This window comes from Oenanthe melanoleuca, chromosome 5, assembly GCF_029582105.1.
Source record: "Oenanthe melanoleuca isolate GR-GAL-2019-014 chromosome 5, OMel1.0, whole genome shotgun sequence".
NCBI classification, from domain to species: domain Eukaryota; kingdom Metazoa; phylum Chordata; class Aves; order Passeriformes; family Muscicapidae; genus Oenanthe; species Oenanthe melanoleuca.
In genome coordinates, this window is record NC_079339.1 from 32883656 (window position 1) to 33027834 (window position 144179).

The 144179-nt window shown below is 37.0% G+C and overlaps 1 protein-coding gene across 5 annotated transcripts; it reads right to left on the reverse strand.

The window, feature by feature from the left end:
- Window positions 1-15024: 15024 nt before the first annotated feature.
- Window positions 15025-98436, reverse strand: STXBP6 (syntaxin binding protein 6). Of its 5 annotated transcripts, none has more exons than XM_056493207.1 (7): window positions 98298-98436; window positions 91534-91613; window positions 66140-66325; window positions 34074-34204; window positions 32178-32343; window positions 19273-19430; window positions 15025-18100 (listed from the first exon to the last, which is right to left on the reverse strand). In XM_056493207.1, exons 3-7 carry the CDS (start codon window positions 66291-66293, stop codon window positions 18077-18079), a joined length of 633 nt encoding a protein of 210 aa, XP_056349182.1. In that variant the 5' UTR covers window positions 66294-66325; window positions 91534-91613; window positions 98298-98436; the 3' UTR covers window positions 15025-18076. The 5 variants fall into 5 exon arrangements, with proteins under 5 accessions (XP_056349182.1, XP_056349184.1, XP_056349181.1 ...); XM_056493209.1 differs by lacking the exons at window positions 91534-91613; window positions 98298-98436 and adding exons at window positions 96824-96958; window positions 97364-97511; XM_056493206.1 differs by lacking the exon at window positions 91534-91613 and having other exon boundaries at window positions 98298-98435.
- Between the last annotated feature and the right edge of the window lie 45743 nt (window positions 98437-144179).

Consider the following 144179-nt stretch of genomic DNA (forward strand, 5'->3'; position numbering starts at 1 on the left):
TGGAAATCTCTGCTCTGGACACCATTCTTCTTTAAAAGACTATGTGGAGGGTCTTTTTTCAACTTCTCACACAATCTCATTGATGCAAAATTTGCACTCTTAGAACAGCAACCTTCCCTTTGCAATTGGTGCAGTTGGAAGGGATGGTCTTTTGACATTGTTTTTTGAGGTTTTTTAAAATTATTTCTGTTTTTAAGGTGCTTTGTGTAACATGTTTCCCTGTCAATGGTATTTTGAAATCCTGCCCCTTTGCTCAGTTTGTTTCTATTTGATATTTTGTGCCTATACTGATTTAATGCAGGGTTACAGAGAGCTGAGCAGCTTCTACAGTTTCTCCCACAACCTCTTGTATTTGTTCAGTTCACAGCTCTCTAAGTGAAACTGAAAAACAAGTTTAGTGTGAGACAAAAGATAGTCCACTGTGACAATGAAAAAGAAAAATCAGATGTTTTGTTGAAGGTCATTATGTTATAACCACTATATAAAGGATTAGTGCAGTTTATAAGCATTAGTACTCATTTCCACAAATATCTGTTATTGTGTTTTACAAAGACCATTCATTTTCATTGTTTTTGAGTTGCCAAGAAAGGTTTTGCAATGTGTCAATTTGCAAAGAATTCTGTCCAGCTCCTAGTGTATATTCTGTTATCCACATTGCCTGCACAGGGGAGAGGAATAATTGCCTTTCTGACTTAGTCTCCAAACCATGTGAGTAGCATAGGAAATGCTTAGGTTAAAAAGCATTTTGGTGATGTCCATGGAATGTCCAAGTAAACCTGAGTCCTACAGTTAGAAAGGTCCAATAAGTAACCTGGTGGTAACTGCTGTTCACACACCCTTCTCCCAAGACCAGGAAAATTCTCCAGTGTGGAAACCTAGACTTATTGGGTCTGATGCCCTGACACTGGAATGGGACTGAACAAAACCACACATCTTTATTCATGATCATATATTCACTGTATCAGTATAGACAAATACTTTGTCATTGGAACATATTACAGAGCACATATTAAAAGCAAACAAACAAACAAAATAACCCAAAAACAAGCAAAAAAAAAATAAAGTGATTGAAAGACGATTAAATGGATGGAAATTGCATATAATTTCATTTGGAAATGAACAAAAAATTGTGGCTAAGGAAGAAGACCATAATTCATGTATGTTTGGTTTTCCTTTTTATTATATACATATTTTAATTTTATTGTATTATTTTTGTTTTAAAAGATGCAGTACTGTGCTCTAAATTAAAAAAAAAAATTAAATCTTCTGAATGTTGTATTGTAGAAAACAAAAGGAAAAACTGGGCAGAGGATGGCTCATGAATTTCAAAAATAGCTCATGAATTTGCAAATGTGCCTGCTTAGTGCAGATAGCAGGAACACCTCCTCAGACATCATGCTCTATAATGCACTTGGACATGGTTACTTGAGAGGTGGTAAATGAACTGCAGTCCTTGTCCCCTATGTTTAATCAAAAGAGAACAATCAAAATAGTGCCAGGCTTAATTCACAAAAAAAAAAAAAAAAAAAAAGAAAAGCATGGAAGAAATTAATGTAAGGGTATCAAGTCTCTCAAAGGATGCCATGAACCTTTCTAGGACAGCAGCCTTTGCATAGCAAATCAACCAGAGGCTGAAAACCAATTTAAGAAAACAGAAAGCATCTATCCTTTGCACCAGCTGGGCTGCAGTGTGGTGACACAAGAAAATGTAAAATCTGAACAGCTATTAGCAGGATGTCAAAACAGACTTTATTTCAGAATATTCAGGGCTTGTGACTGCATTTATAGTACAAAGTACAGTTAGAAGTTGACTCGTTCTCAATACAGAAAAAAAATTAATAGCCTTATTCAGCTAGCCTTTTGCTTTACTCATTATATTTGGATTAAGTATTAAAATACAGAGTTTCTGAACTATAGTTCCAAAATAGAATAGAAAAATCTCAAATGTGTCTCCACCAGCTTCAGTGAGGGGCAATATCTGCCTATCTTTTTATAATACTGGAATTTTAAGGTCACCACTTATTTTTTTTTTTCTCCTGAGCTCTATTTTTTTATAAAAAACATTTCTTGCTTTTAAAAATAGGTTAACCAGATTGCAAACTAAGAAATCCAGTGTTTTCAGAATAGCAAAATCAAAACATATGAAAGTAAATTTAAAAATAATTAGAAAAGTTTTGATTTTTTTTTATTTAACTGGCCACTTTGAGGACTTCTAAAAGTAAAATGAAAATGATAAATAACATTTTTAATACTTATTGTCACAGACCCTATTATCACAGACCCAGCCTTAGTTGGTCCCATAATGCATATGTTAGTCTGTAAATTAGGATGCTTTCTAGATCCTGCAAGCTGATCCATACGAATGTCACGAGAGCTGCACATGTATAAAAGTGTTTTTCAGAATTCAGGTGTGCTGTCCAGGTCTGACAACACCAATTTTCCTCACAGCATCTAATAGAAATCTATTATTTTGGAAAAAGAATTATCATTAATAATTGAAATAATGATACTGGTTTCAAAATATGTTATATATCTCTAGAAATTCCAGTTGCTAGAGACCTGTGATTACGAAATGCTTTTGTCCTTCCTTGAGAAGCATTCCTTTCACAATGTCCATGGTTGAAGGAAAGCTTGTACACATGGCTTCATGGCATACTGGCAGCTCAACACTAGTCTGAAAAAATGTAATTATGGAATGGTTTGGTTTGGGTTGGAAGGGCCCTGTGCTGTCCAGCCTGGTCTTGAACACTTCCACACATGGGGAGTCAACAATCTCTCCTGGCAACGTGTGTCAGCACTTCACTGCCCTTATAAAAAGGAATTTCTTCCTAATCCCCGAACTAAACCTACTCTGCTTCATCTTAAGGCCAGGTCCTCTTGTCCCACCCTTCCCTCTCCTTCTTGTAGCCCCTTCCAGGTGCTGGAAGGCTCTATAAAATCTCCCCAGAACCTTCTCCTCTCCAGCTTGCACAACCCCAGTTCTCCCAGCCTGCCTTCACAATAAGAGGTACTCCAGCCCTGTGATCAACCTGGTGACCCTTTCTGGACCAGTTCCAGCAGGTCAGTGTCTTTCTTGGAGGTCCCAGAGCTGATCATCCCTGCAGGTGGGGTCTCAGAGCAGAGCAGAGGGGCAGAATCCCCTCCCTGCCCTGCTGCCCACGCTGCTCTGGATGCAGCCCAGGGCACACTTGGCTCTCTGGGCTGGGAGCACACACTGCCAAATCTTCTTGAGATTTCCATCCAAAAACAACTCCAAAGAAAAGAAAGAATCAACTAAATAACTTTTTTTGCTTCTAAAATTTCCAGAAACCACATATTACTGCAAGAAGCATTTCCTTGCAGATCTGTGGGTATTTTATGCTTTTCATAATGCACATTTACTATTTGGCATTTAGTTGTGTGTAAGGAAGCAACAAAGCAGTAATTTTTGGTTTTGTTTTTAATGTAATGTTTAGGCTGTCAGTCCCTACTTTGTATGTGATCCATCATCCAAACACTATTCTGAACAGTGAATGATGAGACTGGCTACAATTTCTCTGTGGTGTTTATCCCTGAATATAGTCCAAGTCCTTCTCAAATAGTATTGATTTTCAGAGTACTTACTAGGGTGTGGAACATTATTTCCCACTTTATTGGTAGACTAAAAAACACCCTACATTATTACTTCTAGGTTCATGAATTGGAAAATTTATGAGACGTCAGTTTTTTAGAGGCATAACATTTTCTAACACCCATTGTGGGTGAAGCACAGCTGTATCACTGTATACTTGGAAAATTGCACCTTGAAGCATTAGAAGGAAATGCATTGGATTAAACAGGGACAGAATCACTCTCACATCAGATGAAATAATAGGGACAGAACCCCATTGCCCAAGGAAATTATTACCTGCCTGAGCCCTGCAGTCATCTTTTCTCATTCTTCAGCCACTGCATCTAAAAGGGCAAAAAGATGGATGAAAATTCCACAGAATTACACCTGCAACTATTGTGCCTGGAGCTCAGCCAGAGATCTGTGGAGAAAAGTTGGTGATGTGACTTGAAATACTGAATCATAAACCTAAGAAAGTTAGTTACAAGTTGATAGTACATAAACAGACTGGCTCTTTCTAACTATCAAAAGATTGATCTTGCAAATCTAGTGCCTATGTATGTATATAGATATGCCCATGTCCATATTATCTGCATACTTATAACAAACTTGCATACTCAAAGGCATCTTAAAAATACAGACTTAACAGGTATTAACAAAATTACCATTTCTTTACTGATATAAGTATCTTTCATCTCTTGCAACATCTGTCACAAAGACTATCACATTCAATTAACACTGCAATGGGAATTTGATCAGAGAGAATGTGACTATACACTATGATCAAGCCTCTTGAAGATGAGAGTCCCACTTTTACAAAATGCACAATGGGATCCCAAAAATCCAAATATGGTCAAAATCTAGCTTGAATCTCCTGCCTGAATGCTACCTACATATCTCACCATTAATATCCAAGACTACAGTGAAATTATTTAAGTAATTGAATGGGAAAAGCCTAAAGGAAACAGAGAGCAAGTGAGAAAACGTGTCATATTTTTTATGCCTAACCTCTGGCCTATATCTTGAAGGGATATATTCTTACATTTCTGTCAGAAGTTGCTTCTTGGTCTATACTATTTCAGCTGCAATTTTATATAAGAAAGTGTAGAGCTCTTTTCTGCTTCTGCCTAGTCAGCTAGGAGGACAGAGTTGTTAATCAGGATATCTTAAGCCAAACTCTCCCTTCATGAACATCAGTGCAAACACATCACTCACCAAAGATAACATGGAAGTGGTTTTAATCATGAACAAAGTTAATTAAAATGTGTGGGCTTAGTCCTATAAATCCAAAGGTGATTTATGCCCTAGGATTTAAATTGCCAACTTCTCCAAAAAGACAGGATCTGCTTTATGAAAACAGCAGGTTACCAATGACAAGTAAAAATCCAGAGTCCCTGAACTCAGTAAGTATTATGTGACAAAATCACCCATCATCAGCCACAGAGCTGTACCAGGCAGAAATGTAACCCCTTAAGCATATTTCTGAAAATAGCTTTAAAGTGTTATCCTGTGGAATTCGAACACCATTGGTACAAAGAACAATTTTTTTACTCTTGATTCTTTGATACATTCTAACAGAAAGAGGAAAAATAGATTTCAGCAAAAGTGCCCACTGTTCCAATCACTTGCAAAACAGTAGGAGTCATTTTAATGGAAATGATTTAAAGTAGACCTTTACTAAGCATGACCTTCTATTTAAAACTGAAAAATATAATGAAGTAATTTTTATGTTAAAATATAACTGAGAAAAATGCAGAATATAAGAGCATAGAGTTCAAATAATTAAACTTAAGAATAATTCTTTAATGCACTATCCTACCAGGCAATTCATTTTGTTTCACTCAGAAGGTGAAAAGAAACCAATCACAGCCACCAAATCACTCACTTCTCAACACTTTTGTATTTGTAAAATAAAGCTAACATCAATTTTGGCTTTCACTAACTCCCTTACTTTCATTCACAGTAGTTAAAATATGGTGCATTGTGTAACAGGTAAGAACCACATGTTTCATTGCTGGATTAATCTGTTTTAAACAGATCTATAACTAGAGGTATGTATTTGACCATCAACCAGTTTTAAAACTTGATATTAAACAATGTAGGAAACATATGCACAAGATGAAAATTTCTGGCTGTAAGGCTTAGTGAAAATAATTAACAATTACTCTTTAAAAATTATATTTGTGATTTAAGCCATCTGAAGCATATTAAAAGTGAAGAAATAATGCTAGTATTGTTTGGAATTTCGTCTATTTTTTTAAATTTTGAATTTAAAAATTTAAATTTTTGTCTATTTACTTTAAAAAGTGACTAAGGCTCATTATACCACATCAGAGGTTCAGAAGGAAGTTAGTTTCTTTGGCTAAGGAGCAGATGCATAAGAAGCAACAGTGATAGAAGTTTTTCCCACGTGCCTTGTACCTTGGCTCCTGAAGGCCTGTCAATGTTACCAGGATCTTCACCTTATCTGTTAGCTGAGATTTATTATTTAAAGGATAAAACATGGCCAGGAGTGGGACATCCTGAGATGTTCCTTACCATCACTGGCTTCTGAAAAAATTAGCATCAGAAAAGCTTGTGGATCAAAATCTCTAGCTCACTACTGTTGAGCCACTAGGCAACATCAGACACTGACAGGCACAGATTGCATCTAATCCAAACATGAGTTCTACAACTATCTAATGTATTCAAATGCATATAGGGTAAGGCAGAAATATTTAATACAAATGTATAAGCTTTACTCTTATATCTTTCTTCTGCTCTTGCCTCTTGGAGATACAATCCAAAATACTAAATGTTCTATTTGCAATGAACAAAAAAGCAGTCTAGCAATTCCTTTCTGAGAATTTTTACACTTTCTTACATTCTGAAAAAACTTTACAGACGTTTTTACATTCATGCACACTATTATGCATGGACAAGATAAGGGAAGTATTGAAAAATAACATACTAATGCTGCTGGGCATGGAGTCCCATCCATATTTTGTACTCTTACAATTTAGCTGTTCAGTTACAGTCACAAAGATCTTGACAAGTCAGTTTTGATTAAAGGCAACCGTGCACTTCAGACCCTGCTTACAATGTTCAGTGACATGGTCCAAGACTATTCAGAAGTGTGACAAGCCAATCAATTTTACTTTTTTTCCCCTCATCCTTGATCTTCATACTTTTCATTCCTCTTAATTTCCAAGGAGCCTTAGAGAGAGAGATGTATTTCAGAGTAGCTTCAATAGATTTTTCTACTGTGCCATGTGCTGAACTGGCACTTTATAGCAGTCCTCAAGGAAAGGTCACTTACAATCTAATTTAATTCATGATGTAATGAGTTCTTTTGGGGAGCCAGTACAAGGATAATGATGATGTGAAATCCAGTTTGACTGAGTCTATTTAAGTGAACAGTTAATAGCAGAGAGATCAGAAGTCATGGAACCATTAATGATATGGATTAAAAGGATATTGAGGTTATCTGCTCCAAGAGAAAATAAATCATAGCTCCAGCATTTCTGGTTTTCAGAAATGAATGCCCATTCAACTGTATTTGCACCATTAAGAAATATTTTCTATTGTCTAACTTAAATCTGCTTCCCTGAATTGTAATACCACTGCTTCTAAAGCTATCTATTATGAAACACTTTATTGCTTTTGTTCTTCATGTTGTCTTTTCATATATATGAAAGTCATCATGTAGTCTCTGATTCTCTTTGCTGCAATAAATGACTTGAATACATCCAGACTTTCCCCACTGCTTACATTTCACAGATCATTTTTCCTGCCAGTTCCAGGCCTCTCTTTGTGGAAGAGAATGTGTGCACAAGCAATACTGAAATTTTTTACTTTTACATAACACAAGTAGCAAAAATGTTTTGTGACTTTGTGAACAGTAAGTTTTTTGGAGTTTTTTTACCTGGAAAACTAAAGAATTGAAAAGAAAAACACTAAACCATAGGAATTTTACAGTCTGTATTGTAGTGAAAGAAAAATTATAAAGAAGAGTGTGCTGGGGATTGAAGGCTACCAAAACTGTATTAAGCAAAAGACATGGTAATATGGATAATAAAGAGATGGCAATAAGGGTAATAGCAGCATACTCCAGCACTGATAGTTTGAATGTTGCATACACTTGGGTGAAAGGAACAGTCCTAGAAAAACTAAATTATTGCTCAGGTGAGATATCAGAAAAAATAACAAGCTAAACAGGTTTAAAAATTGCCAACAGAACTACTTTGAGGGCAAATTGCATCTATTTGAAAAAGTTTGTTACTTTCTGCAGGAAAAAAAATAATTGTTTACATATTAGTAAAACCCCAGATGGTTTTAATTTCATATTTCTTGGTGTGGTGAGGCTTTAGCTATGGTGTTTTTTACCCATATATCCTTCTGCTGGTCAAATACATGAGGCAGCTTTTTAAAATAAATCTCACATCTGCTTTGTTAAAAAACAAATTTTCACTGAAAGCTCCTTAAAAAATATTTGATGTCAGAGAAAATATCAGTGCAAAGACTTTGGTAATTAAAGAACACTCTTCACACAGTAGCTTGGATTGGCTTCTTGGTTGAAGGTCAGAGCTACCATCTCCTTAAACTTCATTCTGCATGTCCTGATCAATCTGTCAGAACTGCTGCATGTGCCCTTCAGTGAACAGAAGCTGAGTTTAACAGAGAGCTGGTCATCAGTAGCAAGGTGAGAAGGCACATTATTTGTGAAGGATGTTTAAGGAAAAAGAGTGAATTATCTCCAACACAGCCTGACCAGCTATCTCAGTTTAAAGAGCAATTAATAAAACATTGTAGTTCAGAAACATTTCTGAAATACAAAATTAAATTCTGATGGGAAAATGCCTTTGGTTTTTTTTTCTACTTTATTTTTTTATTGGTAATGCATTAACTGTATACTAATACTTCCTTTATTGTATGTAAAGATGAAGACAATTTATTTTCTATATCATTGAATGAACTTGCAACACTATGTAAACGACAAAACTCCACAAAATTCACAAAATTCCACATACTTCCACCTACTTGAAGAACTTCCATAGTCCTTCAAGGGACATGTAGTGTTAAATGCACCACATTTGTCTTAATTACTGACATACAGGGAAGATTAACAAAATATGCTTAATACACCAAGTGGAACAGCAACAGAACCAATCAATTGAGCACACAGTGCAATAAATAAAAAAAAAATTCTGAGAATTTCTCTCTAAATGAGTGTGACTGCATACAAAGACACCCTGTATTTGCATGTCTTCTTTGATTTAGACATGTCATGTGAAATCTTTGAAGGTTTTCCTTTCCAGCATGCTGTTTACTGTACATCCTATTCAAAAGTGCCTTAATATATTGTGCTGCAACTTGTAAAAATCTCAGAGCTGAAGCTGGGGCACAGAAACTGCCAAGGGAGTTTATGACTATACAAATAATCCTTACCTATCATCTCCTCCTGGAAGGCCCCTGCCCTGTGCTCTCTAGGCATTCCAGCCAACCCTTCTCTTCAATTTTAAAAAATAAAAGGCCTTGTTACTACCATTCCCAAAGCATTTCCATCATTATTTTACACTGATTTAGTAAGAAAAATCCTGAAGCTATTTTATTTGGAGAGATTTCTAGGTTCCCCTGACACAAGCAGCTGCATTTGCAGTCTGACTTGGGGAAACACTGACTGTCTGGGAAAATGCTTCTCTGTTGATTTACAATCCTTGGAATGTCAAAGGTATGACAGATTTTAATACAAGTTCTACTAAGAGAGGAATTAATATTTACCCATATAAAGAGTTTGATTAGAACTTAATAACATTAAATTGGCTTGAGAGGCCATTGCAGTTCATAGCATAAGCTGTCAGTCACTAAATTTATGATAATGTAATTCAAATAAAAACTATGTTGTATAATAATAAAATTGAGACATAGACTTTGTGTTATTTTAGTAGCAATATTAAAAAATAAGAAATCTCAGAGCAAAAAAAAATCCAGATGTGAAGACAGCAGATACTAGAAGCTTTCATTTAACCCCACAACAGGACAAGGAATCTTAGCAGAGCTGGTGAAATATTAAACTGCAAAGATCTTTCATGTGGAAGGGATGACCAAGTAACAGCTTCTTGCACTTTCTGACCATTTAGAAGGAAAATTAGGACACCTGTTTGCTTTTCATTTGGGTTAAACTAAGCTGTATTACAATAGCATTTGATTAGGAATGGAGAAATTTCTTACCACTTTTGGCATTACACTTGAAAATGGTTTTGAGCTAAAGCCATTATGAGCACATCTGAAAAGGAAGTTACCTATGCTGGTAATTAGAGACAGCTAAAATGGTGTTTAAAAACAAAGCTTCCCTGCTTTTCTGTTCATAACTTCCCTTAAATTCTATAAGACCATGCATTCTACACGAATGCATTGATCATTCCCTCTGTGACAGCCACAAATGACAAACTTTTCACATCCTGAAATACTGAGTTCTAGGTTCAAGGTGGCCCATTTCTTTAGCATGACTGGTGTTTCTATTGCCCCCCTATGGGTCACACCCATCAATAGTGGCAAGTCTTGTTTTTATGAGTACTCTCATCCTATTTATACCACGTTGTTCTTTTGTAATATTCCCTTCAACTAAGAATCACAATGCTCAATTTCTGAATTCCAAATGAAGGGACAGAAAATACTGTGAAGCAATTTTTAGTTTCATTCTGCTGAGATGAGAAAACTGCACAAGTTTGGCTACCTGAAATTCTTTTTGCAGTATGAATTCCTACAGCAAATACCATTGTAGAATATGAGTGTTTCTGGTGCTTTAGTAGGATGTATCTTCTTTTCCCTGAATTGCTTTTCCCATGCTTTTAGGAGGGAGGGTTTATGTGTTTCAAAAGGGCAGTTTAATGGAAGCTGACACTGACTAAGCACAGTGTGCCTCTGACACAGAGATACTTTTGTCCTTAGACCAAATCAGAGAATGTCAGGGAACTGTTCGAGCACAAAGCAACAGACATTTTTTCCTCACAGCTGCTGAAGCCTGTGACAAGAGGCATACATACACAGCATTCCCCCAAATACCTTAAACTGGGTTCTTTCACTGATACAAAGGCATTCAGCCTGAAAGCTCTTTGCTCATGCAGTGCAAAATCCAAGTAGAGCAGCAATGAGATTTTATTGCTGCTTTTTGTCAGCTTTTCTTCAGTGTCTCTCCTTCTCCAGATATGTTTTGCAACACCAAATTATCTTTGCAAACAGCATATACTGCATGCCATGGAAGATACTATATTGCTACAGCAGGAAGAAAAAAATGTCTGAGAGTGTGTTGGTTTTGGCTTGGGCAGAGCTCATTTCCTTGACAATGATTAGTTTAGGGCTGTGTTTTGGATTTGTGCTAAACACAGGGTGGATAACATAGAGATTTTTTTGTTTTATTGCTGAGCAGGGCTTACACAGAGCCAAGGCTTTTTCTGCTTCTCCTACTGCCAGGCTGGTGAGGGACTGGGGGTACCTGGGAGGAGACACAGCTGGGACAGGTGATCCCAAATGACCACAGGGACATTCCAGACCATGTGGTGTCACACTCAGCATATGAAGCCAGGGGAAGAAGGAGGAGGTGGGCACACTCAGAGTGATGGTGCAATAATTCCTTGTCTTGTTTTGCTTGTGTGCGTGGTTTTTGCTTCATCTATTAAACTGTATCTCAACCCACAGTTTTCTGACCTTTATTCTTCAGATTCTCTCCCAATCCCACTGGAGGAGGATTGAGTGGCTACATAATGCTTGGTTGCTAAGAGGGGTTAAAGCAAGACAGAGAGAAGCATACATTTGTATCTGATTTTTTTAACAAATCAAGAAACTAGAAGTATTTCCATTAGAATCCTGGAATTTTCTATTAGGACTGGAGAATTTTGGGTTTAGGTTCTCGGATCTCAATTCTACTCTGGTCCATTAATTTACTGTAAACTACTTACTTCCAGGGTTTATTTTATACCTATATGAAAGAAATTTGGTATTTCTATTTGTAGGGTGAAATCCTCTACTTTTAAGATAATTATTTATTACAGCTTCATCACAGGCTTTGGAGAAAAAGCCTTTAGCAAAAACAAGGAAGAAATACCTCTGTGATCCAGCACTCTGAACTTCTGACTGCAGAATCTTATCCTATACCTTTACAGACATGCTGAAGCACCTTCACTACAAATCTGCCCTTGTGATGTGAACTATCCTCATTCCATGTGCTGTACATGCCTACATCTTCATCTACAAACAGCAACAATCTGCAGTTAATAAATAATGCAAGAGGAGCTATTCAAACTTCAAACAGCAAACACTAAAGATTGGACTTCATGTTGGCCTTAAAAATCCTGATAGCTCAGCTGTGGAGCCACTCCTTACAATGAGACACTTTCAAGTGAGCAATATGACCAAGACACAACACTGAATATTGAAGAATATACAAAAGTGGGAACTAGGAAGGACAGTTGGGGTATTAAAGGAATCCATAAATGGCCTTGCACATAAGGAACAGATTCTACAATACCCAGTCAATAATAAAAACACATAGCCTCTTTCTTCCCACCTCCCTTTCCTCTTTCAGAACCATTGCAGAGATTGTCATCTAGAATAGATATGGAAAAAAAAAAAGGATTTTCATCTAACATCTTCTAAGTTGAGGTGATTAGCAAATAGCTAACCATTAATGACGCTTTTGACAAGAATGGATGCCAAAAGTTATGAAACCTTGCCTGGTAGATAAATGGTACCTTTCTCAGCCATCTGTCTTACAAATGATCCTATATATACAGCTATTATTTCACTCAGACACTGGCAGCTCTGCAATTGTTCATGGCCTCAGTGAAGAATAATAGTTGTCATGCAGTTTCATCACTCTGACTTTTAACAGACCTGTTTTCAGCTTGTCTCAAATGCTGCTCAATTGCACATGGGGAAGTGCCAGAAAAGAACAGGTAAGATAAAATACCAAGGGCACTCACATTTCTCTCTATGTAGGTTTAAAACACATCAGAGCTGTCCTGAAGAAATTTTGCTAGAACATGCTGCTAAAATTGCAAATGGTTTTCTACCCATTTGTAGAAAACACTGAGCAGTCTGCTGCTTTTGGCTGGTATAATTTTCTCCATAGTAGCAAGTAAGGGGCTGTGCTTTAAATCTGTGCTGGAAACAGTGCTGATAATTGAGGGATATTTTAGTCATTGCTGAGCAGGCATTGCACACTGTTAAGGCCTTTTCTGCTTCTTGTACCACCCTCAAAGGGGTTGAGGTTAAACAATGAACTGGGAAGGGACACAAGCACCAGAGAGACAATCCTATACCATACAGCTTTGTGCTCAGCATATAAACCTGGGGAGGAAAGAAGTGGGGGAAGACACACACTGGGAGTGATGGCAGTGTCTTGCCAAGTAACAGGTATGCTTCTCTTCTTCCCTGGGACTCTCAGAAGTTTTTCCTCATCACCTCCTCTAACTTGCTTACCTGGTGATGCAGAAGTCTCCAATCTGTCCCTCATCTTGCACACCCTCTCCTCAGGTCCAGGCACTGTTGATTGGCACCATGAACAGTGCTTACACTTCATTATTCCTAAAATAGGAATAGACTTTTCACTAGTCTCTTACAATCCCCAAATGAATGCAGCAATCTACTGTTAAATCTAACAGCCTTCCCTTATATGTTTCCTTATTCTGTTTTCTCACAAATAAATGTTTCTAAATGCTATTTTTCACAAAACCAGTGAAAGTTTTGGAAAGGATTCTCATTAAAATCTTAATACTTATGACAGGTAAAGGCATTTTCTGCAGAAGTCCTAGTTCCAGGGTCATGCCAAAGCAAAGAAAGCTTTCCTATATCTATTCTTTCTGAAATAGGAAAAAAAAAACCCAACTGGTTTGGCTGCAAACCAGTATGATGATTATTGTTAGTTGCACATGTTGAAGAATTCCTTTTCAATATAGTATGAAACACGATCAATGTTTTTTCATTTATTTTTACCACATTTCTCTTCTCTCCAGTAAAAAAGTACTTAACACAGATGAAAACTGTTCTCCCCCTCTTTAGCAGGAACAGAATTTCAACATATTACAGACTTCAAGTCCTCTGTGTAAGTTATCACCCTTTGAGCTACCAGAAACCTCTGAAACTGTTTAAAATATCAACCAGTATTTTGTTAGATATCTATTTTCTACACTTCTAAAGCCATCTAACTTTAGCTAATGAGGTTATTTTTCTACCCTGGATACTTGGCCTGGACACTGAAGATCTAACATGATAATATGCCTCCATGTAAGAGACATTTTCACTCAGTTTACTTTTGTTCAGTCATTGTAAAAATAAATAGTGAAATACTTTTGGTCCTGTAATCCCATGTCAACTAGCCACCATCACTAAAAATGTTGCCACAACTCAGACTGCATGAGGTGACAGCAGACAAAAAGACAGTGACAGCTGAAATAGAAAAAGTATAAATGAAGCAGACATTAGATACCATCCAGCACTTCCAGATGATGCACTAAACAGGCTATAATGATGTGCTACAGAGTAGAAGTTGGTGCTTTGGAATTATTAGTGAAGTTACTGATTATATAAATTCATGTCATCACCCCAGTGGTAACTGACCACTTCCATGGGGGACTAACTTCGAAATAAGAAAATTAATAATTTTTAATCTGAGACACTGCAATCCTTTGTGAGTACTGGACAGCCTCCTGCTCACTACCTGCAGCACTGTCTATCTGTATCTTCAGAGATGTCAGGATTTGTAGCTGAAGAACAATTTTCTCAGTCAAATATTATCCCTTCAGGAACAAACTAACATATCTTTTACTTAGCAAACCTAACATACTGAATCTGCAAACATCCATGCTTGAGCTTAATCCATGACTCAAGGATGACAAACAAAACCCTATCATCTTTTCCTTAATTTATACATAGCAATAAATAAGGTTGATGATTTATGAAAGTCATCATATCAATAGTAAAAAATGACATTGATCCAAAAGAATGTTCAAAAATGAGCAGAACATTTTGTCTATCTTACAGGATAAACATACAACACCAATAGAAAAGAACTGACAAAGAGTTTGTGCTTTGATAAAAAAATGATCAATAAAATTAGATTGTCAAAAGAAGATATTAACAACTTGAGAATAAGCATTTCCTAGGAATGGAAAGTAAATTATCAAAATTATTTTTAACCTACACAGCCTTTAGGTAGGGTGCTAACTTCAACCTATGGCAAGTATTTTCTGGAATCTGCTTAGACAGGAAATATTTTAACCTAGTTTCCACTATTTCTCTTTTAATTACAGCATTCTAGAGAAATTTTTTATCACTGTAGCAGAAAATAATTTTTATTCAGTTTTGCTAGAATTCAATATAATTTTCCTAGAGTGAAATATAGAAAGCTACATCAAAAATAATTTATATTTTGAATAGAGAACTCAAATAATCCAAAGCCAGTTTTCATCACAGTATAGTATTTAATGACAAAAATCAGGGTTTCCAGTAGTGAGTCAAGAGAGCAGGTCCCACTTTTTTCTCTGCAGAATGGCACAAAATAATTTCTACATCTTTGAGAACTTCCAAGGAATTGGTTACAATAGATATCAGCAAGTATTACAATTCTGGCAAATCATAGCAAAACCTACCTACCTTTAAGATCAGTTTTAAGAGCACATATTTTTGTTAATATTTCACATAATACACAACTTTTGCTAGACACAAAAGTAGCCTTTTAAGACAGACTTTGCAGTACAGCAGTCAAGTCTAACAATACATTATTTTTATTCTGTTCAGAACTTTAAAAAGATAAAGAAACTATTAATATTGTTACAATTTACAAATACATTCTTTCATATGAAACATTAACCTGAATCATAGTATATGTTATATACATGACTATCTAATAATGCTAGATTGTATACACTACAAGCTAAGTTCCAGAAGGAAACTGCAAAGCTCTAAGATTTACCTTTGGATAAACATTTATACACCTTGATTTTTTTTTTCTAAAAACTACCAAACCTCATAGTTTATTGAACAGCAAGAACAAAGTAAACAGACACACCACTTTTCCTTCATTCAGAAGACTTAGGTTACTTAAAGTTCCCATAGTAAATGGCTTTTGATGGTTGGATTAAAGTTCTAGGTTATGATAAAAAAATACACTTAACTGGAAGATATAAAACAACCCAAAATGCTGATAAACCTCAGGTGGGACTAAAGAAAGGTTTTAGTACAGTAAAACTCACAAGAGGTCTGGAACTTAGCAGTGCAATTGTGATCCTGTTCTGTCCAGCTGATATTTATGTAAACACTTGAAAATATATCCCTTTTTATCTAAATTTAAACAACTAATTCTTTTCAGGTTTATCTGGCCTGGGTTTTAGACATTTCTTCTAATTATTTACTTCTTTCTCTCAGGAGAAAGAATTGTGAAGTTAGCAGCAGAATATATTTTAAAAGAGTGGAAAACATGACAAAAAGATAGCTATGTGGTCAGAAATGTACTCCCTGACTGATTTATAATCCATCTTTAAAAAAAAAAAAATGGCCTAACATTTTGTATCTAGCAGAAGTTTAATTTCTTTAAAAAAGAGCAGACACTTTTTCCTGGTTCATAGCAGAAATACTCAGTCATTACAATAGCATTCAGACATTTCCAGGGCAAGAATTACTTACATATAGCTCAACAGAGTGTTCAGAACTTGTTTTGTTAATGAACCTGTTCTGATTTACAAGAGAAGTGGCCAAATTCCATTTCAGTAGGTGCTAGATTTGGTAACTATTTGAGCTAGTGCTAAATAGAGCTAAATGATCATATGGTACTACTAAATGACCCATTCTCTCAACCCCCAGTGTGAAATTAAATAAAAAGCTTCATACAAAATGGTTTAAATTACAGGGAAAAAAAAAAAAAAAAACAACCAAAAACAAAACAGATGTAAAGTTTGAATGCAATCAGCTAACTAGACAGTGCCCTTAGTTCAAATGAGAATACTTTCCAAAAGGCAAGCATCATTTTACTAAATGGGCATTTCCATGAGATTTTCACTTATTTCAGCTTGCAGTAAGTAAAATATTCTCAATTACTACAGTAGCTTTTATCTCTCTTACAAGCACTGCTCTGAGGATTTTTGAGGATTGTTGTGTCATTAATAATGCAAAAATCATATTCTACAATGAATACAGTACATTCACATAATGCCAGCTTTTCTCTGGTAAGATGAGGGCAAAAATGAAGAGCAGGCATTTTCAGAAGATGAAGGCTGCACCTTCTGCAAGGATTTATTTTCTAGCTTACTGGTATAAAAATGGAAAAAAGCAACATATCTTTCTCTTTTTTTTTTTCCTTTTCATTCTTGAAGCACATTAGACCATCTTAAAAATGTTAAGAAAACAGCTGTGAAGGAAAAAGGTAACCTACTTATTTTTGTAAGACAAATACATGGCATATATTGCATATAGTGAATACAGATGAAGTAGTGTCATCCTTCCAGTGACAACATATTGAAAGCTCAGACTCAAACTAGAAGTTGATTCTAGTGTACCAAGACATGCTTTTGTAAAAGCCTCTATACTAAAAATCAGACAACTTGCTAACACAAGTTATTAAAATCAGACAAACTTCTGAAATGTTCAAAAAAACTCTTCCTGTAGAATTTATGAAAAACAGATCTCTTGAAAATAGTACTCTCTCATCCTCCCAGGCCTTTGTATTCTCATTTTCAGGGCCTTTAGCCACACAATCACAGGTAAAAAGAAATGCAATTTCATATCAAGATTTCTAGATTGTGTTTGAGGCACAGCTATGTGCGTATGGATGTAAAAATTGCTTTTCCCCTCAGTTTTGAAACCTCAAGCATACATTCTCTAGGTTTCAGCATACTATTAAAATAATCAGTCTGAAAGTGAAAACAGGAGCGTGTCAAATGCTGATATGAATGAAATTCAGATATGCACTTCTGAATGCTGGTGCACATGCAATGCTTCCTACATTAGTGAGAAGACACAATTTTTTCTGTTTCCCAGGACAAAGCAGTTTGTCCTCCACTATAGCTACAACCCCAGATGTTTAATTCTGACATTCATTCACATTCTGCTGATGCTACATTAAATGAAGAAAATTATACCCCTTCTTTGGATTTTATTTCCACACCCATGTCCACAATCAGTTCAATCTTTCTTTTTTTATAACCACAGAAGAATATTACAACTTTAATCCTGATCAGCTTGTCATTTGGTCCTTTTTCAATGTTTGCTTTCACTCCTGTAACAACTGAAATACAGGTAGAAAGTACCGCAGGACTGTGTAGCAATATTAAAAAAGAGGAACAAAAGTTAGTCAGAAAAGTAGAAATGCAACACTTTTTCCTGCACAGAAACTGAAAGAATGCATCTCCACTGAAGGGGAAGGAAAAAGCCCACAGAAGACTGAATCTCCTGTAAAAGTTGCTGATTGTAGCCTCTTCAGCTTCTCTTGAGAAGATTTCAGCTTTGGGCAGTATCTCAGCATTTGTGCTTCATGGCAAGCTGAAAAAAAAAAAACACCACCAAAATTAATTAGGTATCACCAAGAAGGACAGCTGCATCAACCTAATGTGGCTAGTGTGTATAAAAGAGTTTGTAAGACAAATTCTCCAAAAGATGCCTGAAATCCATTAACCTCTTTGCATACAGTCATTCCCTTTCCAGGGACACACAGGCAAAGCCTCTCTTTGCCATGCAGAGGAGGCAGGAATTATCTGCTTGCCCACCTCTGTTTCCCAATGTTTCATTATTTTGCTGTCAGTGAGGAAGGCTAGAGCAAGACACCAGAAACAAAGACATGCTTGGAAGATTAGTAATTTTGACCCAATGATTTTGATTATTAGCTACAATCAGAAATTCTAGACAAGTCATTTAAAATGCCTATTCAGGAGCTCTGCCACTACATAATGATGAAAAATACAGGTCTGATTGCCTTTCTACCTCTCTGATTACCAATTATTTCCATTTCAAATAATTCAAAAATGGACTTAACTGGGAACGAGAGGGAGAAAAAAGAGATGTTAAAACCTGTATTAAATAAGTAGAAAAACTGACTTTGCAAACCCAGCAGAGAGCTTAGGGTTAGGCTCCATATAAAAAAGAAAAAATGTTATTTGTAGATAATCAGTAGATAATACAGAATGCTAACAAAGCTGAGATGAGTGAATCCTGAGGGTAATTACCTAGAAAACAGAACTGATAGGGGCAGTTAAAATTCACTCATTTGGTGAAATGATGACCAATAAATGGCTCAAACTAAACTGACATAAACCTTTGACATTCAAGGATATGGTCACAAATGCTTTTTAAAAGAAATTAATATTTGTAGTGATATACTAGAAATGCATTTCAGCATGAAAGAACTTAAACCAACACTTTTCTTTTTTTCCTTAAAACTGGTATTTTTTTTTAATGTGTCTTTGGCAGGCAACTCTGAGAAGTTTTTATTAGACAGAATTTATAACATTAAGATCCTGTGCAGTCACCAACAAATGGAAAGGATTTTTTTACAGGCAAAGAAGGTGAAGAAGGTGCCATAAGGAGGATTTATACATACCCTGAACTAAGTTCAAACCTTTATACAACTAAGTACAGACACATGCTTTCATTCAACAAACTCTGACAGCCAAATATCTGATTTGAACCTACTAAGTATTATCCTGCCCAAGTCTTACCTTATGTGCAGTTTCTGCAAACTGCTGAGCACTGTTTTTCAGCTCCTCTGTCTTTTCTTCTGCACGACCTAGCCTTTCACCACGCTCATTCAAGGCCTGACTTGCCTTCTGTACTGCACTTGTCACACTGTCTGCTGCTGAGTGGAGTATGCTGTTTCCTGCAAAAGAAGCCATCAGAGCACTCAAGTATACATATATGCTTTGTATTAAATACAATTAATTTAATTGATAATCTTCTAGGGCTGGTGTGCTACCTGCACTGGCCTCACTTCACTATAACCTCTCTTGAGATGGTTGCAGAGAGTGGTGAGATCCCCCCTGAGCCCCCTTGAGTCTAAACAAACCCAGCTCCCCCAGCTGTTCCTCAAAAGACAAGTTCTCTGGACCTCTCATGAGCCTTGCTGCCCTTCACTGGACACACTGCAGTACCTCAATGGCATTGTCAAAGTGAGGGGCCAAAACTGAACCTGTACTGGAGGTGTGGCATCACCAGTGCTGAGCACAGAGGGGTCACCTCCCTGGTCCTGCTGGCCAGGCTATTGCTGACTCAGGCCAAGGTGCCCCTGGACCCACTGCTGGCTCACACTGAGCCCTGCAGACCAGCTCCCCAAGCCCCTTTCTGCTGCACAGCCCCTCCTGCCCCAGCTGCAGCTGCCTGGGATGCTGTGACCAAGGGCAGGACCTGGCACTTGGCCTTAGTGAACCTCAGGCTGTTTCCTGAGCCCACTGGCTGAGACTGTCCAGATCCCCCTGCAGAGCCCTCTGCCCTCAAGAGATAAAAACAAGTAAAAACAGACACAAACACACTGCTTTTATCATGAATCTGAGAAATGTACCTACTACAAAAATATTCTTGGGTTAAAACAGCAAACCCAAACATTAATTTAAAGGGCTATTTTGGTATTAGTTTGTTGTAGTTCAACCTCAACCAGCAATCAAGCACCACACAGCCCCTTGCTCACTCTCCCACCAGCAGGACTGGGGAGAGAACTAGAAAGGTGAAAATTAGAAAACTGAAGAGGTGAGATACAGACAGTTTAATAGGAAGAGCAAAATGCTCTAAAGTAAAGTAAAACAAGGAGTTAAGTCACTGCTTCCCATGGGCAGCCAGGGGTTCAGCCATCCCCAGGAGAGCTGGCACCAAAGTAACAGCTCCTCATGAAAACAAAATGCCATCACCCCAAACTTCCTCCCCTTTTCTCTCACTTTCTGCACTGAGTATAGTGTCATATGGTCTGGAATATCCCTTTGGTCAGCTGTCCAAGCTGTGTCTCCTCCTACCAACCTCCCATGCAGCCCCAATATCCTTGCCATCATGAAAAGCAGAAAAGTCCTTGGTTCTGTGCAAGCTCAGCTCAGCAATAACAAAAACATCTCTATATTATCAACCCCATGCTCAGCACAAATCTACCACATTCCCCATACCAGACACTGTGAAAAAAAAACCACAGCTGAAAGTAGCACCCAGTTTCATTAGAAAAAATAACAACCAACCCTTTCAGACCTGGTTTTCAAATAATAATCCTTTCCTTAGAAAGGCCAAACAAACAATGAATAGTGAAACTAAAGGCTGCCCTGAGTAGCCTGTGTTACATGGTACAGGCTGCAGGAATTTCTGAAATAAAGAAAACTGGCTTACAATTTTATTAAACTAAAATTCAACTAGTATTAAACTATGGATGTGAGGGAGAGACTTAAGAACCTACACACAGTGACTCACAGACGATGAGTCAATATGAGCAATAGCAATAAAAGAACACCCTGGCCTCCTATATACCAATATTGTTACATTTTGCACATCAGGAGTTAAAAAAAAAAAAGTAGATGTGGTACTGCTTCAGTTAACTGCTTCAGTTTTGGTTTTTTTTGTTGCATTTAGAAAAGGAATAAAACTGCTGGCATTCTTGTTGAAGAGATTAATATCTAACAATACTGTGAGCTGGAACTTTGCAGAGACAGAAATTAATCTTTTCAAGTGGCTGCCTTCAAACACTGAGGAGTTTGAATGTAAAACCAAACAACTTTACATACTGTGCACTTTCTTTAAAATTTTTAAGCCAAGTGCTATTTTGTTCATAATTTTTTAAAGGAGATTATTATTTTGGCTTCTGTTTGAGCAGCTTTTCCAATAAACACATGTACTGAGCAACACTGCACTGGAAATAGTTTTCCTTTTTTGGTGGTTGTCATCTAATGGCTTTGGCCTCTTGTACAGTGTAAGTTTCCTAGGATAAGAATTTAAATGCTCCCAGCACTGAATTAAATCTGTTTTTTACAAGATCACAAAGCCTCTGCTGAACCAAGGACAGAAGACTACATGGGTAACATTATAAAATTAAGCATCTTCCAAAGTCTGAAAATGTGCTGGGGAGCAGAATTTAACTAATTGCTGACCTTCTGTCATGCCAATTGGAAACTACAGAACAAAACTATTTTTCATTTTCTATACTCCTAAAAATATTTCTTATTTCCTATATTCCTAAAACTATTTGTAGATTTGTGGCAAAAGATTGGTATCTGTTTCTCCACATTATTTCAGCAAAGAAGAAAAAACTTGAGTAACTGTTTTTCCCTCTAGCTAACACGACACTGTGTTCTCTTCAGGTAAGATCTGCTGTATTTTCTCATGGGCAGAGAAGCTGCTATTCTGAGACTGTTCTGAAGAACTACTTTTGGAGTTTCTTTACCAATGCAATGTCAATAAAACAATAAAAAAAAAATCTACTCTCATTTATGAGCAACTCAGAAACCCACATGTCAGTAGTCTCTGGAATTTCATCAGTGTATTTCTAGAGCATGTGTAGGTGGTTGCTGGTATGACTGACTGTGCCTCATCCCTGTATTACTATCACTGCAGGAATAGCAACACTTGCACTGGACATACTGGAAAATCATTCCTATGAATAAATCATCTACCAGCTCCAAAAATTTTTAGCTGCTCTTCAGAAGGTAACTACTCTGGTTCAAAATATCCTGAGAAATGTTTTCCCTGTTGATGGAATCCTTTAAGATTTCAGTAAAGCTGTTGGTACTGTCTTTCACAGGATCCTTCTGGACAAAATTCCAACAAACAGCTGGACAAACACATCATGGGATGGGTGAGCAGCTGGCTCCTGGATCAGGTGCAAAGGGTGACAGTGAATGGGGTGACACCAGACTGGACCTGTCACTACTAGAGCTCTGCAGGGCCCAATTGTCAACATCTTTAAAAAGGACTTGGATGCAGGACTCAAAAGCATACTGAGTAAGTTTTCAGACAATACTAAATTGGGAGGAGCTGTTGACTCCCTTAAAGGCAGAGAGGCCCTGCAGAAAGACCTTGACAAATCAGAGGGCCATGCAATCACCAGCTACATGAAGTCCAACAAAGGAAAGTGCTGGATTCTGCACCTGGGATGGGGCAGCCCTGGATTTATGTATAAGCTGAGGAACAAGATGCTGGAGAGCAGTGCCATGGAAAGATCCAGGTCAATGGCAAGTTGAACACGAGTCAGCAGTGCCCTGGCAGCCAGGAGGGCCAAGTGTGTCCTGTTCTGCTCTGCTCACCTCGAGTCCTGTGTGCAGTGTTGGGCACCACAACACTCACAGGATATAAATTACTGGAGAGTGTTCAAAGAAGGAATACAAAGATGGGGAAGGATCTAGAGGAGAAGCCATACGAGGAGTGGCTGAGGTCACCCGGCCTGTTCAGCCTGAAGGAGACTGAGGACAGACCTCACAGCAGTCCAAAACTTCCTCATGAGGGGAAGAGGAGGGGCAGACACTGATGCCTTCAGTTTATTTTGGATATTAGAAAAAGGTTTTTTATTCAGAGGGTGGTTGGGCACTGGAACAGGCTCCCCAGGGCAGTGGTCACAGCACCAGCCTGCCAGAGCTCAAGCAGCATTTAGACACTGCTCCCAGGCACAGGGTGACTCTTGGGTGTCCTGTGCAGAGCCAGGAGCTGAACTTTGATGATCCTTGCAGGTCCCTTCCAACTCAGAATATTCAAGCTGTATCACCCCATGAAGTCAGCTTTAGGATTTTTATCATGCACAATAAAAGCACATCCTTTACAACCATGCTCAGTACCTGATAGATACAGGAATACTGTCATAATCAAGTATGTGAAGAAACTAATTGATCTCTAGAGGTATCATTATTTAGATTGCATCATTTGTTTTATCACACATTCATAAAAGGTTCATCACAATCCCTATTAGCCACATCAAATATATTTCAGCTCAATGCAGAGATTTATCTGACTGATTGGCAAACACAAGCATTCAATTTTAATTGTACATGCATTAATAAAACAGTTAGCAACTACTTACTTCTGAAAAGGAAATAAATGTATTTAGCTTTGATTATTTATTATTAATATTAGTATTACTGTTCATTTTCTTATTTTATTGTTGTTGTCAGTGAATTTTTCTTATCTCAACCCATAATGTTCACCTTTTGTGATTTCTGCTGGAAGGGAAGGGGAAACTGTCACAGTTTTGGTTGGAGCACTAGAGAGGGGAATACCATTCCTAAACTATAATGTTGCAATGAAGGACAAAAAACATGACTAAATACATTTTACAGTGATCTGATTTGAATGTTCTTTATGTTTCAAGATGTTAACAAAAACCAATGGACAGTTATGAAAATTAAGAAAATGCAGACATTTTCAATGAAGATTTAGAGCAAAATAAATATAAAGTGATACTTATCTAGTATATTTTCCAAGTTTATAACTATTTATGGCTTTGGGGTTTTCTTGAGTCAAAGAGTATCTTTGCATGTATCTTGACCAAATTACTTCCATAAACTTCTCTAAAAAAAGAACCATCCCTACTTTTAGCTCAAAGGGTATCATCTCCAACATATCAAATACACCTGGAAGATTTCTGCTTTTTTAACTTCCATATTTCAATACATGCAAACCAGAAACACAGAAATGAAAGAAAATCAACATAGCCTGAAACACAGCAATTAGTTGCAAAAAGCTGAAAGCAGCACATAAACAGAATGATTTCTGCAGACTATAGGAAATAAAATGTAATTAAGTCATGAAGATGAGATCTTAAAAAAAAATCTAAACCAACCCAAAAACCACAACAAAACAAATTACATTAATAACCTTAAGGGTTCAACAGTTCAGTTTTTTTATTGCTTAGCAAACACAATGCATTCACATTGCTCAGTGTGGCTTGTAAAATCTTAGATCTAGAAACAGCTGTTTTATGGAAAAACAACCCTTGTTATGGTTCTGCAAGGTACTATAAAAATTTCTTCTACGAACAGTTAAGTAGGACAAGGTTTCTCACTATAGTAGTAAGAAAAAGGAAGTTTTATCTCTGATGCTAGTGCCCTTTTATTTTAAATAGTGATATTAAATAACATAGGAGCCATTAAAATAAAAGAATTTTTTTTTATTGATGAGGTATCTTGATAACAAAAATAGCTCCTGCTCTACTGAGATTTTCTTTTATCCAGTACTCCACAGCAATGATACCATGTAAATTATTCATACTTTTTAACAGCTTAATTAATTACAGAGTCAAATTTCAAGCAGCACAAACAGAAAAATTACTTTAGCATATCTTTGTGTCATTCTATTATAGGAATTTGTCTCTGATCATTGCCCTGGTCAAAATGCTGTTTATCTTGGGGTGAGGGCTGTGGATTATACTGTTACTTTTACTGCATCTTCAGCAAATTTATTCTTTTGAGGAAAAGATCTTCTTATAGCTAAATCCTAATAAATTAAAAGCAGTATTAAAATACATTCAATGGTGATGATAAATATTAAATGGGGGATTGGGCTAGATGATCTCCAGAGGTCCCTTCCAACCCTAACAATTCTGTGATTAGTGCTTATATTAATGACAAATCATTACAGTCAAGATTATTAAGTTTGCATAAATTTGCACTTTTGGGAAAAAGTTCATCTCTGAAGATCCAAATGGGAATAAACTTTGCATGTAATAACTTTGAAAACCCTGCAGGAAGAAAGCCTGATTTGTTCTCTAGAAAAAGTAACTTTTTTTGGGAGTATAAAACCAATAACGTCCAAAAATCTTATTGTGCAGTGACATTTACACATTATGACAATTTTGAGTTAAAGAGAGTTACTCTGGAAAAGTTCTGGAATTCAGCAGGATCTCAAGCAATACCACTATTACAGCCAACCTGACAAGAAGCAGAATGTGTAATTAAAACAAAGAACAGCAGCTACCCACCATGGCAAGCTTCTGTCTGAGAATGAGCTCACAAATTTAAATATTAATCTTGAATGCTGTTCCCCTGGGGTCACAAGTGAGAGCTGTGAGAGTTGTGAGCACTGAAAAAACTTGCAAGCTTTGCTGATTTTGATCAGCTGACAGGTAAAATAACTGGAAATGGGATAACTCTCATGTCAATTTTTATTGACATTGATATCATCTTGTAAGGAAAAAGTATGAGGGTTTTTTTGGTTAAATCCTTCCAGCCATTTCTGCCATTAGTAAAATGCTGTACTTATTAAGTTTCTTAATGACCATAAGCTGAAATATTCAAACAAATCTGATACAAAATTAGAATATTTCTCCATAGGCAATATTCAGAATGATGAAACATTTCACATAGGATAAGAAAAGTCCCCAAACAGTGATTCCTATGAAGAGTAATATTTAATAATTAAAAGAAAAAAAAAATCTATTTTTAATGAAAGCCTATGGTACAAATGATGCAAAAATAATCAGTCACCACCCAACACTTACCACTGGCCCAATGCTCAGCTGGTCCCTGAGCAGTGTGTACCTTGGGAAAAGGCAGTTTCCCCTCCAGTTTTATTGCTGAGCATGCTGCTACATGGCATGGAACATTTCTTTGGTCAGTTTTGGTCAGCCTCCCTGTTTGTGTCCCCTCCCAGGCAGAAGGAGGAGACCATGAATGTCTGTAAGCACACCTCACCCAAAACACTGGTGTGTTACCAGCACAGTTTTGGTGACAATCTGAAACACAACACTGCACTGGCTGTTATGAAGTAAAATAAGCTCCATCCCAGTCAAAACCAATACAAAGCCCAATACAATTTTCCCTCTCAAGGCAGTCCAAAGTGTTAACACATCTGCTGATGAAATTTTGTTATTTGGTTTCAAATTGAATTTACCAAAGTATTGACAGTTCTTTTAGGGTGAGTGGAAGATCTAGACAGCAACATGCCCTGAACAAGAACCAAAGGATTTTTCTAAACAAAGGTATTTCTTGCAGACGTTGTGTCAATACTATTGATTGAGTTTCTGCTTAAGTAGTGTTAATTATTATTGAGAAACATAAAGCATTAACCTGCTACAATGGAAGCATGAAACACAATGCATTTGTCAACAGATGCTTATTTCTTCATCAGGTAAGTGACTTTGAAAATTCTGTCTTTGCTATTTAATCAGCACATTCAAAATCACCAACTTCCATTACCACATAAATTGAAAATAAAGTTATGGCTCATGAGTAAGAATGAAGACTGAGTAAGAACTGGTCAAGGTCAGGATGAAATCAGTCAAGAGCAGTGGTTGGAAAACATTAAATGAAAAATGCAGCAGAGAGTGTTGATCTGACAGTGACTGGCTGTGCCAGCCCTGTCCTCAGGGTAAGCCAGGATTGAAGGGTAATGTTTTAGCACTATCTCAATCACCTAAGATTGGTATGACAGACATATGTTTAGACCTGAATAGTTTTTTCTGCTAACTATGCACGTTACTCTCATTACTTTCAATCAACCAATGTTAATGAAAACCTGCTTGAATGTTGCTCTTATAGACAGCATTTTACAAAAAAACCCATTTCTTCTTCCACCCTCCCAACTGTACTGAATCACTGAAAACAAGACTTAAGAATGAAGCAGGTGACCACAGAAAGCTCAAGAGGAAATTACAAGTTTTGCTAACCTGAAAGTTTCTCCTAGTCTGTCAAGGTTCAGGTGACTCCCACATATTAGCTATATTTACCAATCAAAATCAAACATTTTGTTGGAAGAAAGAATTATGCCCCAAAAAAGCAAGTTGAGCTGCTCATTACTGCAACACAGCACTGAAGACATGAAGGCAAATCTCTTCCACTGCTAAGACTGTCATGAAACTGCTCACAATAAGGAACAACTTAGTCTGGAACAAACCAAGAAACACCACAATAACTCTAAAGGATTAACTGAACCTTAGGCATCTAACTCAGGAAACTACAGTATTTCAAAATCAATATATTTAGACTGAAGTTTCAACTGATGGTGGCACTTCACACATCCATCAGCTGCTCCTCCTTGCTGAGCACATTTGTTTTGTTGGAATCATCATTACCAGGGAGTTACATTTCCTAGACTAACATTAGCCCAAGGCTATCCATCACATCTGTAATAGAATAGCTGATTATAAAGGTCCACAGGACAAACAGTTCTTCCCCTCCTTCTTCACCCTGTCGCCTCTCTGCCAACTGTTACACATCCTTTCATGTATATTGGTGCCTTGGTTAAGAGCTCTCTTGAATAAGAGAGGGAAGAGCTACAGAAAAAAAAATTCTGACCTCTTAAACAGCCATGTGAAAGCATCATTAAACAGCTTGAGATAATATGCAGAAGATAACAGAAACGAGACTTCTGTGATTGTAATCCTATAAGACAACACACTCTCACAACTTAATGAACTCCTGTATCACATAAATGTTCTCTAGATAGTTTCAATATTAAAATTATCATCCAGAAAGGATGACTAAGAGATCTGAAAGACAATGTTCATAAAAAGAATCTTCACTGGATTTCCAGCTTTGAAAACTTGAATCTATTTTCATATTAACACAACTTTTACCTGCTTTCCAAACTGAAAAACGTATTTAAACTTGTAAAACTTTAAATTCTAATCTAATAAATTTATAAAATTAATGCTAACTTAAATAAGAAATATTTTCAATAATAATTAAGATTTATACTGAATGATAGACTAACCAGACACTTTCAGAATCAGTAACTATAATAAAGCACAGAATTGCAGTCTGGCTTTGTAAACATCAAAACCTAACAACTAGATACCAAAAAATAGAATCTAATTTCTATGGCAAACAGCAATATTCTGCATCTTGAAGATAACACTGCACTTCAATCTTCAGAAAGTCAAGCTTTCTACATTACCTTGTCTCAAAGTTATACAGATCAGAAAAAGAACCAACCTTTATAATGATAAATGTCCCTTCCAATTTATGTATCCTTACAGATTCTGCAAGAACATAATGTCCTTTTTTTTTTCTTTTTTTTTTTTTTAACAAGATTCCCCTTTTAGAAGTTAATTTAGAGTTCTGATTATATGCCAAATTTCTACAGGAAAAGATCTCAACTACTCTTATCCATTCTAATCTCAGTACATGGCTTTTATGTTTAAAGATCACTAAAACACATATAGTTAAGTAAAACTGCAAAGCAGAATTAATCATGACATGAATATGCAGGGCATAAAAGCAAGCATCTGAAATGGTCTTTGGCAGCAGAAAATTACTTTCTAATATTTTAATCTCTAGAATGACAATAACTGAGTATTTGGTATATGTTGGCAAGAAATACCTATATAAACTTCAAAAATAAAACTGTTTCTGTATGTGGACATGGCTAAATTTCATTGGTCATTTCAAACCAGCAAAACACAACCAAAATAACAGATATTGCAGATAATTCATCTTCGTTATTGTTTTTTTGTTTTAAATTTTTGGGGGCCAAATTAATTTCCATCAGAATTAATTTACAAGTGAATGTCTGCAAGAGTAGTATGTTCAAATACACACTTTTTTCAATGTCTATTAGGTAAGAACTGAACCAACCAACTACCAGGTATCTGACAGGAGAGAGGGCAACAATTGTCTTTTTTCTCACCCTAATTCACAGAATCATAAAATGGTCTGTGAAGGAAGGGACCTTAAAGATGATCTATTTCCAAACCCCCACCATGGACAGGGATGCCACCCACTAGATCAGGATGCTCAGGGCAATTCCTAACACAACTTTTTGTTTGTCTCCTTTAGTCAGTCAGTCATTAATCTTGGTCAGTATGGTAAACACCATTATATGCTTAGAGGTGTCAAATGTGGTAAGCCAAGATGAGTAATATTGTATGGAAAAAGTACTCATTACTATTCTCATACTGGCATTTTATTCTTGGAGGAAAAACAGTGATTCATTAGTAACTCCTGCAGGGTGTCCTACAGAAAAGGTTACAGAGGTAAAGACGTCATCATTTTAGGTTTCCAAGAATATTTTGACTAATTCAACAGAACAAATGTTAAATGCCAATGCATACAGGTAGAACAAAGCTTAAAACCAAATGCATTTCTAATAGGCATCTAAAGGTGGCAGCAAATGTTTGTTCTTTATTACAGACCTAATCTCTGAAGAGCTTTGAACGCTGTATCTCAAGGTTCTATCCAGAAATGAGAGTCAAATGCATCCTCAATGTCAGTTTAATGTTATGTCAAGAATCAAGCTGTTCCAATGAACACAACCTCTAAGTGGTGAAATTCTCGCACACCAGCCCTCTCCGATTTTGCTTTTTATATTAACTGCTGTGAAAGCAACACAACCTGACTAACACGGCCACCAAATGACAACATAACACAAAGATGCTCCAAATTAGACACATCCCAGTATCAGAATCTGTATGGGGAAAATATTTCCTACCTCAGTCATAAAAAGCCCTCTAGCCCCAAAGCCTGTATTTCTTCTCCACCATAACATCCAGAATATGCATGTAAACTATGGAGGGGGCTCACCTAAATTCTTAACAAGAGACAAACTTGAAATATTTAGCATAAGACACCAGTAGGAAGAATCTTATTACAGTCTGCCTAAACTTGAATTTTTTTCTTTATTCTCAGAATTAGCACCCACACCTTCAGTCAGCTCTCATTATTGCTGCAAGTACTGATGTCATTAATCAAGTTACTGAAAGCAGTCTAGCCTATTTAACTCTGCAGATTGCACTTACATGACATGCAAATGAAAATAAGGCAAGAAATGATTCTGCAGAAGGAGAGTCAAGTGGCAGGGCTCTGGTCTATAGGGGGAAGTTGTGTGTGTGTCTGTGTGTGAGAGAGAAAGGAGGTAAAGGAGGTAAAAGTAGGAAGGCCATGAAGAGGGTCTGGAGTTCCACAGGAACACCTTAATTTACTTAAAGCTAAGCTCTCAACACTTCCTGCAGAAACAGGAGCAGCATGAATTTCACTTTCTTCACTCCCATCCTTCAGGAAGGAATAAGGTTCAATAAGATAAGTAGGCTTGTAAACAAGCCCTTCAAGTCCTTTCATCATCAGTTCCACTAAGGAAAAAGTGTTCTTTGGTGGCAATTTTTTTTTGGAAAATATTCATTAGCTACAAGATATACATTACACGTATGATGGGCATACCCATATAATGACTTAAAAAACCATGTGGGTGCATGCATATATACTCTAATAATTTATTTTGCAAAAAAATTTTTACAGTATTAGAAGTTACATTGGCTAGCCACCCAAAAAAATTATTACTTTTCACATCCCCAGAAAGTTCACAAGAATACCACTTAAAATGTTATGCTACTTTGGTTGAGGGGATGAAGTTACAAGCCTCATCTTGAAATCTGACTGCACTAAGATTACTACTTTGATTAGTTAGCAAAATACACCAACAACACAATAACAAAAAAATCCAAGTTGTAAATTCTCAACTGGATATAATAAATTTTAAACTATGTTCTCAGGTGTATCTTCTTTGGTTTGCTTAGCTACATTTGGGCCTTACTTTCTCTAGTCAGGATAAATTTGAGCTTGACAAGACATTTCACATATTTTCCAGAAATGGTATTTAAGGGTTTGGACTAAACAGGTTTTGATACAAACAGCTGGCTCAGTGGGGCTGACACACAGCAAGTCACTGTAATTTAGGGTCAACTATTACTTGGTTTACAGTTCTTACAGACTGTGTCAAATTTAAACCTACCCAGAGGGAATGATGAAAAAGTTGGCAGTGTGAAGCACAGCAGAAGCACTGTACCCATGAGGAGATTCAGAAGTTCCTATACAAAGTCTATATGCAGCACTGTGTGTGTACACACACAGACTGGACTTGTGCCCAGTCAGAATGACATGCAAGGAATATGGAAATGGTCACCATCTGCTAGCAGAGGATTTCTGAATCCTCCCACTTTATCTAGGAAGTTGTCAAAGGGAGAATGTGGGTGTGCTTCATGGGACATGGTAGGGTCTAGCATGTGTTGAAAAAGTAGAAGTTAAGCATATATTTATGAACCTCAGTGGCAATTTTTTTCCATTGCGATGACACTTGTTTAGGATAAAGTTAATAACTGGATCAGTTGAATTGGGAACTCAGTTTTGGACAGGTCAAGCTTAAGAGAATAATACAGGTTCAAAGGCAAAATATGTTGTGGTTTATTAATAAAACAACTTATTTGCAGGAAGGATGGAAGTGAGAAACATTAGCAAACAGATAACCAACATGAGACTTCATATAAGAATTAGAAAAATTGTAGGGTGTATCTTCAGCCTTTAATGCAGCTCCCTCCTCACCACCACACCAAAAAGAAAACAAAGGAAATCCTATTAATGTGGAAAAGGAAAGAATAAGAGAAGACACAAGAAATTTTGCATTTTTCTTAGTTTGAGAAGACACTAAAAGAAAACTATTGATCGAAAAAGTTATCTGTATCTGTTATCAGTTTCAGTAGCTAAAATGAAAGGAATGAAAAGGTAACAGAAGAGTGTGAAGTGGTGCTTGATGAAGAAATGCTGAAGCCTAATTTACTGCTAAGTTAGCATGTTCAGACCCATGATTTCAAGATGTCATTAGGATGCAAGCTTATCTGAACACAGAATAAATCACATGCAAATAATTTCATGTCCAACTGCAAAGTATTAAGCTTTGATTCACTTACCTCCCATAATTTTAGATTGGCAGTTGATAAATTCTGGCTTCTTGTCTGTAAGGTATCGCTGACAAGTGTGATGTAGAACCTGAAAGAATGTGCATTTTTCTGAAGCTGTGTTTGCTACCCATTGGTCAAATGCATTTTCAAATAGCAAATCAAATTCTGGAGAATCCTAGAAGAAAAAAAAAAAGAAGAGACTGTCATTATTCCGGTTTTAAAAATGATTCAGAGAAAGATATTTTTTAAAATGTACTGTGCTGCAGAAGGCAGAAAGGTCATGCAACTAAAAACCACCCTGGTATTACTGCATATTTTTGAATGAAAAAGACCAAACAGGCAGGAAGTTTCTTTTTCTTAGTGTTATTTTTAATGAGGAATAGTTAGCTATGGCAAAAAAACTGAAGATGAAAATAATTTAGATCAAAACATTAAAAGTGAAATTCTCGTAAGAAACCCTTGCTATCTTCAGATATATAGTTACTTGTCTTCTATACTATGCAAGAATTTATGACTCTCAATGGTCACACCAGGTTATTGAAGATGTGGCTCCACTCTCTGTGCTCAACAGAACAAATAATCTAAGTCCTAAACAAATAACATTTAATGCATTTTCATGAAGTGTTGCAAAGGGCTTAAGATAACATGAGCAAAAGGCCCCTCCCAGAACAAATCACAGTGCAGCTCTATACCATATTTGGCTGCCAAAATAAAAGGATTTTATGCAAGAAGTTGTGCTATATATTTAACATTTGTGTAGTACATGCTCTTTTCCAACTGATGACACTAGGAATTCACAGGGAGATGAGTTTGAAAGAAACATTTCTAAGCTTAAGAACCTTGTTGGACTTCCAATCTGTTATGTACATAGCTGCAGAGCAGATGCTGCAAAAGGGCATAAAACCCTTATCCCTTATCTATTTGTCATTTCACTTGTTTTTACAATTCCTTTGCCCTCAGAAAATAGAATTCTACTCCTTGCCTGTAATAGGGCAGTGGCCAAGGGCTTCTTTTTTACAGCAAGTCTTTAGGTAGTAAATAGACTTGGTACAAGGCACTTGGGTACTATCCAACACTTTGGTAGTGACGGAATTTGGTGCACCATAGTTAAGATGCTTAGGTGGCTGATCAGAGCACAACTTTGAAGAAACCAAGGGAGTTAGTCATAAAAATATTTTGCTACAAAAAGAGCACTAAATCACTTTGTGAGCACATAATATGAACTGCATTTTTAACTTCCAATTAGGTTTATGAATACAATTCTTATGAATAAAACAACCTAACACATATTAGTACAACTTTTTCTTGAGATAGCTCAAGGTGGGCTGTACAGTCCAAATTAAAGGAATAATTCCACAGCTATTTAATATAGGGTTTGTTTTATTTTATTTTAGGTAGATTTTTGCTTAAATCTGTTGCCATTTGGAGCTAAAGGACACTACCACATTTTCTAGCATTAGATAAGGAATGCTGAAATATCTGAGGAGAGGACTGTCCTAGAAAAAATGCAGGATTCACAAGACTTTACAAAGTTGAATCTCAACAACCTCTTCTGTATTTACTTCTTCCTATTGCTCTATCTCACAGCATGCTAAAGCAGACCCTAAGAGGCTCAAAGCTAAAGCAAACAAGGCTCTCACTCTGTTCTTTACAAAGAAAAAGAGAAAGGAGCACAAAAAGAATGGAAAGACAAGAAGAAGAGATCCATATTACTGAGTTTTAGCCTCCTCCCATGTTTCCCATTAAAATTTACTTCACATATTCCACTTACCTCTTTTTTGAGAATATGCACTTAAACCTGTATCTTACATTTCCAGATGCCTTTTGAACAGAAAGAATGCCTGGTTCACACAGCAGTGACATACCAGCTCAATTTTAGCTCTCTGGACAGCTGCTCACACTCACCCTGTTGGGGTCAATGCCGTTGACCTGGCGAAGCTGCTCGAGCATCCACTGCGTTCTCCTGACGAACGACGTGGAGCCTTCAAACTGCTTCACCTTCGTGATGGATGCTTGAGCTGGCTTCTTGTTGGTCACTGAACACAGAGAAAAACACACAGCTGAAATGGGCTTTGTGATCCAGGAGCATGCTGTTTATTTCACTCATCAGTAGCTGTGTAGCTGGTGTATTTTCTACAGGGTCCCACGAAGCAAATACTTGTCACCGATTCTGACAGTAGAGTGCATTCTCTTTCCAGGATAACATACTGAAAAGCATATTCCTTATTGTCAGAATGGTGGTATGATGCCAAACAAGCTGTCTGCTACTCAAAATTGGATATATTTTAGTCGTTATCAACTTAAGTTACCAACATTCTATAAAAAAACAGGGAACTACAACAAAGGTCTTTCCATTTCATTCTTACAGTCACAGAATCACAGAATGGCCTGGGTTGGAAGGCACCCTAAAGATCATCCAGTTTGTATCTCCCTGCCATGGTCAGGGACACCTGTCACTAGACCAGGCTGCTCAGAGTTCCATCCAGTCTGTTCTAAACACCTCCAGTGAGAGGGCAGCCAACACCCATCTGGGAAACCTGTTCCAGTGCCTCAACACCCTCCCAGAAGAGACTTTTTTTTCCTAATCTAACTTAAATCTACTCTCTTTCAGTGTGAAGCCATTTCCCTTTGTCCTATCACTACATGCTCTTGTAAAAAGTCGCTCTCCAGATTTCTATTAGGCTCTCAGGTGTTGGAAAGCTGCAATTAGGTAATTCCAAAGCATTCTCTTCTTCAGGCTGAACAAACCCAATTCTTTCAGCCTTTTCTCACAGGAGAGCTGCACCATCAATTACCTTACAGTTCTCTTTTCCCCATGCTAATTTGCTTAAGTTTCTCAAATTCAGCACTGAGCATTAATAATTTCTTTCTCATCTTCTCAATTCAGAAAACAGAGAAGGAAAAAAAACCCCAACCATATGACCATGTAAGTATATGCACCTTACTAAAAAAACCTGTTACTTTAAACTGAATTTCATATTGCTGATTGAAAAAAACAGAACAATTTTCCAGCCTTTTCCCAACATGCACATGTAGGTCTTGCTTGTATAACACCACCACCATTTGTGACATTTGACTGCCAGTCAGGAGACATAGGTACATGCACTTACTACACTGTAAATCCATCAAGTCAGACAACAGTCAGTGCAAAACACAGGTGTAAGAATTAAGGAACTAAAGTTTGCTTGACACCTCCCCTTTCAAATATTAGGTACCACAAATACCAACCATGAACAAGAATATTACTTATTATAAACAAAATGTATGTTAAAAACCACAAAGATGACCGCTCTGATTTTGTGAAAGAATAAAAAAGGAAATATAATGATCAAATTAGTGAATCATTAAATCAGAACTGGGTTTTCAAAGAGGACTTAATAAGGCTAACTTCTCAACAGCAGGAAAATTGACTTCCTGCATTAGATGTTTTCTCTAAACAAATATTCTCCTAACTAGTATAACTCCATGGAAGTTCTATAAGCAGCTTTAGACACTTTCTGTAGTCAAATGTGTATTTTATTTACATGTTAATTTTCTGTTGTTGTATGTTAAGTCATTCCCAACCACACTTCCACTTTCTGTGAAGAAATAATTTGTAAAATCATTGTATAGCAGAATCTACTAAAGCTGGTGTATCATCTATTTTTTTTTTTTTCTACTTAAACTCTTTCCAAAAATAATTTTACCCATATGGTCTGCCAAATAAGAGTATTATTGGAAAAGTTGCTTTTCTCTGCTTTTAGATGCTGGCAGTTAAAGAAAGCTTCTAAAATAATCAAGACTTAAACAGCAAGATTGCTTATTTTTGTGCACCCCATTTGCCCAAATAACCAGGAAAAGTAAGAGGCTTCCCATTCTGAAAATGCATGCTGCATGCTCCTCTGCACCCAGGGACACAGTTAAACAGCAAGTAAATACTGTGATACCTTATCATTCCATGAAGCTAAAAAGTTAATATTGGTTCTTAGAATGAAAATTTTAAAACACACAGATCAGTGTCTTGACATTAAATGTACTTTGGAATAGATTAGCAAAAGCAGATTAATATGAAAAGCCCTTTTCAGTATCTCAGATTTAGATGTTTTCACTTCTGCATGTGTCTGTGATACTCCAAACACCCTTACGAGAACTAAACTTAATAAACAGAAAATTCATTTCAAGGAAATTTTAGTAGGGGAAAAAAAAGAAAAAAAAGAAGAGATAGATACTAGAATTCCACAAGGCAGGTAATTGTTTTTAAGAAGCTACCTTGGAATAGAAAGCACAGCTGGACAGGATATACTGATCAGCCTATTGACAAGAGTGTAGTAAACAGATTGCCAGAAATCTCATTGATTGGAAGCACTGAGAGCCAAACTGGTGCACAGTGAAGTAAATGATTTAGAATCTTACATCCCATGGTAACAACACAGAAGATCAATGCAGTATCAGAAAGGCAGCAGCAAAATCAGACCAGAACAACTACAGAAATGCAAAGGCTGCTGTTACTAAGAAGTGAGATTAGTATTAAGGATTCAATGCTTGCTCCATGGCTCGTGCATCCAAACATAACAGTCCCAGTAAAGCAGGGTAGGTTTCCTACCTACACCTACAGGGTATACACAGGTTCTGCTTCTACTTCAAATCTGCACAGTACTGAGTGGGAAACAACCCCAAAAGCTGTAAAGTTTATGAGCCTATCTTCTCTAAATTTACTCTTTGTAGGTATTCATGTGTTTGTTGTCAACTCCAGTGATCAATTTGAAACACTTTACAGCATTCTACTAGACCAAGTTTCACATATCTTCTACAAAGCAGTACTAATTGAAGGCTATTTAACAGTGGTTCAACTTTTATGGCCTGTGGATTATTCTCTTTCCATGCAAAATGGGCAATGATCTACTTACTGCTAAATGAGCTATATATTAAAAAGAAAAAATTGTGCATACTATAGGTAAGTCACACATATAATTAATGCTAGCAGCTGTGCAAAACAAAGCATTTGAAACTAGGAAGCACTTGACAGATTGAGTGATCAAACATTTGTTTTTTCTCAGAGTCTCATGGATAACCAATCATGAAATGTATAAATTAAACTTTAATACAGCAAACTTCTTATTGTCCTGAAGGCTTCTACGTGACATACATTCAAGCTCTCTTAAAAACAGGGGGCATTACATCTTTCAAGGCGAGAATATCCAATTTTACAGATGATACTTAAACACTAAATATGTCATCTCAGCATCTCCAGAAACTGGTTCATTTGACATATTCTAAATCTACTTCTCCAAACTTCTCTATGGAGCACTTTTAATAATCAATGTACAGCAGCTTTGTCTTCATTTGGAGCCATCAGTGCTCTCTACTGCAGTGCAAGATTCACACTGCATTTCCAAACTTCACCACCTCCCAAAAATGTCTATTAGTGATGAACTATAAAAGCATCTTGATTAGATGATTGTTTCTGTAACAGAGCTCTGGGAGAGGCCAACAGGGCTACTCTTCTATGGAGGAACCAACAAGGATCTTGGGTATGTCATCACCTCAGGCAGAAATTCAGTCTTATGCTAAAGGATGCAATCCTCTTGGGAAAACAGCAGTTCCTCTTTCATCTCCCACTCATGATTACTGTGCACAGCCAAACAGATCGAGCTGCATTTCACCTTTTGTGTCTTAGTATTTTAGGAAACAGCTAGCATTTCTTTAGCATTCAAAAAACCAGTTATTCATGAACCCACCAAACATGCTTTAAAGCCATCACTTAGTCCATGACAGCTTGACAGTAATATGGCAGTCACTGTAACTCTGAGAAACCCTTTGGCAGCTGGGAAAACCATCCTCACTAGCTGCTTAAAAAGCTAAAGCACTTCACCAGCCACTGAGTGGGAGTTATCTTGCAAACATGTTACAAGTATTTTCCAAAAAAATGAAAAAATGTGGAAGCAATTACATACATTCCCTCTCTCTGACAAATCATCTAAGTATTTTTGCTAATATCTTACATAATCATTATGTAGCTTAATAAAAGCCAATATTTAAGCTATGCTTCAATTTTAAGTGGGTTTTTTGTTTGTTTTGCCTTATTTTAAAACTGCAACACCATGCCTTCAAAATAAGAAGCTGTAGCAGTGTGGACAAAATAAGTGTATTTGGAACCCATCAATAAATGTTAGGTTCATACTGCATTTCTGTGTGTCATAGATGGAAATAAGATTTCATTTTTTTAAGCAATGTAGAGTTATTGGTGAAGTAAGAAAATGTGTGAGAAATCAGCTACAGCAATTTATGATGGAAGACATTGTAAGGTTTGGTAACTTTTTTGTGTCTTTGTCCAGTTGCTATTCAATTCTGCCATGTTGAACTTTTTAATTCAGAGGACAAAGCACAAGTAACTTGTAGAAATTACCCAGAAGTTTGAGAAAGATATATTTCTTGGGTTTTGTTTTAAATGTCAAAGTACAAAGGCTCAAAGAAAAGACATTAAGGTATCCATGAGGACTGGCCCCATTTGCTATTCTCACCTATGTAATTCCAAAGCAAAAGGCAAGAAAAGATATCTAGCTCAATTCCTCTAACACAAGAAGTTCTTCCTTCTGTCACTAAGACAACCTTACAATTGTTTTCCCCCATTTCAAAATCTTATTCTCCCTGTTTTCTTCCCAAAGCAAGGAAAGGAAAAAGCAGGGAAAAGGACACTAAACAACACACCTCCTTAACCCTTATGATAGTAGAAGTTTGTTCTGCAAGGCTGCAAGGTAGTTCAAGCTACTACAGTTCAGGTCACATAGTTCCCAAAGTATGGTTCTGGCAAGCAACTTCCAGATTTTCCTACAATGACTTTCTAACAATCAGAAAAATTAAGCTGAGAATTAAGATGGAGTAAACAAGTGCATTCTGACTTATTTAGGTAGTGAGGAATAAGATCCAGATACATGAAACTGTCCTAGCATACCATGTGAATTTTAGTAAAACTATTTCCAGTCTGCTTTACATGACAGTTGTGAGCTTTGCCACATAACAATTCCAGCTTTGAGTTTGAGCACCAAAACTTGCAGTTTTTAATGTTTTCTCAGAATAGTTTCAACTAATACTGACCTAATTTGCAGTCTGAATTAATTCTAGTACTTTGAGCCTTCCCACTGCTGTTGTCCAACTATTACCCCCTGCCACACTTCTCAACTATCTGTAATACAAAGGGATGCTCTGAGAAGACTGTGGTAAAAAGATCTCAGATTTATGTTGCCACAACCAGGAATATTTTTTTTTTTTGGTACAGAGAAAAGAAAGGATGTGTTTGCAGCAAAAGACAGCTAGAAAATAAACAAAACCAGATAAAACTGGGGTGGGTTTAAATTCCCACTTGCTGGTCAAGCCTTGCCAGGTGTCAAAATGTTCGTAAGTTGAGGCTTGACTTCTCAGAATGGCAACTCCTACTTTGGCCCATATTTCCTTTTTCCTTGATTTGACAGTGCTGGTTTCTCACCATCTGGGCTCTAAGGAGCTGAAAGCAGGGACAAACAGCACAGTCCCACCTTCTGCACTTGCCAAATAGGACACGAGGATGTAAGTGGCCCTAAATACACAGCAGTGTAACCAAACATTGATTCCTTCTGCTTCTTTGGGCACAGCATAATGTTGTGACATCAAATTGGAAAAAAGGAGAAGCTTTCAGATACAAAAGAGGCAAACTACTGCTCTAAAGTCTAAACACATACCAACTGGTTTTGCCACAGCCCTTCCCAATGGTTCAGATAACAATATGCATCATCTGTCTGCTTAAATCAGCTCTACTGCCTGTAACAAGTTGCCAGCCTCATGCTTCAGGATAAAAATGTATGAAATACCTTTCTCTTATTAACATATATTCATATATTGTTCAAAATGTAGTTTTATGTAAGTAATAATTTTCTTTCTACATGAAAGTTATCTTTATCTGTTGAATAATAAAAGAAAAATCAAGTATTTAAAAATTGGTTAACCTAGGAACTCAGGTTAAATCTGTGCTGTATCTTCCCAAGATAAAGGGCTAGATAAAAGAGTGTTCTGGTGACTTTAAATTAAAAAAAAAAAATTATTAGTTTGAGTTGCAATGAAAAAATACCTTTTGTTTTGTTCATGCCAATGACACCAGGAAGTGTTATAAGCCTGAAGTGAGAGCCTGTATGGTTTCCAACATGACTGTATTAATAAAAACTGAAGCCCCCTTCATACATATCCATTACAGAAAACTCATCTTTCATTTCTATAAGAATTTAAAGCTAGAAAAACTTTTCAGTTTTAAATTAATAAATTGCTTAAATTATTCTTCAAATACTATAGCAATATAGTTTAAATTACTGATATCAAGGCAACTGCTTTTCATAGTGGCAGTTATATAGACAAATGTAGGTAACAGTGGCAAGAATGGCAGACTTCATTTTGTCACCAGAGAGACAGCTCCTGCTTAACTGCAAATATCTGGAAAGGAATCTTATTAAACACATTTTCACTTCCAGAGTGATGACTGAACTTCCAGGTTTTGTTTGAATTGCCTTTTACTACTTTATATTGCAAAGCAGCCAACTTTCAAACTTTTCCCACCTCCTTTTTCCTGCACACAGCCAGCTGCATTTGAGCACTCAAGATGATATTTCTGGTCAAAACCAGCAGATTTATCGTGTGTATGTTTTTAGTTAAAACCTAGTTGAGAGAACAGGATGGTGCTCAGATCTACCAAAACAGGGTTACTGTAGGGAAGGATAATAGATATTCCAGCCAAATTTCCACAACCCATACACCAAAATCTTCATCAGGGACCTCTCAGCTAGAATAGAGCTCCTGCTGATCCTGAACTAGAGCATTCTCTATTAGTAGCTCACCTTGTCATGGCATGATAATAAGAGAGTATTTGGTGATTGAGAATTTCAGTTCACTCTCTTTGTCTGGATCATTTATACCTTCAATTTCTTTGCACTCTTTTCCTTAAAAGGAAGGCAGAATCCTACTCAGACTTTGCTGAACAGGATACTTTAAAACCACCTTGTCAGCATTTATGCACACTGCAGAAAAATCTCACTTCAATTTAGCTCAGAAAACAAGGCTCAAGGTACAGACCATAGTGAATACATGTGTGGGTTGTCCTTTTACCACATTCTGGTCACTTCAGCACCTGAAACTGTGAGGAACCAATTAAAACCAGTACTTGTGAACTTGAGAGGAATTTGGCACAATTCCCATACGAGTTAACAGATGTGCATCCGCAGGAGAGAGTAGGCTAGGAATTACCTCACCAGCCTGAAAACAATGTTTGAACTTCACAGCAAGTGTCCTGAGAGGCAGGAAGAGGCTCTGGAAAATTAAAGCATGAATTTGTTACGCAGTAACTCATACAAAGAGCCTGGTATTTAACAGATAATGCTCTATTTCTAAGCTTGCTCAGACAACTTGAGAGACTTCAGGCTCTGAAACAAACTGGCCAAAGAGAATCCTGTTGTAACAGGGTAGAGCTTTTAAATTTAGAAAATTGTGTTTTTCTTGATTTTGCACTGAATCAATGACCTAAAATACAGCAGATGAGACTGCTACTAAAAAAATATTTTCCATGAGCAGATGCAAGAAGGGACTATTACAGCCATTGAAGAAAAAATTCCCAGCTTTTGATACACAATGGTCTAAGTCAGAATGGCAGTGGGCAAATTATTCTATACACTTGTAACTCAGACTGTCAGACAGAATTCTAGAGAACCCTTCAAATACTCATATGGTATGAAAACATCTAAATCTCATTACAAGCAACTAAAAAAGTCTGCCAGAATTTGACCACTTAAGGCTATGAAGAAACTGAAACACAAATTTCAATTTGGAAACATTTTAAAGCTTTGGTTTGGGCTCCAGGTCAATATTGGAGCATTACTTAACAAGTCTGTGTAGACTGAATTAATTTCTGTCATCTGTAAATGTCAACAGTAGAAGCTACTACTACAGGTGGATGTTCCAATTTCATTCTACCAAGTGCCAATTATAAAAAAAAATCCAATCCAGAACAAAAAACTGCCATGAACCCATAAACCCACTTCTGTTAAAAAAACTACTTGTTGTGTTTTTTTTTTTTTTTTTAAGTACCTGAACAATAGAATTTTATCTTCCCAAGTAGATAAGTATGAATTATTTGAAAGTGTGTGTTTTGCCTGACTATATTGGACCAATTTCCTATCAGAAAGCAGCCAGTGAAAGTATAAATGAGTCAACAACACACAGGATAAGGTAAAGGAAACTTACACTGAGGGAAAAATTCTTTTTTTAAAGCAATAGTGTTCCTAGACACAGTATACCAGTAACAGCCTTTGAGAGGGGAAAAACCAATTATTTTCTTTTGCAGATTTTTGTGTATTAGCAATACTTTTATTTTTATAGCCAAATTAAAAACAGGTGGAAGGAAAAAAGAAGAGTTGTTCCTCAGATCCGGATTTGTCCTACATTTGAAAGGTTAAGACTAAAGATATTCTGAAGCAGAAAAATGCAATGGTTTGAAAGACTGTGAAAGGAGAAAAAAAAATGCCCAAAGAAAAGCAGGAAACTTACTGGATCAGAAAGATCTATAATGTCAAATATTTAGAGCAGTTTCACTATCTAGGACACTCAGCAGTTAGAACTTGAGACACCAGAGATGCCCCCTTAGCTTCCAGCCATGCTGTGGAGCTGCTGTATCAGTATCAATATATTAAAAGCAAAACTGACTTAACTAAAGATACCCTATTTTACTGAGAACCTTACTATTTATTGAAGACAGAAGAGATGAAGTTCCTCTCCACAGACTATGATATATTATATGAACTGCCCAGCTGGTCAACAGGCTGCCAAGAAGTACAAGTCCCAGTCCAATCCTAATTTACACACATGGCCTTTACACCCACTCATCAACTGATGCAACCAATACCAATCCTTTATGACTGTCTACACTGAGGGCTTAAATTGGATGTTTTATGGGTTAAAGAAGCAAAAGAACAACAAAGTTCAGCCAAAGCAAGAAGTAACTTCAGTGTCATTAGCAGTCCCAGTGAATGTTGTTTAAGATTTGTCAAGAATTCTCAAATTTATAAAAAAAAAAAAGTCCTGGAGAAAAGTATAACAGGACATTTAGTAAATAAATGTAAGCATTACAAGCAATCTATTTCCAGTTTTTAATGCCTAAAAGCCACTTGAAAAGTTGAACCAGGACTTACTTCAGAGAATAGTGACTCACATAAAAGCCAAAGAATGGCTATTTCTAGTAAAGAGGTTTTAGACTGTTCTCCTCTGCACCTTGTCCCAGTCATCTCAATTTAGAGGAGTTTGATTTTTTTTTTGCATTCTTATCGAGGATACATATTTTTGAAGTTATGCCAAAAATTAGGAAAAATGAGTATGTTATCTTGAAACACATCATCTTTTATATTCTAACACTGTTTTATGTTCTTTCCAAATATAGTGAATTTAACACTGAATTATCTGTGCTTCCTTTGTCCCCTGCTCCTCTCCTCCTCTTGCCATGGTTAAAGAAATTACTAGGACTGCATAGTCCCAATCAGAGGCTTCTTTTCTCAGGGCAACTCTATTAAAGATTACTCTCACCTAGTTAAGAAAAAAAACAACTCTTTAACTAATATTCTGATATAATACCTTTTTCTCATGCAGACACAATTTTACAGACTCAAGAGTGACTATTCTAGCCTGGAAGCTATAGCTATACTGCTGAATCTTTTATGAACAAGGCATTATTGGTACCACAGCAACAAATCCATATAACTCCACTTAAAAAGTTTAAGCTTAGAAGTAAAAAAAGAAACACTAAAGCAAATAAATGAATCAAAATGTTTGTAAAGACTGTGCTGTCATCGGTTTCAAAAGGAATCACTGACCATTTCAGCAGAATCTATTATCCAATACTAAAAAGGAAAGAAATACAAAATGAAGAAAAGATTAAATAATCGTTATCTGACAAAGATGCACTCAATGTGGCTAAAGGAAAATGCTGAGCAGTGAGAAGAACATTGTAGAAGTCTAAAGCACACTGGTATGAGCAAGTCTCATTTCAAATCAAGGGTTATTTACTGGGCTCAGCTCCATGCAGTTTCAGCAAGTGGGGCTGGGAGATGCAGGACTGCAGCCCATCTATCACTGTTTCTCTTAGAGCTGCACATTTGTATTACACACCACTGCTGTCTGCACAGCTCAGACTTGTAAAACCTCCCTTTCCTTTCAGGGCACTGCAACAACGGTATGACAACCTTCTAAAGCCAAGATAAAGAGAGAACAGACAAGGAGCTTTGTCACAATCTATCTTCTCCTAATGGTTCTCTTCCCTGACATCAAGAGAGAACTGCATCACAGCTTCATGTCTCTGCCCAATGTTTCAGGAGAAAACAGCTGCAGACCACTGTCCTATACACATGGCCTAAGGCTAGTATTTTTTATTTGTATAAACTGAGGACAATTTCATCCATGCAGTGCCAAACTGTGTCCTGCCTCAGTAATAAATAACTGCTTTGATTTGTTCAGCCTGGAAGAACTCACTAGATTGCATCAAGATCTATTTTATTATTAAGATTTATATTTTGTGGTTGGCTCTCTCAAGGCTAGGAATCATTTTTTTATACAAATAAGCTCTAGACAATGAATTATTTTAATGTTTTGTTTCTTTCAGTTAAGCACATCTTAAGGAGACAGAGGTAATTCAAATGTGGTGCATTTATAGCTGGTTTCTCTGTCCTCTACCAACCAAGAAAATACAGTACACTTCCAGACCTTTTCCTTCTAGAAAGCTCATAGTGTTTATTGAATTCCTTAGAAACTAAAAAAATTAAACAGAATGGTTGCTGAAGAATTTCTGTAAGAGGCAAACAAGTGTTTACTATTTTTCCATAGGAGCAATAAAAATCACACATTTGTCCCTGCAAAGACAAATTCAAATTCAACCCTTTAGTTTGCTTTCTTTTTCATACTAGAACCTTACTGAATAAATAAATTTCAGATTAGAGTTATAAGCTGGAGACACAATCAAAATTTTAAAAAATGATTGAAACAAAAATGCAAAAATCTGTGTACTTAAAAAAAACACACAGGGTTTGCTTCACACTCTAAAGACTTACTTTTACAGCTTTGAAGAATTTACAATATAAGCACATTGTCAACAGCTATCAGAATTTCTGCAGGTCTGACCCTGTCTGCCAGTGAAGGTTGGAAAATCAGTTGGGTATTTCCAAATCCCAAGACTGTAGCAATAAAGCTATCACATCATATAAGTTGCTCTAGAGTGAAGTTTAAGAGAAATTTCCTAAAACCACAAGTTTTAAAAAGTTATCAGTATTAAACAACTTACTTACTTATGTACACATTAATAGTAGCAGTTGGACACAACACCTCAAAAATGGGTGTAGGGGGAAGGGAGAAAAAACTCTACAGCCCACTCTACAGGGTAATTCTCTTAATGAGAAGCTTTACATTGTTTCACCAATATTAATTTCCACTACCTTCTCCATCTGGAAGTTATTCCCAGTTACTGACTCATTGCAAATAGAGCCATTTCAGCTTACACTCACTCAGAACAGCATCCTGCTGCTAGGTAAGATGCTCTCTACTAAAACCAAAGTAGTTGTGCTTCACCCCAAAATACATAAATAAAAGAACAAAAATAGGACCCCTTGCTTTAGGGATTTAATTCCCCATTCCATCTTTTCACACGATCTTTTGACAACTCAAAAATTTAATTAAAATTACATATTGAAATCATTACACTATTCCTATTTGAGTTCTTCCTTACTTGACACTTTTTCTGTCACTGGCTTTTCAAGAAGCAACAACTTGTCTCTGTCCATGAAACAGTAAATGGGACATGAATTCTCATGATTCTCACCTGAGAACCTCTGGGACACAGTAATTAGTGCCTATCATTTGATTTGCCTAACTACTGCAAGAGCTGTTCATAATGCTTGCTTGCAGAATCTCCCATGGCATCAGCAAGAGATGCTCACTGAACCTTTCTGTCCTCCCAAGCTTGAGAAAACTGAAATGATTTTCTCTTACGTGAACTAAAATCTTAAACCCACAAGATTACCTATGAATCTAGAAAAGGTTTTGTCTGTTAGAGCTAGTTATGTACAAGCAGTACACTGCAGCATCAGCTGGTTTAACAGCTCTTAAGCAAACACACCTGCATCCCAGTTCTTGGTTTCTACAGACTGACTCTATCACAGCTACACAGAATATGCTATTTGATACTAAAAGAAATGAGCACTAACCTAGGAAATTTAGATGCTATAGGGACAGGTATTCAAGCACTTAGTAATTTGGCAGTGCTAGAAGTGCAGGGGTGTGTCCCTATTAGCATGTCAGGACAAAAAATGATGGTAATGAGGCCTTCAAAAGGCTCTTTAGAAGTCAATTTGGCCTTTTCAGAGATTTACTGAATGTGGTATAATTGCAAAGACTGCCAACACAAGAAGTTGAATGTGATCCAGAATATAGCTATAGAAACTACATCATGGAAAGAAAGCAAAGGCATTTGGATTAAAAGGATACAAGGACTAAAATTACAGGGAAAGGGAGCAGAGCAGCCTTATCCCATTTAAAGGTGTTCATTTTAGTGTCTTGCTTTCCCTAGTCAAACTCAGCAGTGTGATATACAAGAAACACAGCAATGATGAACAGATTTTTTAAAAGAAGCATCTCAATAGTGCACAAAAGCTCATATCACTGGAGAATACCATGGGAATAGTAAGATCTCTAAGGGATTTTAAAGGGATGTATGCTTCAGTTGTATTTTATGAGCCAAATTAGGCTGGAACATTCCTTGATTAACAGGTATTGAATATGACTAACAAAGGTAAAATAATACAAACATGGTCAGATTACTTTAAAGCAAATAATTAAACCACATAAATTTATCTTAAGGAGAGCTAGAATGCATCATCAGCCAAGTGATGTTTTACAGCTACAACATCCCTACATACCAGACATTTAAGAAGGGATCTAAAAAAGGGAGAGAAACATTTCACACTTCCTTGTTGGTCAAATTATCCAGACACAAGAGTTATTAATTTCATTTTTAAAAGGCCTTGTAGAAAGGTCACCCATGCATCTTCCCAGCCATAGGAACACACCCATTAGTATTGTACTTCCATGAAAAAGGGTGTTATCTAATGCAATAATTCTGCTTTAGAAAGAAGCAGCTCTTTACTGATATCCCACCATAAAATACTCACAAGGATTAGAATGAGACAAGAAAAATAATTCCATATGTTCTCTCCAACTCACTTGGATGCTGTCAATCAGAATCAACATTTCCCCTTAGAAAGGATATCTTATACATTTATTTTTGCAATACATGACATTATGCTAATTAATTGCAATGCATATAAAAATGAAGATTTGAGACTATCAACAATGTTGACAGTTAGTAAGTCTTTGCTCATTGGCAAATAAAGTGCCATAATTTGAGGAAATAAATCACATATTTCACATAAATCTGGTAGAAATAAATGCCTTAAGTCAGATAGCCTCTTCACAGTGGCCTAGCCATCTCTGAGGCTTAGGTGACTGAACCAGAATCCTTATTTGGGTTGTTAGCTGTTAATTCTGTTGCTGAGAACACTGGTCTGCTTCTGAACATATCCTTCATGTAATGGGCTGTCATGTCACTCAGCCTCTTCTGAGAGTATATCCTAGTATATATAACTGATTCATCAAGGGGGGCCTATGGAAATTGCTATTTTAGTATAAGTGGGGAAGCACATTTGAAGCAAGCAGTAAGGTAACACCACTAGCTGCTGCTCAGGAAAGCCCCTGCATAGTACATCAGCCTTGTGAATTTCACTTTGAACCTGTTTTGATAATTAAAACACAATATTTGTATTTACTTTTAATAAATGCATAACTTGTTTATGAAGACACCATTTGGTCTCAATAAATTCAAATACAGCTTTGGACAAATGCATGGAATCAATTTATTCAGGATTTGCACCAAACAAGAGTGACAGAGCAGAGGCAGCAGAGGTCATGGTCAGAAGTTTGGTACCTCTATGGCATAAATCAGGTACTGCTGTCAGGTGCCTCCTCCCATTGCCTTGGCTTTCACTCTGTCCCATGCCATGCCTTTCAGTCACAGGTGGAACCAGACTGCAGAGTGAGCAGGATGGAAAAGAACACAGGAAAAGAAAAATATTTTTCAGTTGAATCAGTTCCTGACCTGGGTCAGCAATATGACTGCACAAACTGAAGTGCCATTGGAGAGGGAGAGAATAGTAACTCCCTAAAGAGCCACCAAAGAAATAAAAGTAGAGACTTATGCTGAAGGACTTGTTTGCAGATTCCTTTCAGACCTGTATTTCTAGTTTTCACTTAGTTTTTGTTTCTGTTTTGCTCTGTGTATTTTTTAATTCTGACACATCCCCCAGTGTATTATAGATTTAATTCCTTGTCTTTCATGACTTGGATTATGTTAGTTCCCACTAGGCTAGATAAGAGCTGACTAAATATCAGATAAACATCAATTTGATGAACAGACTTTCTTCTAATCTAATGTTTTTTAAGTTCTGGTTCAAGCTGTTCTACCTGTTGATTTAACACATGCCTAAAACTATTTCAAGAGGAAAAAAAGTAAAAACCCCACAATACTTAGCAGCTTGAGCGAGAAGCTATGAAGCTGTCAAAAGTTATACCACAATAAGTAACTTTCATACAGAAAACAGACCATACTAGTTTAAAGTACTTTCTTGACCTGTTTCCTATAATACTTTGCAAGATGTTATATATGACTTAAACTCCAAATTCTGACATTTAATTAAGTATTTTACCAAATGACATTTAATTAAGTATTTTACCAAATGACTTTGTCTGAAATTATGACAGCTTAATATATGAGATTAAAAGAAGGGCTCTATATCTTTCAGCAAACAGTCAAATATGAAGCTATAACTGAGCACCTCAATTCCTGCATTTTTATAAATGCAACTACAGAATAACTCTTCTTGCCTTAGGACCTATCCACTTTCCAATTCACCAAACAATGTAGCACAATGTGATGCCATTAAAATAACCAGCATGTGAATTTTGTTAATGTTTTACAACTAACTTATCTTTTACTGCTAAGATTAGCCAGACACTTCTCTCCTTAATAAAACCAAGGACAATAGAGCACTAAGTACACTTTCCCATGGCAGCACTGCCAATTACAACTTGGTTATAACAGTTACAAAAAAAAAGACAGCGTGAAACAGATAACTAAAACCTTACAACTACCAGGACAATACCACTGGAGATATTACTAAATTCACCCAATTCCCCTATAGTAATACTGAGGCAAGTTCTCTGGATTATTGCTAGAGATACTGCTTTCAGATAGGAATGCAATATATGGCTTTATGAAGCTGCTTAAGATACTGTATTTCACATATGCCTGAAAGGGAACCACCAGATGTATTTAATTACAAATCAGAGTAAGAAGATAAAGAACCCTAATCAAATTAAAACACAAATACATTCACACTTAGTTAATAGAATCTTAGAATGGTTCGGATTGTAAGAGACCATAAAGATCATCTAGTTCCATCTCCCTCTGCTATGGACAGGCTAGATCAGGTTGCCCAAAGTCCCATCCAAACTGGTCTTGAACACTTCCAGGGATGGGGCACCCACAACTCTTTGGGATACCCAAATCCTAACACACAATTCTACTTACATATCTGTGATCTATTGCAGATCAATTATTTTAACATTATCAAACAAAGGTATTATTTCAGGATTTTCTTAATAAACCAAGTCAATTGCCAGGAAGCTGAAAATAAATCTAAGCAACAGACCTGCCCTGTATTCAGGTTTCCTCAGATACATCCTTCCCTTTTTTCACTTCAAAGTCTTTCCTATACACAAGACCAAGACTTTTAACATTTACAAGTTTCCCCACACAATTTATTGCACTGGTGAGACTAGGAGTTTGAGCTACACAACAGGATCCTGAGAAACACCAATGTGTGCTCTTTCATATCTATTTGTCTAGAAATTCCATGCATAAGCACACAAATTCTGCTTAAGAATGCCTGCAGTCCTCAAAATGACAAAAATCTCACTCATGTACTACTTCACTGAGAAAGATAAGGAGCTATCAGAGTTGCATGTACTTCCCTCAATGAAGCAAGTAAACATGGACTCAAAAGACCAAGGCCTGGAATAACATTAGCTAGTTCAAGTACCTGGAGTAGAAACATATTGATACTTGGCTGAGTTATTCTCCATCCCTGCTTGTAGCTGTTTGAGAAAAATCAGCCATCTCAACATCTACTTCAAGTTCCTGGAATTCCTTACCTTCCACACACACAGTTCAGACCAACTCCTGTGTCAAACAAGTCTCAGAAGGGGTTGCATCTTGAGAAATTATAAAATGTACAGTATCATAGGCAGTGTTTTGCAGGAGAGGTAGCTCTTCTACTTTTAAGATTTTCATTAACAAGTAAGAAATCCTTATACCCTAAGTACTAAAGATTTTTAACATATTATTTTCAAATCAGAATCTTATCCTGTACATACTACCATCACTCTTAGATTTATCTCTCTTTCATGGCTTTCCTTTGCTAATATAGTATACTAATCAGTTAGCTTTAATAGGAATCTCACACTTTACCAACTCATTCTTTCTTCCCTTGAAAGCCAGCCTTAGATTTAATTTAAGAAACTATACAGCAGATTCTTGGTGTATTAATGACTATGAACTTTTATAGCTGAACACAAAATGAAGCACAAGACTATACAAATTGTATATGTATATCCCAGACTGCAATAGATTTCTCTGCCATTGTTATTAAATCTATTTTTATTTATCCTTCTGTAATGAATACATAATGAAAAGGATTCAATAACATAGCAGCAGCTGCATCTTGAAAGGTTACACAAATGCTACCCACAGAGATCCTACAGAATATGTAATACAAACAAGATTGATTATCATATGAATGATCCTGCAGAGTTAAAAAAACCCCAGAAATGCATAAGCTGAAAACCAATTTTATTACCACATTATGATAGTGCTAACACAGACTAAGGTTTCACAGATTACACAAATGTAATCAATTGTGCATCAAGCATTTACTGGTACAACCCAAAAGAGGGGGAAGACAACAAAGTCATTTTGGAGCATCCTCTGTGCTTCAGAGCAACAAAACAATCCCAAAGGTGCACATATGAAAAGGGCTAGCACATGACATCACTCTGCATTTCCTGTCAAAGTACACCCAATCATTTACAGATGTCCATAAGAAACACCTTTTCCCACTCAAATATTATGGCCCCTTCCAGATCCTAAGCCTTACCAACAGATGGTTTACATTTATTGATAAACATCAGTTTAGTACATAAACCATCTTTTACATGCCTCAGTTTGCTTCTTCAATCCATCACTGTCAACACAGAAAAGAATGCAAGCTCATTTATTACTGCTACTACTTCTTCTGCTCACTCTTTTCATACTGTATTATACTGGTGAAGAAACTCCTGCAGATTCTCATGACATTTGAAATACTCAGAATTGGCACCTTGCCACCTTGCTTAATCACATTTTGGATGTTCTGCAGCCATCATCACTTCCAGTGAATGATTTTCTTTGTGGCACATATTAATTTATGTTGGTTAGCCCCTTAATAGAGATTCCATTTCAATGCAATGACTATGAAAAGCTAAAAAAACAAATTTATGAACATGTTCTCCAGAAGGTCTGAGCCTCACTCACCTGTGGCTGATGATTCAATGCTTAAAAAGATGTGGCCAGAGAGCAGGTGTGAGCTGAGGAGTTACAAGCTGCACCCTTGTGATGCAGGCTGCACATTGCACTGATCACACCTTGCACATTTGGCATCAGTAGTCCCTGACACTTCCAGACATCTGTACCCCAAAGATTCTGCTTCCACTTGCTTTAAGAAATGAAACTAAGCACTAGCCAACACTTAGGGTGATAAGGAAGTGCTACACCTTGTGGAAAGGCAATCAACTACATTATGATTTGAGGGTTCTTGCAACATGTATCTTTTGGTACTCACCATCCAGTCAGATAAAACTAAATTCTGTACAAATCACAGCCACATCAGTGTCAAAGGATGAACCTGAAAAGCTGGACAAGAATTAGATTTATACTGGAAATATCAGAAGTGGGCAGTCTACTCCTTTTCTTTACAGTACTAATTACCCCTTATGCAAGCTTATAGTCACTTAGCAACTTGGTGATAGCTGCCTTTGTTTCAGGAATATTGATAACTAGATTATGAAACTACTGATTCAGTAAAAATAACATCTCAAAATAAAAGACATGTCAGTCAAGTTACTCCTATTCTAGGAAATTCTATGTGTACTCTGAGTCAGATTGCTTTGACAGATAAAGCACATAGTCACGAAATAGATTGACAAAGTTGCATGTGCCTATATTAAGTTTTCAGAATTTTCTGAATATCAATTCCATCCAGTTCTTGAGATGCTTGTAATGTGCTCAAAATAAAACAAACCCCATGCTTTAAAAACCATTTCTATAGTTAGGAAAACAATTTTAATATCAGCTCTCAAATTGATGCATTCCTGTTATGATTTAAATTAAACTGTCTGCTTAGGCAGCACTTTAAAGCTCAAAGAATTTTTATTTCTTCCATTTTATTTTCTATATACATGTTTGATAAACTGTGTTATTAACATGTCCCACTACTGGAGATAAAGTATTTTATGAGAAAAAAATGAAGTCACCATATTACTGAATTTTTATCTGTATTCTTTTACAAAAAATGCTGTGAGAAAACTGCATTAAGAAACAGAGAAACTAGGTCCAAAGCTAATTTTAAAACATATGAAGGTGTATGTGTTGAAATCAATTTGTATTCCCCTCTCCCATGTTTAGTTAAGCCTCAACACATGGACAATATAATAGACTATTTGTTATATGTGACAGTATTTGTGGAGGACAAAAAAAGCTGAAGAGGCCAGGAATTTTCTTTTGATTGAGATTAATAGGCAAACAAGAATGAAGCATGAACTGAACAGTAAAGCCAAAAAGCTTTCCTAGAGGGAAGGAGTAATGCCCTTGAACAGGTGGAAAGGAAGCCAGAGCACAACTAGCTGTCACAGGAGTTTACAGCTGAATTCCAAACATTTAAAAGAATGCAACACAATTGTTTCCAGCCCTCCATCCCTATAAATGTGTTCCAATGAACACTCATTAACAGACAAAAATACAGCAACACAAGGCTGCTCTAGTAATCATTATTTTTTCACTATTCTGTGAGCTTCCTACTTTTTTTCAAATAGTTTTAAAACCTAGGTCTGTGGCCAAAAAATATCCAAACATTTTTTAGGAGCAGTTTCTTTGTCCTTCTATTATGAGCAGAAACTTCCTCCACAGAGCTGACAAGCAACTCCTAGGACTGCTTTAATCAAATACTACACAAATCAACTGATTACCTTTGATCTGTTATTAGACTATCACTAATAAAGCACGGAGTTCACAAAACAAAAACATCCAGAAACACCAAATGTCCAACTAAAGTGCAGACAAAATGTTCAGGGAAAATAAGAAATAGGAATTATGCACTCCAAGTGATTCCTCCTGGAATGAAGCCAAGTGATAGCATATCAGATTTTCATGGATATGGTATAGTGGAAGCCTGGGTTTACAGCTGCAGCTGGATTCTAGAAACAAAAGGAAAAACAAAGAAAAACAAAAATATGGTCCAAAAGAGCATTTTTGAGGTATTGAAAATTAAGAGCTTGACTGCAAGATGGTAAAGCCAGAAAGTGGATTCTTTAGAAAGAACAGGTAGATAAAAGGGGATGGAATAATGACATGTAGTTAACAATCAGCAACATCACTAGTTTGTGCTAGGAACAGAAGTTGGCATAAGCAAAGGAGGAGTAGTGTTATGCTTTGTTTCAAAAAAGGATAGATTCCTGCACAGAGCTGGACAGCTGGAGATTGAGTTAAGCAGAAATAGCGACAAGTGGACAATGGCTTGTTACCAGTGAATATTCACATTCAGGAAGGAAGTGCGCAAAATTAAACCAAGAATTAACTTGAAGTGAAGCAACTATGTTTAGTGACTGAGACTTCTCCAAGAAGCAACAGCCATGGCTAAATAATACAATTAATCGTAAAGAAAAAGGAATATTTCAAAAGTAACCAACAGAAACCTTGCCAAAGTAAAACTTCCACAAATTGGAAGACTAAAAGTAGTTGTCCACAACTGGTTTGTTTTAGAATAGGAGCTACTCATAGAAAGAGGGAATTTCAAACTTTTTTTCCATCTTCTAAGGCCAGTACAGATATGCAAAAAGGGGAAATACATCATGAAACCAAGCTGATTGTCCTAAATTATGCAGGTGTTTTTTAAAGAGAGAAAAAAGCAAATGGAAAAAAAGAAATACTGTTTGAACAGGTCCACATTAAGCGGACATGAGAATCATAAGAAATCTTTTAAGTGACTAAGCTGGAACAGTGAGAAAAGCAGAGTGACTATCCACTACTACATGTAATTTTTACAAGATTTTCTACACATCATTAAATTTTGTGTCCAAAGCAGTAGTACACCTCTGGTCATTTAAGTCTTTGAGACTGTGCTGCCTACCTCAATGAATAGTTAAAATTATTCTTGACACCATTTCTTGTTTAGGCTGCTGCTCTGGATAATTCCAGCAGATTGTCTGAACAACACCAGTGCCTCACTACACACTATTTTTTTTAGTATATTATTTAACAAATAAAGGCTGGACCAGATGATTATTTTAAGGCCCCTTTCAGCCTGGGCTGTTCTGCCATTCTCTTGATTAGTGTAACATCAGGCATGAAAAATTATTAAACAAGGAAACATTTTTATCATATTTAAAAGGCAATTAGAGCCAGTAATGAGAAGTTGTTTCTCATGACATGGATCACACTGACAACCATTACAGTATCTCAGCAGAGACTGAAAGCCCTAACTTGCAAAATGGCAATATCATGCTCCAACACATCATCAGAGGCAAGAGAAGTATGTGGTTCAACCAGCTTGTGTAGCTGCACATGTTGGTTCTTTCTGTTCTGCTCTTCCCAACCTGACCCTTCTCCCTGGCCAAAAGAAAAACTATTTGACCTAAGTACAAAAATATTTTATTAGGCTACATCAGGTTCTAGCTAGAACACAAACAAACCTCATTTTTGCTTAAAAGTGACATGAACACAGATCATGGAACACATCCCTGGAGGTGTGAAAAAATGACTGGACATGGTACTTAGTGCTACAATTTAGCTGACAAGGTGATGAGTGGTCAAAGTTGGACCCAATGATCTTAGAGATCTTTCCCAACCTGAATGATGTAATTCAACACTTCCAAAGTACAAGACAAAATCCAAAGGCAAATTTGCTTACTTTTTTTTTAATCTCTAGGAGGTCAGGGGAAAACAGGAGATGACAGCAAAACATATTTTTAAATTTAAATTACAAAAAAAAATAATATTTAGGAGTCCAAATTAATTAAACAATAATAGCTTTACCAGTCAATGTATACAGTGGTTTATCAGTTTAGACTCTTCCTAATGCCACTGTAAAAACCCTCTCTTTTCCCAGTTCCTAACAAATTTCAAAGCATCTCCTCAATCCATTGTATGTTCCCCCCATAGTTAAAGACAATTTTTGTTTCCCAGCTACCTTTCTTTATAGTTTGAACACTGGGCACAAAAAGACATTCCCTCAAATGGTACAGCTGAAGGATTCTTTGAGTATTTGTATGGCAAACTTATGTGTGCTAAACCTAAGAAAACTGTTAAAAGAAATCATGATATGTGAGTACAAAAATAAAGCAAAACAGAAATTATTCCAGAACTTTTAAGAATTCTCTACCTAGAAGTTGTCTTCTTTTGGAGCAAATTCAACAAATTTCAGCTGCATACAATCTCCTCAGACAGTATTTTAGATGCTATTTTAGATACAACTTTAGATATTCCCAGGCACTTGAGCAGCCAAGTTTTCTTTAGCAATCTGTCATTAAGTGAATAAATATAATGTCTGGAGATTGAAAGCTCTTATTTATTTCAGCTTCCAATTTTTTTTGCCTCATTCAGCAAAAAGCATACTTTGTGTAAATACTTTAAATACGTGTTGTAAACAGTTCTCTTGCTAGAAGTAAGAGAATGTTCTTTTAATAGTTCTGTTTTCTTCCAAGTCATTGATCCAGGCACAGAAAACTACTCTTACCATTACTATTGTGTTCCACAGAGTGACATGAAGCACAGATTTAAGAAAACTATCACAGTAGGGGCTGATATCATATTATCCACGAAAAGCATTTACTAGTTATTTCATCCAGCAAGATGTTTATGTTGCAGCTTCCCTTCCAGCTGAGCCTGTCCTCTGAAGATGGGTCTAAGCAGACAATATGAAAGGAGAATGAAAAGCTTAAAGTAATTTTCCAAATGCCTAAGGAATTTCAGCGTCAGACAAGTATGTTCCATAATTTTATAAAGTTTTTTCAGACTCAGCCCCTAAAAATTTCACCCAAATGAAGTTTTCTTTAAAATAGTAATGTTAAAGAGTTTGTAGGGTTTTAACTCTGTCATTCCCTGAGGCTACTGAGAGTTACTGCATAGTGCAGAGCTCTAATGAACAGAAATGCAGCTGACTGGGTGTGCCAGACTTTCTCTATGAAGTTGTTCCAGCTAAACAGTTACTAGAGATTGTTTTAACTTGGACTAATGGGTAGACTCCTCCCTGATACAAGGCCAACAAAACTTTGCATAGTTTATATTCTCTCAGCCTCCCCACCCTTCATATGTTGTTTTTTCCTTCTTGTTAGGATATGCATAATCAGAGTACAAAAACAAGTTACTAAAAATCTAAATATAAGTAGGCTGGAGGAAAAACAATGCCTGCTACCAATGCAGAGCACTTGTTCACAGTAGCAGACATACATGCATACATGAGAATATAAGTTTGTTTTTATTGTAACAGTCTGAAACGTTCAGGTATCATAACAGTGAGGAAAAATCTGACAGACTTAGTTCATTAAGTAATTCCCTCCATATTTTGCTTTTCAGATGTGTCCTGCTACTTGACTGGTATATGAGCTCCTGTGGCAGCACTTCACATAAAATGAGGGATAAAGGCAAAACACACCAGAAAACCAAGCATCATTTCTGATCTGTTCTTTTTCAGTATAACTAGCTTTAAAAGGATTATTTACAGATTAAAAGTCCGAAACAGAAAATATTTTGACATCAGAGCTGCATTATTCATTTTTTTCCTTGTCAAGGCAACAATAAAATCTACCTAATGATAGAGAAGCTTGATGTAGTATTCTAATCAGCCTAGCAGTTCTTTTGTTAAGTACTTCTTATGTGCTGCTCTGCACTGAAAATTATTCAAAAGTACAGTATTTAAAGGCCAGATGTAGGGTGAGAACTTACAGGATTTGACTCATACAGCTTGGAGCATTATAAAAGGGTAAGATTTTAATATGATGTTTATATGTAAAAGAGTCTGTAATACAGTATGCACTGGTCAGAGAGAAAGAACTTTTGGTTTTGTTCACAAGGTGATATTACTTCTAAGAGCAGAACTACACAGCAATCAACAGAAATGCTTTCTCACAAGCAATGCCAAGGGAACATTCCAGATGTTCTCTGCCCAGTATGTTTCAAGTCCAACAATCCATAATGCAGTGAGTCAGGGTATTATACATACTACACTCCAGCACTACAAAAACTAAGAAAACTGTTCAGAATGAATCCTAGTGCAAAGCACAGCAGCTGAAACTGTTATGGTACCACAGGAATAGCTTCTGCCAAGGCTGGCAATTAGGGGATACTCACAGGTCTTATGCACATGGTTGCTGCACTCCAACCTGAAGGGAGAGCTACCATGGAAATTTGTTAAGTAGAGCTTTACTTTACAGCTCTGCATCTTTATCACATACAAGATAGCAACAAACCCTGCCAAAAGCCTCACTTGGACAAAGAATGAACAAATCGTTTCCAAAGACATGATGACATTCAAACATTTTAACCTGGCATTAAACTGGCTGCAAGCATCTGCCATGCTCTGGGCAAAACATGGCACTGAAACACATCATTGCACTGATGTAAGGTGCTGCCAGCTCTTGAGGAATGCAAACCTACCCAGCACAAGTAATTATAATTAATGGAAAAAGCTCTACAGAGCCCCTATTCTCTTCCGAACGTGGAGGGGAGTGAGGAGGTCTGCAGTATAACTTCTTTGTGTAGTAATTTTCACAATTTTCACAATTTTACTAATCTCATCAAGCTTTCTTTATGATGAATGGGGCAACAAGCAGCTCCCAGTGTACTACTTCTAGTCTACAGTTTTAAAACTAATTTGCTTTATGCATAAAAATTTGCTGCATCAAAACTTTGTATTTATGAATATTGAAGTTACTCCTTTTAATTACTGCAAATTTACATATGACTGAATAAACAGACCTGATGCCTCACATTTCCCATCAAGTTTTCAATGTCTTTGTTCTGCTCACATTTTTTCCTTTCTTATTTTTCCAAGATATCTTATTTGAGATTTTGGAAATCTTTCCAAGGAGTTTATGTCTGGTTGAGGTGGAAGGAAACACAATTTCAAGAGATCAAATAAGAATAGAATTGAAAGCAACATTAGTAACAGAAATTCTGTGTACTGACACATTGTTTTAAAAAACTGAAAGTTACAGAGTGATTTAGATTGGAAACACCTCAGATCATTAAGACAAACTTTGACTGAACATCATCATGTCAGCTATGCCCCGGCACTAAGTGCCACATCTGGGCATTTCTCTTGAACACCTCCAGGGATGGTAACTCCACCACTACCCTGAGCAGTCCATTCCAGTGTTTAAGAACCCATTCTGTGAAGAAGTTCCTCCTGATGTCCATCCCTGGCATAGCTTGAGGCCATTTTCTTGCCTTACCACTAGTTGCCTGGGAGAAGAGGCTGAACCCCACCTTGTTGCAAACTCCTAACAGGCAGTTGTAGAGAGCAGTAGCATCCTTTTCCCCAGGTTACACAATCCCAATTCCCTGAGCTGCTTCTCATAGGAATTACTGCCTAGAGCCCTCACCAGCTCTGTTGCCCTTCTCTGGCCATGCTCCAGCCCCTCAATGTGCCCAGAACTGGACACAGGGCTTGAGGTGCAGCCTCCCCAGGGCTGAGTACAGAGGGGCAGTCACTGCCCTGCTCCTGCTGCCCACACTGTTGCTGATGCAGACCTGGATGCCACTGGCCTTCCTGGGCACACACTGGAACGTGCCCATCCAGCTGCTGACCATCACTCCCAGATCCTTTTCTACCTGACATCTTCCCAGCTGCTCTGTCTCCAGCCTGCAGTGCTGCCTGGGGTTCTTGTGCTCCAAGTGCAGGATCTGGCACCTGACCTTGTTGAATCTCACACCACTGGCCTTGGCTCATCAATCCAGCCTGTCCAGATCCCTCTGCAGTGCCTTCCTGCCCTCCAGATGATCAACACTCCAGCCCAGCTTGGAGCTGTCAGTAATCTGTCTGAGGATGCACATGATGCCCTCACCCAGATGATAAATAAAGATATTAATCAGGACTGGGTGCAATACTGAGCTCTGGGAAACACCACTGATGCACAGTAAACTGTCAAGATTTATCAGTCTGATACAATTCTATTCTGAAGGATTTGGGAAAAAAATAAAAGGCACTAAACAGCAGACACATAACTGAAAACCTTCAGCTGGCAATTTAGAAAATATTTCCTGCATGTGAATAAGATCAAGTAGGGTATTGGGAAGATGCACAGGTTCACACATACATTCCTCCTCCACCTTAAGAAGAGGAAAAAAAAAAAAAAAGCAAACCAAAACACATCAATTTTAAGCCTAAATGCTTTGGAATACATAATTCGGTAGATTTGCTGTAACAAGATGCCCTCCTACACAAAATTCTTGTGGGAAAGGACTGTTTACATTACATTGGACAACTCAGAATCAGGAGGGATCAGAGCAACAAGACATATTAAGGATACAATCAGTAAAAAAGCAGTTTATCATTTTCCCTCTTCTATTCCAATAAATACAGAAAGATCAATAATGAAGAAGAGAAAGTTAATCTGGCTTCCATTCAAAATGCACCACTTTTGTTTTTCAAAGACCCTTAACGTAAGATTTTTAAATTTCTTTTATAAAATGGAATTTGAAATTTAATATCATTATTATTAACTGATATTTGACCTTGTAAAATTCCATAAGGGAACACTGGAGTTAAAATACCAGAAGTACCAAAGACAAAATATGTTCTGACAAAGGAAGGTAAAGAGCCTTGGTTAAGAGCTATATTCAGTATCACAATTTATTATAAGTAGATGAAGGCAATTATGTTTTGACAGCTTAATATTAGCACTAGAAGCTATATGCTGTATGTGAACATTTAATACATATTTATTTAGGCACACATAAAACAGTACATGAATGTAACCATGCTATGTGACAATTTGAAAAACATCAGTGCTTTCTATTATCCAACTCATGGCCAGTTCCAAGCAGTAAATATAGGTCATTGAGCACACAGCAAGAGCAGCTAGACATTATTTGCCCTACAGATACCTGAATGATTAAATATCCACCTTAAAAAAAGCCATTACCAAGGTAAGAGAGTGAAGAAAGAAGCTTGATTGTTTTTTTTCTCTGATCTGAAAAAAGGAATTTGAATTTTTACAACTAAACACAATACAAAACTTGTACTAGACTTTGTTCAGCCCTTGCTGAACATCCCAGCCTGTGCCCAGAGGTTCAGCTGGGGCTGGGCAAAGCACCACAAGTGGCCTGCAGCTGTCTGCAAACAGCTGTGCAGGTCAGAGCCTGCAGAAGACTGGACACCATTTGGCTGGTGTGCTCTTCTGGGCTGACCAAATCTCTTATGACAGTCATGACCTTTTTTGTATAAACAATCAAACACTCAATACAGTCTAACATCTAAGTGGTTTGGATTGAAAGTGATCATGATGAACACTGAAGTAATGTTCTCACAACATTTAAACAGAAGGGAAAATACCACCACCCCCTTCTACCCCCACCCCACAAAATACTCACTAATAAATCAAATCAATAAACCCTATGGGCAGACAAATAGAGCATTTTCCTGGAAAGTTGGTGGAAAATGGCATTTGCTTGGTTTCTCATGTCCTGAAAAGGAAACATGAGAATCCTCTGCACTATAAGCTCCTGAAAATGGGATGTTTATTTCAATAAGAAAATTCTAAAGAAAACCCCAAAAACTGTGAGATAGTCACTGCAGTAAAACTTAAATGGAAAATAAGAACACATTAGGAGAAAAGTGAATTATTTTGATGACAAATTCACTCCCACTACTTCCCAATTTCAGTTCAGCCACCATGCTGAAAACTCAATTGCACTTAACTTGTCCTTGAACTCCCTGTAAAATTATGGCCAATTTCTGGCAGCCACATCAAATGACCTTAAAAGCAGCAAGAGATATAGAGGTCATTCCTGGGTAACATTCTATTCCATGAGCAGCCACTATGGAAGGAACAACAAATTTGTAATTGGAAATACAATCTCATGACACATGGCCTTACAGCCAAGATCCCAAAATACAAAAGCTCATGTTCCAAGGGTAACTGAGTGATGTGGTTAGATATCAGCTCTAAGTGTACAAATGAGGATATCCACAGAACTACTTAACCTCATAAACCAAGTCTCTGTCTCTATACTTAGAAACAGAAATAAAAAAAAACCCCAAGAACTTATTGTAGTAAATGCAAAAAGCTTTCTATGTAATTGACTCCCTATCTTTTGAACAAATCTGTGATATGATCAATAAGGTTAACTTTTAAAGAAGGGGGAAAGCCCAACATGCTCTCCCTTGGCATGTGCACCTTATTTTTGTGTATTATTTCTTATGATTTCTTTACATTTCCTTTTGGCTTTTCTAGCACCATTCCTGATATATTGTACTTCTGCATCAAAGCCATTCAAAAAGAGTCCTGAATTGACAGTGTAAATTTAATTTGGAGATGGCAAAGAAAGAACAATCATGGGGGAAAATGCCTCACTCTTGGCTTTAAAGAACTTTAACTTTACACTCTAATCCCAAGGTTTTCAGCAGGAGGACTAGAAACACTGGTGCAACTAAACTGAGTGTTATGACACACAAGAATCCAGATTAGAAAGGAACCACCTGTTTCATTCAGTTCACCACAACTGCAACAGATATTTAATCCTGAAAGGTCAACACAACATCTATCCATACAAACTAGAACATTTTCAATTCATTATGACATTAAAAATATTTTTAAATAACAGAAGTTATTTTAAAAATGTAATGATAGTGTCAAAGGAATAACACACATAGAACTCTGCACAAGCAAGTAGGCCAATGACCTATATTTCTGAAGTGACTGTTTAAGTATTTTTTACTTAATTCAGAATTCTAAATAAGGCTAAGAACTATTTTAAAAAATCATGTTTCAATTACATAAGACAATGGTAACAAAATTAAAACTTAGACTTGATCCAATAACTCTCACTAGATCTGCTAGTGTGGAGGAGGTGATAAATACCCACTTTCAGCTTTGGATTTCTTGTCCTTTCTCTGTGATAAATCCTCTTACACATCACAAAAAATCCCAGTGTTCATTTTCTCTGTTCTGCCTACAGCTACCCCACCTCTGTGTTTCCCATCTGTCTACTCCTTTCTTGTTGTTCAACTAAATAACTCCTTAAAGGTCTGTGTTGGCTCTGTTTGCCAGTTTAACTTGGCTAGCTCCAGCCCCAGGCTGAAAGCTGCAGGTAACCCAGCTGCTTGGCTCCCACCAGGCTGGCAAGCACTATTGCTACAGCTTTCTTAACTAGTCTGTCTCCAGATTGCAGGCTTTAGGTACACCTCTTTCAAGCATTAATGTTCATTTATAACCAACTCAGTATTCAGTATCTTAAAATTAAAAAAATCCAATACATACTTCAAGTACCAATATCAAGGAAGAATCCCCCTTACTCTCCCATCTCACTCTGTTCAATATTTGATTCTTTAATGGTTCACTGTCCCATCTCTGAGGCCCAAGGGCATTCTTCCTGCTCAGCATATCTATCCATGCTTTCAATAATTCAAATAAACAACTATGATAGAATGCATTTTCAACACCAAACTTCAGTTCAACACTGAAAGGAAAACATTAACTGTGGTTATAACAATTTGTGTAATTTCTTAATTACAAAGTGAACAGTAAATAGAAGTCAGTGACTGATATTTCATTTTCTATACCACATCTTGGATGAAACTACAAAGATGTTTTATATTCCCAAATATTTCTGTCTCTTAAGGATATAAGGAGTCAGTTTCTATTCTTTCAACTGACAAATTCTGTTCTAAAGAGTAAATTATCAAATCCCTTTCAGCAAAGGCCAAACTGAACTAGTCCAAGAAGACTATGAACACAGGGATATTCCAGTCACTTTGTTTACCTAATACAAAGCAAACCTGCCAAAAATGGGACCAGAGTCAAAAGCTGATAAAGGCATTTCCAGGGAAGAGGCTGTAGCACAGCACTAAAGCACCTGTTGCTTGAAAAGCAAATAGAGATCCAGAGCCAGCCACCATTGTGACTGCTTCACTGTACACATCACATCAAAAAAGAAAGGTAACAATCTGTTGTTCCAAGGTACAGTCCATCTTGGACAGTTTGAGGCACAGCTAAATTGCCATGCCCGCATTAACTTAGCCTTACTAAACAAACTTTTTCTGTAACAACTTCTTGCTGCAACTAAACCATTAGTGCTTCACAGCCATCAGGAATAGGCCAAAATTACAGTTTATCTTCGTCACAACTTCTTTAAAACACAGTGACAGAAACACTCGCTCCCCAATGCTTGGTTTTGTGCCTTTGGTGATTCCTGACTAAATAACTAATTGCACCTGACCCTACTGAATTGCATGATCTTTCTGATCAGACTGTTTGCAATGTGACATCAAACACAGCCAGGCAGTCCTCTCCCCACTCACTTTGTTGCTTACTGATATTACCAATCATACTGTACTCTCATAATACAAATATAAATGTATATGAGAAAACCTGTTCTCAGATCAGTGCAAAACTGCATGAATAGTGAGCCACATGTGAGGGCTCTTGCAATGCCAATATGCAGCTTTTCAGTGTCAGCTACTAACTAATTTTATTTAGATACTGAATGCTTCTCCTTATCATAAGTGACAAACTCTGCTTAAGTCAGGACATCCACTATTTCTTCCTTACTCATAATATGCTATGGCAGTAAAACAGTAAATGCATTCAAGACCATCCCTTGTCTTAAAATCCATGTTGACTGATTCACATGAATATGGGGGGGGATCTGAAGGAGGCCTAAGTTTTACAGAATAGTAATTTGAAAAAAAATAAATAAAAAATGCATCTATTGAAGAGTTAGTCTACAGACAATTGTAAGCATAGAGCACATCTCTAACCTTTAATCATGAACATGGGTATCCAACATCTATCTCAAAACTTACTGAATCGACCAGAACATGATTGCTCTTTACAAGAAGACTTAGAAAAAAATTGAACTGATATTTGAAAAATATGACTGCCAAAAAAAGAAGAGTTCAGCTTTGCTTAAAAACATTAGTGATTTGAATATTTCTTTAAGAGTTGAGAGGCCAAGATTAGTTTCCTCTAATGAATGAGAAGACTGAAGCATGCAAACAGAGTACCCCAACCACAAGTCTACAGAACAGCCTGGGGGAATCAATTTTTAAATTCTCCCTTGAAGCTCTGTAGGTGGGGAGAATGTCTGAGGTCACTTGGCTCGTTCAGCCTAGAAAATAGGAGACTGAGGGAAGACTTCATTGTGGTCTACAGCTTCCTCAGGAGGGGAAGAGAGGGTCACACATTGATCTCTTCACCCTCATGACCACTGACAGGACCTGAGCAAACAGCATGAGACTGTAAGGGAAGGCTTAGGCTGGGTATCAGAAAAAGGTTCTTTATTCAGAGGGTGCTCAAACCCTCCAACAGGCTCCCCAGGGAACTCGTCACAGCACCAAGCCTGGCAGAGTTCACAAAGCATTTGGGAATGCTTTCAGACCCATTTTTGGCTTTACCAAAATGCAGGGCCAGGAGCTGGCCTCGATGATCCTTGTTGGTCACTTCCAACTCAGGATATTTTATGATCCTATAATGACAAGCAAAATACTCATCTGTAAATGAAAGGTTTTCTGTTTTGCCTCACTGACCTCAGCATGCATGTGCATTTCCTCTGCAGCTTGTATTTTAACATAAATATTTGTACATATGTATCTAAACATCCCATCCAATAACATCCAGGAAATGTACATGTTTTGGGCAGATGTGTGATTTGCTAAAACAGTAGTAGAGTCACTGAGTTTTACCTTCTATGCTTTGAAAGTTTTAACATTATTTAAAAAAAACCCACCACAATTTGAAAGAGTCCACGAAACTCTTTCATTCTGTCTAAAAATAACTGTACTTTTCTGAGAGTCATAGAATATTTCTTCTGGCCACTAGTGTGCTTCAGCAAGATGCACACACTCAGGAAGCAACTGATACTCCTAAAACATAAGTGACTAAATCACACTAAAATACCAAAGGTATTCTCATACACTCAGTTGGCAGGCATTGAAACACGGCATAAAAAATTACATTGTACATAACTTTAATGTTTTGAAAAGTTAAACTTTGAGAAATATCTTAATCTGGCTAAGGAAAGACTGTGGCCAACTATTCCATTTGTTCATACAGCTGTGCTGTGAGAGAACACCTAGGAGTTTTTCAACAATGAAACCTCTTGTCCAATTTATTATAGTATATAAATATAAATAGCCTACAGCACGTGGTTCCTCAAGACAAAAGGTATAAGTGCTACAATTCTCTCATTATATTATGAAGATTGGAATCACCCAGCTCCTTATGGCTACAGACAACAGCTAGTCAGTTAATCAAAGATAAACCTAAACAAATAACTGGATGTCAAAAGTCATTAAACTTACCTGACAGGCAGATGTATGTCAAATATTCACCCTGACCCCCAGTAGCTAGAAAAGGAATCTTTTTTTTTGTTCTTCTTTTCACTTGCACAGCTCCCAGCATCCTTTCATCATGTGGAGCAAAAATCTCTTTGCTGATTGCAGATTTGGCATTCATTGTAGATCACAGGTATAGCAGACTGCCGCTCTCTAAAAATAAAATCATAAATATAAAACAATATTAGAAACTCTTAAGTTATATCGAAGTCCACTTAACTTACATGGGCAATAAAAACTCTGACCTTCAAAGAAAGTTTTTAATCCCTCAAAGAGTTATATTCTTAAAGGCAGTATTTTCAAAGTATTTAAGTTTCTTCACTGAAGTTGTCCTCTACATTTTTTATATATGCTTATACTAGCTTAGCTTATTTTGGGCAGAAGCACTGGCACCTCAGTATGTTGTAAAATCTTCTCAGAGAAACACCCTGTTTAACTTCATGCAGCATAAAAGCTTCATTAATTCCCCCTGAAAACTGAGGGAACCTCAGATCTGTGTCCCACATTCACAGGGAAAGCAGTGCCAGGGCACAGGGAAGGATCACTGTGGCTGTGCTGGCACACAAGGAGTCACATTCACAGAAGACAGAGAGTTCAGACTTGGTGAGACTGTTCCTCCAGGAGCAGTGCCGTGGTGACAGTGCTCGACTGCACAGCTCTTGCAGCTTTAGCACCTCATGCCCTCAACTCTGGAATTACTGACTGGGCAGCTGCACAGGAAACAGGGTCAGAGGCACCATCAGGGTCAACACAGACAAAAGCACACCTCGACTTTTGTGCTGTGCAATTTTGACCCGGGTCAGCTCCTCGAGGTGTTTCGTAACAAAACAGCATGGTTGGCTTAGGAGAGATTTGTCTCAGGAGAGACACACACATTCACAGAGAAAAAATTATTGTACAGAACAGGGAGGGAGGAGGGAAGCTGCTTAGTCATTCACATCCCAAAAAACAAACCTCACCCAGAAAACAAACCTCACTGCAGCTTACAGGAGAGCCTCCTTAACTAGAGGAGGAAGAACTCAGAGGGGACATTAACAGGTTCTTTGTGTAAGCTGTAACTCCAATTAATTCTGCACTGACATCTTATAACACATACAGGGGCCCCACTCATGGAAACTGCTGAATGACACCTTTAATTGTTTCAATATAATGACACTCCAATGCACATACATCAATTTACACATTTCTGGATTACTAAGACTTTCAAGCTGACAGATATTTTTTTGCTTCCTTTGCTTTCTTAGTACAAGGATGGTTATACTCAGGCCTGAACTACCTGATAATTCTGCCTATGGGATCATTCAATAATTCATATATAATTTGAAATAAATGTAAATAAACTACAGTCAGATTATGAAACCAAGAGAGTCATGGATCCATTATTTTTTTGTGTGCATATTACCAGCAAAGTAATTGTCCGAACACGAGTCTCAATGTTTTGTTGTCACTATTTATGACATTCCCTTATCTTAAAAAAAATGAGAATTTTTTTAAAAAAGTGCATATGACACAGCATAACTAAGTAGAAACTGAATTCACCACCTGCTAATTTTGGGATGCAAACAGAATCCTGTACCAAAATAATCTGTAACAGTATATCTCAGTTAACCAACACAGAGGTGTTTGAATTCTGACATGTTTTAGCATCAGGTCATTTTACATGAACTTTTACAAAAGAATTGCATTTAAAATTTGTCCCATTAAAAAAAAATAAAAAATTTCCAGACAATTTCAAAGGAACAAATAATGTATAGCTCCTGACAAGGTGTGATCTCATAACTCCCGACATCTTAGTTATCTATCCTTTAACAATGAATATATCAACTTGAAAACAGAATCAAAAGAATAAACTTACATGGTAGTTACTTAGAAAAAAATTGTGAAAGAAAATGTGTTGTTTTCACATTCATCACATACTTCTCCCTTCTTCTGTTTTAGAGAAATATTTGCAGAGTACATCATACCAGCATTTAAACTGTTGAAATATTGAGATTTTGGGTTAATTTTTTTTTTTTTTTTCCCCAATTCAAGACCACTGTTAATGACAATGGATTTAAACACACAGACCTCTTCCTGACTGAGATAGAGACTGATAATCTTTGCAAAACCCAGACCTTCATGTGCCTAAAGAATTTTCAATTAAGAGCTTTTTGGGAAAACACACAGAAATGCTGTCAGGTGACAGAAATACATTGTGACATTCAACTGAAAAAGTGCTTTCCAGGTTGCAATGATCTGATACTGTTAATTCTGCAACTGAGTTGTTGGATAGATGTTTTCAGACATTTTCTTAATGGTTACGGACTGTAAAACAAAATTTGATTTCAGGTATGTAAAGGCTCCTTGGATTAAGAGAAGATGCAAGTTTTTCTTACCTACAGTATCATAAAATGTTAGTGGTTTATTGCTGCATGCTGCTATTGGCTCTGACATTAAGCTGGTTCTGTACACATCTACCAGAAGCTGTACACAGACATAGCAGATACCTGCACTGTGCCTGGAACCTCCAACTAGAGAGTGTGGACTCCTGGCTTCAGAGACTGTGATCCTTCTCTTCCCAACAGCTGGGCTGGCAACAGCTTCAGAAGCCACATTCAAACAATTAATCTAACACAGTGTGTACTCCACACAAGTGCCAAATCTGATGTGAAAACTGACACTAACACAAACCACAGAAGCCTATTTATTTAAAGAAGAAAAAAAAACTAACTGTGCCTGTGTACAAACAGACTTCTGAGATTGAGGTGTCAATATAGTTCAGATTAAGCTGTTTTTCATAGGTCAAAAAAATCAGCAGATGAATTCAAATGAGCAACCTTATCCCTATGTACTAGTAGTTGTATGCAAAAGACCTTTGTTTATATAAGTAAACCCTTCCAATGCTCCTTGTTTTCACAAGTGGTGATAATATAATCCCTGGCAGTTTTACTAAAAAAGAAAAAGGAAGACTTCCTCAAGGAACATAAATAACTCTCACTTTTTCCCCACTCTCCAACAAAACCTCTCTTTTCATTAAAAAGCACCCCAAGCCACTGCCTGTACATGCACAACTTCATGTTCTATATTTCTTTGCACAATAATGTTTTCTCTTGGTGCACATTCCAGGACAATTTCAAACCATCAGCAGTTTCCACTCAAGGCCCACATGAACTCGTGCACTGGAACACAAACTTTTTCCTCCCATTTGTACTCAAATGCAAAGTAAAATGTCTTAAAGAAACTTTACTGGAGGATCTCTGAGCACTTTGAGGTAGTGCAATACTCCTTACAACATTAACCCCTCTGAGGTAAGAGGGATTTAAAGGTTTCAGTAAACCTAAGAGTCCAGAATGAGAGACCACATTTCCTGCCTCACATATTTTGTTCCACATATTTACTTCCACTCAAATTATTATAATGATGCTTTTGGCTAAACAAAGACCCATTTTTCTTCTGCAATTTTTCACTCCATCTATTATAGCATTATGGAGCAGGATGTCAGCATTCACACTGTGCCCCCAGCACACAAAAAGAGACACAGAGAGGGAAGATTCCTGTGTGGATTTGAAAAAGTGCCTGCAATGCGCATTGCTGCTCATTTGCATCTTCTCACATCTTCCTCTACTACAGTTCTTCTCCATTATATTTCTATCACTAAAAACTCCCTCTCTGAACAGCTGACTATTCCTCTAGAAGTATATCAAGGGACAGCAATTAAAGGCAATTTCTTAAAAAGAAGATTAAATAAAACCAAGATAATTAAGTTGAATCCTTAATGGATCCCATATGTTCAATATAAAAACCCCACAACTGGACAGTGTTCTGGTCAGCCAGAATCTCAGACTGTTTTCAGGCACACAGCCAGCAAATGGCTAATTTATCTTTACACCCACATGTTTCACAAGACTCTATGCAAATAAGTAGAAAAAGGAGATTTACAGTACCTTTGTTGAGGGTATAGGTATGCAGAAACAACTGGGAAAACTAATCCTCAGCATGCAGAATTCAAATAGGAGTAAATTACAATACATAGCAAGAGATGGAAAAGGATGGAATGGTTTCCAAAAAAAGGAAAAAATGTTCAGTATGCTAAACCTTGCTGTTTTCAAGGATCTTTAGTTCAATCACAAACAGGGATGGGCTCTCAGGACAGGCTAACCACTGAAATGCTGCCTGCAGTGTGAAATCATCTGAGCAACCAACTATTCTTGGAATAGTAACTCTAGCAAGCACTCAAATCTGCTTTTAATAAAGCCACTATCCTGAAAGATGATGTCTACTTAAGGAAATCATTACAAGACACTGTTGCCAAAAGAACAGCTTTTGCTATTGTGATAGTTGCCTGGTATTTACTTGCTGGAAGTATTTAAACTACTTTGAATATTACAGGTCATCAAAATCCTGTATTTGCTGTCATCTCAAACAAATAGCTAGTACAAGTCTGGAAAAAGCAAAAAATCATTTAAAACCCAAGGCAACTAATTTATAAGTCTTTAAAACACAAATATTAGAACATACAGGTTCTAAAAGTTGGTTTGCAATACATTTTTTAAGCATAACTTTATCCTAGAGGAATAACACCAAGTTTAATAAGCTCTGCAAACAAGGATCAAATCAGTTGATCAACCTTATTCTGAAACGGTCGAGGTCAAATCTTTAAAATGCTTGAACATAAAAATGATTCAGATCATCTTCATTTTCAAATCTAGCTTTGCTTGAGAGATATTTATTTAAATTAGGACAATAGCAGCAGCCACTGCAGCAGCCAGAAAAATTCTATTATTTCCTACTAACATGGGTTTAAGACTTTTAAAAGTATTTGCTGGAAAACAACTCAATCATTCTGCAGAGTTATTTGTAGGCTGTCACATTTCCAATTTATTTTTCCAAATAATCTCTCAGCTAAGACTAGTTCATTTGAATAAAGTATTACTTCCGAAATATGAAAACTACTAAATCAGGACTGTATTTGTAGCAGTTCAAACTAGAAACAAGAAATGTGTTTCACTTACATATGTAATTACAAAATAAACTACCCAATCAAGCTGAACAGGACATAAGCAGACTTCAGAGAGCAGCAGCTCCTAAATGCCAAATTTGAATCTTACATGGTTTTTGTCTCTTCAGTGAAGCTTTATATTGTAGCCCACCTCATCCAAGACCAACACCTGGCAAATTTACTTAAATTTGCAATACAAGCCGTAACTTTTTTTGATGAAACATGAAATGTTGAAATCACTGACTGAAAGCATGGAGCCTCTACCTAGAAGAAATTTTTAAAAATCAAAACTTGCTACAAAGGACCAAACCTACTAAAAATTGCTAAAACAGGAATTAATATGGGGCTTCTTGATAAGATGGGGCTCAAGATAGTCTAAAATTTCTTGGTATACTGACTCCATTATTGGTTGGGTTAAGCAGAGATGTAGCAGAAAGGTTAAAAGTCTGGCTCTGCTACATTGCTATGAGAACTGTTGCCTATAGGAATATACAAAACACATGATGCAATGATATTGTTGCAGCATAGCACCCATAACTACAACACACTAACTCACATCTCCTACTCTGTCAAGACATCTCACACAAGTACTGATTCAGTACTTATTAATTACTGTTATTTGAAAAAACACATTAAATAGATTCATAATTTAGTGTACAGGTTGACAGAGAGAGGTTATTCCTACAGTATCAGCTGAAGGTGTTTTAAAGAAAGAAAAATAAAAATCCACAAAACTGTTTGAGCTAACAGCTGGCATGTAGTACTCTTGCCACTTGCCTTCTCTAACTAGCATAATTCAGTATGCTCTGAAATCAGAGTCTACAAGTCCTCCCACATAACTGATATTGGTAAAAGTTGCAAATTTCTGCACCTTACAGACATCCATTAAATTAAATATCCCAAAAGAGAAGGAGGGAACAAAGTCAGATCTCTCAGGCTAAATATTTTCAATTTTCTTAACTGCAACCTGCAACACCCACATCAGAAAAAAAAAGTTATATTACTCTGATGCTGGGGAAAAGCAGAAAAGCATAGTAATGCATTGGGAGAAGACAATAAAGCATAACATCAAGGTATTAAAGGATTTCATTTCATCCAAGGTGGATCAACATTCCCCTGTAAGTATAAATAGTGTTTTTTTCCAATCCCTCCAAATGCTTAAGAAGAATAACTTACTGCAAAATGCAAATGCTTTTAAGAATGAAATATATGCAGTTTTGGTGATATTAAAATCTCTGTAAGAGCAGACACACCTCTATGAACGACTATATGAATGTTTTTCTTGAGGGAAAACAAGTACCATGTAAAAGTAGTAAACCATCTGTTGGCAGGGTCCTGACACTTTGCAGCAGTTAAATAAATACAGTTTTCTTTTTGGTAAATACAACTTGAACACATTTCTGACACGTTGCATACTTCTTTCCAAGAATCTTCTAGCAGTTACAAGCCTCAGTCACTTCAAAATGGGCGAGTTCAACAAAGCCTGCAAAATTGCAGTGTTCTGCAAACCTAAGAAATTAAAAACAAAAATAAAATGGTCTGGTCCTGTGTTTTGTTCAAGGGATGTTATCATCTCAGAAATTATTAAAAATGTCATCCACGACTTCTAGCCCCCACTATGATAGCTTAACTCTGCTCTCCTGACAGAATCCAGTTAAGAAAACTACAGCTGCAAATAGACCTTGGATGTTTGAAATTTATGGGATTTTGTGGGGAGTTTTTGGGTATGTTTTGGTTTTTGGGGGAGTTTTTGTTTTTGGTTGATTGGTTGGGTTTTTTTAATGACTGACCTGTTCAGTCTCAGAGAAAGCTAAGAAAAAACCTAGAAAGGAAACTGTTGCCTTTTCTTCTCTCAAGTAAGTTCTCCTCATTTATTTTCACAGTAATTTGCAATCAGTGATCAGAATTATTCTATTTTAATAGCTAGAAAGTTTTCATCGAACTTGGAGAAGATAATGCATAAATTTTGTCAAGAAATTTTGCTGGGAACAAGACAGTCTTCTTTCAAAATAAAAATAAAAGAACAAATAAAATACCACTTTCCCCTCTACACTCCTTGCAGGGAACAAGTAGTGACTTCTTGAGGATGGGAAAGACTTCATCAGGTTTATGGATCCAGAAAAACCATTAAGTTTTAGATTAGTACCTCTTACAGATCAGTGTGGTATTAATCAATGAATATATGGGATACAAACACACAGTGACATTTGCAGTTCTACATTATATTCTGAGAACAGCAGCATAACAACACAGTGAAGGATGAAAAAATTATGGCAACCTAGACAGACCAAACAAACAAAAAAGATCCCTCTCTATTTCTATTATGCGTTTTTGCATTTTACCATGGGAGACACTGGAATGCCTTTATTTGAAGGGAAAACATTAGGAGAATCATGTTTTGCATGCCTGAAACTAAGACAATACAACATGAGGGCATTAGAAGGTGGACCAAAGAATAACACCTACATTTGTGTAAGAAGCATCCTGTCCAGGGAGCAGGGACAAAGCAAGACTATACTTCACAAACCCCCTGTATCATTCACTTCATATATTCAGGTGTGATTCCATGCTTATTGCAGACAGAATTTAGATTTACAGCCACTAGTCTTCTACCCATTTCACATGTCAAAGTAAGAGGGCTGTTTAAAAAAACACAAACCAAACAACAAAGAAAAAACATGACAAAATACACAATGTATGTCTTTCTTTAGACAAATCCCAGAAGACACCAGCTCAATCAATGTATCAGACACCCTTCCAACTTTAATGTCAACCACAACTTTACAATGAATAATTTACACTGTCTCTAAGGAGCAGGCACAGCTATAGACCCTGAAATAACATCTCTCAATATATCTTCACAGGCTTATGAAAAGGTAATTTTAGCACTAAATGCACACTTGATTGATAAATATACATTTTAAAATTGAGTGGCATTTTCAATTTTCCCCTATCAGATTCATACATATAGTAACTGACAATGTCCACAGCAACAAATCCTCTGCAACAATTCTGTGCCAAAATCAACTTCATGCAACCCACATCATATTTTACATGGCCACACCCCTAGATAAAATGGCATCCAACCAAAAGAAAAAGCACATATTCTGTAAAGAATTATGATTTTTGTTCCACAAATACATTCTGCATCAACAAGAAGAAGAAATATATTCCATCTTTAACTAAGACATCTGAATAGAAGGTAAGGGAAAACAACTGACAGCCCTGGTTGTGGTGTGCAGCCTAGAAAACAAGTTCATATAGATACAGATGTGTTTATCTCAAATGCATCATTCTTTTTCTAGCATAAACAGCCTTATCAAAGTCCACCTGTGCAAAACCTGACACTACACAACAGCAGCAACTTGTATAATTGCTCAAGGACAGTAACTTCCAGTTACAGACAGGAATTTTGTTTCACAGAAATAAATCTAGTCCTGTCCTCAACCAAAAGAAGCCTTTCAGTAGCAGCTTATGCCAGATAAACTGTGGGATGTTACCAAATGAAGGGGTCAATATCCTTCACCTCCCAGTACTTTCCTGATTCATTAGAGCACACAACCTATACTAAAATTTGCAGCTTCATATTAAAATCAACACAGTGAGACTTAGGGAGGAATATTCACTACTCTTGGCAGTAATCTACAGTTCACTAGGCTAATTCATTCTTCAAACCTTACCCTCATCTCTGCATGTTCTTTTAGAACCAAGCCCCAAAATGACATTCTTAAACTTTATTATTTCTGAGTCCTAAACTCATCCCAAAGACAAAGATATGTCCTATTACAATGAACTTATAGACTCCTCTGCAGTTATCTTTTTCTTTCTTTACTCAACAGGACACAAAACCTCTACTAATCCTAACACCATCCTTTGTTAAAAACTGTTAAACTACTTTGCCTTTGTAATCCAACAATCAACATAAGCAGTTGAAAGCAATTTCATATTTCAGTAATTAACTGCTTACATTCAGCACCCAGAAAATATTATAAGTACATCTTATGTTAAATCAAGTGGTCTTTTTGCTATAGGTTTTTCCTTTCATATATTCTGCAGACATAGTAACAATAAAAAGCATAAAATTCATAAAACATATCAGTAGTATTATCTCCAGACTTGTAACTCCTCAAAATCATCCTCTGGAAATCAGCTACTTTAAAGAGAATCGTTAACATGAATGATTCAATCTTCACTTTATCCTTTATTTTTCACTTCCCACTGTTAGTAGGTAAATAAACATGACTTTATAACCTGATACTTGGCCATTCATTAGACTTAATCACTTGAAAAATTTACTTCAAACATATTGATTTCATAATGGTTAACAGGACAGGCAAAAAAGCTTAAGAACTCACACAGGTGGCTTTAAATTCACAGTACACTCAACTTCCAACATCTAAAATATGCTTGCATGTTTAAGGTATATAAGAACTTATTAAGATAAAAAATGTACTTTGAGAAACTTGTTGATCCACATTGAAAACAGCACTTTGCCAAAATCAAGTACATAATAAACAAAAAGCTGACTACATCTGCCTTTAAGGACTTTAAGGATGTTTGTCAAGACAGTATGGGCACAGTCAAGAAACATGAGAGCAATCCCAGCTTCCAGTGAAGAAGGGATAGAACACTCATAGAGAATATCTGCTGAAGTAACAGTAAAAATCAAGTATAACTCCAAGCACAAGAGACCTTTGATTAAGAAGCATTTGGCAAATGACACAGTAATGAACTATTTTACCACAAGAGATTAACAAAGATGTCTCTGCATTCCAGACAAAAGTGTAAAATTCCTTTAACCCATATAACATAAACAACTCCTGGCAGAGAGCAGAAAGAACCCAAATTCTACCAGAAGAAACAAATTGAATATAAGATATGATAAAAGGGGGAGGGACAAAGCCCCATTATTCAAGGCTATTGATTGAAAATGGATTCTACTCCAAAATGTAAAGGTAAAAAGGATACATATTCCCACTTCCACACATTTCATTCAGGTACAAGAATATGAAAGTAATTCTTAGTTCTCCTTCAAACTGTCCTCTAGGCTGAGACTGTGAAAAGGTACAATTCTCCCATCTGAGTGCAACCACAGATGCTTGCAGCCAGGAAAATAAGGTTTCTCCTAAGGATGTGAGCAGAACACACCAGCCACAAAAAATCCAAACCCAGCCAGGAAAGAGAGACACTTCATTCTTCTCTAGCAAAGGATATGAAACCAAGTAGTGGAAGAAGGCAGCACAATCCCTGACTAGGCTTCAGAGATTCAAGAGGATACCTGCAGAAAAGCTGTTCCCTCTCCAACACTGAACTCAGCTTACAGAATGCCAAACCTTGACTTCCAGCACCTAAGATTTTTTTTTTTTTTTACATGCAGCATCTAACAGAAGAAAGCTGTTGCTTCAGAACCTGAACTGCTTTTTTCTTTTACTGCAGAAACTTGTGTGCTAGTGAAAGCCAAGCCCCTCAACTCACAGGTTATATATACTATGGAGTGTGAGTGTGTGTGGTGAAATCCAGGACTGGGCTTTACCATGCTGGGCTGGACTACAGCTATGCCACAGGCTGGCTAAATAAGAGAATGACAGAAAGACATGGGAAGCAGTTCACTCTTGTGCCCTAAATAGCCTTGCTAAGGACAAAAGTAATTGTTCATGCTCCAAAAGTCTTAGGATAAGTTTTCTGCCTCAATTTCTATGCATCTAAGACATATTATTGTATATAAAAGAAACTTTGAAAATTAAAACTCTCATAGAAAATCACACCCTAAAGAGGAAATAAACTATGCAAGGGTCTATTACTAATAAATGGAGCACAGGAGCCCACTGCTTAATGAGATTGTCAGATAGAGAATCTCAGAATGAAAATATATGCAAGAGACACAGAGACAGTGCCACTGACCACCATGGTAACAAAATATTTCAGAAACATGGGATCCAGCTGCTAAGGTACAAATTAGATTCTTTTAAGGGACTGAGACTGGACCTGTTCCCACACAAATCAAATTTAGAGGATTTTATGAAGTGCCAGGAAGGAAAGCTCAAGAGCAAAGTGATTGTGCTAACATGACTGCATGCACTTCTGCCAACAAAATTACTGACTGTTCTCACCTTAAGAACTACAGCACCAAATCTAGAGAATACAGATAGAATAGCCTTGCTAGACAGTATTAAAAACCTGCTACAACTCCTACAAAAGTCAGAAGGAATTGATCGAGTCCATTCAATTTGACTGAGCAGCAGTCAAAGCACCGAGACACCTAAATTTCTTCTTGTAAATAAATCATAAGTCAGCTAGATAAATAAACTAACATTTCATAAATAAAACCCAAGAAAAGACAAATGCAGAAGAACACATCTTTATTTTCAATTACTATTTTCCATCTCCTAGTTCCATGATACTGCTTTTCAAGTAATTTACAGTTAAAATCTGATTTTCTTTGAAATATTTCTGGACCATTTTTAGTCAGTCAACTCACTGCTTTTTCCCTCAATCATGTTATTTACCCATATGTAAATTTAGGCCAAAACTGAATTGGAAAGAACATACTGCTCCTCACCACTCCTGACATTCTTCATTCTCTTTCATCACATCCAGACTGTTAACTTTTACTAGGGTAGAAAATTTTGTCCAAGTCTCTTTAATGCTTTTATTGGAGAATAAAAGGAAATTGCTCTCCTGGAAGACAGTTCCCATAAAGGCATAAAAGTGGGTGGCCATATGCAAGTTTAAAAGGAGGGTAAATTTTCCTAACTTCACAATATTTTTATTTCTTTTTCTGGAGAGCAGAGTGAAAACCCCTAAGTCTTCTGGTGATCTCACTGCATTGAGACCAGCACAGTTCCCAGACCCATGACTCATTCCAACACCAGCAAAAAAACTACTGGAGAGACAGATGTTTTGCTTATGAATTAATTCTTTCACTACGTCCCGCTCATAATAAAAAATGATCAGGCTTTACTTTGTATGCACATGACAAAGCATGGCAGCCTGCTTCACCTCATTCCCAGGGAGCAGTCCCATGCCCCAGGCTGAGCCCTCACCACCCCTGGAGCCACAGCCACAGGGAGATTCCGGCTCACAGGGCACCTGGGCAGGTTAAACAAGGTGAGAAACAAAGGATCAGCTGAACACCACCAGCAGCTGTTTGCACAAGGAGCACCAGCAGCAGCTTGAGCAAACGCACTAAGCAGCAAACAGGATCCAAAGCTGTGCTTACTCAACTGCCTTCTGCAGATATTCCAAGTTTCATAAGGACAGGGGAAGGGAAAACAAAGGAATCAAGCAAGCAAAACTGATCTTTACTCGCTTTTAGAAGGTTTTAAGTAATGGATGGCAGATCACGAGAGAAACTACTGCAGAGGGTACCAGCAAAGGACAGGCAAAGGGGTGAGAGTAGAGAAGCACAAGGAAGGGAAGTCAGAACACCTAATCATTGCTTGCACACAGTAATTCAGCAGCAGTAGCCAGCTGGAGCTATTCTCCAAATAAAAGGTAATTATGCAAGAGACTGGCCAGCTCAGCAGTGGAAAAGGAGACAGCATGCATCTGAAAAGCTACACCGCCAAATCAAAAACTTTCTGCTTATATGTGGTTAGCAAGGGCAGCAAGGACTTCAAAACTGCAGATGGAGATCTTCAGAGGGAGGGCTGCAAAACTTCTGCAGAGTGACAGCAGCACCCTGATTTGACAATGACCTAGAAAGGCTGTAGCATCTCCCTCAGCCTGCACCCCTCCTGCAGGCAAGCCTCAGCTCACAGAGCCAAAGTGACTAATGGTGATCTTGGAAACACCAGCACCACAAGAACAGACCTAGTCCTGCTCACACATCCTGAGCTGAGACTTAGTACAACACCAAAATGAGACAAGCAATTCTAGTCTAATAAAAGCACATTAAAAATTGCTTCAGTGACACTGGCAGGAAACCCAAATTTGATAGGAGGCAAAGGAGCTGCCAAGCCTTGCCAGTTCTTCCACTCTAAGTCAAGGTAACAAGATAACCATTTCTACAACAGTGTAAGTAGAGCCAAACACATCATATATGTGTCAATAAAAATTCTTGGTTGTTCAAATATCATCAACATTTATCAACATCCTGGGAGCATAACCCCATTCTAGTAAGATGATAAATAGAGCAGGACAAAAAGGAGAACTCAAAATGGTCTCACTCAGTTAAGAATGGTTCCTGTTCCATAGGGGCCACCAGTAAGCAGCCATCTGAATTCCAGGGAGACTCTAGTCTGTAAACTTAAAATTAAAACAGAAAATAAATCCTTGAACCTCTAAGCATGTCTAAACAGAAAGAAAAAAAGTTCAAATAGCTAGCAATGCTATTGTGTACGCATAACAGTGGAATTAACATTTAAAATCAGACTTTTGAGCAATTTGTGCAGTGGTTCAGAATAACTTAAAATAGTTTCACAGATACTAGACTATGCAAGTACCAAGAAGACACTAGGCTACAAGCCTCAGTGCTTTAATTCTACCTTTCAAAATGCTGGGTATATAAAAAATAAGACTGCAACTTTTCCCCAAACAGTTATGAGAAATTTTGAGGTAGTATTTCAAAATAAACCTTGCTGAATTTGAAAGGCTCCATTATTTTCCACAGGTTTTCTCCCCATTTGGTCAGTGAATATATAAAATTACAAGCACAACTGCCCATTATAAGCAACCACTCTTATTCCTACTTTTAGATAAAACAGATTCTTTTCAGCTTTCTCTGTTGCATAAGGAGGCAATGCTTTGAAATACAAAGCAGAAAATATCAATAAACCCTAAATTAACTGGTACCAAGGACAGGCAAAATTTCAGTTAAGACTAACTCATAGCAGAACACCAAAAACAATGGATCGACTTATTTCTGGTGACAGGAGAATGAGGAAGTTTTGTTCAGAAAGAAGTTTGACTCTACTGAGACTCCAAAAATAGATTTTGAAAGCATTTCAAAAGATCCAGTCCCTACTGGGGGTAGCTCAAACACACTTTATTTACAACTGATATTTCTCTAAGCAGGTAACACCAAGTCAAGGTAACATCCTTCTAAAGGTATTTTTTTGCCCCAGGACATGAAATCAGGAAATGTCATTGCTCCATCTGTCTAAACCAAAGGAAACCCATTTTAAGCATACAAGATATAAATAAATAAATAAATAAACAAACAAACAAATAAATAAATAAATAAAGTGAACAAGCAATTGCTTGGCTTGTTTTAATATCCTTTAGTTTAACTTACTACTAATGTCATTTATACAATTTGTACCTCAGCTGCGTCTGCATAATACTTCAAATTCACAAACACTGACAAAGTGCATAAATGCTTTAAAAAGTAGTAATGAAACTAGTAATCTGACATTTCAAAATCAGAAACTATTGTCCCTGTCTTGATGTATAAAAGATTAGAATTAGAAGAAATTAGCGTTAGACGAAATTAAATTTTAAAAATTCAGATATTTAATCTTAAAAATTCAAATTTAAAACTGAAAAAAGATCTTTCTATTTAGCACATGATAATCCTGTCATTTAGCATCTGAGAGATCAAAACCACTAAATATCTGTCCATCCAAAGGATGAGCACTCACTTGTACATTTTGGTTGCAGAATACACAGCTCACATGTGACAGAGGGACACGTCCTGTTTGCACCATGTTTAATTACATGGCTCCACCAAGCATTCCTCTGCTGCTTGAGCATTGCTTCCTACACACCAGGTTCATGCCTGTGCTTGTGACACATAAGCATGAGGTAACTGCAGGGCTTATGCACAGGATGGAGCTGTGCAACACTCATGAGTCACACACACATCCATGCTGGGATAGCTCAGCACTTCTGCAGCAAACCACAGATAGTACAACAGGAAAAGGAAAATTGGTGATCCTGGCAAGTTTTTCAAGATGGACTCCTTGCCAGCTGCTGAAGAGATCCCACAGACCCATTAAAAGCACTGCAAGGGGACTGATATAACCTACAATGAATTTGAAAAATTCATATCTATTTAAAAGTGGATTTGAAAACTCACTTATACTCAACTTGTCATTTTCACTCAACTAAAAATCCAGTGACAGCCATCAAGCATTCCCAAAGGAGAAGGAAACCAGAAACAGAGAGCATATTCATAAAAAGAGTAAGGTGAAGCTATAAATGAAACCAGTCAAGCCTACAGTGACAGCTGAAATCAAATGAAAAACCTAAGATTCCAACTCCTATTGAATTTTCCCTTACAGTTATTAATTTTTCAAACACAAATTACAAGTCTTTAGACAGAAAGTTTAATTGCTTGCTTTGTATAATGCAAGTTCCAGACAGACAGTTTTCCTTCTTTTCCAAAACTAGGCTTTGACTGAACAGAATTTCTGGGATGATTAAACATGCTTACTAAGCACTGCCAAAAGAGAAATTCCATGCAACTTCCTTTCTGTTTCCTTCTGCATGTGTGACTTAGTTACCTTGAAGAACAGCAAATTATATTAATTACAAGGCATCCTTAAATAGTACATAAAAGCAAGGTGCCAATTGCCACCTTCTAGCACAATCATACAAAACAAAGAGGTTATCAATGAACAGAGAGCACAGCTCCTCCTTCAAGCCAAAGCAGCAAAAGGTATTATCAACCTCACTGATTAACAGTTACATTTTAGATGGTCTAAAAATAAAAAATGCTCCAAAATACAAAATTAAAAAACCCAAAAAACTACCACAATTGAATGGTCAATCCTAAAGTAATGAGTGGTAATTCTGTGCCAAGTACATAAACAGATACAAACTGAAAGTATACTGAAATAAAACACTCACATTCATAAATCCATAAATTGTATCCTGCTGTCCCACACAAGGTTTCCTCTTTCCATTTTACTTCTGAGAAAGCACTCCACAAACCCATGTTAAACCCTGTGTTATAGTATATCTTCAGTATGCCCACTCTATTAAACCAACAAGAAAAAAAAAAAAAAAAAGGAAAAAAGAAAGAAGCAAACCCATATGCAAAGGTCAGATTTCCAAATCATTCTTACCTGAGTACAGGGACTGTATAGGGGAAGATTCCCTTTCTCTTCCTGCTCCACTTCAAAATTACCTTTCTTTGATTACCTTCATAAACTTGTTTTGCTAAATTGGAAATATCTACCAACATTGCTGTGCCTGCAGGTGGAAAATGGTAGGCAAAAGAACCTTCTTCAGTCACTCTGAATCTTGAAAATGGAAAATAATGCAGAAAACAGTATCCAGAAGAGATCCATTTCTGCTTCTGGAAAATGATGTGCAGTATCTGCACTACCAGTGAAGTCTAGAATTTAGAACAGCTCATAGAAATAATATGTATTAGGCAGCCATCACTGTCATTATGCAAATTTCAGTGTGACATTAATGTTCTTCATTTAAAGCTCAAACCACTAAACAGGATTGATGCCTATTGACTTGTGGATTAAAAGAAACTGCTTGCAATGAAGCATTTGGTTGACTTAAGAGATTGCATTTTTAGAGAACCATTTTCTGGCAGTCTCACTGTTGCACATATTAAGAGAAGATCTCATAAATCATATTCTAAGAGAGGAATTGCCACTTCCACCTTAGAAAGGAAAAAAAAAAAATCATCCCAATTAACTTTATCAATATAGTCATAATTCTAGTGTCTGGCAGGAACCATCTGTCTGTCTGTCTCTTCCTATAATACTTCCTTTCTTTATGCAGTTTAAGAAAAAAAGGTTCATCCCTAAGCTAAATCAGCCCCAATATCCTTTAAAATTATTATGATAATCCAGTACTAAATTCTCTTCAGCACCTCTCTTTCAACTCCAGCAAGCTGTAACTCCTGTCCTGTGCTTACTGTTTTGATGTACTTTTGAGGAATGTCTTGAGCAATTCAAATCTGCAAACTTCATACCACAATATGAATACACAGAAGCAATAATGAACTTAAATAATTTCCCAATTTATGGATCTCCAGAATGTATCTTTTTGGGAGGAGAGGAGTGAACAGTACTATGCAGGTGATGGAGAAGAAAAGGAATTAGGGGCTAAATGTTGGATCTGAATGCCATAACTGTGGAATATTACCAGCTCAAATCCACAGAGGTCTGCCTTGATTGGCTTTGTGGGTGTGTTTCCCAAGGAAGATGTAAAATGATATACCACCCCTTTTTACATAAACTTTGTTTCAGTAAGTGCTTACACTACTTCATGCCTGATCTTTGAGCCTGTGTCCTCTAGTTAACACATACTGGCAGACTATATTTTGGAGTATTTTAGTTTTGTTTGAAGAACAATGTTTTGATGAAAGAGAGATCTATAACAGTTTTACAGCTTTAATAAAATGTCCTCATTATTACTCAACAACACTGGTCACAATGATCTCATTTTTCTTACCTTTATTTAAGGAGAGGCAGAAACTTACAACACTGCAATCACATAGTGATTGAAATTGGTGGTACAATCACAATAGAATTTCAAAATGTGAATAGAAGGATGTAGGTGAAAGGGAGAACAACGTGCACAACTTGTTTCAAGTAACCCAAGTTTCGTGATCAAATATGGTTCTATGTATTTCAGGGCTTTTAAATCCACACTGAACAGTTTACTTGAAAGTAACATTCTGACTATTTCTGCTGTAACTGACAATGAAAGAAGATGAATTTCATCTTCCTTTCAAGCCCATGTAATCTTTTTTCATTTACAATTTGTCAGCACCCCAAAGATATTAAGAGTAGTCTTCAGCCCTGTTCCCAGGCTATACTATTGCTGGGACAGAAAACTACAGGACTGTTTCATACAATGCTCTCTGGAGCTCTCACAAGAAGGTTACCTCATTCTCTCTCCATTTGTGCTGCAAAGATGTTGCTGACTAGGGCTCACACACAGAAAGAACTAGGTCCTTCAAACATCACCAGGTTTTCTCTGCCTTCTGTTAGGAGAACTCCCTCTTCCCAGGATCTTATCTCCCAGCAGTCAGGATGCTAGTACAGCTGCATTCACACTGAGGAGATGTGTTCTCAATGTACCAGGACATTTGGTGACTTTTAAGTTTACTTTAAGACCTTCAGGTTTCCTAAAATAATGCACAAATGTTTGCTGAGCATTCAGATGTGCACAGTATTCCTTCTAGCTTCTGCAGATATGTTAACTGCTTCAAGGTATCTGACACCCAGTAAGCCCAAGGTGCAAGTACCTGAGGAAGGCATAAATGGAAACTCAAATTGCTACTCACCTTATCACCAAAAGTTCCTGCTCTTCTACAATCAAAGCAGATAGCCTTGTTAAATAAACTATGCAAATTAGATTCAAGATCAAATACAAATGTTTACTGTCCTTTATTTGTCTTTCCTGCTATACAACAGAACTATTTACAGCTCTGATTACTTTTCACAACTACAATAAGAACAAATCAGATCCAGTATTTCCTTGTACACAGTTCTGTCTTCAGCAGAAACACATTCTCCTCCTCTATTCATTCCTGAAAGGAATCAAAAATGGCTTTGCTCAGGGGGTATAAGCCCTGTTACAAAACAGTGGCAAGGCTGGAGAAAGCAAAAATTTAAACCAAATTTGCATCAGCTAGACTTTTGTTCTAGAACTGTTAAAATCTTGTTCAGATTATTGTTATTAATACCCTTTTGTGATATGTACTCTTTGCTGCAATGTGTATGGCATTCTACACCTTGTTAAATATCAAGGTTTTGTACATAAGCTGGTAGCTTAGCACCTTTCTTTGAAATCTTCTCCTTTCAATATTAAGCTTTCACACTAGTCATGCTGTAGCCTGAGTAGGCAACCTGCTGCAACTACAGACTTTTTAACTACTCATACCTGTGTGAAATTTGGTGAAGGGGTGGAAGAGAAGAAAAAAGAAAGGCAATCCAAGTATACAACACCAGAACAATGAGAAAGAAACATAATAAAGCAGAAAACAAGAAAAGGAAGGGAATCCCCACTAATTTTTATATGAAGACAAATGTGCAACTGTGACAGGACAGATTTAAAAGAAAGGAGAAATGTCTTCCTCCAAGAGGAAGAAAATCAGTAAGTGTCACACATTGAACAGAGACCCAGAATCCTGTGAGGTACACAAGTATCTTCAAAGTTAATAATTGTCTGTGCTCATTATGTTCAACAACTGGAGAAATCCCTGAGAGAGATCTTCAGGACAGGTAGGCAAAGCCTCACAGATAATTACTTATATTTAACAGCTCTTTCAGTAGCTCTCCCATTATGCAAGGATTCAGCCATGCATTTTATCATGGGTGTTATCACTAATAAAATACATTAAACACAGTATAAACAAAAGACAAAAGTAAAAAAAAATCCGAAAAAAAATTTCCCATGCCCCACAGAGATAAGGCAGACCCATTTGATTTTGCACACATTCATCTTGCAAGTAACATTTTCATCCTCACCCAGTAAGTATCAGCAATGATGTTACCATCACAACAGTTTCTCAGGGTTGAATATGGTAAATTTCTGCCTTTAAACAAAACAAAATAGCCCACCCAGAAACTCAAAGGTCTGAATCCAAGCCCTGGTAGATATAAAATACTAAAAAGTTGTTTGGGGTTTTTTAATAATGAGTTTACATACAATGCAGATGTAGAGTATGCATTTCAGGGGTGATGTTGAATCAGAATATAAACTAACAGCCTTTATTTGGCCTGCCAAGAACAGCAAGGCCACCCATGAAACACAGTGCACAGATAGGCAGGGAAGTTTCAAAAAAAGCAACCCACTAAACAATATCCTTAGAAGGGTCTTAGTGCACCCTAAATGGAATCTAAATGTGCTTTCTCCTGGTCATTCACCCTAAGGTAGCTGAACTTAAGTCTTCCACAAGCTCATATGCTTTCAAGAGTCCACTAGAACTAATCACTTTCTAAAAAGTGGGATATTATCAGGATTGCACTAATAAAAATTTTTACTATTCCTGTCTACATGTTAGAAAGTTTTCAAAGATGAAAAAAGGAGTAAACTACATTTTTAAAGTTAATATCCCAAAATATTTCAGGCAGGGGGAAAAGGAGGGAAGGGGAAGCTTAGGGTTTTGGTTTTTTCTTCAAAAAAGGATTTGCATTACTCCATTTGCTGAAAAAAGAAAGAAGCATTTCATTTGCAAAGCACATTTGCAAAGCAAAGATCTATTAGTATTTGAGAACCTCCTGTCTCTCCAAGAAAATTTCACACAGAAAGGTTTGCAAGGACAGGCAACTCTGTAAAAATCAGCATCTGTAATAAAGGAGCCATGAGTGCAGGCACACAGCACATGGTACAAATATTCAAATACTGTTCTTGCAACTTCTTAGAAGGCTTTCATCTAGCTTTTACAAGGATACTAATTTCTCAAAAGCTACATCATTAGAAGTGCTGCTTCTAAATCCTCATGAGAGAGAAAGATTCTGAAATTAAGAAAGAGAGAGTTAAGTGCATTCTGTGCTTTTAGCTACTATGCCTACTGATGTTTCTTTCTTTCTTCAAAGAGCAATCTTTTGTATGGCCATCTGCACATCAAGTATAGAAAGCAAGAGATGTTTTCCCAAATAAAGATATCACAAAACTGTGGTATAGCCCTAATAGCCAGATGCAGACTTGGAATTCTTTGCAACTCATTAGTTTTAGCTGCTCGCTCAGCTTGACAGTTCTAGCATCATTTATACTTGAGAGATTATTTTATTACTGCAGGAAATAACTATTTCATAGGACCCCCAACAGAACATAAAGACTTCCATATGGAATAAAGCAAGGATCTGCTGCTAATAAACCTTCCAAAAATCTTTCTGCCTCGGATGTCCATTCAGGCCAAAGACCAAAACAAAAAAACCAAACCAAAACAAAACAAACAAACAAACAAACAAAAACAAAGAAAAAAAAAAAAAAAAGAAAAAAAAAGCCCCAAAACATTGTGGTTATGAAGAAATGCAACTTCACCTTTTAAAAAGCAAAGATCTCAGGTATACATAAATATGTAACTAATTTACAAATTACATATACTAAAGATAACTTTTAACCCATAATTTTAAAGAAATACAATAGAAAATTCAAAGTACAACAGAGATATGACCTGTACTTAAGGTGCTCAGATATTTTAGAACAATGAAAAAAGCCAACCAGAAGGGGAAGCAGCCCTTCAGTGTCCTGTACCTTATAATACAGATAATCCTACACTGAAATCAATTGCTCCATTGAAAGATTAAAAGATAACAGATGCAATTGCTCTTGCCTTTGAATGTATATTACTCAAATTTTAGGCTTAATAAATACAGAATACTCTACACAAAATAAAATATATTAGACTTGTCAGCACCATACTGAGGCAAATGGCCACCCACCACTTTAAATTTGTCTTTTTCTTTTCAGTGACCCTTTACCACTGGCAAAGCATTGGCTTCTTTTGTTCAACTACAGAATAAGAAGCCACTATTTAATTAGATATCTAGAATAATTCCAGGTCCTTCCTTATTCTATCTACATTTCTTCCAGCTTTTCATTTTAAGATGTTCAGAAAAAAGTTATCCAGCTCTGCTAATTTAAAAGCTTTTATTAATAAGAGTTATTATTTACTCAATGTGTGTGGAATATTTCACATCCTGTCACAGAGTATAATAACATATCTGGAAAGATCCAGAACATACCACAGTGGTATTTATAAAATATTTACCTTTCATCCCTTATCATCAATAACTTTGTTGTTTCATTTAAAGTAGGGAACTCACAAGAAATACTGCGAAAGGGGAGAATTGAGAGAGAAATGGAAAGTTGGCAGCTTCCAGGATCCTCCTTTCTATCCTTTTTCAAGATGGGCACAATGCTTCCCCTTTTCCAGTCATCTGGGTCACATCTTACTCTTCCCAAAAGTTACCTTGTTTCTAAGATAAGCAAGAAAAGTATAATTATTTAAATGAGGAAATAAGAACACGAAGAAAGATGAGAACTCACCTGTCAATAGAGGAAATCAATCTCTAGTCAACATTTTTTGACCAAAGATGCCAAAGTTAATGTTTAAACTGACACATGACAGGGAAGTGCACACTCATTAAGTCCCTTTAGAAGTCCCTGGGGACTGCTAAATGAGGTTTCAAAGAGAACAACCTCAGGATTAAAATCACATACAAGGGTTGCTAAGATAAGAAATAGTGAGAAATGAAGAAACACAAAATTATGAAGGCAGAAAACAAAGAGTGAGAATAGACAGAGCTGAGACCATGTTAGGGGAATAATCCTGGTTCAAGGAACACAGCTGAACCAGTGCTACTGGTTCATTAATCAGATAAATACCTCCCACAGCTCCCACACCTCAGAAGACAGCTCATTGCACCTCTGTGTTTCAGTGGTACTCAACTCTAATTTCCTCCAATCTCAGACATGTTTCCAGGGGGACTGCTGCACTTCCTGGGAGCCCTATAATATCTCTTTTCTATTTTTAGAAAATTTTATTCAGCATAACATACTACAATACATTATAATCACAGTCTGGATTCCACTTTCCTGATCCCTACTATGGCTCCTGAGCACAGATCACTAAGTGAAATGAAAAGCATTTTCCTCTTAGTTCAAGCTAAATTATGTATTTACCCCTCTATCAGAAAAGCAAGGTTCCCTTTATTCATAACAGACATCAATAGTCAATCCCACCTCATACCACCCTTCTGAAAAGGGAAGAAGGAGAAATGCTTAAATGAAAAGGCAAAAATAAGTATGAGCACTAATGTCAAAGCTGGGAACACATCCTGAAGTTCAGATAAGCTTGTGCTGTAAGAACATGAAATAAATCCAATGGTGGGGGGAACATACAGAAAAATAACCTGGGATTTTCTGCTTTGTCACCAGCAGGAAGTGAGAAAATGCTCATGGTCACCAAACCAGCTCCCTATGAAACACCCAGACACTGCACCTCCACAAGGGTGCCTTTTATTGCTCCACCTGTGAAAATTCACTTCCTTCTGTGCAGAGACATGCACAGACCATGTGCAGGGTACATGCACAAACTATGTCAGACAGGGGAAGACACAACAGATGCAGAGTGCAAGAGACAGAAAAACAGTCCATATACATCACTGCCTGTTTTACTCCAGAAACCTGAGTAACAGGTTTGTTGTAAACTGGAAAGATGTTCGTGTTATACGAACATGGGATAAATTCACAAATTTTAATACCAACAGGACTTCAAATGCACACTGAGTTGATGACAAGTTTCTTACTGAATTGCTTAAAAGATAAAAATAAAGACACAGGGCTGCACAAATGCATTCTTCAGCTTGATCACTGCTCAGAGAGAGCTGTAAGGAGCCTCACTTAGCACCCAGAGTGGCACCTGGGTTACTGTCAAAGACAATCCATTCTACACTTTCCACTGTAACCAAATGAAATACAAAAAACAAAAACCAAACTGCTTTTGAATGAATAACAAGCCTACTTTCATGCACAAAACCAGTCAGTATTCTGAAGTTAAGATCTGAAGACATCAGCTATTGTTAGAAACACACAACTAATCACAAGCTATGTCAGCTTCTTGACTATATCCTTCTTCACAAGTTTCCATAGGGGACAAACATGAAATAAGCAAGTGTCTGATACTACTGGAGAATTCCAGTTTTCTTTACCCAAACATCCAGAAAACCAAAGCAGCTCCCTAATAAAGTAAGGGAGAGAACAGAAAGCAGAGCTGCAAACATGGTCTTATCACCCCCTTAACTGGAATGCAGAAGCTCTGTCATTGTACTCCAAGGACAACAGGATCAAGCCTTGCCTCAGCCCAGACCTGCCCACTTTCACAAATAAGCAGTCATCTCTACAAGAATAAGTGAGAGGTTTACACAGAAGTAACTAGGAATAGAATTGGACCCACAAGCATCTGGAACCATCATAAGCCCTTAGACTCCCACTCCAAAACACTGCTGTATCTCTCACAATACAATATTTACCAAAAGATGAAGAAGGGCAGTTTAATGCAGTGTTGTTTCACATGACATGACTAAATCTGTTTTGGCTGATAGAGCTTATCTTTGAAGATTTCTTTTTAAAAGGTTAAAATGCATAATGTTTACCAAAAAAAAAAAAAAAAAAAAAAAAAAAAAAAATAAAATTAAAAATTACTGAAATCTATTTTTTAATTGCATACTTGTCCCCTAAAATAAAACATTGTCTAGCAACAAAACAGAACCTGAAACTAGTCTTTTATCTAATTCTTCTGAGGATCTGAAGGTGCCCTATATGTGGCTCCTATCTACTAAATTTTTTAATCGAGGTATAGGCACACTGGTTTCTTAATCCTTTAAAGGCTGTCACATTAGCCTTTGGCCAGATAAGGCTTCTGAGTTAAAATATCACATTGGACACAGAGAATTTATTTTTAAGACACTAAATGTCATATTTCAGATCCCATCAAATCATTAAAGTAAGTTAGAGGTTCTAGCTTCCTCCTGAAAAATTTCACAGATAACAATTAGCTTACCTTCCCAAAGCTTTCTCAAGAGATACCCCCATGCAACTGATTTCCTGGGCTGGGGACAAGAACCATCCACAATTCAGCAAGACCTTGGCAAACTGGGGCAGACAGGGACAGTGGTGTGTCAAGATGTGTAAATGAGGTGTAACACATCTGACACAGCTACCTTCAGCTAACACAGTCACAAAATTGTATTGCCTTACTCCCAACTCACATAAAAGCTATTTCTGTTCAAGCTTTTTAATATTGCTTACTGAAGTAATGTCATTACTATTTTGTGAAACACTACAGTGCTGTGATTCATGCCCCCAAGGCTTTCAACTCCTTCCACCGACTAGAAGGAAACGTGGACACCTCAGGTCACAAGGTAATCAGGTGCCTAAGTAGCAGCACTAACTCACAAGTGAATGCAGAACTGGCACTAAGTTTTAAACCCAGACTGAATCACAAATACAATCTGTGTCTAAGTGCAGGTTAATTAACATCTTCAAGGTACAACTGATCACCCACGGCAAATCCTTAATCTTGCATTTGGATATTTACACAATAGATTATATACTGTAACTATGTCTCAGCATCTAAGAAACACATCACCTAGTCCTATAGTTACATACTAAAGGAACATCTGGAGCCTTACTAAATACATAGGAGACAAATATTAAAGCAACTCTATGGGACAAAACCATGCCTACCTGCTCTGTTCAAGTCCTAGTGAAGTCAGCTACAGCCTTTAGTTTCCACAGGAGTTAAAATAAATCAGAATCTTCAAAACAAACACTTCCATCATGAATTTCTGTATGCATACTTCAGGGCCTGGTAAACTGAAAGTGATCCAAATACCCTAACTTAGAGCAAACTCAGTTTGATGTTATAGTCAAACTAGTCAGTTGCCCAGAAAAAAAACCCAAAAATATATAAATATTCAATCTTGGTTACATTTTTCAAATACAGATCATACATTACCAGCAATGTGGGAAGAAGCATCCAGCACTTCATATGCTGTTGAATCATCCTTTGCTCCTCTGAAAGTCACTTCTGAACAGCTGCAAATGCACACAGGCTACAGTAAAACCCATGTTTTAAATAAACAATTGACACATTAATTTTCTTAAGTTCTGAGTTTTACTAAAATCAGTCAAAAATAATGCTTCTTCAAAGAATATATTGAAACTGTGTTTATACCAAAACTGAAATTCTGTACTGATTGAGATAAAAATTAATAGCTTGGGCACAATATCAGATGATTCTGAAAAAGTCCCCACTTAAGGCTCAAAAAAATATAAGTTAGGAAAATTTCAGTTCCAGTAACCAAGAACTCCATTCCATCTGTGAATGTGACTCTGACTTCACTCAGCTGTCTGCTCACAAAACAAAGTCTTCCTTGTTTGGTATGCCCTCTTATAGAGAACCTCTATATTTACAAGCTGCTACTTCCTTTCTACATCTCCCTAAACAAATCAGTGAACATCTGAGTTGGAATGGACCCACAAAGATCATGAAGTGAAACTCCTGGCCTTGCACAGACCAGAAACACACCATGGGCCTGAGAGAACAGTCCAAAAAAAGCCAAGCTTAACACAGCTTTTCCCCTATAGAGATTAGTATAATAAAACTATAAAAAGGAACTTCCAGAGGTCCCATCCAAGCTCAGCTCTGCTACAGTTCTGTGATCTTCTGAGGGGTTTTGTATTTTAAAGGCAGACTGCTTCCTTCAGGCAATCCCTTCAGCATAGATCTAGATTTCAAAATGACAAAACTAAGTTGTGAATTCAGAGTTAAGGACAGATTTAGAAGTAGGTGTTATAAGACACAAAGGGCAGCTGAATAATAGTTTTTTGTTAGTCTTTTCCTGACACCAGACACTTTTTTGTGCCTCTCTGAATCCTGTAAGTTCCATTCAATGAAAAACATGGCAAAGGCCCAGGTGCAGAGCCCACCTGCAGGGGATGCCAACCAGCAAGGAGCTGATGGCCACCAGGAAGCAGAAGGAAACCCCTTTGACTGAGCACAGTCAGAGCACATCTCTGAGCATCCACCCTTTCTCCAGGCTGCCTGAAAGCCAAAGGTCCCAGCAGTGCTGTTAACAGTGCTGTTAACCTACACTGAACAAATTGCCACTTCAAAAAACTATTTGCCATGTTTATATTAAAGTCACAGAGGTGCTAACAGACCAGTAACTAACCTCTGGGCATGTCAGAGCACTTGGACACTTTGTCACACTGTCAGGAACCTGCCATACAAGCTCAAGGAAAGAAATGAATCAACAGGAACTCACTCTAACTGTGTAATTCCAATCTGTCAATAACTGATCATATTCTTTCCTTCTTTCTTTCCATATATGATTAACAATGTTGAACTGAGCATTGTGTCCCTTTAAATGAATACAGAAAGTTGATATGCTCAGATAATGGTCCATTAAAAGCAAACAATTCAAGAGGAAGCTCAGGAACATCTTAGAATTTGTATTAATTACCAAGAGGGAGTTTTCAAAGTGTATACTGCATATGGCCAGTTGTTTGTTCTTCCCCTCTTCCTAAGTACACTAACAAATGGAAAGGTAAAAACAAAATTAGATTACATTTCAATTTTGCACCTCAACAATCCTGAAAAAATCTGTAAGTAAAGCTAAGGAATTACTATTTTGGTTCTCCAAGCAAGTATTTGCAAGATACAGAAGAGAGTTTTCTAAACCAGCCTGCAAGCATAGCACAGAATGGCCTGTGAAAAGGAGACCCAAAACCAAAATGTATAAATAACAAACTTGTTGGCCAGCACAGTTAGAAAGAAGAAATTATAAGTATTGAGTGTTTTGCAGATGAATTGCAGGAAAGCACCAAATTTTACAAAAGTCACATTTCCAGTTTTATCTTAGGGTGATGCATCAAGAAGAAGGAATTATTTCTACAGCAACAGAATCTTAATAATTTAACCATGGCTGAGTTTAACTCAAGTAGCAGTATGTTAATTTCTTCTATTGAAATCTAAAGCAAAACAAGTTTATTATTTATTACTGTTACACATTTAACTGCACTGTTTTATGCATAGACAAACTCAACCTACCCAGAAACCTGTTTTCCAGTTTCTCCATCCTAAGTGTTTCTTACAGGTACACGTAATCTTGGGATTTCCCCTATTATTAACAGATCTGTCTGCAATTACATAATGTATTTTACACTATTTAGAAACTTCACAGATATATAAAAAACGTGCAATCTCTAGGAAGAGATAATGAAGTTAAAGTGTCTGAAGTTTAAAACCACACAAGATGGTAAAAGCAGAAGAAAAAAACAAAACAAAAAAAATTCCTCGAGCTGGCAACATTCTCGTTTGTAGCCACTGGTAAGAATTCTGCACCACTGAGCAACCTTGAATTCCTGCAATGTTCCTGTTTTATTAAGGAAATCAAAATGCTACAGAACAGAAATGTCTGGATTTTTTTCCCTTGGGGCTGCTGGCAGTACATTACCACTGTTATCTACATGCAAAAGTCTGAAACTGACAACACACAGATATGGAAACCTGGGTCTTCTGAGCATCAGAAATCCAAAACAAGTGCTGTCTTGTAAATAACACAGCCCATCCTTCCAGGAATATTACAGTCCAAAGTGCTCTCAGACCTGCAGCCCTTCAGCACAGAAGGAATCCTTTCCCAAAACTATCTGCAAAGAAAATTATGAAAGGGAAAGTAGGAATATGTAATATATCAAGCTAACTCACAGTCATGCAATCCCATTTACAAAGGAATCTTTTATACTTATGATAAAGAAACCCCACAGAACTGTCTGTGTCAAAAACCTCAGGTGAAGGGGACTCTGCCTAAGCTTAAGATCAAAAAAGGCAGCTTAATGTTCAACTATGAGCTCAGAGCATCACAATGAACAACACATGCCAAAAGCCAACTGGGCCTCCACAAAATGTATACTGGAAAAAGAAAATGGACTACTGGGAAAAGGTTTCTCAGGATGGAAGAGGATACTGGCAGTTTATTGAAAGAGTTTGAATAAAATGATTTTGTTAAATAGTCTGATCTTTCTTTGGCCCTCAGTTACCCTATGAATAATTTTGTGAGTTTATTTCAGGTATATATAGCTTCAGAAATGCATTTGCTTTTGAGAAATCATCATTCATTTCTGTGATAGCAGATTACCCAGAGGAGGAAAAAAAAAAAAAATAAAAGGAGTAAGCGGCAATGTCCTTCCTCCCACTCCCCTAAAACCAGGGTTCCTCCCTGCACACCACAGCCTAAATGTTCTATGACACCATTTAGGCAGGAAAACCAATAGTCCCATCTCTTATTAACATAGTTCTTGTTTTGAATTATTATTACTATTTTCCTCTCCTTTTCTCCAAGCTTAAGAAATTTGTTGGGGATAAAATCAAAGATCTGTATAATCAAGGAATGCTACACAACAAGAGACTGTAAACAACCAGGCAATGTTTATCAGCCCTGATAAAATACTAGATAAATCCTAGTTGCATGTCCTGACTCAGAACAAGAAACAGGCAGACCAAAAGCCTAAATTTAAACATGCTTCTAAACAGTTAAACCAGCACAAACTGCTGCAGTCATATGCAAAAGTGTATTAATGAATTCACTGGCATGTCTGGATACAATATAAATTAATGTCAAGGCTTTTTAGTTAATCCATTTTTCAAATCCCCAACATCACTAGAGACCACCAATCTAAGGCTAGGCAAATTAAGTGTTCCCTTATAGGGTTTGATTTTTCTCTCCACACGTTAGCTATAGCATTCCTGCTTGGTTAAAACCAGAAGACAAGTTTGCCTTACCATCATATTATCCAAATAACTGTGATTGAAACACTTCTGTAAAACCTTGGCAATGTTAGCTTACCAGCTAACAGGACATTGGAAATAGACATTAAGTTACAAGGAAAGAAGAAAGAACAATTGCAGTATTATTTAGAGAGCATGCTTCCCTCCAAAGGAGACTAACAGCTACTATTTTACAAAGCTGGCATTTCACAGAATTGTTTTCATAATAAAACAGAAGGCATCTTATCCCATATAGTCCTATAAGCTTCATTTTTAAAGGTATATTTAACCTGTCTAAAATGCATGCTTTAATCTAATAACAGCACTACAAACTCAAGGAGTACCTATTGATGAATTCATCTTACTTAAGAAGTGAACTCCTAGAATAAGGAGCTCCTAGCCTGAAGTAGTACAAAGAAAAAAAATTCAACTAGGAGGAAAAAAAGCCTTTATACTGAGGACTTTATAAATGGCTTATGGTATCTTCACTGTCTAAACATCCCATATGCACACAGGACTGAGGTGATCTGAACATAAACCTGGAAGAAGAAAAAAAACATAAAGTACTTCTCTTTGACCCTTCTATAGCTCACAACACCATGTTATCATCACACTTCCCTGACTTTACATGTTCCTATACAGACCCTGTCTAGGAGACACTCAGAAACTTGAAGATAAATGAAATAGACAAGAGAAATCAACATGTGCAAGTTAACAGAAATCTCAGGCACCACAGCAAGCACTCTTACTCAAAGGTATGATACCCCTTACTTTCCACTGCACAATTCTTCACAGCCTTTTCTTTTCGACCTGGAAATTCCTTCACCTGAGGAAGTTATCACAAAATGGTGGTAGGGTTAACTTGTAAAATGGTTCTTTCTCTCTACACTCAAAATGTTACAGTACCTTTTATTTTCATTGTTTAAGGTGCCATATAACTTTTAAGGCATAGTCCTGAAGAAAATCAAGAGTAATAGAAGGGAAATTTGAGTGAAATTACTACAACTGCATTCCCTCAAGCAGAAAGGCCTTAAACATTTCACTGAAAGTGCCTTTTTCAAGTATTTACCAAGCAGACTAACATCAGCCCCACAGAGAACATTCTTCCTAGGGACAATAAGTTGTAGATTCCTATTCACAGAGCATGGGGGCAAAAATAACACCCAGCTCCCCATTATGATTACTTGCACCCAAACTACCACAAGGATTCTCCTGTGATCATTACCTTTTGAGTTCTTAGGGCCTCATTAAAATCACTTACTAGAATTACAGAAAAAATCAGGAGTAAAGTGTGCTTGGAAACTACAGATGTGAAAAATAAACCCCTGAGCTGCCAACTCAACGCATCACCAGCAAGATACAACTCCCCTACCCTCTGCTCACTCCTCCCTTACAAAAGGCAGCAGGTCACAGACCTCCCCTACAGTTAGTCACTGCAGCATTGATTAGAGTCCTATTCAACAGAGAAGCAAGATACCTTATTGTCATCTTCCAGTATTTCAGGCTGGAAAAGTCCTGTCTGCCTCAGTAACGTTAAGCAGAGTTGCCAGATGATCCCCATCACATGAGCAACAACTCTGCAAACTCTTTAAGTGTCATGGGTCTGTGGAGCCTGTTCAGCAATGAAAAGCAGTAACACTAGCTCTGACTCACAGAAGGAAAACAGCCAAGTTGAAGACATCCTAAAAGACAGTTTATATTTAGAGAAAGATAGAGGGACTTGCAAAGTGATGTAATTCCTAAAACATAAGCTCCTCTATTTGACAGGGGGCAAAATACGATGAAAAAAGAATAACGCGTTTCTCTAAATAAAAGTAAATATTTCCTTGAACTTCAGATTTCATCAGCACCAGCACAAGACAAGTGGATAATGTCGACAGCTACTGTAGATATCACTTTTCCATTAGCAAAGCTGGCTCAAACAGAAAGCGGGGAAGGTGGCGGTGGTCGCTGGGCTGTCAAGGTTACTCCCCAACATCGAGCTGGAAGGGGACCAGTACATCTGCTTAAGGCTTACGGTTCTGTGAGCTCTTCGCCACCCGCAGAACCTCCGAGGATGGGCGACAGGGACGGAGCAGCGCGGGGCTGCACCGGCGGCTGCCGGCAGCGCAGACTTCGGGGCCGGTGTCAGAGCCAAGCCTCCCGCGCCGGGGGTGGCCGCAGGGCCGGGTCCGCCCGCTCCGCAGCCCCCGCGGGCTGCGCTGCCGGGAGCACAGCCCGGCTCAGCCCCACGGGCACGGCACAGCCCCGCGGGCACGGCTCAGCCCCGCGGGCACGGCTCAGCCCCGCTGGACCCGGCTCAGCCCCGAGGGCACGGCACAGACCCGCGGGCACGGCACAGACCCGCGGGCACGGCACAGACCCGCTGGACCCGGCTCAGCCCCGCTGGACCCGGCTCAGCCCCGCTGGACCCGGCTCAGCCCCGCTGGACCCGGCTCAGCCCCGCTGGACCCGGCTCAGCCCCGCGGGCACGGCACAGCCCCGCGGGCACGGCACAGCCCCGCTGGACCCGGCTCAGCCCCGCTGGACCCGGCTCAGCCCCGCGGGCACGGCTCAGCCCCGCGGGCACGGCACAGCCCCGCGGGCACGGCACAGCCCCGCTGGACCAGGCTCAGCCCTGCTGGACCCGGCTCAGCCCCGCGGGCACGGCTCAGCCCCGCGGGCACGGCACAGCCCCGCTGGACCCGGCTCAGCCCCGCGGGACCCGGCTCAGCCCCGCGGGCACGGCTCAGCCCCGCTGGACCCGGCTGCCTCGGCCCGGCACCCCCGGGGCGCCCAGGAGCTCCCGGCGCCGTGCCGGGGCGAGGACAGCACCGCGGAGTTGATGGCGAACTCGCTGCCCGCTCCCTCCGAGAGCTCCGCCCGCGGCCGGCAGCCCCAACGGGGCGGGGGAGCCGAAGGGCGCCGAGCCCCTGCCCGCCCCACGGCCCCGCCACCCGCCCCGTTCCCACCTTTCCGTGGCTCGGTGCGCTCCGCCGTGTCCCCGCTGGCGGAGCGGAGCGCGGCGCTCCCGCCCTGCCGGCCGTGCCCGCGGCGGCGGCCGCGCTGCCAGCGCCCAGGCGAGGGGCGGCCCCAGCGCGCCGGCTGCGCCAATCGGGGCCGCTCACCGCCCCCGTCCCGGGCCGCCCGCGGGCGCGGCAGCGATGCGGAGGGTTGGGGAGGCGGGAGGGAACGAGAGTGTTGGAACGGAGTTTGGGATAGCTGAAGGGAGGGACCCCAAACGCGCTGCGCGGGGCCGCCGTGGAGCCGCGCCGGGGAGAAGCGCCCGCCGGGCCGGCCGGAACCTCCCGCAGCCCCGGTTCCCTCCTGCGGCCCTGGTTCACTCCCGCGGGCCCGGTTCCCTCCTGCGGCCCCGGTTCCGCCACTGCCGGAGTCCCGCCGGAGCCGCTGGGGCGGGCGGAGGCGCCCGGCGCCGGGATTGAGAGTTTAGACGGGCAAAGCTCCAAGATGAACGTGTGCAGCGCCCTGTTAGCTCCCGGACGAGTTCCGCGGCGCTGAAGGCGCTGGGAGCAGAAACACGCTCTCACCTGGCGGGCGGGAGGCGGGCTGGGCTCCCGGCAGCCGAGCCAAGGCACCGGGAGCGGGGATCGCTCAGGTGTGCCATCGCTGCTCGGGCTCCTGGAGACATTGTTTCCTCCTAAAGCCTCGCACGAGTAACAGAGTGCTGCTACTCCACTCTCAGAGGATAAAACTGGAAACAAATTCTGTTCTTGTGTTTTCTACATTGGGTGTCAGTGACGCGTCCAGATCCTGTGTGTCCGCTGTGGCAATGCTGGGAATGCAATGCTTTGAAACATTCACAACAAAGCAAAATATATTTGTACTTTATTTTACAATGTTTAATTTATAACACTGAGTTTTTGTATGATTGTCGACGTGAATTGCAGTTGGTGCAACTTCCGTTAATAGAAATGTAAGCTGACTGTTTGCTCAGGGGGTGTGTGTTTTGATCCTCTCATTTTATCTAATGGTTGTTGATGTTACATAGTGGCAGTTTGCTACAGCCTGTTTTTCAGACCATTACACTCATTTGTATTGCTGTTCCTTTAGACCTCTCTTAGAAATGCTGTGAAATCCATTCAGTGGCTCATATTAATTCCAATAAATTTTGCAAGGATATAATGGAAATAGGCCAATCTACTTTTGTTGTAGGTAACAGCCTCCTACAAAATCCTCCCCATCTTATACATAAAAAGTTCAACCCCCAGTGGCCTTCAGCTGTCCATCTATCCTAACAACAATTTTTCAAAAGATAGATTCCTTTTTTTAAGTTGTGATTGCCAGCAGAGTTCAGTGTCTGCAGCACCTGTGGGCTTCAGGCCAGATGCACAGCCATGAACAGAAAACAGGGACAACAGGCCACAGCTAGGAAAGACAAGGTTGGAAACAAGAGGATTTTTGTTTTGTTTTGTTTTCTGAAGAGTCTGAGCACTGAGACCTTCAAAGAGTTCATCATGACCTTTTTTCAGAAAGATAAACTTGGGAACATCCAGATAAGTGATCCATTTTTATCTATTATCTAAATACCAAGTCATTTAAAATGTTATTCTCTAATTTTTCTGCAGCCACACAGACTGGTAACGCTGAAGTTGCAATGGTTATTTAATTGCCTGATACAGAAACCAAGAAGAGAAAAGCTGAATATGCATTCACAAACACTAATAATGGCACTTTCCAGCCCTTCAACCTTTCACCCCTTTTTCCTTCTCTTTTTAGTGTATTTTGGCGAGATTTGGTTTGGGATTTTTTTTTTTTTTTTAATAGATTTTTTTTTTTGTTTTGTTTTTTTTTTCCTCTTCTTTTGTTTTCTGGTTTTGTTTTTTTTTTTTAATTTTGTTTGTTTGTTTGTTTTTGGTTTTTTGGTTTTTTTTAATTTTTTTTCCTCTGGTAGGTTCTTGCAGGAAATTTGTTTCAGGTAAGACTAGAAATTGAAGTCCAGTTTTTATTTTTGCAGCTACTCAGACTTTTCAAATTTTTCTCATTTTTGCTTCCATTGTCATTTGAACTGATAGTATTTAATTTGGGTTACTGGATTGGTGCTGCTAGAAATGCAAAATTGTATTGATGGTCTTGAGTTTATATTTAAGCATATAGGCTGTCATCTCCTGTGACATGTACTGTTCTTTTAAAACATCTTCAGTGTCCTTGGGCTTGTCAGTCTGAGTGGCATGCTTGGGCTCAGCCATTGTTCTCCTACAGCTGGGTAAATTTATTAGTTAGACAGATTTAGCATACAAAAACTGTCCAGCAGATTTCAGCCTTCATGCCAAACAGGTCTAGGAGAGCAAGTGGGTTTACACATGGAAGCAGCCATAAATAACACAAAAAAAAATGTCAGTCAACCCTGTAAAATTATTTGAGCCCCTTAGGGGTCCAGTTAGGTGAATAAATTTGAGAAGTTATTGCCCACTGCAGTATGCCAGACTTCTTCACAGAGCTTACTGTCCTCACAAAACAGGACATGTCTGTGTCTCTCCTACCCCAATTCCTAGTCTGTTATCTCAGTGCAAACAAACCTCACCTCTAACTCAAACACTCCTTGCAGCAGTCTCTGGCCAGGAGGCAGAGCTTAAGCCGAGGAAGCAATCATGTTTAAATAATTTTTAATGATTGTACCCAAGCACATCTCTGAGGATCATAGAGTTTGCAGGAGTGAGATCTGAGAAAAAAACCCAGAGCTTGCCTGTATGTCCTGTAATCCTGTGGGATCAGTAGAGAGGTCCACATTCAGTTGGGTTCATTTTTCATCAGTTCCACTGGAGCAGAGATGAAATAGAGATATTGCTGGCTACCTGGTGTAAGACTCATCTGAGTTTTCAAAAGCAAACCTTACCTTTGCTCCAGGAACACATGAGGTTATTGAAATGGTTTATGTGCAAAATACTTAAAATTACATTTGAATAATAAACTGTTTCTGAGAAGCGTGACCTCGAATTTAAGACTTAAGAAACGTTTTGCTGGCCTGGAGAGCAGAAGTCTGACTTTTATAATTAGGCAGTGGAACCACAAGAATGTCACTGATAAGCAGCTTGATAAAGGACTAGCAAGCAGGATATCTACAATTCCTCACAGCACTAACAGTGCAGGACACCTGAAGTCTTATCTAGGAAATAATTTTTAAATATATTATTTAAAGATCTGTGGCATAAACTGAATGTGCAAGGCTGCTGGTGACAAGTGCTGGACCTCATGCTTAGTGCATAGCTAAAGTCATTAAGCAATTCAAGTGCTTTACAGTTGCAAGACAGAGAAAATTAATCATAAGAGGGTGTGTGATTCAATTTATTGATGAACTATATGGAGAGGGGAGCTGTGTCATGCATGGACTTTGGGATTTCTCAGTGCTGTAGGAGCCAGCACTGGGTTCTGAGTCACTGCACACCCTGCCCCCATAGCTAATTGTTCTAGTCCTCAGATCATACAATCCCTCATGGCAAATCCACCAAGGCTGTGGCTAAAAGTAAAGAGTCAGGAACTGGGTGGTGGCAGGGGCAGACTCTGGAGCAGCCAGTGCTCCTGTTGCCTAGTGAGAAAGCAGCCAGTCGTGAAGAGTCAAGAGCTGAGCTCCATGAAGAACTGATGGCAGGAGGGGGAAAACCTTGTGCAGTGCAGATAAAGGTAGAAACTACTCATCTGTGACAAATGCATCCATACTGCAGAGCTACAGCACATCCCCAGTGTCATCTGAAGGACCACCACTGTTCTTTTTGCTTCAGGATGCAATAAGTTGTATTCTTTTTCAAATGATGAAAAAGTGCATCCATATGTACAAAAGCAAATGCAAAGATTTACTTCTCTATTTTTGTAAAAGGCACAAATAAAATTTAAACATAAAAGAATACTTCCTATGATCCTTGCTGGGTCATATTTTCTTGTAGAAGTTCTCAGTATGAGCAAGTATTGCTTAACAAAAAGAAATTTAGTACAACCCAATCCATAGAATTAATATGATTTACTACTGTTTGCAAAAAAATCAGTATGTAGCTATGCACTGCAAAATTGATGTCTGTATTAAAAGATACAGGCTTTTTGGTGATAGTAAGGTCATTTTACAAATTGCTTCTAGTCTTTTCTTACCCATGGAGGGAGCATTCAGGAATTCTGCACTTCTTTCAGCAGCAGAATGCATTGGCAGGTAGCAAAGGAGGCATTCCTTCTCTTATCTTCAGGACTGCTCCTTTCCCATATAATAAAAACATATCTCCCCTCAAATACCTCCCTGAAAGTATTCCTTCTATGCAGCTGAAAGAGCACCCTCAAGGATTGAGCATAGGAAGCAAGGCAGGCTGAGCAGTGAACTATGTCAGGATATGGAATATTCCACAGCAGGATCTATGGGACATGTAAAGCAAAGGAGGTTCTTTGTGGGCCTCTCATCTGATGGCACCATAAAACAAGAGCAGGAAGTTTCACTGCTCCAATATGTCAATAAAAGAACAGTATGTGGAGAATGCTGTTCTACATTCAAAAGATTTTTTTATCTTTATTTAAGACAGACAAAATGAGGCAAGAAAAAAAAATTCAGCATTTTTCTGTTTACTTTTAATTTTCTGATATCTTCTGATGTTTATTCATTTCCTGTTTACACTAAAAGCAATATCTCTAACTGCAAATTCAAGTCTCTTCTAAGCCTGCCAATTGAAAATTAAAACATTTAATTAAGTATGAGCACTGTCCAAAATAAATAGCCCTTAATTCAAATCTAATTAAGATAACATCGAGATATGCAGAGACATAGATAGATATGTGTGTATCTATATGTGGAAAATCCAAATCCCTAATTACTGGGATAGATTAAAATTGTCCTAGTTCCTGCAATGAAGGTAGTGTATCTTGCTGTTCAACATGCATGGACCAGCTTAAAAATAACTATGAGAAAATGAGTAATTGCTTTCATTGACCAGTGATCTCAGAAAACTTTCAGGCACAGCAAGGCAGAGGAGGGTGAAGGGGCACAATTGAGCCTCAGACATCTTGGAAATTTTTGTGATATTTTCCTAAATTGTTTTTAGAACATGCACCTTTCAGAAAAGACATACAATGTGTTAGGCAGCAGTGGGAGCTTTTAAGGGATTTGATTAGTCCATGCTTATAGGACTGGAAAGACCCTGTCATTTTATTAGATCTGGTTGGCTTAGTCACTAATTACAGGTTTCTTTTGACCAGTGGATGAAATCTGAGCATAATGTTTATGATTATCAGGGGGGTGACATCACATGCTGCCTGGCCTAGCACAGTATATGACCTGACCACAGAAATTCTAGTGTGGTTTGTAATAGGGTATGGGGAATGCAACATAAAATTATATATCATTTGCACAGCATGCCTTACTGTTTATCATCACTTAATGGTTGGTATCATAGCCATGTGAACAGTGGTGTTAAATATCATGGGTCTGAGTATGACATCCAAGGACTTCAGAGAGGTTAGAAATATGCTCTCATGACAGTTAATTTAAAAGTTTTTACATTTTACTATGTGCTTTGAGTTCTTAGAGAATTTACAGCAATTATTTGAAAAAATGCCCTTCGTGGTAAAGGGGAGAAAAAGCAAACAGCGCTGCATAATTTACTGTGATGCCTGTACAAAGCACTTGTGTAATGTTTTATCAGCTCCATAGTATTCTTTACTAAATTATGTCCCAGACTAGATAATACAAATGAGAGAAACAAATTTATTTTTCTGTTCAGCTTGCAGCTGGGAATTAAAATAAGAGAAAAATCTGATTGCTTTGGGAAAGTTTTGTTCTTCCAGAAAACCATTATTTTTTGTTATTTCAGTGATTATGAAACCTAATTTTGTTTAATATGTAAATCATTACATGGTTTTGTATTTGAAATATAAAAATGTCATGAAATATATTTTCCTCAAATAGGTATTATTTTTGAAATACTATATTTGAAAAAGGTTGATGATAATGTCAGGTAGTTTTAAAGACTTATATGTAGATAACTGAAGATATGTGCTACTATGTGCTAGAGAAGGCATTGAAAATAGATTTCAGGAAACTGTAGTCTTTTTATCAATATCATATTGTTGGATTCCCAATTGTTTATGAAATGCAAAGTTTTCAAAGATTCCTCAATCTGACTTTTATTGTTGCATATGCAAGTGACAAAATTAAGGCCAATCCACCTTGCCTTTCAGTTGACTCTGAAAGCTGTCTGAATGATTTTGCTTGTGTGTGCAACTGTCTGGATTAATAGCTAATACATACATATATATACAAACACTCTGAATGCCAATTAAAAGAAAAATGTTAGGCAGAGACTTACATTCCATTTAAAGTGCAATTCTATGAGACAGCCAAAGCTATAAACACAAATATTGACACAAAATTGGCAATACAAAGGATTCCATATTTAATAATGCATTGCTAGAAACCTTGCTAAAGACCAAGCATCTCGTATATCATGTCTGATTACAACTCAGAATTAGAAGAGTATCCTGTATGTCCTTGTTGTGAGATTAACAGACTTTCTGATATAAGTGGATGAGAGCTGTGGATAACACATGCTCCAGAGTAGCTGTAGATATTTTGAAGGTGAAAAGACTGCTTTTAGTGAAAATCCACAGGTTAAGTTCACCATTCTAAACCAATAAACAGAGCTACTCCAATTTTTGATAAATGGCATGCATAATAATCTATAAAGTATATTTTACCATTTCAAGTAAAGAAGTAAAGGCCAGATATGCCAAAAACTGCATCTTGGACTTGAAAAACCATTTTAAATGCAGAAAATTATATACAAGAGTGAGAAGTTAGAAGTATATTTTTAAAGTGTGGCCATGATTTCAAGGCAACTGGTAGGTTTGAAACAGTACATTTTGTTCTGTAACTTAATACTTTTTGTGTTTCATGTTATATTCAAGATAATCAGTTTTCAGCCCACACATAGCATAGTACTCAGCCTCTTTAGCCATTAAAAAATCAGTTAGGTGAAATGGCTTTGTGTATTCTGACAATGAATTAAATGCCCAGTTGATAGCTTTGCACTCATAATTAGCTGATTAAAGACACCATTTCCTCTGGAGACAAATGCTTGTCAAAATAAACAGCTATGCATGTGTGCAGACACATGCACAGAAAGGTAAAGCAATAGATGTTTGTTTTGTTTATTTCTTTCAAAGATGGAGTCTGATCAATACTGTGGTCTTGACCCTGAATCACTTGCTAAATAACACAATTGATAACACTATCAGGTTTCTTTAAGTACTAAAGATGCTGATTCAATATCTGTATATACAGATATTCAATATACAGAGGCATAATCAATTTGGGGAGGTAGAAGTTACTGTACTGACAATACTGCATTTGAGGGATTTGACCACATGTAATGGATAGGTACTTAAAAAATTTATAGTTTTGGGGATTTAAAAAAAGAATGCTTTTCCTTAGTATTAGAAAATTAGTTTCATTGCACACCAATATATGGCCAGTAATGTTAACTTCCCAAGAAGGATCATAAACTCTCCAAGTACTTGAAATTTGCTCTTCTAGATATTCAGATAATTTTAAAATGTGGTTTATTCTGAAAAGCTTTCATTCTCTGTATAATAGTAACAATAGTCAGACTAATTTCCTTTCATTTAATTATTGATGTTCATGGTAAACATTTCTCAGAATAAGTTAGGAAGTTTGCACTTTAAACTTTGTCTGGATTAGGCTTTAGATTAAACATTTCTGATAATGACCTAATTTAAAAAAAATGAATTCTAAATTTTATCTCTATCCTAACTTTTGCTTTCTGCAAATTAAGAGAAGGAAAAAAATAATAAAACATTCTCTGTCTATAAAAGAAAGAGATACAAACAAACTCTTGAATAAATTCACTTTTCAAAGCACATTGAGGACTGTTATCAGAAATATTTCCTGTAAGGTATTTAAACTATTGATATACAAAATATTAGAATTACCTTTTGTTTGATAATTTGTTAGCAAATTCTGTTGTTGCTTAACAGGAATAATGATTAGGACAGTTAATGGATAAAATCTAGAATTTGTTTCTACAAAACAATCCCTCCCATTTCCCCAAACACCAAGACCTAGTAGCATATCTCTAACTTGTAGTTAACTCTTCATTTTGTTACCTCTTCTGCTTTTGAGTCATGCTATGGTATGGAATAACTGAGAAAAGAAAATCTGTGTAGAAAATAAGAGCACTTGAGAAAAACTTACAGCATATAAATTAATTTATTTCCCATTGCTAGGCCATTTTGTTGTCATCTGGCACAGTGTCATCATGTGTTTTGCTTCACTACCATGCTATTTTTAACCTGCATATCTCTGGTGAACAGTTAGGATAAATTCTCTTTTATGGACACTTTAGTGTCTAAATAAGCAGCTCTAAAATAAGCTTTCATTGCCACCATCCTATCTAAGTGAAAAAATTAAAAAAGTGTTGGATATTTTTTGTATTTTTTGCTTTTGTATCTAAAGGTAAACTTTTGTTCTTTAAGGTGAAAGAAAAAGAAATGAAATATCCATGTTGTGCAGCTTCTGCCTCCTGAGGCTTGATTCCTTTTAAATGGAAGTGAAGAAAGTAGTCAGGCCAAAAATTCCTAAAATAAAAGTCAGTTGAGGAAGAGAAAACCATTAAATGATACACTCTTGTAAACATCCAAACACTGTTTTTTAGTGTTCTGTGAATGAGAATGTTACTGCAGCTAAATTGTGTTTTTTCATTGCATATCAATGTTGATAATCAGGATGTGCTGGCCCTACTCTGAAATGTGCCCTTTGACTTTGCTCTGTTCTTGTAGCTGCCTAATTTCAATGGAGTTACTTCTTGTTCCATCATGTAACCTTCTCAAACTATTTTTATCCATTTTCCTTCCATGACAGCAAATACTTTGCTTATGTACCAATAAAACATCTTTCTATGACTGAAAACACAATTTTTTCTGCTGTTTTTCATAAATATATATATATAGGATTTTAAACCCCCCAACACTCTTCTACTGCTTACAGTCAGTAAACCAAATACAAAAGATGTTTTTCTTTCCAGCTGCAATCTTTTATTCGCATGTATTTAATATTCTTCTGTGCAACAGTGCAGATACAAATACTTAAAATGGTAAAGCCTTCTCCCCAAGATAACAGAATGCACTGCAGGAATACATAAAATGCTTTGCTGCATACAGATAACTACAGTGTATCCTTTAAGAGGTTAATACAGTTTAAACTAAATAGATTGAAAACATCATGGATCACTTGACAGTTTTCAGAACACATTTGGTTTCAAAGTACTGATCTGTGATTTTGTTCTCAGGTGTTAATACTGAGAACTCTGAGTCAGGGAACTTTAGCTAGAAGGAGTTTTTAACAACAACAACAAAATAAATCTAAATTAAACTAGGGAAAAACTTTTAGGAGAGAAAGGATTCTGTTAGTAGTTAGGTCCATGTATTCCTGTTCATTTAGAAGGGATCCCTATGCCCTCAGATCACAAAGTAGTGCAGGTTTGAGTAGGAGTAGGTATGAGCGCAGAAAGGCTCATCCTAAGGCATTTACATCTGCATGCTCTGTGGGCATGTGGGAGCCATTCCAGACTGCCTGGTGTTTTTCCTCTTATCTGCATGGCACACTGAGGAGGCTTTTAGCAGCTGGTTCCTAGGCTCTCCTGTTTCTTAGCTCAGCCCTGCAAAAATAGCCCCTGATAAAGAAACACAACACTATCAGGACACCATTACCTTTCAGCCCAGCAATTTTCAGTGCACTCTTTAGAAACCTTCCTGGTCTGCAACCTGAGAGCAGCTGGGCTTTGGGAATGGAGCTGTGCAGCCATGGAGCAGCTTCCAGCTCTCCAAAAACTGCAGAGTGGTAGGCAGGGAGCAGAGCTGGCAGTGCAGCTGATGCATCTGACTGCCAGATGTGTCTCACAAACATCCAGGCACCAACAGCAAGCAGTGTCTGGACCTGGGGACAGACTGAGCACTGCAGGGTGGCCATCAGAAGGGGCAGCTTCCAGATGAGGCAGTCCATGCCCACGCACATAAATGTGTGCTGAGCTCCCTCTTTAGCTGATGAGGTAGGCAGCTGACATTTCTGGCAGACAGAAAGCTGGCTATCATCTGACAAAGTAATTCAGGAGGTGGCACTCACCACCCCAAAAGCTCTTGCCCATCATCCTGGCAAGTGGCAGATAGGGAAGGGATCATCTTTGTGCTTTCTCACCCCAGCTGTATCTGGGTTATGTACGTGATGCTGCCTGTCATGTCTTTTCTTTTTAATTCTCAATTCTTCACCAATCAGCACCCAAAAGAAGAGAAATCACTTACTCAAAACCTAACCATTTACTCAGACTCCAACTGGTCTAACCCAGATGTTCTGGTGTTTTTTATATCTCACCCAAACTCCTGTGAAGGAATTCTTTTAAAGAGCTAGTGATCCTGGCAGTCCAAAGCAAAGCAACAATAAAAATCTGTCAATATTTATTGCACTTTCTATTTTCAAGATAGAATCACCTTTAGTTAAGGTGATTCAGTAAATTTTTCTATGACTCAATGATAAAATAAAAGTTTTTATTTAATATTTATTTAGATTTCATGATGAGTGAAGAGATTTTCAATACATAAGGATTAGTTAGAAAATCCAAGTTATCCTACAGTTCTGAGACTGTAATTAGATTTCCCAAAGACTGCAACTGATCACCTAATTGTTAAATATTAGAATGAGCTTGTTCCCTTAAGTTAGAAGTATTGCAGTACTTTGCATAAATGGTACAGATACTCCTGCCAGTGCTTTTGGATAACTGCTAAAAGAAATAAGAAAAATCCCCAAACCACCTTTTTTGAGTTTTATGTAATTTTTATTTACAAATCTTCAGGATATAGCAACAAAGGACCACAGGTGTATCTCCTTAAAAATATACTGTCACTTTGTAGTGTGCACAAAATATTTAAAATAGACAGGCTGAAGAGTGTGAAGATATCAAGATAGGTAGTTATTTTTGGATGTAAACCCTGCAGAAGTAACACGTAATATTGAAAAACTTTGAAAACTACTCCTAGAAATGTATTTTTAGCAATGTCATTTCAAGAGGAAACAAATTAAAATACAAAGAATTCATGTTTTTAACAGTTGGGAATTTCCATTTTGTTTTTAAACTACTTGACTAGGAATAAAAATTGTACATAGATAATAAATATTATTATGTAATGTGATTTTAATGTAAAAAAACATATCAAAATAATGTTTAAAATTATGCTTCTGCTTCTTAACATGCTAGATTGCTAGCACTTGCTTCTCACATCAAGGATAATTAATTCCATTAAAACTTAATTTTGCTGATGGGCCTGAAAAAAACCACTTCTTGACACCATTTCACATATGAAAACTCTTTCTCAGATATTTAAAATGTGGTTTGTTTAATGTGCATACAAGACTACTAGACCTGTGTTTTGTTGGTTTTTTTTTAGAAATGTAGAAATCTGAAAATAAGAAGTAATTGCCTTAAAAACTGTGTCTATAATAAAGAATGTACAATCTCCTGATAAAATGGAGGATGGGACACGAACTCAGACTCAGTTTTCAGTGTGAAACAAGTCTAACAGTAGAATCTTTTACATGATACAACAATCACAAAACAAAAAGTTAAAATTTCATACTCAGGTGATGAAGAGCACTTTGAATTAGAAGCGTGTTTTTAAAACATCTTCATAGGCTATGGTGTTTGACAAAAAAATAATTTCAGTATGTGATCACACTTATAAAATGTTTCTTATGTTGTCTTAGATGATGATTGGGGATTCTGGGGGTTTATTTTTATTTCCAGAAGGAAGTTTAGATGCTGATTTTTCAGGTATTTGAACTTCACACTGAGAATTCAGGTTTCTGAAGGAGGGAGCATAGTTATGTTAGATATTCCATTAGGTAGATAGGAAAGGCTGAGAAATGTAAGTATAGGAAAAGAGGAAAGGAAGGACTTTAATTTTTTATTCTTGGTCTAAAAAATCTGCTAATTTATTGTGTTTGTCCTAAGAGGAGGAGTGGTGAGTTCTTCACAAGCTCCTTGCTCTCCTTGCCATCATGGAAACTGGGATGGACATCTGACATCAGTGTCCAAGTGTCTGACCTGAAACAGAGGTGCTTTGAGTGCTCCAGCTCCTTAGGCCAGCTCAGTCATCACATGTATGACTTACTACTTGGGAATTTTTCAGCTGTTATGCATATTTCCTTCCATGTGAAATCTGTCTCCATGATCTTTCAGAATATCCCCACACACTGCGCTGCATTTGGAGAAAAATATGGATGAATCCTTTCCTTAGGGAATGGCTGCCAAATTCAGAGTTGTGTTTTGGCCAGTCTAAGAGTGAGAAAGAGAAAAGAGAGATATTGAGGAAAACATGAAAAGGCTCGTGGGATTGACAAGGGGACAGAGAAACAACAGCAAGTTCCCTAGAACATGTTCTGGCACCAGCCTAGGCAACATCATCATCAAACATTAGAGTCCTTGGATGCATTTTTATCTGCAGTCTACATAGAGCAGATTGCTATAGTGTACAGTTCCAGTTTTGGTGAAAATTGGAGAAAAAGTATGGTGGGGATCAAGGCATCTTTGGGGACCACCTAAAAACTTCTTATATGCCAAATATTCTCATGTTGGTATATGATGGAGGCATTCATATCCTGAGGAAAAAAAGGTCTGGGCATGCCAGTGAGTTTCTAGGTATCAGGAACACGGGGTTTGCTTCAGAAAGGTGAGGACTGTTTTTCATTCAGCTCCCATGTGGCTTTTTTGGTGCTTGTAAGAACATCTAGGACTGAACTGGAAAGAGAGGGGAGGGCCATGAGGAGATCATGAGCTTTTGGGGATACTTCTGCAGACAGCAGGTACTGTCAGGTGCATGGTACTGACACTGGGGAGAGGGACTGATAATTACATTTGAGCCTCTGATAGTTTGGTAGAGAAAGAGAAAGCTATGGAAGAAAAAAATTACCATTGATTTGACTGAAACAAATTTTCTCTTAATGCTCCAGGCTGAACTTGTGGACATGCTTTTGCAGAAATAATCTAAGCAATCTCTCCCAAACTGAGTGTTTATAGAATGGCACGGGTGGAGAGTCTGTTCACAGCAATTATCTCTGCTTCAGCAAAAAGAACCACAATTCCTCACACTCACTCTAAGTGCTATAATTATCTCTCAATACTTGGTGACTAATTCAAAGCCAAGCACTGTTAGAGGCTGCCCAAGTAATATTTTAAGTATATTTTTAGAATGCATTTTTTTTTTGGTTGGAAACAAAATTAATGAAATTCTGGTAGTTCTTACTACCTAGCTCTAACACACTCTCTGGATACAAATTTTAATTCAAACTTAAGTCAATTAAAAAACCTGTATTCTGGCAATATAAGCTGCATTTTCTATAATCAGTAAGGGCACTTTGCATTTCAGTCATATATTAATCTGAAGAATTCAGAAGTATGCTGCTAATAAATCTCTGCCTAGAGCCTTTGTGAGAATAGATAATATGGCTGTTTCCTAAAGAGCTTAGATTAAGGCATGAAGATAAAAAACGGGAAGAGAAATTAGAATTCATTGCTCAATGAGTAAATAGTCCTTTTTCCTTCATACTTTGCAGACAGTAGGGGTGTGAAATGCTAGCCTAAAAGGTAGTTTTTCTTTCTAAATCAAACTAAAGCAAAAATAACATCTTGTAACAAAAACCTGAAGAATTTATAGTGTACAAGACAGCAGAGCAGGCCACAAATACCTTTCCACAGTTTATAAAAGCATCAGTGTAACACTTTCCTGCAGCAGAGACAAGACCTTTATTTTCCCAGCATATAAATATATTTTCCCCAGAGATTATCTAGCAGTCTGATATCCCTCAGCAAATACAAGGGAGGCAGAGTTCTTTCTGAATGCAGGCTGCAGCCTTTAGCAGTTTACACTCCACTGAGAGCAAAACCATGAATCTCATATTCCTTGAGAGCACTTGCTCTGCTCTGACCCAGAGGCAGGCCTTCTGTGGTCAGAAGAAATTTATATCCAGATTCTGGAGCCCTGACAATACCCCATGTCAGACTATAGAAGTAGCTCTTATCAGTTTTTTCTAGGTGCTTTGACATTGTTTGATGGAATCAGAGCTTCTGGGGCTGTTCTTTTAAGGGAAAGTACAGACATCTTGATCCAGTCTCTACTGTAAAAGCTGGAGGGCAAAGCACTATGAGTGAAAAATAAACACAATTTTTTCCAATAGGGGAAGATAACTTTTGGAAGGTGGTTCAACTCATAAACTATTCCACTGTTAAACATAAAATTTTTCTTTTAAACCTCCAGTTTTACTGATCTTTCAAAATCCAGAATCAAAAAGAGAAAGGATCATATAAATACCCTGGTTTTTGTACTCTTCTGCATGCACTCTCAGCCACTGCAAGGATTCAATAAATATTTGCATTGACCCTATAGAGTATTACTTTTATTTCAATTTGGGTGAAAAGTCAAATAAAACGTAAAATAAGAGCACTTACAATAAGAAAATGTGAAACTAGTACATAATGGTATACAAAACCTGGAAAATTATGAAAAAAATTAAAAGAAAATTAGATTAATTTTTTAAATTTAATGTTTATGGTGTAATACAAAAGTGAGAGGCTAACAGAAAGTAAGTTTTCTTTCTTAATATCTTGAAGTAATTCTATAAATGCATATATTGTTGTACAGAACTAAGATGCTTAACCCTTACCATCATATTCTCAACATATTTAACTTTCTTTCTATGAAATTATCATCCATGTCTGGATCATAATTGATATGAAAGACTTTCTGTGAGTTATTTGTAGTGTTAGTCTTTAAATGCTCCAAAGTACTGGAGTGTTTTAAACACAGTGACATATAGCTATTTCTTTTACCTAGCATTTATTTTCCCTCCCTGTGCCCTGGAGGGGCTTACCAGCCAGCTAAAGGCTCTATCATGACACACTGTAATCTGGAATTGTGTACATTTGTGTGTATAACATATTTATATTTAATAGTTTATGTCTTATCTCGACCTGAGATGAGATATCAGATATATCCACATACTTATTCACACTGATAAAGAAAATTTGTATTTCAGTCTTACATATTTCATTATCATATGTTAATTTGGTTTTCCTCATGGTTTTCCCCTTGCTCTTTCCTTACCTTTTACTTTTCAAATATATTGGGGGAATGCAGAAATTTAGTGCTTGTAGTATAAAGCTTAGCTTTTAAGCTTTCAAGCTGACTTCTTTTCCATTGCTTGCAATATCTGGAAATGTTCAAAATGGCAAGTATGATTGCATATAAACTAACTGCTGTATTTATTTATTTCAAATAAGCAGCACAGTCAGATATGAAGCAAGCAAGCAAGCAAGTAGTGACCTGGCTGCCTGGTTAGACACCTGTGCAGTGCACTTTAATACACATATTGGAAAATTACATGCTTGCAAGGTCACAAAGGAGCCCAGCATATCAAATTGAGTAAAATTTTAAGAAACACCTGGTAGAACAAGTCTTTATGCAAAGTAATCTGTTCATGAACAAGGATCAGCTAGTATTCATCATCATCAATAATTGCAGATTATCTGGGTGTCATTGTCAAGGATTTTTGAATTATTAACCCCTCAGATGCTGTTTTACTCAGGAAGGGTGTAAATTACAACCCCATTTTGTTCCATATTCATTTTCTCAAGAATTCCTAGACAGATTTTTTTTTTTTAATTTCACAAGTATGAAAATTTTTCTTTCCAACTCATTTCTCTTCTTCACCTGTCAGATTTACAAACTCCATCTGGAATCTGAAAAAAAGCAATCTGTTCATTCCTTCCACTCCCCTTTCTAATGAGGACTCTGCAGACTGAGTTGAGCTGACAGTGTGGATGATGCAGAAGGAAAGCTGTAGACCAGCTCAGCTCATTCTTCCATAACTATATTGATGCTATAACACAGAGCTGAAAAAATAAAACAAAATCTTTGTCCTTAATGGAAGCACATGTGACTCCACAGCATCCAGGTGTGCATCCCAGATGCAGAGTAATAGGACAATAATATTACAATTTTGGTTTTCCTGACCATGATTGGTGTATTATTTTATCCCATTTTATCACATTCTCAAGAAGCTGACAATGAACTGTGAACTAATGTATTTCTTTATCTGCATCGAGAAGAAAATGTCTCTGTAGAGCTTCAAGAACAATACAAGAAACACCACTGTAGGAGACTAGAATGTCTTTCTTCCTGGAAAAGGATACCCTTTTTCATTTCCCACAGAGCATTGTTAGACCTGATTGCCCACAAGGCATTTTTAGACTCAATCTTGATTATTGAGATTATTGAGATCATTTCTATTGTGAGTAGAAATACACATTCAGTATCCAACTTTGGGGAAAAAAAACCCAAAACAAAACCAAACAAGCAAACAAACAAAAAAAAAAAAAGATCTGATTGATGAAACTGCAAAATAAATAGGGAAGAAAAGACTTCTGTCATCCTAAATGACAAGCTCATACAGCTAGCCTTTTTTGGGAAAGTGCCAGTTACCTCCCACATTCGTGACTGCAGTTCTAACATTAAAAAAAACAGACATCAAAATCATGTAAATATAACCAACTTACTGAGATACAACAAGTATTAAACAGTTTCACATTCATTCATTTGAAAGCATATTGGAAAAATAAATCCAATCTGCACTGACATCTGTTATTTTGCAGTTTTTCAGTAATGCATTACAGCTAGAAAGTGGATTTTTTTTCCTTTCTGAAAACTGTAAATATTCTTTTCTTTATTAGAGAAAACAAAATAATTTACATGAGTAAGTTAAGAGGTACTCAGGGTCTACTTAAGGTTCTACTCAGGGGTCTTTACTGTGTTTGGCATATACTTGTGGGTAGAAGGAACATAATAGATCATAACAAATATATACAAATGTCTGACAATGAGAAAAACAATTAAGAAAAGATATTCATAATGAAGTTCTGTAGTCTGTAATTCCATTGTGTGAACAGGAATTATTTACATTCTAGAAGCACAGAGAGGCAGGTAAAAGACATAATAGGAATTGTAACAGGGTGTTACTTGACTCATATCAGTGAGTAATAAAAAAAGTGTTCACATGCATTTTATTTTTCCATTTGCTTGACATATGTGCTAATGGATGGGGAAGGAATTCATATAACTTCATTAAATGGCAGCTGTTCTCTGTTCCAATATGCCACACAAGCATTTAAACTCAACAGGGAGAACAGTGCCACCTTCTGAACCACACATATTGGGTGGTTCTGTGGAAAAAAAAAAAAAAAAAGGTATATTTTTAATATTTGGCTATAAAATGGAAGCTTTTACCATTTCAAGTTGAGAAATATTCCTGTTAAAATAACTCCATATAGGAAAAGGCTTTTTTTCCTAGGAAAATTGGAAAATGGATATATTGAAGAAAGAAAGCAAACCAAAAAACCTCCAGATAAAACAGAAAAAAACCTCAAAATGTTATGTTTTTCCAGCACCAGAAGATTTTTTCATTATGTATTTTTGTTTATTTTTCTCTGTTTTTTCTGAGTAAAATGTACATTTGTTTATTTAGCTACTTATTTTCTTTTAACACCCCCATGCCCTCCAAATGTTGTCCATAGATTTTAATTTTTAAGCCTATTTTCTTGGTCTACTTTGTATACAGAAGAGAAGAGGCCCCAAACAGAAATTTTGGAAAATTTAGCTACTGTCTAAAGCTGCTGCTTTGCATTTTTAAATTTTTCAATAATATAAAAATGTGCATCACAGGTATGTGCACTAGAAAGACTCTGAAACCAATTGCATTTTTTCCTCTAATATCATATCACCTTCCTGTATTCGTGGACATAAGCAGCTTTCAGTTATAAGTAATTCAATATCTTCTATGAACAAGGATTAATGCAGTATTACCTAACTTCTAATAGCCATTAAGTTGTAATTTAGTCATGAATCAATTGTAAATTTCTGGTGCTTGGTAATAGTTCTCTGCAGATTTCTTCCATAGCATTTAGTCTATTATGCAGACAAAAATAGTTCATAAAAAGGACATTTTAAGAAATTATTTGCCACTAGTTTCACTACAATAGATTAAAAGACATTTAAGTTCTAAAGATATATCATATGGTTTTATTTAATGTCTAGAAAGTCATCCCTCTTGGGGGTATTAAACTTGATTTGTTCAGATAAAAAATTATTCTTATATTCCATATAATTTAAGGGCTTAATTCACCACTTGAACAGCTTTGTCATACTGCAAATGACCTTTTTCAGCTCACAGCTTATTATGGTAGGTATTAAGAGAGGATAAAAACCAAAGGAAACAACTATTTGCAAACTCTCATGTTATTTATTATAAATGATCATTTGTATTTAATCATTTGGATTCCATTATCCAAGGAAATAGTTTTATTTCAGAAAGATTCAAATAAAATCTGACTTGTTACAGAAATTAATAACATAATTCTTAAATATTTATACTTTAATTCCAAGAGACATTATAAATTTAAATGTAGTCAGCACAATTTTAAAAATAGTTTTATGACTAATCTGCCTTCTTCATATACACAAAATGCCCTTTGTCCAGTGTAATATAAAGCTCATTTAAAAATCTTTATTTTGAAATATTTTCTTATAATAGATATACTCATATTTATATATAATATATAAAATATATATAATATATAATATATAATATATAATATATAATATATAATATATAATATATAATATATAATATATAATATATAATATATAATATATAATAAAATAAATATGTAACATATAAAAATATTCTATATATTATATACATAATATTATAATACCCATATTTTTACTGATTAAAGAAATCAAGCCTTATTTTCTCAAGTTACATCTTAACTATTACTGCAGATCAGACCAAAGTTACCTGTGTTTAGCAAAAGCCTTTCACAAATTGCTAGAATTCAGCAAATATGCACAATTCTTCCATTCTGACCTCCTCCCTTTTTTTTTAAACACAAAAACTTTAGTCAGTTCAAGGAACACTATAATTTTACTTGCTATTGTGTAACTGCCAGGGGAACAATTTTCATTATTCTCACCAAAAAATAAATGCAAGCCATGATATAAAATTTCAAGGCCATTAGTTTTTTTTGTGAGAGAAGGCTGATCTAGCAGAGGGCCATACATCCAATTTCCTCTCCTCTCTGTGCATTCAGCCACCTTTTTGTCTGATCCTCAGGCAGGTGGGCACAGCTGCCAAGGCTGGTGCTCACAGGGCTGGCTCCCACAGGGTGCTGAAGAATGGGATCTGCTGGGAGCAACAGAAAGATCTGGGTTTACCCAGCTGGGGAAGAGAAAGCCTCTGGGGAGAGCCTGGTGCTGCCTCCAAATCCCTGATGGGATGAGAGAGAAGCAGCAGTCAGACTCTCCTTGGTGATGCACAGCAGTGGGATGAGAGCAGCAGGCACAGGCTGGACTATGAGAAACTCCATTTAGATAAAAAGATCAGGTTGGCCCCAGATGTTGCAGACTCCCCAGCCTGCAAGGTGTTCAGGTCTGCAGCTGGACTGGAGGAACCTGGTAAAATTAGATCTGCTCTGAGAAGGGGGTTGGGATAAATGCTAGTGGAGGTGCTTTTCAACCAGCAGCTGACTTGGTGTGAGGAGTGACCAAATACTAGTCAGAGGGATGAGGTGGATGGCTCCTTCCCTCCCTGGAAAGCAAACATCTGGATGAACAGCTTAGTTGTTCTGGTATCAGTGTCAGTACCCATTCCAGCAGCTACCCATTGCTCATAAAAATTGCAAGCATTTGTCAACCCTGGAAGAGCTAAAATATACATGAACCAGATATAGTTTCATGAATCTATCATTATTTCTTTCTTTTAAAATGGGATTAATGAAAAATTATTAGGGCTTTAATTTTCCAAAATATGAAATTAAATTCCTGTGTTAGATTGGAAATTTAGTTCACAAACCCTAGATACCTTTTCCATTGCTTGTTTTTTTTTAATTGCAAGCACCAAATCTTCTGTTTAGTACCTTGAAAACTACTCCTGCTCTGCTTTAGCACATCTATGCCCCAGCCCTTTTATTCTCCATATATTTATGCTTCAAACCAGCAAAATTTATATTGCAGCTGATATAGCTGTCTCCAAGACTAGGGGATAGTAAATCTCCAAACTCCTGGGGGCCCAGGCTGCAGCTGTCCTTGTGCTGATGTTACAGCAAAGGACACAAAACCACCCCTCACCTACTCACTTGCAGCCTTACATACTATGCATGCTCAGCTGTAGGCATGAGAGACTTGAAATATGACAGTATTAAAACATGGTGCTAAACTGCCAAAAGGAGCAGATACAATTGTCTCTCCCAGCTTCATGCATTATCAGAGAACAAGCTGTGCAGGGAGAAGCTCACCACTCTTCTTAAAGGGCTACAATGCATCTTTAAATATATGCATGGGCATTATTTAATATGAGGAGGCCTTGTGCTTCAGAAGGTTGCTTTATTTTTAGGCTAAGCCTGAAATACATTGAAAGGAGGCTCCAACAGTATGGAAGCATTGTAAATTTTCAAGTATTTTATGTCTCTTAAAACACAGCCTCCATAAAAAGAGGAATAGTATATCCTCTGTGATTTCTTAAGAATAGGAAACTGAAACCAAGTTTTTATTTTAAATCCTCTTTTCAATTCTCCTTAAAAATCTCAGTCATTCTACCAGCAGTAAAAAACAGACTAAAAGAAGTACTTCAGCTCCAGGAAGTCCTACAGCAAAGAGTATTCCTCAACAGCAGGATGAACTATAATGAGTCTAGACTAACCCACATTTTGGTGTAAATGGCCAAAGATAACACTTTACTAGCTCCTTTCTCTGTATGACCAGGTGTAGACTCCTAAGATGGGAGTATCTTTGAATAGATGAAAGTCATGGAATCCAGGCTCAAGTATAGGAAGGAAACCTGTAACATTGCAGAAAAGAAATCTAACTGCAAGACAAAAGTAAGATTATTATAGGTTATTTGTTCTGATCCTTGCTGCATATTTGTCTGATTTACTTGCCAATATAATCCTGCCACAAATAAATGTTGCTAATAAGATCTCAACCTGTCATTTTAGAAAATATTTGAACTAGCACAGTAATCTTACACCACAGTCTGATTCTGGCTCTTCTCACACGGGAATTTCTCAGCAGCCATTTCAGCAATTACAGGTCACCACTTCCACCAGACAAGCTCTTCTCACTCCTTATCTGAATGTTCCCTGCTCTCAAGGCTCAGATGTGCCCAAAATTTGTCCATGTGTCAAAGCTGTGAATTGGATGAAGGATCAGATCTGACAGAAAATTATTCCTTTTCCTCTTCTCCTTCTTTCCCTTTTTATCAGTGCAGCTCTCTTGCTGTACAGTGTATAAGCAAACCCAATCATTTGTGCTGGTATAAGGATGGGAGGAATGAGAATAGGAGCATGTTTTTAGTGGTGGTAAGGAATGCTTTTTCCAGTATCTGTGCCAGCTTATGTTTGCTGAAAGTGCTTATGAACAGCCTAGCCAACTCTTCAGTAAATTTGATCTAAAATTTAACTAGTGCCTTGGCTCTATTCTTATGTACATATCCAGCAATATTTTGATCAAAAAACTTATGAATTATAAAACTCACCAAACTGATTAAAAATATTAATATATTGCAACTACATATATAGCATGTGTTTTAATATACAGTAAGATTCAGAGAAAATATATGATGCATTATTTGCCCTATTTTGCAATAACAACCAAATTCTTTGGAATTCTAGGGGTTTTATTGTCCTTGGAAAAAATGTTTCTTTTCTGTAGGACATTATCTGCTGAACTTCCCCAAAGAATAACTGTTCCAGAGATACATCTCTTGCTCCTCTTTTCAAGCCTTCAACCACCTCAATTTCTGCTCTGTCAGCATCATTATTTCAGAGTTATTATTTTAGTCTTGAATAGTTATTCCAGTTTCAGAAGTGCTCTTTTCTATGTAATATGTCTTAAATCAGACGAAATCATAAAAAAAAAAAATATTAAAAAAAGACAAAAATAGCTGCACTGTGAAAGCTTGCACCTAGCATTGCCAGTCCCCAAAGCTTTCTAAAGCTGCTAAATTGTCTTACAGATCATTTTGGGTTCCAGATGGGGCTCTATCTCTATATATTTTTTTTTAAATTTACCTTCTATTGATTGTACTCTGAAACTTTTCCCTGAATTAATGAGGACAAGATCCTTATTTTTTATGCCATGAAACCTGAGGCTCCAAGATAACAGATGCTAGGTGCTAGAGAATTAAAAAATCCCAAACCTGTGAGGTAATGTAAATGTCAAGGCAAATCACAAAACTGCCATTATATTAACATATAGCTCTTATTATATCCAGGAAAAAAACCTATAAAATTGATGGTAACCAGCACAATTAATATAGAATTTCAGGTGCAGGGCCAGGAGCAGGATTTGATGTTCCTTGTAGGTCCCTTCCACATAATCTCATCCTATGAATTTGTGATTCTATCAAGGTCATGTGATAGAGACTAAATTTCTAAAATATGTGTAAGAAACAAGATAAATTATTGGCATTACAGAAGAAGGATTATTTATTTGAACTGAGTTGCTTTAAATTTTCCAGAATTCATATGCAGAATGAAGGTGTGAAGTTACATAGGCAAGTGGAGAGAAACAGTATGTTTTAATATTTGTCTTTGTTTCTTACTATTTGAATCTATTCTAATTGGCAATAAATTAATTTTCCACAAGTGAGTCACTGGCTAGTGATGCCCCTGTCTTTATCTTGTTACAGTCTTTCTTATCCTAATTTCTCCTTCACTCTGCTGAGTAGGAGGAGGGAATGAGCAGCCAAGTGGGAGTTTGGCCTTTAGTCAAGGTTAGCTCACCATGTTAAAACCAGTTGAACATAGATTTCAACATTTCTAACAGTTCTGCTTGTGGAGACCATCTGACTCATCATAGTTCTTACAGAACCTTTGAGCAAATGCATCTGAGCATCAGAAATAGATCTCCAGGTTGTTGCACAACTACATTAAAATTTTCCCTAGAGTATTTATTGACTCACTAAATATGTTGATTAATAAACTCTAGTTAGAACTAAAAATAAAGATTCAAAGATTGTTATCCTGAAATTTGCATCACTGTACATTTCCACAGAGAGTTTCTTTTGTAGACATGTACAATGGAAAGCTAGGTTTATGCATATGTATATTATGATGATAATTCACTCATGGTGTTATTGCACATACTTTTCATGCATTTGTCCTCCATGCACAAATAAATGTTTTAGTTTAGAGAACTATGTTCAGTGCTGTGCAGAAATTGCTTGAAGAGGAAGCTGAATCAAAGAAAATTATATTCTGTTTTGGTTTCTGAACATAGACAATTCTTGAGAAAGAATTTTTCTGCAGGTATGGAATACTAAAGCTGATCTGAGATATCAGTGGGAAATATTTATTTGCTGCTTGATCAGATAGTTTGGAACAAATATTGCATGAGACTATATTTGAAACAAATTATTAAAATCTGGGTTCTTTTTTTTTTAAAAACATTATATTAGCTGCAGATATCTATGACCAATATGGAAAGAATTGATTTGCTTTTCAGAATGAGAAGTGAAGAAGTAAAATTATATTTACATTTCTAGAGAGAATGCATTTGTATAAGAATTAAAGTAGCTGATTTCTCTTTCTTTTGCACTTGGCATAGGAAAGCATGATGCAAAAGATAGGACTGGACATACTGGTTGTATGACACTGGCCCAAGTCATGTAATGTCACTTCTGTGCTCCACTACACAGTGGGATAAAAATGTTTTGACATTTATTTCCAAAAAGACATATTAATTAACTGCTGTTATTAAAAAGTTCTTTGGAGTGAAAATTGAGCTAAACATAGACTACAAATCTGCAAGCAGATAATGAAATTAAAGATCTACCTTGTTCATTATCAGAATTCCTGTTTATTTGCATGGTCTAAATGAAGCAAGGAACATACCTACAAAAAGCAATGAAGGAAACATTTTCTACAGCATGTTGGAAGCATGCTGCACGATCAATTCTCCTCCAGGTCTCATAGCAATGAAATATTGAATTGTCTGAAGGAATTGCCCAGTGATGAGCACTTTTACACACATAACTACACCTGAAGTCTAATCACAAGCTCTCACACATGTAAAGAAATTGCTGCATGAGAATCTGGTGTCATAGTTGGCCAGTTTCAACTTCAAGTAATAGAACTCATTAGGATGATAAAGGTTTCATCAAAGTTCAAAAGACTTCTTTGATTTCTCCTAAAATATTTATTCCACTGCTTATTTAACTAATTTAACTAACTATCCTGATTTAACTGTTACTATTGGTTCATAGACCTTATGAAAATGTGAGACTGAATACAGAATTCTATATGAAAAGTGTTAGTATAAAAGCATATTTCTTTGTGGCCCAACTGCAGCACTTTAGTTTTAATATTTAAAATATTGCTGCATTCTTGTCTGTAAAATCAGATGTAGCAGCTACTGCCAAATTGGGTGTTCCCTGATGTGAGGTGTGACTGTAGGTCTGGTAACTCAGTAGGAAACAGCTTGAGGAAATAAGAGTAATTTAAAAAGTAATTTAATTTTTTTTCCTGCACGGTGGGTCTCTAAAAGAAACAGTTTAATCTGCACCAGTTAATCCTGTTTATTATCTCAAAAGAAAATTATGCTTTATTTCCTGCGAGTTTGATTCAGTTATGTACTAGAAGTAGTCTAGTGTGAGAAGCACCACTCCTTTGGTGATGACTTCTGAAGAAAGTAATATTATAGAAAATCTATTATGTTAAATAGAAACATTTCCAGTCTGGGTCACTTTTCTTGATAGCAGAGACATTATTATCCAGCAAAATTATTTTTAATATTCAGCAACATACTATAAGCAATGCACAGGAAAGTCATTATGTTCCATGCTTTTAAAAGCTCATTGAAGTAAGACATTAGTGTTTTCAACCTCTGAAATTAACTTCTGCAATCAAGCCAAGCAAATCCATTTGTGGTCATTAGTTTCACTTATCACCATTAAAATTTGGGGGATACTGAATGTATTTAATATATGAGATGTGTAGTGAAGCTATTGGTACTATTTTTCAAAAAGAAATTAGGAAGCTGTGCTCTGGGACAGTGTCCAGAACTGGCTTTTAGATAAATCCCTACTTAAGGAAATGTACAAAGAATGGAAAGAAAATCCATTGTCCAAATTGCTCCTTACAGCTACTGCTGCTGAGCGTGGGGCTTTTGCTAACAATGCATCTTCTCAGTGTAAGATCTTCAGAAAGAGATCAGGTCTGTTTTTGAAGAATAATGAAAAGTTATGTTTTGTGTCTTCAACTGGTTTCCTCTCTCATTTTTCCAAAATGTGATATTCAAAAATGCCTTGCAAATCCCTAAGAAACTCTGCTGCAAGGAAATCTGTAACCACATTTGCAGTTCCTCAAATTCTATGCTTTTCTTACCCTATTCTCTAGTTTTCTTTATCCACAGAAGTCCTTCCTTCTGATATAAATAAGAATAATGCATTTACTGTGGAAGCATTAAGTTGATTTGATCAGATAAGGATCTAGTCCTTGAACATGTGTGACTTCAGGCTTGAGAAGCAAAGGAGGACAGTGGATTTGAGGACAGTGGATTTCTGTTGTAGAGTCTGTCACTTGGGCAGGTTTTGATGCACTGACAGAAAAACAATAAAAAAGCTGTGCTCAGAAGGTACCTAAAGTGACATTTAAATCTTTAGCTGTTTAAACACTCAGGCTGCCATCTTGCTTGTTCTTGTCTACAGATCCTGAGGATTAATTTCCCAGTTTTTTAATTTTCCACTACAAAACACTTCAGAGTGAAAGAGAGTATTGCTTCACCTCAGAGCTTTAAAAGACTCATAGAAAGGTAAAAATTTAATGCTTATTATATCCATCTGTCTGCCAGAACCATTCTCTACTTTTTTCTCCAAAATACAACTCCAGACACCAGCAAAATCACAACTCCTTCACATTTTCCTTGCTGTCTCTCCCACTCATAGGTTTCCTTTTCCTTACTTTTTGCTTGACAGGATGTTTGGGGAGAGTGGTATTGAATTATTGTGTAAAACTTACACTAACAAAGTGATTTTGTTAATTATTTGAAATTACATCTAGCAATTATCAAAAAGTCTACGGAGGTCAAAGTTTTAACTATGGAATTTTACTGGGGAATGATGGCACATTGAGGAAGATAAATTTGGTATTTAAACACTTGCAGTATGCAAGGTTGACTTTAAGGAGAAATGTTTCACGGATCTTTTAAATAACAAAATTATGAGAAGCTACAGATCCTTCTACTGCAAATGTATTTGAAACACAAATTATTCTTTTACCCTTAGAACTGCTAATAATTTTCAGAATATATTTTCCCAAGTAGAGAAGAACAGAATATAGAATTTTCACCATACGGACATTCTGGAAGGAAAGAATCACCAGACTTTGAGACAATCTTGCCTCATATTTCAGTGACTGAGACTTGAAAACTGTCAAGATTTCTCTTGAATCATGTTCATGTTAAGATAGTGCTGATACCATGCAAGTTTTTGAACAAATATGATATGCCTACTAACTTGAAAACAACATTCAGGTGTTGATAAATATTATCCTTTTCTGTTCTTTTTATCTTCCCTTAGGGTTGTACTCACAGGAGAGGAAAGTGTAAGATTCAGAAAGTCTCAGAAAGTGTAAGATTATTTTCTTGCAGAAACATTAATTGTGGAGAAGAAACAGGCACCGAGTCCCTGTGTCTGAAAATTGAAAGTGAAACTGATGTTTAAGAACATTTTCAAGATGGAAGCATTCATAATGTTCGATTCTCTGCATGTTCCTGTGTGCTTGGCAATGTGTTGCCATTTTATTTAAACTTTTTTCACATCTCAAGGGTTTTTTGTGTCAGATGTAGCAAGTGTGCAGCTTGCAGGCATAGTGCAGTGCCGGCCCAAGCCCTGAGAAATTCAGTAGGATTGTGCTGTGATTTAGGAATCGTATTGTCCAGTTTAATGCTCCCACTAAAACAAGTGCACTGCTCACTTCCCATCTCCCCCACCCCTTCCTCCGGCTGGAGAGGAGAACTGGAGGCACAAAAGGCAAAGATCACAGGCTGAGATAAGGACAGTTTGCTGAAAACAGCAATGAGATACAAAAACAAAGATCAACAGCAGCAGTAGGAATGAGAGAGGGTGCAGAAAGCAACGATTCATACAAAAATCCCCCAAAATAAACACCACAACACTCTCTATATTTTCTTGACTGGAAGGAATCCCTTCTCCCTGGAAGAGACTCTCTTCTCCCCATCCCTGGCAATGATGTGAGGTGGTATAAAACAACCTCCATCTCCTGGCCATGCCCTCTCCCAGATACTGCAAAAAATAACCTGCCCTGTCCAAAGCCAGGACAATTTGTTTCTGAATTATTTAAGGACATATATTCTCTTAGTCACGTTTAAAAATAGTAACAAAATTATACAATCACTTAAGTTGAAGAAAATTTATAAGATCACTGAGTCCAACCATAAGCCTGGCACCACTGTGTTCACCACTAAACCATGTCCTTAAGTGCCACATTGAATTAATGGTCTGCAATAACATCAATTTACATCTCAGGTCTTAAAAGTGTTTTCACACACTTTTATATTTAGAAGGTTGGAGCCATATTCTACCCTATAACACTAGCACAAGAGTATTAACTGGTATGAAGGATCATATCTGCCTTTGAGTTGCAATAAATCTCACTTTGGTGACTGCAGGATTGTAAGGTATTTTCTGTTAATTAGAACAGAAAACATATGGCATGCTTCTGACATTTTCTGAGACATTCTTTTGCATGAAATATGGCATAAGTGATATTCTGAATTATTATCTGGAGTTCTGAGAAGTTTTTACATCTCTTTATTTCTGTCCATTTTACTAAAAATAATTCAAGCTATAATCATTCCTAAAAATTCACTACCAAGAAAGTTTTGTCAAACCCTGAAAGTTTATTAGAACTTTGTTTTCTTGTCTTAAAAAAAACCCTAGGAACATAAAGGTTGGAGTTTCCACTATCCCACTGAGATACTTCTGATACTTAATGGTAATAGATGATCCTTTGCCTAAAGGAATAGACCTGGTCAGGTGTCTTAAATGAGATTTAGATGTGTAAGCTAAAGGGCTGCTGAGGTACTGATAAAATCACCTGGAGCTGTGAGCTGGTTTGTATTTTGCATATAAAAAGATAAGTTAGATGTGGGATAAAGATCTTATCCAAGACTGCTTCTCTTTGATTGTTAGAATAAAAGTTGAGAGACAGCTTCAATGTGAACTATTTATTGACCTGTTAGAGGAATTAATACTTTCAGAAGCAATTAAATACTTGCAAATATAAGGAGACAGTGCCAGTACAGAGCCATTAGTGATTAAGTTTCACCATTAAGTGAAAGCCCAGCATTACTTTCCAAGCAAGAGCCAAGTTAAGATACAGCTTGATGTTTGAAGTTTCCCAAAGCATAAGGAAACAAAGTAGTAGAAAATAATAAAATAGCAATAAAATTTGCATACTTTTGTGGTAGCCCACAGCACAGATTACAATTAATTTTCGCTGAACTGCTTCACAGATCTAATTATTAGCACATCAGCTAATACTTAGTCTGAGAATAGGTTCTTAATGCCAATGGCTATTTTGTGTTGCTGGGAAAAAATAGACAGTGTAAGAAGAAAATGTGAAGATGTGGAAAAATAGAAGTGTATGTAAAAAAGGATTACTCAAGTCTTCTTCCCTTGACCTTGTCTTTTTTCACCATGCACCCTTCTGTCAACACATCAGTTTTCAGTCCCAGCACTGTCACCTATTTCATGGGAATTTTCTTATGGAGTTGAGGAAATAGAATAATTTAAAGCTCATTATGACAGTACCATTTTATCTAGGAGAAGGATTAGTCCCGTTGGGATTCTGGCTTTTCTGCTGTCTGGTTTTGGTGCTGGTAGCTCCAATATTGCCTCACTCGTCACTTGGGCTCACACAGAGGGTTCTCTGTGCCTGGCTGCACTGTCAAGGCTGGAGGTGGATGCTTTGGATCTTGGTGACTGTGTTTGCTCACACCAACAGATCCTTCTCCCAATGAAGATGCAAGTTCAGTCACTTAATTGTCCATAATCACCCCATGTCCTCCCATAGAGGAGACCTCTCTTACTCTTCTTACCTCAATGCATTGGGAATCCACAAGAGCAAATTAAGATCTGGCAAGAATAAATAGATTCCAGCACCTTCACACCAGTTTGAAGGGATTGTTTTAATCACAGTAGCTGAATTATGAACAGTACAGCAACATACTTACTTCAACATCCTTACAGTGAAGAAAACTGGAGTAGCTTGTATTACCTGTGGTTCAAGCAAGCCTAAGGCTGAGGGGGAAAGATCATTCTTCTTGCTCTTTTGTTGTGTGTTTTCTTTTGTTTCAGCAAGAGCATCTAATATGAAGTTATGAGAATTTAAAGATATATGGGTGGGGCCATGAATTCTTTTTCCCATTTTGATTTACAATTTTTACTATAGATGTTCTAAAAGCCTCTCATAGATCAACATCACATCTCACATAGAGACAAATATCTGAAAAATCAAAAGTCTTTAAAAAGAGAGTGTATTCAACACTCTGTGGATAGTAATAGCATAATTTTTATTTCCTCCATGAACTTCAGTTGAAACAGAAAATTAAAAGAGTCATTATGTCTCATTAGTTGTTGGCTTGTGAAAAATTAATTATGCAGTTGAGATGAACTGTTATTTTGAATTCATTCTTGTATCCTGTTGTACCCTAAAAAGTAAATTATAGGGATCTTTTCTTTTGACATTTGATACTAAACAAGGTTGCAGTCCTGCAATAGGTTCTACACTTTTCTAGAAACCTACTCATTCCAACTGTGGACAAAAGTGTGGTGTTGGTTACAGAGAACATATACTTTAAAATGCATGAACTTAGATTTCTTTCTATCTGACTGGAGTAATTACTAAAAAATAACTCCTGTTAAAATGTGTTTTGTGAATATTCTGGTCTGCTCACAGAATGAGTGACATATGCTTATAAAAGAAAGTTCTCAGCTACATTTGCATTTTCTTTCTTCTCAAATATCTGCAATTAAGTTTAAAAGCATCTGTAAGCTTTTGCTTTTATCGATTATATTTACTCCAAGGTTGAGAAGATTAAAATTTGGAGTATCACTCAGAACAGGTATCAGTATTATCAGCTGGTAAAAGAACAGAGCATGAAACTGGTTAATACAAGACAGCCAAGTTAATGAAAACAGAATTATCATCAATACTTTTTCTCCTCATAAACGACCAGGACATGCCACAAGAGGAAAATGTATCCTGACATTACAGAGTTCAATCCTGTGGACTGTAGCTCTGCTGAGATAATATATAGGACACAGAAGTGTATGGAAAACTGACATTTTTGCACTGAAAGACAAAAGAGATTTTTTTCCCTGAAGGAAAAATACCCCAGCTGCTTGGCATCAGAGAGGTCAAGCTGGCTACAGAACAGGAGATTTGAGCATGTGGGACCAAGTCTTCCTCAGGGGGTCAACAAAAACCTCCAACTTTGGAGCAAAACACTCTCTTCAAGAAAATACATCAAAATTCTCTGCAGGAGAGAAAAGACAATATGAAAAATATTAAGTCTTCTGTAAAGACCAGAATATTAATTCTGATTAACACAGCTTAATTAATTAATTAAGTTAACACAGCTGTCTACAGTTTCTGAACCGTGAGCATAGACCAGTACATAAGTTTATTTTCTGACCATCACAACATTCATCTTTGTGTTTGCAAATTTTTTGCAGATTACTCTTTGAAGACCGTTTCTGAGTGTGGTAAAGCTGTCAAATTTGATACATGACAATTTGCTGATTTAGTAAGTTTGCATATTCCAGAATTTACTGTTGTCACAGGAGAGAAAATATTGTTATTTTGATCATCCATGACAAGACTGTAAGATGTAAGTAGTGTGGAAAAATGAATATTTTATTAAGCTGGAGATTATATAGGCTAAAAGAAAGAAAATATTACTGAAGAAGGAGCTACAGACCAATAAACTGATCTAGATACCATATTGTCCCCAAATTTAAATACACCATCAGTGGAAATATTCTATTACTCTGGAGGATATAATTTAGGCATAGGTTTAGGAAGAGAAGTCCTTTATAGAGAGGAGTTTTGCAGGGACCTGTAGGAGTGTCTGCTGTTTTCCATGTTTGCTAGTTGGTTTGATAACATATTTTCTTGTCTTTAAAAGTTCAGACTCTTTAAAGGATAGAGACTTCTGTACTCATTGTGACAGCAGTATTATTAACACAGCTCATCATTGTTGGCCCCAGCTTTTTTTGTTGGTGGGGAAAATTTTGTAGAGGATGCGTGTATGTGTTATGCAAGATGCTTAAGAGAAGAATAAACAAAACAAGAATGATATTGGTTAACAAAAGTTAAAGATAAGAGTACTTAGCTCCCATCAGAAAAAAAACCCAAAAAATACAACAACTTTTTTGAGGGACCTTGTAACAGCTTACTGCAGACCTTGTTTCATGCTCAGCCTGAGCAAGAAAATATCACATCCTTTTCTACAACTTTAAGAAGACATGGAAAATTCTCCACTGAGGGCTACTTCACAGGGACATGGGTTCATAACAACCCTGTAAGGAATTTAAGAGTGGGTTTAAAGAAAAGAATCACAATTGTTACATATTTTGTATATCCATTGCAGGTTACTGAACCCAAAATAGCAAGGAAAGTTTAAAGGAGTTCCAATGTGGATGGACACCATTCTCCAGAGCAGGAATTGTGCCTGCCATGGTGCAGGTGCCTGTGTTCACACACTAAAATCAAACAGATGCTGTAAGGAGATATTCTTTACTACAAGAGTAGTGAGACACTGGCACAAGTCTCCCAGAGAAGCTGTGGGTCTCCAGTCCCTGCATGTGTTAAAGAACAGGATGATAAGACTTTGAGCAACCCATTCTAGAGGAAGGTGTCCCCACCCACAGCAGTGGGACTGGAACTGGATGATCTTTAAGGTACCTTCTAGCCCAGTCCAATATGTTGTACATATTATCAGTATAAAAAGAATAGTAGGCAAGATGTTGTTTTGATTCAGCATTACACAAAATTCCCAGTGAATGATCAAAATGGGCACTTTAACACTCCATGCTCAGCAATGGGAGATTGATTGGTCTGTGCAATCACAGAACAGTGAAACTTAATATCCCCTCCCTTGCAGTGGAACTTCACTAAGAGTGACAGTGATCCAAAAATCAGAAGGATAACTTCAAGAGACACAGGAAGAACTCAAGGCAGAAATTCCAAAACCTACACATCAAATTACAAAGTCAGTGTGGATGTGGGGAAGTGATTAAACAAGAATTTTTAAGGAAACCTAGCAGTGTATTTCAGGGTGCTGGTTCAGTTCTATTGACTTTATTTTCTTTGTAAATCAAGTAAGGAATAAGCCCCCTGTATAAAAAATCACTTCCAGGGAAGAGTCAAGAAAGCAATACACAAGAAATGTTCCCTCACAGCAGGAATTGCTCATGTTGCTGCTGTAGTTTCACTCCTTGGACTACAGGGTTAGCTGGCTTTGTTATTTTTCTGCTGCTGTTGCTGTTTCTCAAATTAGGCTGACAGCTCTGTTTCCACAGTCTACATCTTTTCATGCTGTGAAGCTCAGTAAAATGGTGCAAAAAGGGCACTGCCCATGCAGTGGGTCAAAAATTATGTATAATCATTTATTCCTAAAACATGAATGAAATGGTATGTTAACTTTATTTCCACACTTCAAAAAAGTCGCTGAAGATAAGTAAGTAGAAAAACAACTAAAAAGTTTAAAAATAGATGAGAAAAATAATTTTTGCACTTTGTCAGGCTTTAACAACAAAGCAAGGCTTCTAGCAAGAACTCAAAAAATTACCTTAAAACATTTTAATGAGCTGTTCTCTGCTTTCCTTTTTGAAAACATGTTCTGTGATTTGGACATCCCTAACAGAAGGCAAAGGGACATTTTTCTGTGCAGTTTCTACAATCTGTCATCTGAAAGGATCAGCATTAGAACTGTGTTACCATTAGCTTTCAACTACCATTCTTGTTTCCAAAGAGCCCCTTTCTTTCATTTCTGTTTCCATGGTGAGTGTACAGTACTCAGAGTACCACATCAATTGGTAGTCTGTAAATAGTTCATAGACATTTTCAAAACTAGATAACTATTAGGGAGTTTAGGGCAATGCCCATCATGCTGACATGGTGATTGTTTTTCTCACCCTTGCTGCTCTGATTTTCCTCTTATACTCAAGATTGAAAACATGATCAGAAGGAACCAGCACTGATGGTGTAGTTATGTCTGGCACACTTGTGACAGATGGTCACACCAAGCTGTTTCTCCTCCACATTGATTATGAAGGGATGAATTCTCAAATGTTCATCTTTATAAAACCCCTAGAGCTTCTGTTTTAGGATTTTCATCATATTCTGGATTGTATCTATCCTAGGTTCTAGATTAACACCTGCTGAATGTCTTCAGCTTCTTGATGGCAATCACAACCCAGCTGTAGACATGAAATCATTCTTACTTGACTGTTCTCTCAGATATCTGATGGCTAACAGAGGAAACTGCTATGATCTTTTAAAACATTTGTTCCATTCTCTCCTGTTACCAAGCTCATTCGAATTCACTTCAGTATTATTTGGGTGCAACCTTTGCTGCACACAAACTGTCATTAACTTCCAGATATTTTGACTCATTAGTGTAATCTGAAGATAGCCCTGATGAAGCCCAATGGCTGGAACTGTACTGACATTGGCCCTCTACTTCCCTCTTCTGTTTGACTACGGGAATCTCAGTGGATTTGTTTTTCCATTTTCCCAATGACTTCTTTTTTCCAACTTACAAGTTGTTTGCAGAATGCTGTGTAAGCACTCACTTACCATCAGGAGTAATATTGAATAAAACACAGTCCATAATATATTTCAAGCAGATCTGTTTCACTACAGTTTTCCTTTTGAGTGAGGCATGAATTTCAAGATGACAGAATGAAATATGAGCTAAAACAATGTGCTCTTATTAAAAGATAATTTATGAAGCTCTGAATTGCTGAAAAATAAATACAAAAAAATGGGCTCAGATTTCCATCTTGGATATTCAAATAGTGCATAATATTGTCCTTAGTTCTATCTGATATGAATTTAGGTTTGCATATGAACTTAAGCTTATATTTTCTTATGTCCATAGTAATTGTAGAAGGATAGGTGGTTGGTTCTTGATTTCAGAATAAGGCATTGACTTCTGAGATTTCCAGAGCTGCAGTTGCTTCCTGATTTTGGGTACTGATAAGCCCTATGTATTTTTCTATTTTTTTTTTTTTTTTTTTTTTTTTTTTCACCCAGAATTGTTCTTCTTCATGTAACTTCACTCTAGACTGAACAGGCATGCAGATCAAATTCTCTTCTGCCCTGTCAACAAAACAGAAGCAGAAGTATCTTATGGAAAAATAAATTCTGTGTATTTAATTATAGTAAAATAAAATCTGAAGATGCAACCAGAAAGAGTTTGTATTTTGATATCTGCAGAACCTGATAGTTTCATTTTTGTGTTGACTACTAGTGAATATGTCAGCTCAAATGTTAATATAATGCTGGGAGTGAAGGTAATGGGTTATTAACGTGGGGGTTCTTGCTTCATATTAATTCTACTTCTCATTACAAAGTCCAAACACTTTTATTTCTTGTAAAAATTATATAATGAAAGTCAAATAATATAGTGGAAATAGATTTCAAACTTGCTATAGCAAATAATTGGGATAAATGTAGTAGAAATGTTTGCAAAACCAGCTATTTTTACCTAAAAGATTTAGATATTGTTAAATCAAAAGTTTTAATGGAAATATTGAATAATCTTTAAATGAAATATTTAAATCAGCTGAATTGCAGAACTTGTGACAAAATCTATAAGATGATTTTCTGTAAGATTTATTGCACCTTAGTGAACAAAATATGTTATAATTGTCTTCTAATTTTGCTGCTCATTAGGAGCTGAACTCCAGGACTATTAAGAATGTTTCTGTTATCTTTAGGATTAATTAATTGTCTGGAATGATGTCAGTGGTTTCATTGCTTACTTGCTTAGTGCATAGTCAGGAGAGCATGGAGAAAGGGTAAGAATATAGAAATTGCAACTAGCAGCTCCCCAGAAAGTTCTTCTGCATTTCCCCAGGATTTTACAGCTCAGACATCCAAAAGCCAGAAATTAATCCTTTATATCTAGTAGTCTTTACAATTATTTTTTCTTCCATGGATGCAATCTTTGGCTTTTTTGACTCTTTTAAACTTCTGGCATCTACAATCTCTTGTGACAACTGAATTAGAAATGAAAATTTTCTTGTTTCTAACCTGCTTTTATACTTTTGTGCATTTCTATACTCTCATATTGTTTTTGCATGTAAGGTTCATAACACTTTGTTTTTGTTCTTTCCTTTTCATTCTGGCTTTGTCATACTTAGATATATTTTTTTCCTTGTCCTTTTCAGCACTCAACTAAACATGCTTAACTTTTTTTACTACTTTTTTTCTCTAGATCTCCTTTTTTCCCTGCTAGTAGCTGTTATCAGTTTCATTTCTCCAATAATTAACATATATGTAGTGCTTTATAACATTTTAAATATCCATTTTCTTATGTGAAAGAGTGGAAAAATCAAATAAATCCAGCAAAATAACAGGGATCAGAACCGTAGGCACTGGAGATTTGTTGCTCTTCCAGTCATTAATGATTTTTGTCGTGGCTGCAGAGATGTGCCTCTTTCAACCAGAGACATTTCCAGCTTGTGAGAGCAGGGGTTTGCTGATTAGGCAGCTGTGTAAGACCTGACACAAGGCTTGTCCTGACTCCTGTTATGGCAACTGACACCAAAGGCAATGTATTGACTTGTATTTTGATCTTAATGGGAAGAAACACACACACAACAGCCTGGTACTTGTGCCTACAGAGTTTCAAGGCCTGTGAAAAGTCTCTGAATTTGTAAAACATTCCTTGATGATTGGTCTGTTAGACCTACAGTCAGTTTTCATCAACAAGGGTGTTGCACAGGTATTGATTGTGCACTGGGCACATGAGAAAAAAAACAAGCAAAACTAAGTTGAGACTCTGTGGTTGCATGTTTCCCCAAGAAACACTTTACTGATCTATAGAAATTCCTGAATCAACATAGACTTATTTAATCCTTTAATAGGTGATGAAAGGGCATTGATAGTTTCCTTAAATAAACTTAGTTCAGCAGTAAGGAAAGTTTTAAGTAAAATACAAACTATTTTATTAAAATTAAAGATGAAAGTATCCAGTGAAAAGCATTTTTTTAGGCAGTAGGAGTTTAAAGTGTTTACAGTGTAATGTGTTTGTACTGCAGTGTAGCTGTAAGCACCAGTAACCTCCAGTGCATCTGGCCCAAGAAAATGATATAAAATTTTAGTAATGCAGTTTGGTGTTTTCTGAACAAGTGTTAAGGTTCTGAGTTTTATTCTAATCTCTGTTTTTTTTCAATAGGGGAAAATGTGAATTTTCAAGAACTGCTTCAGGATAATATGGACAACACTTTTGACAGGAAATAGGAAATTAAATTAGAGGTGGAAGTTTAAATTGTAAGTAATTAATTTGATCAAATGACTCTACCACAAAATGTCTGCACCACTGGGAAGCAGTGTTCCTTTGTACTTGTTATATCATCTCTCATTTTGTCAGTCATTAAGTGTTATCAGTGCAACCTTTCACTTTCAACTTAAAATGGATTAGTCTGAATAATTTGATAGCAGCAGCAAAAATTACCTCTTTACCCCAAATAATTGTGAATATGTTGAACTAGGCAAAAGTTCTGGTTCCTTTGAAACTCCAAGGTGATTTCTCAGAGTACAAGATAACTTCCATAGCTGACATAACTGAAATTTTTTGGGCAGCTTGCTGTCTGCGTGCTTTTGGTCACAAGGACAGTCTTTGAGAATTTGAAGGATCCATGCTACCATTCCACAAGGTTAAATGTACTTAAAAAGAAAAAGATTTTCCCTATTGTCAATTCTTAAATGAATAATAAATGTCACGTTCATCTCCACAAACCTGCTCCTCAGATGTAACATTAAGGAGCAGTCCTTGAAGACACTTTCAGACATATCAGAGAATACTTTCAGACAAGTCTGGCTGAGTTTCTATTCATACCTAGATAACTATTAATAGTGCACATACTGCTGTGTATTATCCTCAATTCATTATCAACAGTGAAGCTTTTAGACTATTCTGTAATTGTAAGGGATACTAACAAGCCATTGACTTTCACTCAGGAGCTTCTCACATAGAATATTTTCTTTTTAGTTTAGGTCACATCAACTAACTTTTAAATTTCAACAAACATGGCTATAATTAGGAATGGTGATTAAAGTATTATTAAACACAATGCCAGAAAATTCATCATCTTCTATTAGTTCTGATTTATCCAGGCATGTAAGCATGAAGATATCTGCATTTGGACTAGTGCTTGAATTTAATGGTGAAACAACCAGACTTCCTTTATACACTCCACAACTATGAGAGACTGAAATGTTATGATTAATGGCTTAATCATTCTTATGAGGGATAAAACTGCATAAAGAAGATGCATCTACAAGATTCAACCCCTAACCCATAGGAATTCTGTAACATCTTTAAAAACTGTGCATGTGGACTCAGTATAAGCATATGCTGACTGGTCTGTAGAATTGCAGTGTGGCAAGCTGGCACTGAGTTCTCATTTTGGTGAATTGAGTGCTAATAAGATGAGTTAGAGATGAAAGAACTGCAGCAGTGGCTTCAAGAAAAATGCCACCTACACTGCAGCATATCATCTTGGTCTACATTGCTGTATCAACCCCAGGACTTTCATTTACCCCCCAGCCAAAGTGGTATTCTCATCTCATGAACATGTTATTAAAGAAAGAAAAAATGAAAAATCAGCTTTAGCTTGAAAAAATGGCTAAAAACTAAAGACTATATCACAAACCACTCTGACCCTACTTTATCTAATCTAGATTCTGCTGATCTTATCCATTATATACAGGTTCTATATAATAAATAACAATTGAAACATAGATCAGACACTTAAATAACAGTGATAAATGAAGAAACTTCATGGCATGTCATGCAGCAATGTTATGACCTTTAAAAGGAAATATTTTTGAAAGTACAGTGTTCAAAATTTTTCTGCAGCCAGCCCACATAACCAAAGCTGGGGTATGTTTTCCTTTGTGATTCATACAGCAAGTCCCTTCAATTTTGCACTGGGCTAAGGCAAATATCTCCCCTTCATGGCATTTCTGCTTTATGACTCTATAAGGTCATTGTTATTCAAAATGTATTCTGCCTACATCTTGGCTGAGAACAAGAATTTAGGTAAAAATTAAGCACCATACTGTTAGTTTTCCCTAATACAATGAATTTCAAGGTTAGTTTAGAAGAAAAAACTACACTTATTATTGCTGGAATTTTAAAAATCTATTTAAAATATATATTGGATATTTTTTAGCTCTAGTTCCTTATATGTAACTTGTAAAACTGTGAAGAACAGTAAACCATTATCTAAATTTTAATTCATACAAGAACACATCAAGTATAAGGTCTCAAGGGGTGAATAGACTGACATCATCATGTGGTTAAAACAAGACCTGTCATGTACTGTGCAGTCTGTCAAATTAGTATCATGAAAAACTATTCATAAGAGTATGCTCTATCACACATTAAGTAATTTTTTCATCATTGTTGTAGACAGTACAAAACTAAACTAGCTGAGTTGTAAAAACCTTTGATATCTACACTTACATTCAATTCTTAGCACAGAGAACCCAGTGCAGCTGTCATTCTCCATAGTATTGATAATGATCTCTAAATATTCATTATGGAAGATATTTCCACCTTTTCTGTATTCACAGAATCACAGAATGGGTCGGGTTGGAAGGGACTGCAGTGCATCATCTGCTCCAACCTCTCTGCTCAGGCAGGGTCATTGCACACAGAGCACATGGCACAGGGTTTGTTCCAGACAGCTCCTGAATATCTGCAGAGAGAGAGACTCCACAGCCTCTCTGTGCAATTTGTTTCACTGCTTGGTCACTTGCACAGTGAAGAAATTCTTCCTCACACTCAGGTGGAGCTTCCTGTGCATCAGTTTCTGCCTTTTGACTGGTCCTGGTGGCTGGCATCACTGAGCAGGGCCTGGATCCATCTTCCTGGCACCCCTCCTTTGGATATTCACATGCATCAGTGAGATCCCATCTCAGTCAGTCTTCTCCAGGCTGAACTGACCCAGCTGGGGAGGAAGAGAATTAGGTGAGGTCATAAAATACAACCAGAAAACACAATGCAAAAGTAGCACTCTGTGTTATTTCTACCAGTGCTTCATGATTATTTTCTGCCTCAAGATAAATGCCAGAAGGTCATATACTTTCTAATTTGAGAAGCTGTGACTAAGAGACATCTGAAGTTTTCCTACAATACTTTAAAGATGGAGAGAACTTGCTCTGGCTGATAGTGTTGTTAGAAAGGAAATTAGACCAGAATAGAAAAAAAAAAAAAAAAAGGATGGCTTATATTTCCCAGTAAATCTGAGAACAAGACAACAATCTCTTTTTGGTAATGTAGCTTAGATATTGAAGCAATAAATTACTGGTGGGTATTTCCATAAACACCAGCTCAATTTGTTTCACTTGGTTAGGTACACTTTAAAGCACTATAATGTATTAAGTTCTTCCTTAAATGAAATAATAAAGAAATAAATCAAAGACTAGAATTTATGTATGAAAATGGACAGTTCTACTTCAAGCAGAGAATAGCAAATGGCTATACTATTATTTTTTTGTGTCATCCACTACTTGAAAGTCTGAGCACTCCTTTGAAAAAAATTTAACATCAAATTCTCACTGGCATTTGTTTCTAAGGCAGTTGTTGGAGATGCAGCCATAGATATAGCTTGTTAATACTGAGCAGTTTCCTTCTGTTTGTGTCTATCAGTATAATTAACAATCAATACACCTTAGAAAGCTATGGTTTTTCTCATTTTAAAACACTGAAGTGTTGTTCCCAAACCACTATATTCTGCAGCTGCTATATCTGGAATATCTCCAATGCTAACGGAGCACATAAAAATAATATAATTTAAATCTAAAAAGTATGTCCTTTGAAAAAAATATTTTAAGAAAATTATGGTTTCAACACTCTAAGGAACATGCTGCCAAGCACTACTTATGTGATCAGACAGTGACAGTAATGGAAAATTAAAGAGATAATTCTGATGTCCCTTAACACTTGCTTGTAGATCAGGAAGGCTATCAAGATCAGACTATGAAAACTCACAGAGAATTGTTTAATAAACAATCTACCACATGAAATCTTGTTTTTATACTCTACAGATGACAGTAAAATATCAATACTTTTTCTCAAAATATTTACTAAATGAAACACATGATATACAAACACTCCATTTTTTATATATTAAATTGCTTTCATAAGTGAGTAGTTTTTATAAATATTTTTCTATATCACATGCTGCTTGAGGCATAAAATACTTACTACATCTTTTCAAGACAGTGCTAGTTAAAATAAGTTTGATATTGTTCCTATTTTGCAAAACATTATCTGTAAAAGTGGTATTTTGATAATTAAGTGTCCATTGCTCCACCTGCATAAACTCTCAGAATACTTCCTTTGTCACTTTTTAGGCATTTTCTTTTGTACTCCTATTTCTGTCACAAACTTTAACTTTTCAACAGGCACTCCACCTTCCCCCACGTATTTTTTCATCCCAGTTGGAAGATTATTGCATCCCAAGGAGTCAGTGATCCACAAAAGTTAACCCCAAGTTAACTCCAGGCCTGTGCTGTACACACTGTCCCCCCAGAACACCCTTGGGACTGTGTGCTGTGGCACCAGCCCTTGGCCACAGGATACCTCAGCTGGATGTGAGTACAATATCTGTGTGGCATTGCCTTTAGCTGAAAATACAGCAAGAGGTTCTCCTGTGGCCACCACTTTGACTGAAATGATAGATTGAGTCACTCCCTTGCAAGAAAATCCAATTATAGCTCAAATGATCAAAAGAGGAATCTTTCTTCTTTGGACAGGGTCTGCATTGCATGCTGCATATGGGTTGTCAGCAACTAAGGGAATCTGTGCTATTCTTTTTTTATAGTTTTAATTGTAATAAATGGCATTTTGAATGATGCCTTACAGAGCCTGAGTGACTTTCTTATGGGGACCATAATGGACCAGCACCTCCTGTTGCAGAACACCCTGCAAAACAATGATTCTATTTGCTCTTTTCCCCAAGGTTATCTTAATGGATTAAATTATTGTCATGACTTAATTCCAGCTGGCAGCTAAGTAACACATGGCTGCTCACTCACTCACTCACTCACTCCTCTCCCCTCCCCACCCCCCTTGGGAAGGAGAACTGGAGGGAAAAGGTGAGCTAAGAACAATTTAATAATTGAAACAAAATATGAAATGTGACAATAAAAATTGGATACTACTACTACAAATTCTAATGGAAAGAAAGAGGAGGAATAAAACTGAAGAGATACATGTGATATTCAATAACCTTGCTCACCAACACAGTCCCTGATGCCCCTCTGGTCCCCAAGCAGGGATTGGTGTCTCCCAGCCAGCTCCCTCCAGTTTTATACTGGGCATGATCTGTTTTATACAGAATACCCCTTTGCCCAGTTCAGTCACCTCTTCTGGCTGTGCTCCCTCCCAAGTTACCTGTGCACCTCCTTACTGGCACAGAATGGGAAAATTAAAGTTCTTGACTTAAGGGAAGCACTATGCAACAGCTAAACCATCAACATGCTATCAACATTATTTTCATACTTAATCCAAACACAGCACTGCTCCAGCTATCAATAAGAAGAAAATTAACTCTATTCCAGGTAAAACCAGGACAACCATAAGGAATTATTTTAAAAATAGACGTAGTTGGAGTGTACCAATTGCTTAAAGAGCAATTTAAGTGTTAGATAAAAAAAATTGTTTACTTCTGAAAAGCAGTAAGGCAGTAAGGAAGAAGGAGATCCCACACCACTTCTTTTGGAATGGGCACACAACTTACTCCAATGTGTAACATCTATTTCCACAAAAAAAAACCCCAAACAAACAAACAAAAAAACCCCTGTGTGATAAGGCTTGGCTGTATTTCATCTCTTCCCATTTAAGTGCTGGGAAATACTGAGAAATATTCAGGATTGTGGCTATTCTTACAATAAACTAACTCAGCCAGCAGTGATTGTTACAGCCCATTTCAGCTTTCCTAGTTGAGGGAACAATGTCCAGTGCCCCAGGAAGGATCTGGGCTTTCACACTTGTACCAATCACATGGAAGACTGGAAATCTGTCCCTTCCCAGGTCAGCAGTAAAGTCCATGACATACTTATCTTCCATGGCATTCTGCTGTGAACTTCCAATTCTGTGCTGAGGCCACAACTTCTCCCCCACACCCAAGTAATTCTCAGAATTTGTCTTTTCTTATTAATAGGCTGTCTAGAGGGTTTTGTTCCCTTCTTTGCTTAGTGAGTTTTACAGGAAAAAAATGAGCAGAGAACATTTCTGACTCAAATGTGGTAATTATGCATAACTGGCAACCTTTTAAGAACATACAAAGAGGAATTTCCAGCCATATTTACAATCTTCTAGTGTCAAAAAAGGACAAAGCAGTCACAGCTGATGCTATTTTTAGATCTGGATCAGGCCTCATAGAGTGTACTGCAGAGCTGAGACTGACACAAACTGAAGAATAATTACAATCAAGCTCATGAAATTTTAACTCAGAAGTGACTGCATTATTTAGAACATTAATGTGGTTTCAGCAAAAAGTAATTGCTGGTTATCTGTTGCCAGGGACATTGTTTGCTGTCTAACTCAAGAGGTGCTGTTTATGCATGAAATAATGCAAATAGTTTCAAATATTTTAAATAAGTCTACAGTAAATATTTTCTGTGTGCTTCAACTGCCTTTGGTTGAAGAAACTGGACTGGTACCAAAGAGAATACATGTAATTTCTCCTTAATTATGGTGAATCATATTTCTTTCAGTTTTCTAGAGTGATTTACATAGCAAAATTTACCCCATTATAACAAATTTCTTCACAGCTCTGTTGGCATGTCCAGCTGAGAAAAATCTTGGGCTGCTCAATGAGGCTGTATCAGAAGTGAAAAAACTATAGTCACTCCCACTTTAAAGTTTTTGGTAGATAGAAAGGTGAAGAAAATATGTGCTTCCTCATAATTTTGTGTGCTGCAATAACATCCAAAGCACAGCAAGAGATGTAAAAGTTTGAAAGAAACTCAGCTAGTCCATGTGCTCAGTGCATGGTGAGAGAGGGAGAAAAGGATGGTGCAGAGCTCTTTCTTCACCTTAACAAGAACATTCCAACAACAGATGATACAATAAAATAGCTGTTTTATTGAAATAGAATGCAAATACAGATTGTGAACAAATCTTCCCATATAGGAGAAACCCATTTGCACAAAGCATCAGATAAACCCTGCATGGCTCTCCATGATATGCTGCACAGGTCCTCTCCATGGAGAGAAATCCCTCCTTTTGGTCATTTAAACTCTTATATAAAAACTTCACACAAGAGGGCAATTCTTTTTCATAAAGGATGTTTGTATGAGAGTTTGCTACTGCACTTTTAAATAAATCAAGGTACACTTGAAACAAGAGCAAGACCATACATATTCAGGTTCTGTGCTTACCTTCAAGTTTTTTCAAGAAGTTAACAGTTAAATAGGACAAATGTAAGGTTATTGTTTTATTTTATGTTCTTGCTTGAGCTGGCAGCTAAAACTTTGGGGAAACCCTACAGGTGTGTGCAGGTACCACACTTCCCAGGGAACTACCCCCAGCACCCACAGAAAAGCTGCTGCACCAGGCTTCTGGGACATGAAACTCTAAGTTGCTGTATCACTACTACCTTCAGCTTAAACACCACAAAATGAACTTCTATATTTTTAGTAAATCTTTGTCTGTGTGTGTGCCTGATCCAGCTCCAAGTGCTGTACTGCAGCTTGTGTTCTATACACTAGACAGCTTCTAGATCAGAATCTAAACCTTTCTTATCTTCCTTTTCATTTTTTTTTTTTTTGCTAACAATATTAATAGTCTAATGGAAAGAATGAAGAATTATGACGACAAAAAGATTGAAAAAAATCACAATGTCTTTTAGAGCTTGTTGAAAACATTGCATTGGAAAGGTTTCTGTTAGAAAATCCTGATCTATTAATTAAAACCATTCCAAGGAACATATCGATTCTGGTAAAGTCAGAAATAAATTTAGCTGATTGCTGTTGGAAATCCATTTTGATTCCTGATTAGTTCTAATGTCAGTAACATTCTGACTTTCTTAAATTATGCATTACTTTATTTTCATAGTGGCCTAACCGCATGCAATTTATTATAGCAAGTGGTTTTTATTTTCAGATAGTGTAGACTAAATGTGTGTAGTAAAGCAGTTCAGAGAGGATTTCCAGTTTTTCACCTTTTATTCAGGAAGTGTCCTACCCTTTTTGTTTTATTTAGCATTGAAAGGAAATTTTTTATTAATACTACTTCAGCTGCATTGACCTTCATTAAATAGATCTGTTACAACACAATAGCAAACCTGAGAAAAATCCCTGCCTTTCAGTAGAGATGAGTTTTTATATATTTTGATTTTTTTAGTGCCACATTGATTTCTTAAAATTTGACAGGCAGGAGTTTTTGACTGAAACTTACCTTAAATGCTGATTTACCTTTTACTATGGGCTTTGATGCTGTTTTAGATATCCAAACAAGAATAGTAGTGTTTTCAAGCCAAAAAAGATTGGCTAACATCAAACATTCTCTGAGCCCAGTGTTTGTCCTCTTTTTTATTTGAAAACATTTACTGCAAGCAGGTAAAACATACATAAAGGATGATATGAAGTTGTAGAGAATATAAACAAGAAAGGAAGGTAAGAAGAAACAAGATGAAGAGCCTGAAATCTGTTATTCATCTTATTGCAATCCATGCCCTGTAAAGCAACCTGCAATATATAAAGCTGCTATAGAGCATGGCAGGTGATAGTTCCACAGAGCCCTCCAGTGAGTTTAAATGTACACTTACTCACTAAAATGTGTTATAAATTATGAGACCAAAGTTCTAACTGTTCATCAGATTGTGGCATTAAAATATTACAAAATTAGTAGACCCATAAAAATTTAAACTGGCCAATAATGATTTGGAGTAGCTGCAGATTCACCAGCAGAGCTGATCCAGCCCCTGCCAAGCCTTATTTTCATAACATGTTTCATTGTGCTAATACCCCAGTTTTTACATCTGCTTGTGACAGTCAGGGAACATTTCTATTTCTGGTGAGAAAAATTACCTGGTGAGGGAAAAAAAAAATTCCCTGAATGTGTTTATCATGAGGGCTTACAAATAGTTCCAGAAAAACAGAGAAAGCTGGGCTTTATTAAATTATCTTTTCTGGGAAAAAACCCCTAACCTTCATGTCTGCAACATTAGAGCAGAAATATTCTGTTAGGATTTGACTCTAACATAACTCTTCCCTTCTGAATTTGCATTGTAAACTCTCACAGTCATGTTATTTGTCCTGTAAGTCTTAAGAACCCCTTGGATTCATTTAACAGATTATCAGATTTTCTTTATTAGAAAGATATTTTCTCAGTTCTCCTGTCTTTAGAAACTTAAACTTGACTGAACAATACTGAATCCTTAGTGTAACAGTGAAAAATAAAAGACTATTCAAAAA

Excerpts from the sequence above, each read along its gene's own strand:
- STXBP6 (XM_056493207.1), bottom strand. The coding sequence starts at position 66,293 with ATGAATGCCAAATCTGCAATCAGCAAAGAGATTTTTGCTCCACATGAT. Across the intron at positions 19,431-32,177 it reads CCAATCTAAAATTATGGGAG|GAAACAGCATACTCCACTCA; the intron begins GTAAGTGAATCA and ends CTTCTTTTGCAG. Across the intron at positions 18,101-19,272 it reads TTGCAGAAACTGCACATAAG|CTTGCCATGAAGCACAAATG; the intron begins GTAAGACTTGGG and ends TTTTTTTTTCAG.